The sequence below is a fragment of the Leptidea sinapis genome, chromosome 4 (assembly GCF_905404315.1).
Source record: "Leptidea sinapis chromosome 4, ilLepSina1.1, whole genome shotgun sequence".
Lineage (NCBI taxonomy): Eukaryota > Metazoa > Arthropoda > Insecta > Lepidoptera > Pieridae > Leptidea > Leptidea sinapis.
Genome location: NC_066268.1, coordinates 12127800 through 12240931, shown reverse-complemented (window position 1 = coordinate 12240931; position 113132 = coordinate 12127800). Strand labels below are relative to the sequence as shown.

Sequence of the window (113132 nt, the reverse complement as noted above, 5' to 3'; positions counted from 1 at the left end):
AAAAGATTGGGAAACTAAGTTAAAAAAGGATACGGAACACGGGAAAGGATCAGATAAGTAGAAAGAGGATTGAAACGGATATTAAAAATTTCATAAATATACATATATACTTGCTACTTACACAACATTACAAATATTTAAACTTTAATATGATTCTGAAGAATGAAAGATGACAATATTTTATAAAATTTACATGGATACATAATTAGACAGGATATACAGGTAGGAAAAGGAACATTAAGAGATATTAGATCATTCAGGAATGAGGAGCGGTCGTATAGAGAACATGAAAAGAAAATGTGATCTAGATCACATTTATCGGATTCACATTCACACATGTCAGTAGATACAATGCCTAATCTATTAAGATGAACAGGAGTGCAAACATGACCCAAACGCATTCTTATGATAGAAGAACATACTAACTTATTGCATTTGGCACGGAAAAACCATGGTTTAAATGAAATAAGTGGCTGAAGGTTAAAATATTTCCTGCCTTTTGATTGACCAGTTTCAGTCCAAAGTCTATTCCAACAATCCTGAAGGTGAACTATAGGAAGAGCACCTAGATCCTGGCAAAAAACTTTATAAGGGAAAATGTCGCCATCGACCACGGCTTCATTAGCTAGTTGGTCTGCTTTTATATTACCAGGATTGTCGCTATGGCTGGGGATCCATACAAACAACACAGAAAGACCAAAGTGATTGCATTTATTTAATAGATTTCTTAATTCTATGACAACAGAAGAAATGTTTTTTGATTTAAATGGGAACCTATTGAGAGAGGCACTTTTTGAATCAGAGAAAATTATTGTTTTTGGAAGTTTAAATAGAATAATATATTCAATAGCCTTAAAAATACCATAACATTCCCCAGTAAACACCGATGTTTCCGGAGGTAGTTTAATTTTCTGTGATATTTTAAATTGAGCGTGATAGACACCTACACCAACGGGATCCGAGGAGGAATGTTTAGACGCGTCTGTGTAAATATGATGGTAATCAACCCAAACAGTATTTTAAGAAGATTAAACGAAAAATTTGTACTAATATCGTGCTTATTTAAATCTGAGTTAAAATTAATTTCTGGAAGCAACATTAATGCTTCAAAGCTAGTACTGAAAAGAGGATAATTAATGGATCGATGAATAGGAGCTTTTATGTTGATAAATTTCTTAAAACTATTGATTAGACAAGGTGGTTTTTTATTTGACCAATATGCAGATGAATCTATATAATGAGAAAGTTTCTGAAGTTTGTTATAAAGAGAGTGGTTAAGAAACTGAAAAGATCGGAATATAAATTTGTCTGCTAAATATTGACGACGTAGATGTAGTGGAGGATCACCACATTCTACTTGAAGAGCATTGATAGGACTTGACCGCATAGCACCAGAAACTACTCGTAAAGCTTTGTACTGTATGAGATCTAGTTTTTTAAATGTCTTAACACTACCAAGCTCCAGCAAGAATGTACCAAAATACTTCTTATAAGAGCATTATATAACAATTTTATGCAAAAAGGGTGCGCACCCCACCAAACACCTGACAGACATCTTAAAATATTAAGAGTACGCTCACATTTAGCATTTAGGTAATCACAATGTGGGATACCAGTTAGTTTCGAATCTAAGACAATTCCCAAAAACTTAACATTATCTTTAACTGGAATCTGATAACCCTCATAAAATATAGAAATAGGAGGAGGAGTTCTTGATCTCGTGAATAAAACTATTGTACTTTTTTCAGGTGATAGATCAAGGCCATTTAAGTCCAACCAAGTTTTTAAATTTATCAGCGGTTGTGTTATAGAAGAACTAGCTTTTTCAATAGAAATATCACGACAGTAAATTAATAGATCATCAGCATACTGAAGAACATTTACACAATTAAGTGATGATTTTAAATCGTGTGTATAAATATTATACAATATTGGGCTAAGTACTGATCCCTGGGGGAGGCCCTTTGAAACAAGTCGACTTCCTGTCATCTAGTTTCAGGATTATGTATCTTTCGGAAAGCATGTTTATGATAAAATTTGTTAATAGCAGAGGTATATTAAGTTGTAAAAGCTTGCTCTTTAAAATACTTATTACGACATTATCATAGGAACAATTTATATCTAAGAACGCAGCTATTACTGATTTATTATTTGAAAATGATAATTGAATATCAGAAATGAATATACTTAAGCTATCAATAGTACTTTTCCCACGTCTGAAACCGAATTGGGATTCACATAATAGACCGTTATGCTCAACAAACCATTCTAAACGATTTTTTATAAGATGTTCTGTAATTTTCATCAAAACAGAAGAAAGTGCGATTGGGCGATAGGCAGAATGGTCTGCAGAACACCTATTAGGTTTCAGTACGGGAATTATTTCTTGACGTTTCCACGCGGAGGGGATGTTACCAGATGTCACTATGGAATTTATAAGAGATAAATAATAAAATAAAGCATCATCATCTAAATGAGAGATAAAGGAATACGGAATACCGTCCAGTCCAGGAGCAGAATCCTTAACATGAGACAATACACCTTTTAGTTCAGTGAGAGAAAATATACTGTTTAAACCAAAACAGTTATCATTATTTATATTTATTACAGGGTAACCAATTATTAACACCCATATTCTAAGTCGTAAACTCATGATTTCCTCGACTCGACTCAACCTCACTGAGGGGTTTTCATATTCACAGTTGTAATTTTTGTCCTTACCTCAAACACCTTCCTCACTCGAGGTGAGTTTGAGTCGAGGAACCAACTGTCAAATGTAAGGTTGATCGCCATCTACCTTGAGGAAGTTTATAAGTAATTGTTAGCTACAAAAGACATTATTTCATTAATTTTTTATAATGTCTTTCGAAAGTTTTATTGAATATATGTACGATAGTCCTTACGACTACTTATCGCGACGATATTTACGAGATGCAGAAAATCCGATGGAAATTTATGATGAAAATGAATTTCGAATAAGATTCCGCTTCACCAAAAATATTGTGGCAAGCTTTTTGTTACCCCTGCTCTTCCAAAATACTGGAGACAGCAAGCGTGGATTGCCGATTCCACCAGTGATCCAAATGCTAGCAGCCTTACGATTTTACGCAACTGGAAACTTTCAAGTAAGTGTTCTTATAACTTGTCTACATTCATAAAATTGCAATACAAAGCTTTGTATGTATACATTTTTACTTTAATCGGTATTTTTACAGATTGTTTGCGGCGACTTGCACCAAATAAGTCAATCAGTCGTTTCAAAGATTGTGGCCAATGTATCGAAAGCTTTAGCTTTAAAAATAAGGCGCTTCATTAAATTTCCTGACGTCCCTGAGCAAGCTAATGTGAAGATTCAATTTCATCGTGTTGCTGGATTTCCTGGGGTTATTGGATGCATTGATTGTACCCATATTCCAATAAAAAATCCAAACCGACAAAACGGCGAAGTATTTCGCAATCGTAAAGGTTGGTTTTCAATTAATGTGCAAATAGTATGTGGCCCTCGGATGGAAATATATGATATCGTAGCACGCTGGCCTGGATCTGTCCATGACTCTAGAATATTTAATAATAGCAGGTGTTATATGAGATTTGAAGAAGGGGAAATTGCAGGTTTACTGATTGGTGATAGTGGTTATGCACAGTCACCATACATGTATACACTAGTCCATAATCCTCAATCACAACCTGAATTCAAATATAATAGGGCCCATATCAGTACTAGAAATATTATAGAAAGGTTTAATGGTGTATGGAAAAGAAAATTTGCATGTTTGAATAGAAAACTGCAAAATAATCTGGCAAATACATGTAATATTATAGTGGCATGTGCTGTGCTATATAATATTAGTATTGAGACCAATCAAGAAATGATTGAACCCTTAACCAATCTTGCTGTAGTTCCAGTACCTCACACTGGTGATACAGCACAAGGTAGTGTTATAAGGGCTGCATTTATAGCAAGACATTTTAGTTAACACCTACATCTTATTATGTTTTTATACATACATTTTTTTATATGTTACTTTATTTTTTTAAATGTTACTTTAAGGAAAATTTAAATATTAATCTTTACTATTATTGTTATATTAATAAGTTTGTTAAATACTGTTCACAACTAAATTTTTGGATGATTTATAAATGAATGAATACTAAGCAATAAAGTTTTTTATTACACAATAGAATTGAAATAAACATATACATACAACCTAATACTAAATTAATTTTCAAAATTTTTATTTTTAAATATTCTTAAACTTAATTCAGCCTCTTCTCTTTTGGCTCTATTGCAGAGGAGAAGTTCCTCTGCAGCTTCTCTCTCAGTTTTGGCTTTGAGAAAAATCTCCTCTGCTGCCTTCACCATCCACTCCTTCTCAGCTATTCTGCGAGAGCTTATGCAGCTCCTCTTCCCTTTTCTGAGATTTTCCATATGTTTGTTGACGGATATGAAATTCTTCTTGAATCACTCTGGTCCGTATATTTCTTGACTCTGAAATGTAAATCATATAATAAGACCTATATTGTAAAAGTAAAACAACAATTTCAGACATTTATTGATTTTTTTTTTAAATAATAACAATAGGCCTGTGGTCTCCGTCTCTCTAACCATACCATCAATAGAGAACAAGTTAAACTGTCGACCCAGTCACTACCACTAACAACTGATAATAAATGTAAAGAGTTGCAATAAGTTATCTAAGCCCATCAACCAGTATTTAATCAGCATGGCGAGTTGAGGCTCTATATCCCCTATCTTCAAATAATAAGAAAAGACACCAGTGATGAACAGTCAGACATTAATTAAGTGGTTGATTATGGCAACTATTTTGCCTATTATAATGTGTTCAGGTATAACATTTTTTTAATTTAATTGAATGTACATTCATTTTAAACTTTGACAAAATATTTTTATAACTACCTTGTGATGGAGCTGCACTATAATCAGTCTACCGGGACTCTGTCAAATGTGGAGGAGTGTTTATAATGTTTTCTGTAAAATTACGTATAACATTAATACTTAACAATAAACATAATATATAATAACATAATATTATTTTTTATAATTTTAAAAAGGTTGGTTATTTTACCTATTTCTGACACATGTTCAACTGCTGGTACTTGAGATGACATGTCTAACAACATCACATCATCAATTTGGATTACTGCCAAACAGAAAAACAGTCATAAAAAATCACAAATGGCAATAAACTTAAAGCAGTAAGTACCAGAAGTACTTTAATGTTATTTACCTGCATTACAAGGTATGTTATCACTGTCGATTACATCTGCCAACTCCACATCTGTCTGTTCAGCGAGAGCATCCTCCAGTACAGGTACTAGGTATGTAAGCATTAGAGGCACCACGACCGGTCCTCATCCTTTCCCTTTTCTCTAAGGCCAACATACTTTTACGCCTGATCCCAACATTTTTAAGTTGAGCTTCAGTACTCTAAAAGTAAAGTGATAAAGAAATAATTGCTCAAATGTTTCGTAAAGTTTGCCTTAAGTGAATATAATAGAATAAAATATATTTTCAACTACAGTAAGTACTTACTTTTGAATTCGTTTCTATGGCATTGTACTCCTCTGTTCGGCTAAGCCAGGGATTTTTTTAGCCACTGCGCTCCCCATAGTGGCTAACGAATTTAATTTGTATTTGATCACTAACTCCTGCAGACAAATATTTTCGGCTTCATTGAAAAGCTGTCTTCCAGTTGCAGTCATTTTAAATAATTGCTCAATAAGGACAACACACGATTGAATTCACTTGTATACTGCGAAGCGAACAAAATATTTTCTTCTCCAAGCCACCCACTTCACAAATATCACAGTATTTTTTGCGCAAAACATGGGTTTTGTTTTCAAGTGCATTTAAGGAATTCGAATTACGCTGCGTTAATATTTGTTTATTTATGTGTTTGCTTTCATTTGACACTTCACTAATCACTTGACACAAGAAGTTAAATTTGAGTAATTGCAGAAACTAATAAGGCAGCGTTGGACGGTGAAAATTCATTCGATTGACTAAGAGATTTTATAAGAGAAATAATTAAATCAATTACTGAGGATTCCAAAGGATTTTCATTTACTTTGTTAATTAATGCACATCCATTAGAGGGTTGGAAAATATTAAAATCCCTTAAAATTTCTTGGTGAGCAGATTTGTCATATCCTTTGCTAAGTGTAGGTGGAGGCTTTGGTTTAACAAAAACAGTTTTTTTATATGAAGTATTGTTTATAGCTTTATGTGTTGAATGTTGATGCTGGGTTGGAAAAGTATTAGGAGTGATGTTAGGTGATGAGAGTAATGTATCTGCATATGAAATTCGAGAGACAGATGGATGTATCTTTGAAGCTTCTGAATAGGAAATACAGTTTTTAGCCATTGATTCCTTTATAGCTCTTTGTCTTTCATATTCTAAACATTTTTTATCAGTTGCAATATGGGAACCTTTACATAAACAACAAGATATAAAATCATCTTGAACAGAGCAGTTATCACCACTATGTCCTTGACCACATCTAAAACATCTTGGTTTAGATCTGCATTGAGATTTCACATGACCAAACCGACAACAATTGTAGCATTGAATAGTAGGATATATATACAAGTCTACAGTAAGAGAAGTGTAGCACATATATACTCGTTTAGGCAAAAACTGTCCATCAAAAGTAAATACCACAGACTCAGTACATTTAAGATGGTTTTGTCCATCAATCATCATCTTTCGTTTTATTCTCCTAATTTTTATGATTGGGCCACAGCCAATAGGAACAGAAACATTATCTTTTATTTCCTCTTCAGACCACTCAGCTGGTACTCCTCTGACTATTCCTATTCTACTCACAGAAAATGATGGAATAAAAGCCTTATATTTTTCATTTTCTAAATTTTTGTTTTCAACAAAGTCATTTGCATCTTGGTACTTAGAAAAAGAAATAGATAACCTATTCCGGCCTATCCTTTTTAAACTTCCATTCACAATATTTTTAATAGAATTTCTTTTGAGAAAACGACCAAATGTAACTGGATGTAAAGTAACATTATCATCGGGAGATGAATACTGTTTCTGAATGTGTACAACAAAAGGAGCAGCATCTAATGAGTTATATAACAGCCTTGCAACAGGGGGCTGTGGGTGTTGTGGAGTGTCTGTGTTATTTTTTTGTATGTTCTCTACTACTATAGAAGAATTATTGCAGGAATCGACTTTGAAAAGAATTTGTTTATCATTAATGTCTACACATTTGCAATCACTTTCCTTAATATCCTTCTTATCACCACGGTGTTTTCGTCGTCTTTTATTACAGTGTCTGCATATTCTGGGTCGAGCTGACACTCTTTTACGGCCACTAGATGTCTGAGACACAGAACCATCTGTATCCATCGTGCTACCTTCGTCATTATGAGAAATTGTCACTACATGACCTATATCAGGGGCTGTCCCCCCAGGATCATCCGGGGGGTCCATCATATAGAAAAGTGAAGAAAAGAAGACTTACCAATAGGATGAAATTTACACAAATTAACACTTTAATAAAAACTAACTACTAAAATATATACAAACTACAACTTATCTGATCAAAATATCTAAATATTTACATGAAATTTAAAAATAAAATGAAAAATTATTAAAATTACGTGCGACCGATCTTAAGTTTCCCGCCCTTTTTCCGCACGTTAGTTTTTATTAAAGTGTTAATTTGTGTAAATTTCATCCTATTGGTAAGTCTTCTTTTCTTCACTTTTCTATAATATGATGGACCCTCCGGATGATTTTATTCCATCATTTTCTGTGAGTAGAATAGGAATAGTCAGAGGAGTACCAGCTGAGTGGTCTGAAGAGGAAATAAAAGATAATGTTTCTGTTCCTATTGGCTGTGGTCCAATCATAAAAATTAGGAGAATAAAACGAAAGATGATGATTGATGGACAAAACCATCTTAAATGTACTGAGTCTGTGGTATTTACTTTTGATGGACAGTTTTTGCCTAAACGAGTATATATGTGCTACACTTCTCTTACTGTAGACTTGTATATATATCCTACTATTCAATGCTACAATTGTTGTCGGTTTGGTCATGTGAAATCTCAATGCAGATCTAAACCAAGATGTTTTAGATGTGGTCAAGGACATAGTGGTGATAACTGCTCTGTTCAAGATGATTTTATATCTTGTTGTTTATGTAAAGGTTCCCATATTGCAACTGATAAAAAATGTTTAGAATATGAAAGACAAAGAGCTATAAAGGAATCAATGGCTAAAAACTGTATTTCCTATTCAGAAGCTTCAAAGATACATCCATCTGTCTCTCGAATTTCATATGCAGATACATTACTCTCATCACCTAACATCACTCCTAATACTTTTCCAACCCAGCATCAACATTCAACACCTAAAGCTATAAACAATACTTCATATAAAAAAACTGTTTTTGTTAAACCAAAGCCTCCACCTACACTTAGCAAAGGATATGACAAATCTGCTCACCAAGAAATTTTAAGGGATTTTAATATTCCCCAACCCTCTAATGGATGTGCATTAATTAACAAAGAAAATGAAAATCCTTTGGAATCCTCAGTAATTGATTTAATTATTTCTCTTATAAAATCTCTTAGTCAATCGAATGAATTTTCACCGTCCAACGCTGCCTTATTAGTTTCTGCAATTACTCAAATTTATAAACCAAATAATGGACAAAGTTCTTCAATGGAATTGTCAAAGCATCACTCCTAAAAAAAGTGATCTTATTTATTTATTAAATAAATATAAACCTTATATCTGTGCTCTTCAAGAGACATGGTTGAAACCAGGATCTTTATTTAAGATTCGTGGTTATTCATGTCTCAGAGAAGATCGTGTGGATGGGCATGGCGGAGTAGCCATGCTTGTGAAACACCCTCTTTCCTTTTCTCTCTTCTCTATTCCTTCTCACAGTAATGATTTTTCTATTATTGCTGCTTTAGTTGAAAATATCTGTTATGTATCTATTTATATACCTCATCCTTCTTCTGCAATCTTAAATGAAATTAAAGATATCATTTCCATTCTTCCGAAGCCTTTTATGATCCTTGGTGATTTTAACTGTCGCCATGAATCCTGGGGTTACTTATCTTCTAATAGTTATGGTAACACATTAATAGATATATTTGATTCAGTGAATTTGTGTATATTAAATGATGGTCGTCCTACACGACGTTCTCATCCTGACGAGGGCCCAAGTGCTCCAGATTTAACAGTCACTACACCTAATCTTGCTTCTTCTTTGTCCTGGGATCCATTACGATCTACTTTTGGTAGTGATCACTTCCCACTATTATTATCATTTCCAACCTGCAATAATAACAATAAAGTATTACATAATACTTATTCTCCTCGTTTAAAATATAAGCTTAATGATGTTGATTGGGATTTATATAAAGATCTAATAAAAAACAAAATTATTACACTTCCAAAAATTAATCCAGGTACAGAATCTCAGTGTGCAGATTCTTTAGCAAGAATCTTTATTGAGGTTGCCAATGAGATATTTCCAAGTAAAAATAGCTCTTTGGGTTTTATTCCTTCTCCTCCTTGGTGGGATAACGAATGTACTGAGGCAGTAAAGAGAAGAAAATATGCTGAAATTACATACTGTCAATGTTCCACTGATGAGAATTTTGAAATTCTTACAAAGAGTATGTCAGAAACTTCAAAATTTCTAAAGAAAAAGAAATTTGATGGCTGGAAAAATTTCTGCTATTCAATATCACCTGATGTCAAACCATCTCTTGTATGGCAAAATATAAGAAGGTTTAGATCTGCATACAAAGATTCATCTCCAAAATCAATCCCTTTTCATTTAGTTAATAGCTTTTTAGATAAATTGGCTCCACCTTTCGTTCCTGAAGACTTAATAATTGGTTACCCTGTAATAAATATAAATAATGATAACTGTTTTGGTTTAAACAGTATATTTTCTCTCACTGAACTAAAAGGTGTATTGTCTCATGTTAAGGATTCTGCTCCTGGACTGGACGGTATTCCGTATTCCTTTATCTCTCATTTAGATGATGATGCTTTATTTTATTATTTATCTCTTATAAATTCCATAGTGACATCTGGTAACATCCCCTCCGCGTGGAAACGTCAAGAAATAATTCCCGTACTGAAACCTAATAGGTGTTCTGCAGACCATTCTGCCTATCGCCCAATCGCACTTTCTTCTGTTTTGATGAAAATTACAGAACATCTTATAAAAAATCGTTTAGAATGGTTTGTTGAGCATAACGGTCTATTATGTGAATCCCAATTCGGTTTCAGACGTGGGAAAAGTACTATTGATAGCTTAAGTATATTCATTTCTGATATTCAATTATCATTTTCAAATAATAAATCAGTAATAGCTGCGTTCTTAGATATAAATTGTTCCTATGATAATGTCGTAATAAGTATTTTAAAGAGCAAGCTTTTACAACTTAATATACCTCTGCTATTAACAAATTTTATCATAAACATGCTTTCCGAAAGATACATAATCCTGAAACTAGATGACAGGAAGTCGACTTGTTTCAAAGGGCCTCCCCCAGGGATCAGTACTTAGCCCAATATTGTATAATATTTATACACACGATTTAAAATCATCACTTAATTGTGTAAATGTTCTTCAGTATGCTGATGATCTATTAATTTACTGTCGTGATATTTCTATTGAAAAAGCTAGTTCTTCTATAACACAACCGCTGATAAATTTAAAAACTTGGTTGGACTTAAATGGCCTTGATCTATCACCTGAAAAAAGTACAATAGTTTTATTCACGAGATCAAGAACTCCTCCTCCTATTTCTATATTTTATGAGGGTTATCAGATTCCAGTTAAAGATAATGTTAAGTTTTTGGGAATTGTCTTAGATTCGAAACTAACTGGTATCCCACATTGTGATTACCTAAATGCTAAATGTGAGCGTACTCTTAATATTTTAAGATGTCTGTCAGGTGTTTGGTGGGGTGCGCACCCTTTTTGCATAAAATTGTTATATAATGCTCTTATAAGAAGTATTTTGGTACATTCTTGCTGGAGCTTGGTAGTGTTAAGACATTTAAAAAACTAGATCTCATACAGTACAAAGCTTTACGAGTAGTTTCTGGTGCTATGCGGTCAAGTCCTATCAATGCTCTTCAAGTAGAATGTGGTGATCCTCCACTACATCTACGTCGTCAATATTTAGCAGACAAATTTATATTCCGATCTTTTCAGTTTCTTAACCACTCTCTTTATAACAAACTTCAGAAACTTTCTCATTATATAGATTCATCTGCATATTGGTCAAATAAAAAACCACCTTGTCTAATCAATAGTTTTAAGAAATTTATCAACATAAAAGCTCCTATTCATCGATCCATTAATTATCCTCTTTTCAGTACTAGCTTTGAAGCATTAATGTTGCTTCCAGAAATTAATTTTAACTCAGATTTAAATAAGCACGATATTAGTACAAATTTTTCGTTTAATCTTCTTAAAAATACTGTTTGGGTTGATTACCATCATATTTACACAGACGCGTCTAAACATTCCTCCTCGGATCCCGTTGGTGTAGGTGTCTATCACGCTCAATTTAAAATATCACAGAAAATTAAACTACCTCCGGAAACATCGGTGTTTACTGGGGAATGTTATGGTATTTTTAAGGCTATTGAATATATTATTCTATTTAAACTTCCAAAAACAATAATTTTCTCTGATTCAAAAAGTGCCTTACAGTCTCTCAATAGGTTCCCATTTAAATCAAAAAACATTTCTTCTGTTGTCATAGAATTAAGAAATCTATTAAATAAATGCAATCACTTTGGTCTTTCTGTGTTGTTTGTATGGATCCCCAGCCATAGCGACATTCCTGGTAATATAAAAGCAGACCAACTAGCTAATGAAGCCGTGGTCGATGGCGACATTTTCCCTTATAAAGTTTTTTGCCAGGATCTAGGTGCTCTTCCTATAGTTCACCTTCAGGATTGTTGGAATAGACTTTGGACTGAAACTGGTCAATCAAAAGGCAGGAAATATTTTAACCTTCAGCCACTTATTTCATTTAAACCATGGTTTTTCCGTGCCAAATGCAATAAGTTAGTATGTTCTTCTATCATAAGAATGCGTTTGGGTCATGTTTGCACTCCTGTTCATCTTAACAGATTAGGCATTGTATCTACTGACATGTGTGAATGTGAATCCGATAAATGTGATCTAGATCACATTTTCTTTTCATGTTCTCTATACGACCGCTCCTCATTCCTGAATGATCTAATATCTCTTAATGTTCCTTTTCCTACCTGTATATCCTCTCTAATTATGTATCCATGTAAATTTTATAAAATATTGTCATCTTTCATTCTTCAGAATCATATCAAAGTTTAAATATTTGTAATGTTGTGTAAGTAGCAAGTATATATGTATATTTATGAAATTTTTAATATCCGTTTCAATCCTCTTTCTACTTATCTGATCCTTTCCCGTGTTCCGTATCCTTTTTTAACTTAGTTTCCCAATCTTTTAATTTACGTTATTGGCAAAAAGTAAACGCTATTGCCAAAAGAAGAAAAAAAAAAAAAATGTCAGTTGTCAGCTAATTTTTGTGTTTCGCGGAATTGTAGCGGATGTGTGATGTAGTGTAGTGTATTATGTAGTTATTTTCTAAAAAACTACGAAATATTTGTAAATTAAAACATTTTATCTTGTAGTTTTAGTGCTTTTTCGTTGCTAGTTTTGAGAAATTCACTTTATAAGGTATAAATAACTGTATTTTTTTCTTAATACATTGGGAAAGTGATGTCCATAATAATATTCCTTTGCGTTTTCATAATCATATATTACCCAACTAGCGCTATTTTAAGTTATGACGACTAACTAGTGGGCTCACGTAAGATAATATATTATTTTTAGAGTATATTATTGTAAAATCCGTATTATTCATTTGATTACAATGAATTTATAATTAAGATATCATAATCGGTTCTGTTAAGTGGGCGGAATTCTGAGTGTGATTGATAAACTGGAATATAATATTATTGTTTTATATTCCTATTAAATATAAACATAAATATTATTGTTTGATTTATTAACTATACATAAATTATAATATTTAAATTATTTATAAGGGACCACTTCATTGGAATTATTAGAATATTTTAGATAGGTAGGTAATTATGTTAATTTTATTTTTCCCATGCCTGTGAAAATAATACTATAGGATAAATAAATAAAATATATTTAAATTTAGATGTTCTAATCCTTTAAAAATATGTAATGTGCCTCAATGTAAAATGTAATGTATGTGAATTTGGCTTAAAGTGCCTTGAAAAGCCTTTCTGAACAAAGGTTATTCAACTAGTGTTAACTGACTGGATATTGCGATTTTCTTTAATTAAAAAAATATGTTTTTATGTACTGCTAAGTTTTATACTGAATTATTGTTATATAAAAACATTTTTTTTTTTTAAATGTGCTATATTCTGATTAATATGTAGTAAATTTATTAATGGTCCAATTGAGAACACAAATTCTTTTGGTCTGGGATCTTTGCTGGTGGTGATCACTTACAATCTGGTGATTTACAAGCTTATATTTTGTCCTTCTATTGCATAAATAACCAGTTGATTGCTCAGAATGCCGGTTAGGTGGGCACCACAGTGGCACCTTCTTCTACCATCAAGTATTATTGTGCTAAATTACTGAGTAAATGTGACTTAACATCTTATGCCTGAATTTCACAAATAATACTTAAAGTTTTCAAGAACCCTAAGTAGCAATGTGTTCGAACATTTACCATCAGATAAACCTGTGAGGTTTTCATGGTACTTATTTTATAAAAATGTATTTATTGTTAGTATTGGCCAAAAAAAAATGAACATCTTGCTTGTATTTTCACTCGTTCTTAGAAAAAAAAGCCTTTATGACATATGTAAATGTTTTTGTTTGTCCATACTTATCAATTGGTGTCAAGTATGCATAGAATTTACATATTATTATTTTTTTTTAAATATTTTTTTAAGTTTGTTGCTCCTTTACCAATGTTATGTGTAAACAATTATGTCAAGAGATCATGCAAACAAGCTTTTCAAACAATAATTTTTAAGGACCCTTAGGAGAATATCCCTAGGAGCTAAGCTTAATAGTAAAAAGTGCTAGTCTCTGCAGATAGGAAAGAGTGTCACTTCATCATAATTTTTTGTCAAAATAAAAATAAATACCTTTCACAAAATTAAAACCGCAATCTGAATGGTATGTGTTGTGATATATGTAGTGTGTCTTTTCTGTGACATTTAAATTAGAAACATATTAAATAGCCTTTATTTATAGCATTAAGTACTTTATATTTCTTATGAAATACAACTGTAACATAATAACTATATAAGTAACAACTGATCCCTAATGAAAATGAGAAACTGGTTGATTTTTATTGGATTTACAAAAGGCACTTTAACTCGCCAACTTACACCAAATTCTTTGGCTATTATACTAGAAAAAGCTTGCCGCTTTTTCAAAATCAAATGGCAGGTGTTCACCACAGCTCAATGACTCAAGGGCACTGCCAGCCTATAAGAAAGAAGTTGGCTCATTGTAAATAGTCACCATTCCATTTCGACATGGAAACAGAGGTGCTTTACACAGGTAACATTACTCTGAATTGATGTTGTCAACAGATAAATAAGCAGTATGGCGGAAGCAGGGTTCCCTGGTCAGCACACAACCACTACAACAGTAACATCCAACACAATGGTGAACACTCGACTGAGATTTGATCCATCCTACTTGAAGACCATGCCTGGTGTGTTAAAAGTTGTACAAACAGTAAGTTTTTGTTTACTCTTCTTTATTTCAGCAGCATTTATGCAGCTTTAGTCTAGCTCACAAATACTACCTCAACCAACCAATATGAAAGAACTATACAGTAATTTAATATTTATCGTCATCTAGCACTAAAGAGGCATACTTCAATCAATTTTATATTTGCTTAATATTAATTCAATTTGTATAATTTTATGTGCTGTTTTAATATACAAATAGAATTAGAAAAACAAAATTTTATAAACGACCTCCGGCGTTCCGTGCCGCTGCTCTAAACCACCGACCACTCTAACCAACCGTTGAACGGTTAGCTCAGTGGTTTAGAGGAGGTCGTGGGTTCGAATCCCGCATCGTTCATAAAATTTTGTTTTTCAAATTTTATTTGTGTATAAATCCTAGAAGTGAGGGTTATCACTTTAAAAACATAACAAATTGTTTAGTCTAGCTCAGTTCAGCCATTACACTTATTTATGTTGCAATTAGCAGTCCACTTGTACTGTCATGTTCTGGTTTGAAGGGTGTTGATGAAATCACAGATACATGAAACAGGTCAGGTCAGGTCATACAGGTCAAATGATTTTAATGTTGTGAACGAAACGCACATTGGTCATATATATAATTTTATATTAAGAAAATTAATTTTATAGCAAAAAATGAAAAATGCATGAGATCGCGCGCGCTCGCAAAGCAATTCTTATTAAAATTATAGTTTATTTTGTACTCAAGTGTTAACTTTTACCAGTGAACATAAGAGTGAGCAAATCCAGTGTTTGAATTCACCACAAGGAACTAAACAAATTTGTGTTAACACAGGGAACAACCAGGTGACATTAAACTTTATGCACGAATTTTGAAGATACAAGTTCATTGTAAGATTAGAAAAATTAATTATGTTTTTCTTGCATGTGGTAGTGTTGCCTGTAAGTGCAATTACACTTAGATTAGACTTATTTAGAATTATATTTAATGTAATTGGTTAGTGATTATTGTGTTGGCGATGCTAATAAATAAATACATAAGACATAACAATTTATGTGTTTATTTAAATATAAGCCCTAAGATTACACAAGTTTTCTTGTTCACCACTAAAAAGACTCTTTTCTCTCCTTGATTCAAGAATTCCTTCAATTCAGGAATAAAGAATAACCTGTATGTTACCATATAATAGGTTAGCTAGGGTTAAGTTTAACACTTAAATACCAGACAGTATACTAGAACTCATTTATTAACGCTTGTTTGACAAAGAAGGCAAATAGTATAGCATACAATATGATAGAAGATGATACATGGTTTTTGACTGATTCTGCTCAGACCTCTTAAACTTGATTTACAGCTATGTTGATTTGTGTAAAAAGTTTCACTTATTACCACTGAAAGAATGGCGAAATATAACTGACTTTTTATTTATGTTAAAAATTATAAGCAATCATGTTGATTGCCCAGATCTGCTGCATAAAGTTAATTTTAATGTACCTCAAAAAACTCTTAGATATAGCCCTCCACTTTGTGTTCCTGCTGTTAGTAGCAACTATAGCCAAAACTCATATATGGTGCGAGTGTGTAGAACTTAATAAGCATTTCCAAGGCAAAGCAGTGCATAACTCTCAAATTTTTTAATTAAGTATTGTTTTTTGTTATCTGTTTAAAAGTATCTTTATTGTCATGAATTTGAGCCGAAAAATAGTGTTCATGTATATATTTTATATTACTTCTATTAGTGAAAACCTGTAATTGGCTATCTGTTACTATTTAAGTTAAATTTATTGAATTACGCGTTACTTTGCGGAAATCCATAATCATACAAATGATTTAAGTCTTCTTTAGTGTTAATTCTGCCAATATCTGTTACTATTTAAGTTTCTACAGAAATTGTATTAGCCGTTGGTTTTCCTTAAATAAAAAAATAATAAATAAATTGTATAGTATTGTAGTAAGTAGGTTAAGCAGTTTTGTTATTAAATGATTTGAAAGATGAGCCGGGAAATTCCTATCAGTTCTTCTCTCCACATTTGACATGCTCCTTCACAAACTAATGCAGCTTCACGATGTTTACCAAGTACTGTTGCAAAATGTTAGTGTCACTTTCTATGGTAAATAATATAATTCTATTCTATTGAGGATCATTCCTAGTTGGCATTGATATAAAGAGTGACGTTCATTTCTATAGTCCCATGAAAGGTCTTTCATAACCATATTTTTGCATGAAAGTTTTTGACCTGTACATTGATGTGCATTATGTGGAATTTCCGGCTTTAGTATTCCCAAACAGATTCAATTCAGGGCTGGTTCCAACCAGAACATTACAGGCTGGTCACACATGTCCTCTTGTATTATCTTGCAGATGTCCAAGGGCTATTGGTTTTTCATTTTTGATCACATGAGCCTCTTGTCTCTTGCCCTCCATAATATGTAAGAAAAAAACTTTTGGGGATGGTTCAAAAATGAATGAATCGTTAAGATAATAACTTATAAAATGTTATTAACTATTTTTGGTTATTCAAATTAACAATTTGAACTTTATTTCAGTGCTATTAAATTAAATTATTCTCTCCAAGAAATGCTACACTAATATAATATGTCATTTAATTAGATGAAATTGTTTTAATTATATTAAATTTCAGATGTTAAAAAACAAGTTGCGAGAGAGTTGCCTTAAAAATTTGAACAATGTGTCATAAATTGTGAAGGTCGCTCACTAATCGGATCTTTTACTATTAATTTTTGTCAATAATTGTTCCTCTGAGAAATCTTATAAAAATAAAAAAAACTTGGGCTGACTTTAATTTTTAGCAGGATATTTTGTGTGATTTATTCAATCATTCGTCTCTGTGTTTTTTTCGATATTTTACGGTATACCTAGGTATATAGACATGTCATTTGTTTCAGGTACTGTGTGTAGTTGGAGTTATATGTATCGTTAGTTCGAGGTTGTCTAACCCAGGCAGAGATGGCTACTTCATCTGGACAACAATGCTGGCGTTTTGGTTCACGGCTATCCTTCTCGTGTTCTACCTGTTCCACATTGTGGAGAAGTTCTACAAGATACCGTGGCTCAAAATGGAGTTCGTGCTCACGTCGGCATGGACGCTGCTCATCCTCGTAGCTGCGATCCTGGCCGTCACCGTGAGTGATGACGCGCACATAGCTGGTGCGGTGAGTACTTTTATTTACCGATCTATAAGTCCGTCAACTTAACTCGACACCAGGCTCGAATGACAGTTCTAGAAAGTACGGTCAGCAAGAAAAACTGAACAAAAGCGGTTCACATATAAAAATAGAATTTAAGCTCGCACTAAATTTCTGTCCAATTTTTTTCGTAAGGCTTAGGGTCACTTACTGAGAGACAAAATGTTGCTAGATCCAGGCGAAGCCCTTGCAAAAAGTTTTTGGCCGATATCTCGGAAACTATGCACTTTAGGGCAAAAAATATTTATAACATTACTCAAGAAACTAAAACGTAGAAAAAAACAGGAAAGATTTAGTATACCAGTAATATAATTATTTTATTAAATATTCCTAATATCTACAACCGACCATACTTAAAATAAATACATCATGCATGTATTTATGCGGATGTTAAACTCTAAACTCGCGTTTCGATATCCAGTTACCTACTACTGTTCCGACAACAAACTAGCGTCATCAAATTACACGTTAGCTGTACAAAAGTTTGACAAAATTCTGTTCAACTCCCGTCATTATGTGGGCCACAGCACTTATCTTGCTAATAGCGTTAAATAAATGCCACCGTACAACAAGGTTAATGATGCTGGGAGAGTTTCTTGCGCCGCTTCTTGTTTCTCAGAGTGACATTTGTTTCTGAAGCGGTAGTAGTATATTAGAAATGACATCAAAAAGAATTCTAAAGGAATCAATTATGAGAAAATAAGTGCCTTTTAACTTCAACTAGTAATTTATGTTCTAGGTTTTCGCCTTTGTAGTGACCGTTGCTTACGGTATTGACGCGTACATAAAGCTGCGTGGTGTACAAGCGGGCGGTCTGGCTCAGGGCACCCGCGTCATCTCCACACAGACCACCGAGGTGACAGCCGCTACGCCCAGATTCTAACCGCACACGACCAACCACATATACCTCATACACTTTTATACGAACACAATAATGATACTATACACTACAATTGTAGACGCACGCAATCTGGGTATAATGTCACTAAACTGTATGTTAAACTTGAAACAAAATTAAAAATGTGGGCGTAGAATAATTTGAAAAAAAAAAAAAACAGTAGGTCAAACTCAATGACAATGACGCTTACTTTAAGAATGTACGCAAATGACATTGACAGATGTTTCTTAGTAAGTAAGGTGCTTCCTGTCATTTTCATAATTTATTTACATATGGCCGCACTCATAGTCGTTCCTTATCTTAGTGTTAAGGAATACTTAGCTAAGTATACATTAATCTACTAAGGAGAGTTCTATCCCAGAGACGTCGCTTTTGATTTCCTTATCTAAGTAAACATTTAAGTAAGCATATAGCTGAACTTTCACTATCGACAGGATATCGATTATCGATAAATTATTTGTGATACCAGTTCTATAATAAATAATAAGGCAAGTTAATTTCTTAGCACCGAAATTTATTCATAAACACTTATTTTTTGATTAAAAAAACAATTATTTTGAGTTCAAAATTGAATAGCAGGAAACTTTAATTTTCTGAAAACAACGAATAAAATAAATTAACTGCTTATTTTTTTATTGTGACAATGTCTGAAGTCCAATAACAATCTCCTATAATTCATTAATTAAGTATTCCTTAAACGATACGGTGGTAATCCTATTACCTTATGCACGTAACAAATTAGCCATAATTATTGTAAATTCAAATAACTTTACGGAACTGAAAAAATCCATTCATATGCACTTTATTCGAATTCACAATAATTTGAAACCTGGACTTGCTAACGCCGTGGCCACAGAAGTTTGTAAATTACATGTAGTGGCGTGTGACGACATGTGAGTCGCATTCCACGCGGATCTTAGTTGAACACATTGTACAGAATTTTTTTCTCTAGTCCTACACCTTTAACAATATAACACTGTTACAACTCAAACGCATATTTACTGTTAGTTATTATGTTAATATGTTGATGGTTATTTTTATTAATATTTTGTTTGTACCTTTAATATTTTTAAGTGAACATATTATTGTACTTAATTTTATTCTAACTAGTACCGATAAGTATTTAAACACCTGCCTACACAGGACCTGAAACTAAACAGGTTATATTATCTTAGATTATCATTACAGAAAAAACCTAACAAATAAATAATAAAAATTTTGAAGTGAAAACTTTAGCAACGTTGAACATTCTTGGTTCGGGTATAAAATGTCAAACTCGCGTCAGGACAGGTGACCTGATCGAAAAGTCGTAACGACAGTAGTTGAAATTATGGATGAAAGATGATTTTTCTGAGAGGTAAACTTTTTAATGTTCGAGGTTCAATTAAGTGTTAATTTTTTATGTAATATAAATTGTTATTTTAGTGTACCATACCGCAATAAATTAATATGGTATTTAACAACATAAATGCTACTACTTTTTTTACAGATAAATAAAGCAATTCGTTCGAAATTATTCCCTAACCATTCCAAACTATCCAAAAATGCACAATGTTACTGTTCAAGTTTTCACTTCTGCCGGCACTCCTGGAGTGAAACCCGTGTTTTTTTTTATATTTATAATTTAATTATAAAATATGATTTAATAATTTAAACATTAACAAGGTATTAAGAGCTCAAACTAGAATCTATACAAAAATAACATGACGTTAGGTGTGTATGATTAATTTTAAAATATTTTTAATATATTATGTATTAATAAAAATGCTTCTTATTATATTAAGATTAATTAAGATTAATGTTATTACAATGTACCTGTATAATATAATGCACTTAGTATATAAGAGCTATGTTTTGTTGTTATGCTTTATCCAATGATGTTCTATACATATGGACATATCATAGCAGTCTAAAAATGGAACGGCAAAAGTGTGCTTAAAGCCAATGTAAGCACACTTTTCTCCTTAGTTGTGTGTCAACTGTGTGTCAATCAACAAGCCCAAGTGTGCTATAAAAAGTGTTTTAATAATACATTAACGACTCAAAAAAAGATGGTGCGACTTATCATCGGTAAGATAACTTCAATATATAAGATTGATATGCAAAAAGTGTAAGTAATTTAATTAAACGAATATTTTTTCATTAAATGTGGTATTAATTATTGACAAGTCCCCAGACAAAACCCGCTTGTCAGAATGGGACAGTTGAAAGGACACAAACAGAAATGTATCTAGGACATAATAGTCGAAGGTTATTATGGTGTCATTTGTGGCATGTACCATATTTCGGCTTTGATTTTGTATGAGGTCCATTGTCTATATGAATAGAACATCATTGGCTTTATCTATATATTATATGCTTTTTCTAACTATAAAATAATTTTGCCATAGTAACTATGTAGCAGGAACTTTGATTACTTCTTTACATCTTTTTAAATGAATTTCGACTGTGCATATTGATATCAACAGTTTTATTAACTTAATCATGAATTTAATTATTTTTTTTACATTTTTGATAGAAATGTTTGATTTTTGCTGTTATTATTATTATTGAAATTGTCGTTATTACTATTAGGACTTACTTATTGACTTATTTTATGCATTTTAATCGTGTTATCTGTTATGACAAGTTGTTCGAATAAAAAATAATATGTAGAAATTCAACTATTGGTTATAAATGGATCTTTCGTTCGCTTATATATTTTAAAACCCTTTAAATGGTATTTAATTGAAGTGTTATTTATTGTATTAGTTATACATACTTACCTAATACAAAGTCGACATTCACACTCAATAAAACTCACATTTGTATAATTATGGATTTCCGCAAAATAACTCCCGAATTCAATATAATTTTTTGTTTAAATTTTTGCATATTTTATCCAATGACATATCTACATAATCTGCACAAATAATTAATGAAAAAATCATTACAAGAATACATTTTTAATGACAGACAATGAAACAATATTTTCATGCAGTTTGAACACCTGACAAGCAGACTTAATAGATCAGACTCAAGAAATAAAAAACAAATTAAATTTTTTATTCAATGAAATTTATTGTTAATTGTGTTTAGACCTAAAAATCAAACCGCCAAGTGTGTTAATAGTTCCAAGGAACAAACTTGTTCGATGTCTGCATTATTCTGATTAAGGTCAGCGGGTAACGCAACGGGTTTGGTAGAATATATATTCACATTAATTTGTTCAAATGTAAACCCAAGCCTAAGGTGCCGCCATCCATAAATTATTATGTCACACGAATTTTGATTATTTTTTTTGGTTATGTTTTGATAAAATCTAAACAAAGGCATGAAAATCGACAACATATAAAAAAATATACTCAATTTGCAAGTTTATTAGATACGTAGTTTAGTCTAGTTAAAATTTAGTGTTGTAATACTGTTACGTATTACATGTGACGTCATTTATGGATAGATATATTATCCTTAATTTGTAATCTGATTGACATTTTAAGACTGTGCCTTGTCTCATAGTACTTTTATTATGTCCCACTGTATAGTGAAATTTAAATAAAATGTATCCATACCATCACTCCTAAAATATTATGTTAAAATTAGATAAATTTATTGAGTCATAACTTGAATCTGAATAACGTACCTACATTCAATTAATGTGCCTTAATGAAGTGGATTTACTATAAATTGTATATTTTTAATTAATATAATTATATTTTTATACTGCAACTAATATGTATTAACATAATATTTTTTCTTTTGTTATATGATTAAATAAAATTAATTGGTTTTATTTATCTTTTCATTATGAGATATACCCAACCAGGAAAACCGTTCTTGTATAATCTTTCCCAGTTTTGCTAATTAATGTTGTAAATTGGGTCGTTTATGGTCAGTCCTTCGCCATATGACGAAATACAACAATACTTCCTCGATGTTTAATCTACTATTTCAGCCAAAAATATAAACAACAGTTAATTAGTTATAATAAAATTTAATACATTATTATGTAACAATATTATCTATAATAAATAGTCATATTTATTGATTGTATGATGAAAGGCCATAAAATTGACAGCAACGGCGTTTAGAATGTGGTGTCGCTCCTGGAAGAAAATAAAATATGTTTTTTACCATATTATATTCAGCTTCTTTTCTGTTTGTTAGAATGTACTTATAACATGGTTTATTAATATAGACCTATTGATGTTACACTAAACAACTAGTCCCAATCGCCTATTAAAGGTCGTCAAAAATGTTCTTGAACTTATACAGATAACATTAAAAAATTCCTTCAAATTAACACCCTATTTCGTGGCAGTAATGTTCAAAGTGTATTGTATACGCTCATTAGAAGCTCGAAGTAGGGACACTACATCACGCGTTAGAGAAACGCGCAGCGAACATGAGGCAAGAACATTTTGATTCAACAATTGAAATGAAATTATTTGGCAAAATTATTAAAAATGTCAAGTTATTCACACATTTTTTTTTAATTTAAAGAGGCAAATACCTGAAATACGACACTCGATCTTTTTAAGTTTGGATATGCTGTTTTTTTGACAGCTTTTCACTGAACTCTGTGTCAATGCGTGGCGTTGTATATAAAGCGCGGTCGAAACAACTGAACGAATGCTGTACGAGTAGACAGAGTATTGCTTCAAACAATTTTTATACGTCATTGAGACCACCATGTGTACGAGAAAGTAATGGATCCAGTTTTATTCAAAACCACTGAAAAAACTGAATTTGTAGACTTGGACATAAACATTTTAGAAAGTACCTAGTACTTATGTACTTTAAGTATGAAATTATTAAATCTCATATATCCTAAAATAAATCGAATATTTAATGGAACCTACATGTATAACTAGCCACAAGTATAAATATTATTTTAACAAATGTAAGGGTTACTCGTAAAAACATTAATAGATTGGGAAAGTTTAAAAGAAAAAAAGGAGAAGGTTTTTTTGGGCCCACTGAATTTGGTGATGTTTATAAATCGTTTTATGCTAGTAATATTTGTAACTAATTTATTATTGTCAACAGGACATATTTGATTATAAAATCCAACCGGGTTCATGAAATTATAATAAAAAGGCAAACACTTGATACATTTCCTGTATCCAGTTGTGGTCGCCATGGCAAAAAAATGCGTATAACGAAACATTTGATACATTCATGTGAGAAAATAAAAATATTACAAAACATGATTGTAACAGTGATTACCGGCTTTTGAAAAGTTAAAAATATCTATTGGATCCATGAACCTAATTTTAATTATTGTTTAGAGGTAAAACTAATTTAGCAATATGTACATATTTTAATATTACCGTGCAATGGAATAAAGTAACATAGACAAAGTCTATATATATATATTATGTTATCTGTGCATATGCCATTTTGATTTTTATGTTCTCAAAACAAAAGTTTCTTTCGAGTTGCGTGATAGTTTATTTTGAATTATTTGGTTTATTTCATATTGCTATTATAATTAAAATTAGGTTCATGGATCCAATAGATATATTTTACTTTTCAAAAAAGATTTTAATATCGCATCTACAGCATATTATACTCCAGAGAGTCGTTGTGTAAATTTTTCAGTACGATTTCATCGTAATATGCGAAAATATTAATTAGTGTCTGAGATACCTGGAGACTTGAACTGTGCCTCCGGAGAATACAAAAATGAATAATTCTAGCAACCTAACCATGACTTTGGTCAAAATAAATATCTTCTACGGGGTAGGATACAATCAAGGCACACAAGTAGAAAAACTTATCTACTGGTTGACCCGTCAATTTCTCTCCCTAGTATAGAGCTGCTCTTGCCGGATACTGTTGCATACGTTTGGTGGGTAGACATTCTGTTGGTTGCTATGTAAATGAAATGTCGGTTGTGGGGTATATGGGGCAGGGCATCAAGATTAGATTGAGCCACCTGCATCGTTTCTGGATGAGATCTAACTATAAAAGATGATTTTGTAAATGACGATAACAAAATAATAACTAATAAATATTTATACTATATAAACAATGTGTTTTATTTTCTTCCTATAATAAACAGTGTATAAGACCTTAACCTCAATAGTATTTATATGAAATACTTATTTTATGAAGATTAGACTTTGAAATTATAATGATGGTTATTAAGTATTTTTAACTAATTTTCTGGTTTAGTGGTTATGGTTAGTGCCCTGACTGTTAAACTGAAGTATTGGTGTGTTGGTGTACACACGCCTGGAACTATTAATATTCTTACGTGTAGAACATTTCTGTTCTGTGCACCATTGTAAACTTTCTTTTATCAGCTGTATCCTTACTCTTCCTGTTTATTTTTATATCAGATAGTACCACCTCTTCTAAATTATTGTCGTTCCTGTTTTCTCAAGATATTATAGTTTATTATTAACATTACTATATGATTTTTAGGTTATTTTGACGTTCACTATTTTGTTGAAGTTCTCAGTATTCCAGTTAGACCATTTCTAACGAAGTATACAGTTGTAATATAGAGATTATAAGGAATAAATCAATGTATGTTTCAATACTATACGCCACATTTCGAGGTGGGCCTAATAGTCGAACAAAAAAAACTGTCTCCTTTGGCAACCTAGTTAGCATCAAATGTTTTGGATAATTCGTTAGGCGATTTTTGAGAGACAAGAACTCGAATTCATCGACTACTGGTCACATTGTTTTAACGATTATTTTGGCTGTAATTACACACAAGAACTTATACTTCTTTGGTGTAAGAAAACAAAAATCCAAATTATTTTTTATTTCTCATGCTAGTTTATGTTTGCATTGTAATAAAAAAGGTTTTTTTTTATTTATAAGGTTTGCCAACAGGTTTAGTTACTTAGTTATCTTAGTTACGTCCAGAATTCACATTCATATTATAAGTAGAGATGCAGGCCCAATTACAGGCAAACACAGCTTGCGTTAAAACAATATCGCTCGGTATGGATACGGATTAAATATTAATAAAAATATGGAAGATTAATAATAATTTCGAAAATTTTGAATACAAATTACTTTTAAATCCAGTTAAGGAATCAGAAAAAATATCTATTCTAGTAGGACAGCAAGCCGTGTTGTACCGAGTTGGTCCTGGTATTCATTACATAGAAGGGCCTATAATTACTTAATCTATAATTAGGTCTGGGGACAACCAAGGATATCTGTGTAAACAAGCAAGGGCAATCCATGAAGACTTACAATTTTAAACAGCAGGATATGATCTGATACATCACGGCGTTCCTCAAGAGATTAAAAATTTAAAGTGTTGTAATATCTCCGGATATGATTTAAGAGTAGACAATTTCTCTTTGCATGGACAGTAAGAAAAAACATAAAGCGTTTTTGGACTTTTTCGATTCTGTTAATATGAGTTTTATACTGGGGATTCCATATACTGCAACAAAATAGCCAAAATACATCGGACTAGCGCATTGTACACCGTCTTCAGACGGTTTTTGATAATTTCGCCATAAAAATCCCAGCAATCGGTATGACCTATTCCCTATATAGTCTATGTGGCAAACAACTTTTACTTTACGATCAAAAAATACGCCAAGATCTTTTATCTTGTCCACTTCCTCGAGGACTGTGTCTTGCAATTGATACGGAGAATCAATCACTGAAGATTTCTTGGTAAATTTTATATGTTTGCATTTTTTGATATTAAGATTGTCAATCGACCATTTATCAATCCGATTTAAGTCTTCATGCAGTAAGGTCACATCGGCAGGACAGTTGACCACACGAAACAGTTTTAAGTCGTCCGCAAAAAGTGAGTGCTGAGAATGTAACATAACCTCAGAGAGATCATTTAGAAACACCAAGAAAAGTATTGGACCCAAGTGAGAATCTTGTGGAACTCCTGACGTGACGACAAAAGTATCGGAGTTGAAACCACAAACCGTAACTTTGTGGCTTCTAGAAGACAGATACGAATCAAACTAATTCAGCAAGCTTCTGTGAAGGCTAAGATGGTATAATTTATGAAAAAGTAGGCCAAGGTCAACTTTGTCGAAAGTTTTGCTGATATCTGTATAGACGGTGTCGACCTTTTTCTACCTTGTCAGTGAGATAGGACACGTAAACAGCAAGGTTCGATAAGGTAGACATACCACTACGAAAGCCATGCTGATGAGGAGTTAAAATTGGTTTTAGGTGGTGTTCGAAGTAAACCCATCGAACAGCATTATATTACAAATATTGCTTAGTAGATAATATTAATTACTTATAACTATGTGTTGCCTTTAGTAAGGAAGTACGCGAGTAACCATTGATCGGTCCGGTCCTAGTTACCATTAACCATTTGCCTATAACCATTACAGGACTGGTCCGAGTAACCATTTTAATCAATTAATAGTAGAGATCCGCGTACTCACCAGTAGAACCATTAATTATATTAATTTAGCAATATCATATCTTAAGTAAATAAATACTTTTACCATAAAACCAATAAATATATCTACCCCTAAGTGCACCCCTTTTCAGGTGATTTGAGAGAAAGGGGCACAAGATTGATTCGAACACCTTGCTACAGGAACTGAATAAAGAGATCGGACGGTAGTTCTGTATATCGGAGACGTCTCCACTTTTAAGTGTAGCTACCGGTCGTCGAGGTACGCCCGGCACGCAGCTCGCGTCAGGTTGGCGCACGCCTCCCGCGCGCCCGCTGCGCTCCACCCGACCCACGCGGACAGTCGCCGGCAGCGTCGCTCCACGCACGCTGCGCTGTCCTGCAAACCAACATTGCAATACCTCAAAACATATTAGTACCTAAGGGCTATATTTCACTCGGTCTCCTCTGAGGAGATCGGTAGGAGTGGTTGCGAAACTGAAGTGGCAGTGGACATAGCTCAACGGAGAACTGGCCGTTTGGGGCAGTAAAGTCTTCGAATGGCGACCACGTACCGGAAGACGTGGATGAGGGCAGCGGAGGGAGGGAGGGGGGGGGCACCTTTGTTCAGCAGTGGACGTCTTCCGGGTAAAATGACATCATAATTCATCATGAATGATATTTCACCGGGACACCATAGCGGCGCAACCAGCGCATCACCGAGGTGTCCGTAGGAACGCTACCAAACTAGACATGAGATTCACGACACAACACTCCGACAGGTATGAAAATGGACCTACAAGACATTACTACTGCTATATGTATACTTGCAAAGAGAAAAAGGAAACAGTGACGGATTCAACCTTATCATTTTTTAATCTCTATCGGAATTATCTGATGAGGAATTATCCTAAATTGATGGTCTAACACATCGAATATCGATATAAGGCATATCCATCTTTTGCAATTAAAAAACAAAACAGCGCATACGTGTTCTATGCAATGAGGTGGTAGTGTCGCTGGCGGCCGAGTGAGTGAGACACCATACAGCTCTATACTAATCAGCGCAGTAACATTCAGGTGTGCACGCGTCCAATTTGGTCGCGCCACTAAATTAATTGCGCAACCGAACGAACAGCAGGGTATGTGTTAAACTACGCTAGAAAGACCGTCGAGCAAGAAATAACTATTAACAAGAACGACGCAGACCCGACCGTATTTTGCGATTTTGATGACCTCACATCGAGAATACTATCATCATTTCAGCCGGAAGACTTCCACTGCTGGACAGAGGCCTCTCCCAAAGATCTACCCGGCGATCGGTCCTATCACATCCAACATGTTCCGGCGATCTTGACCAGATCATCCGCCTACCAACACCGCATCTTCTGGTACATGAACGACACTCGATGACTTAATTGGCCCAACGGCCACCTATCCGTCGAACTATGTGCCCGTCCACTACCACACCAGTTTCGCAATCGTCTGAGATATTCGATCTCGTAGGGGAACTCCGAGCATAGCCTACATCATTGCCCTCTGAGCGACCATGAGGCCTATAGTCATCCACGTTAGACCACATCTCCGGGAGCACAGATGTGGTCGCACTGGCATCACAACTTGTTAAAATCTTCGTATTCAGACCAGTGTCTGAATACGAAGATTTTAACAAGTTGTTAGTTTAGTAGTTAGTTTTAACAAGTGGAATACTACCAAATTAATACAAATTAACAAAAAATATATAATGGTCCCATAAGTAAAACATCTACGCAGATAAAATAATTTGTGGGTAAAATAGTAAGCACTCACTCTATCATAGTGGTTTTTCGCCATATATTTTTCAGCTCGCGTCACGATATCGTTTACAACATCGGCCAAGAACGCGTCCGCAGAGTTTGGCATCTGATTGCGGACCTCTTCCGCGAGCACGTCCAACGCCGAGGGCAATGCATTCGCATCCTCTTCCAGTTCCTCTGAATAATAATTGAATTAATTACTTTATACTGTGGGAAAACGTACTGTGGCAGTACAAGTTTTTGTTAAGATTATGGTTTATTTATGTACGGGACACTAACACAGAACAATAATGTCAATAATTCTTAAAATTATACGGTATACACGTCTAAAACTCATAGTACTGCAATTACGGTTACAATGATTGTTAACGAACCTATACAATTTTATAATATAAAGGGGCCATCGATTTTTGACCCCTCCTCCGTCCTTGTCACTGCTGGTCTCATTTGTGAGACTCCCCCTCCTACTGACTGTCATCTTACATATTAAAACAATTTGTTATGTTTTTAGATTACGGAAAGCATCCTTTTGGTCGCGTATACGCTCCTCTAGCAACAAAATTATTTCTACTTTGCGATGCGATATGCTATGATGTTAGCTCAGTTGGTTAGAGCACCGGCACGGAACGCCGGAGGTCGTTGATTCGAGGCCCGCATCGTTCATAAAATTTTGTTTTCAAATTTTATTAGTGTATTAATCCTAGAAGTGAGGGTTATCACTTTAAAAACATAACAAATTGTTTAGATTTACATGAGCGACATATCAAGTCAATTTCCTATTATGCAAAATATTGTTGTTGAGCAGGTCATCAACTGTAAAGTAGATCCTGTAGATGAAGCCACAACCTGAGAGTTGAACAAAGCATACAAGATTTTATAATGATACGTCACTCGAACGGTTAGCTCAGTTGGTTAGAGCATCGGCACGGAACGCTGGAGGTCGTGGGTTCCAGTCCCGCATCGTTCATAAAATTTCAAATCATCAAAATTTTGTTTTTCTAATTTTATTTGTATATTAAAACAGCACATAAAATTATACAAATTGAATTAATATTAAGCAAAAATTAAATTAAATGAAGTATGCCTCTACTGCTAGATGACGATAGATATTAAATTACTGTATAGTTCTTATTCATAGTGGTTGGTTGAGTAACAGAATTTAAAAAATCTTTTCATAACTTTTAGAGGAATGAGTTTTAACGATAACGAGTTTTATATCCAGAAACTACAGAATTCATCCGAAATAATGAAGTTTAATCGTCTATACCTTTCTAAACGTGGGTCTCATCGACACACAGAACAACAAACGGCGGTACAAAACTGTTTTAACGGCATATATTTTCATAAATAATCCCCTATATTATTAAAATATAGGTTAACAATGTAATACCATAGTTTGTTCAATCAGATCTAAAATTTTGAGCAAGGGATCCAGGATTTTCTTCTGGGACACAAGGGACGGACAGGCATAAAATCGACATTAACTGTTCAAGTTTGCATAGGAATGTTTATGAAAGTGTCCAATACAATAGTGCCACCTAGTAATAACCATTAGTTTATGTTTTTTATTATAAGTTCACTTTCAATTGAAGCGCTGTTCCTTGGCTCGACGCGTCAAGATCGATTGCAACAATACTATAGTCTTTTGAAAATAAAAAAATATATAACCAATTGCGGTTCGATTCTCGGACTGCTATATTGCTAGTCCAGCTAAATTGTTTTAATTGGAATCAATTTTAGTTAGTATTTCCGTTAAAATAGCCATATGGCTATATAAATATAGTTGATAGAGCAAGTAATTGAAATGTTTTCCTGTAACTTTGTGTGATAAAAAGCAAAATTACGTTCGTCTTTCCTCAATCTTTTTTTATTTGCCTTAAATGTATGACAAACTAGCGCAACTTCAAGTCTATTTGGACTTCATAAGGAATACACAAGAGAACAGGAAACCCATGGAAACGATACTGGTCATTCAAAAAAATTATGAAAAACAAATTAGTGAAAATATTCTACAAGAGGAAGCTGTTTAATATAATACTTGTATTCTTCCCGTGTTAACTTATGGATGCCAATCCTGGGCTGTTAAAAAAATTATCAGACAAAAGCTCACCTTAAAAAAAATAGAAATCCGAAAATCTGCGGAACGGAATGAAGCATGTTGGAAAAAGAAAAATAGTGAAAGTGAAGAATAAAGCAAATCGAAAACAAACAAAAATAGAAAACTTTGCAAAAATGAAGAAAAACCATCTTAAATAAACATCACTTCACTTACTTTTCTTTTAATAAACTAATACTTAGTGAGAATATGTCAACATTTATTAAATTTTTATTATAAACATCACATGAGCGTGTAAAAAAAATATTTTTTACATTATTTGTATGATAGGTTGGAATTTAAAAAGTCAACTGTGAACGTGAGTCAGAGTCACGAGGAATTTGTCAATAATTAGTGGTAGCTTTTGCCAGGAAAGGGCAAACACAGGAAGATGTCGGCATCGATTCTCTATAGTTAAAGTTAATGTTAATTTAAGTGTATTATGTAAGTCTTATGAAAGAAAGCTTAAATATACAATTTGAACATGCAGGATTGAGCTAAGATCCATTGATGTTCGACGATACGGTAAATGAAAGGTCTTCCGGTTCATGAGCCGGCAGCTGTCGCGTGGAATATCGGCACAAGGGCCAACAATTCAGGACAATCCACTAAGCCATGCATTAGTGTAAATAAGTATATTAAATCCAAGATATTCCGACAAGTGCTTAGCGATTCGATTTTAAAATATACTAATCTGTTTTCGTACTTTGGTAAACTTCTACATTTATTATTTGCAAAAGACAGCTGGTACAAGAATTTCTTTTGAATATTTTCCAGTCTTGCAGAGTGAACGAAGTATTTTGGAGACCATATACAACTATTGTACTTGCTTGAAAAGATTGAGGTTAAGAGCTGCGGGTCTTTAAAAAGGTTAAGGTTAAGGCCTGGATATGAAATCAGAAAGCTTGGAAGGTATTTTAATAATGCTTTCAAAATGTACTCTGAAAGTTAATGACATATCAATTATTACTCCTATGTTTCTTATGCTCTGAACTTCCTTTAGTCTGTGATCCCTCAAGTAGTAATTCATATTGGACGATTTTTTCTTCTTTGAGAAGCATATGCAATAGCACTTATTTTCATTTAACAACATTTTGTTAAGTCTGCACCAGTTGTTTACTTTGTTCAGTTCCTCCTGTAATATTATGTTGTCATCATCCTGCTGTATTTTCTTGTACAATTTTAAATCGTCAGCATACATTTTCAAATCACATTTTAAGTCAAACGCTAAATCATTTATAAATATGATAAAGAATAGTGGACTCAAGTGAGATCCTTGAGGTACCCCCATGGGTATTGACTGTGCTCTCGATACATAGCCTTGGATTTTAACGATTTGAGTTCTATTTTTGAGATATGATTGGCACCACCTGTATAATAAACAGTAACAATAAGTCATGGTTAATGAGGTCGAAAGCTTTACTAAAATCGGTATGTATAACATGCATTTCCTTACCTCCATCAATACTTTTCGCGACCTCCTCGATAAATAAGTGTTGTTAAATTAAATTTAGGCTCAGGTTCACTGTTCGCCTGTTTTCCAGTTAAAAAATTAATAAGTGGGATCGAGATAATCGGATCATCGCTTGTCTCTGTTATTTTTGGCATACCTTTACAGTCAAACCCATTCTAAAGGATACGCCTGACCTGAGGAGTGTAAGAAACTCGGCGGGCCTCTTAGTTTTTTTTTTAATAAAATCGTTATACAATAAAATAAAATTCATCAAATCGTTATCTCAGTCGATATAGGTCAGCATCCGAATATTTCTCGCAAGCGTAGATACTACGTATACTAAAAGTACTAGGTAATGAACTTGTTACAGGCCAGTTTAAGAGTGGGACGCGGGGCGTGAACAAAATGGCGGGCCCAGCGTAAGAAAATCTCCCTCACAGCGAGTCGATTGATGAACACAGTCTGGCGCACGACCGCAGCTTGCCGCGCTCTCCTCGCACATGTTCAGTAATATAATGTACTCACCGGGGTCGGCGCGTGAGTCCGCCAGGTGGCGCGCCCAGTCGGCCAGCGCGTCGTGCATGGCGGCCAGCAGCGCGGCGCGGGCCAGGCGCGCGGCGTCGCGGAAGGCGCTGGCGGCGGCCGACAGCTGGCTGGCGCACGACCGCAGCTTGCCGCGCTCTCCTCGCACATGTTCAGTAATATAATGTACTCACCGGGGTCGGCGCGTGAGTCCGCCAGGTGGCGCGCCCAGTCGGCCAGCGCGTCGTGCATGGCGGCCAGCAGCGCGGCGCGGGCCAGGCGCGCGGCGTCGCGGAAGGCGCTGGCGGCGGCCGACAGCTGGCTGGCGCACGACCGCAGCTTGCCGCGCTCTCCTCGCACATGTTCAGTAATATAATGTACTCACCGGGGTCGGCGCGTGAGTCCGCCAGGTGGCGCGCCCAGTCGGCCAGCGCGTCGTGCATGGCGGCCAGCAGCGCGGCGCGGGCCAGGCGCGCGGCGTCGCGGAAGGCGCTGGCGGCGGCCGACAGCTGGCTGGCGCACGACCGCAGCTTGCCGCGCTCTCCTCGCACATGTTCAGTAATATAATGTACTCACCGGGGTCGGCGCGTGAGTCCGCCAGGTGGCGCGCCCAGTCGGCCAGCGCGTCGTGCATGGCGGCCAGCAGCGCGGCGCGGGCCAGGCGCGCGGCGTCGCGGAAGGCGCTGGCGGCGGCCGACAGCTGGCTGGCGCACGACCGCAGCTTGCCGCGCTCTCCTCGCACATGTTCAGTAATATAATGTACTCACCGGGGTCGGCGCGTGAGTCCGCCAGGTGGCGCGCCCAGTCGGCCAGCGCGTCGTGCATGGCGGCCAGCAGCGCGGCGCGGGCCAGGCGCGCGGCGTCGCGGAAGGCGCTGGCGGCGGCCGACAGCTGGCTGGCGCACGACCGCAGCTTGCCGCGCTCTCCTCGCACATGTTCAGTAATATAATGTACTCACCGGGGTCGGCGCGTGAGTCCGCCAGGTGGCGCGCCCAGTCGGCCAGCGCGTCGTGCATGGCGGCCAGCAGCGCGGCGCGGGCCAGGCGCGCGGCGTCGCGGAAGGCGCTGGCGGCGGCCGACAGCTGGCTGGCGCACGACCGCAGCTTGCCGCGCTCTCCTCGCACATGTTCAGTAATATAATGTACTCACCGGGGTCGGCGCGTGAGTCCGCCAGGTGGCGCGCCCAGTCGGCCAGCGCGTCGTGCATGGCGGCCAGCAGCGCGGCGCGGGCCAGGCGCGCGGCGTCGCGGAAGGCGCTGGCGGCGGCCGACAGCTGGCTGGCGCACGACCGCAGCTTGCCGCGCTCTCCTCGCACATGTTCAGTAATATAATGTACTCACCGGGGTCGGCGCGTGAGTCCGCCAGGTGGCGCGCCCAGTCGGCCAGCGCGTCGTGCATGGCGGCCAGCAGCGCGGCGCGGGCCAGGCGCGCGGCGTCGCGGAAGGCGCTGGCGGCGGCCGACAGCTGGCTGGCGCACGACCGCAGCTTGCCGCGCTCTCCTCGCACATGTTCAGTAATATAATGTACTCACCGGGGTCGGCGCGTGAGTCCGCCAGGTGGCGCGCCCAGTCGGCCAGCGCGTCGTGCATGGCGGCCAGCAGCGCGGCGCGGGCCAGGCGCGCGGCGTCGCGGAAGGCGCTGGCGGCGGCCGACAGCTGGCTGGCGCACGACCGCAGCTTGCCGCGCTCCGCCTCGCCGCGGCACAGCGCCTCACCCAGCTCGCACGCCTCTAGCGACACGCGCTCGCTCCACTCAGCACCACTCTCAGCCTCCGTCGCTTGCGACTATACATATACTCTCACTTAATGACTTTATAAGGATTTATTTTCTCAAAATTGATTCCTTTGGAATTCTTTTTGATGTCATTTCTAATATACTAGATACTACTACCGCTTCGGATACAAATGGCGCTCTGAGAGAGAGCGGCGCAACAAATTCTCCCAGCATTTATTTTTTTGCGCTCTTTTCAATAAAAATATACAATATTATACAGTCATTTCTATCGCTATAAAATAATTATAATCTAGTCCTAGGCTGTCCGATCACTTAGATATTCAGCTGTGGAGTAATAGGATTTACGACAGAGCCATTTTTTTTTAAATATTTAAATTTATTTATAGATGCCTGAACAGTGGCTGAGACCTTATCATAAAATTGTATACATTTACCCTTAAAGTTCTTATGTATCTTATGAAAACCGAAACCCGGGATAATTGTAAAGTGAGAGAATGGACTTTGGACTCTTGTGTATTTCAAAGACTTAGAAAAGTTTTGATCAATTTGGGACTTGTAATATTTTACAGAATATACAAGTAGATCATCAACTTAGAAAAGTTTCGATCGATTTTGGACTTGTAATCATTTATAAATTTAATAAGTGATTGATTTAATTCTTTGATTATTGGTGATTTTGAACGCAGACATGGCTGCTAAATTAATTAAAAGTCAAGCAGAATTAATTGCGAGATTAGAAAAATCATTGACGAACTTTAAGAAGAGCCCAAAATCAAGAGTTACCAAATCATATGTAGAGACAAGAATTACAATTTTAGAAGATTTATATACGGAATTTAAGAATAATCATAGAGAGCTTATTCAGATTGCTACAACTGAACAAGTAGATGGCTTATCGTATTTCAAGAATGATGACTTTGATACTTTTGAGGAATTATATACCGAATATGTGTCAGAACTTAAAGAAAAATTAGACATGTTTCAAGAGAAACCTAGTTCAGTAACTAATAATCCGATATATGATGAAGTCAAACTTCCAAGAATACAATTACCGTCTTTCTCTGGCAAATATGAGGAGTGACAAACATTTCACGATATGTTTGTGTCGCTAATACACAGAAACGAGAAATTATCTGCAGTGCAAAAACTACACTATCTTAAGAGTAGTATATCTGGAGAACCGGAAAGCTTGCTGCGTAATTTTCCGACCACTGAAAGAAATTATGAAGAGGCTTGGAAGCAACTGACTAAACGTTACAACAACAAACGTTACAATACAAATGCCATAGTGAAAGTATTATTCGCACAAAAACAAACGACTTCAGAGTCTTCGCATTCTATCAAGCAACTACTGGACACAACTACCGCTTGCTTAAAGGCGTTTAACAATATGGGTATCGACACAAGGTCGTGGGATACAATAGTGATTTACATAGTGGTTTCTAGATTGGACGTAGAGTCTCACAAACAGTGGGAAAATCAAGTAAGCATGCTAACAGAGGAATTGCCTACCTGGTCTCAGTTAGTGGACTTTCTTGAAGCTAGATTTCGTTGTTTGGAGATGATTGATTCCGGAAAGCAAACAGTTAAAAAAGTTTTCAACCTAAAAAGCAAATCACTAAAACTAAATCATTTCACACAGCAGTTTGGAAAACAGACAACACAACAGAGAAGAGAATTAGTACAAGCTAAGGGTCTGTGCTTCAACTGCATGCAGCCCACTCATGTGGTTAATAAATGTCGACAATCCACATGCTGCAAGAAATGTGGGAGAAGACACCACACGATGCTGCACTTTGATAAAGAAGGATCCATAGAGAACACTCATAATTTACAAGAAGTCACCAAAACAGGGATTGAGAATACTATTCAAGCACGTACGTCAACAGCAGAACCAAGAATCGTGGCTAATTTCTCGAAGCGTGAAAATCAGAGTAATAATGTTCTACTGGCGACAACACTTCTTAAGGCTCGATCAAGTAATGGTGAAAGACTTTTAGTGCGTGGTTTGTTAGATCAAGGCTCGCAAGCCTCATTCGTTACAGAATCTGCGGTTCAATTACTTGGCTTAAAACGTACTTCTGTTAATGGGTTCGTATCAGGTCTGGGAGATGGTCAAATGCATATTAAACATTTAGTTATGTTATATTTAGAGTCACGCCACAATCCAGAATTTTATATTCAAGTAAACGCATATGTTTTAGATTCGCTTACATCAATGCTTCCATGTGAAAAGCTAGATTCACCTGATTGGTTAGAGATTGAGGACTTGGAGTTAGCTGATCCGAATTACGCAACCCCGGGTAAGATTGATATCTTACTAGGAGCTGAAGTTTACGCAAATATTTTGTTAGAGGGCATGATAAAACACCCTAAAGGAAATCTCATCGCGCCAAATACGGCCTTTGGTTGGGTTTTATCGGGACAAGTGTCCAATTCATCTTTGGCTAAGACTAAAATAACAAGCTTGCATTTGCAAATCACGGACAACGACGAATATCTCAAGCATTTTTGGGAGTTAAAAGCTGAACCAGATAAAATTCAGAAAAGATTGTCTAAGGAGGAGCAAATGTGCGAAACGCTCTATGAAGCTACAACTATAAGGGACAAGGATGGAAGGTTCATTGTTACACTACCGTTTACTAATGAGGATCCTGAATGTCAGTACGGACAATCAAAAGGATATAGCAATGAGAAAACTACTGGCTTTAGAAAGAAGACTAAACAAAAATCCGAGGCTGTATGAAGAATACAGAAAAGTATTACGTGAGTATGTTACTCTTAATCACATGGCTCTAGTCGAAGCAGATGATGTGGACAATCCTAAAGCTGTCTATTTGCCACATCACGCTGTAGTTAGAGATGACAAGGAAACAACAAAAGTTCGTGTTGTTTTTAACGCGTCGAGCAAAGGTGTTAATGATGTGTCGCTAAATGACAATCTTATGGTTGGACCCAAGATACAGCAGGACTTAAGACACATATCCTTTCCGCATCGGACGTGCCCGCGGGCACTGGTAATTCAAAAAACAATGAGAGCGGCTGTGCCGCGGGGCACTCTTTTACCTCATCCAGTTTTCACCCTTATTAGGTGTACAAGATGGTTTATTTGCCTACGCAGTTATGAACGAGTGAATTCCCAAACACATTTCGATCCGTTACGATTCAAGGCCACCAATATTCGACGACATAGCTTTACGGACAAAGCACTTATGTGTCCACTTGTTCCCGGCCCGCGCAGCGAGCGTTCGTTATCAAGACTTTACACGAAGATCGTTCTTTGTGGAGATTTAAGCTTTATTTTATAATTAACATATACTATTCATTACAAAAACATAAAAGGAAATAAATAAAACAAGTAATTAACAATAATAACAATATTTATTTTAAAATATACCTATTTTTACACTTTTTTTCGAATGAAAAGTCTGTGTGAAATAAAAAAGAAAGACAATATGAATAATTTATACATGGTCTTATAGCTTGTTTCAATAGCTTTCAGTGACAGTCACTCAAATCACCCTAGTTATAAGCATTTTATAACTACACGTAAAATAATACACACGGGGAAAATGCCGCGAAAATGCCGGAAGCTTGCCGATCTACAGTGTACAGCGAGATCCGGAGCGCGCCGATCCGGAAAGGATATTGATGAGGTGGCGCACACATCCCATTTGCATCGTTGCCGATCTGGTAAAAATGTACAGGCAAGTGCTTGTTCATCCGAAACATGTCAATTTTCAGAGAATTTTATGGAGGCCAAGCCGAGACATGCCCGTCCAACATTACAAGCTACTTACATTGACATTTGGAACAGCATGTGCACCGTACCTTGCGGTTAAAAGCTTACAACGTTTGGCCGAAGACGAGAAAAGTAAGTTTCCTGTAGCTTCAGAAATTGCAAAAAATGACTACTACATCGACGATCTTATGACTGGATGTGAAACGATTCAAGAAGGTAAAATTATCTATGAAGAGATGAATGCACTTATGACGTCTGGTGGTTTTGAATTACAAAAGTGGAGCAGTAATAGTCAAGAGCTGTTGCAGTATATCAGAGATGACAATCATAAGAACGATAAATGCAGCACATTACCTATTAAACCAGATAATATGGTGAAGGTTTTGGGTATTCAATGGAATCGAGAATCCGACAATTTTGAGTACGTTGTCAACATTCCAGAAGTAAAATATCCAATCACAAAAAGACAAGTTTTATCAAACATTGCTTCGGAAGGAGTTGGTAGAAATTCAAAGAATTAGAATACCTCGATGGATGTGTTGCTCACGCGATAGCAGAGTTGAACTTCATGCGTTTTCAGACGCATCGAGGGCAGCTTATGCAGCAGCAGTATTTATTCGGGTCATTGATCAGGATAAATCTGTGCATGTGAATTTAGTGTCGGCTAAGACTAAGGTTGCGCCGATAGAGAAGGAAGTTTCAATTCCGCGTTTGGAATTGTGTGGCGCAGTTCTTGCAGCGAAATTATTAAATGAAATATCTCAAGTGATCCCTACATCAAAGGAAAATCTATATGGTTGGACTGATTCGACAATAGTATTAGCTTGGCTGAAGGGGGGATCAAGTAAATGGTCAACGTTTGTTAGTAATCGTGTGTCAGAAATTCTATCTATAATGGACTACGATCAATGGAGACATGTCTCGACCGAGACCAACCCTTCAGACTGCGCTTCAAGAGGATTAAATCCATCAGAAATGGTATCACATGATTTATGGTGGCATGGACATCAGTGGCTGAGAGAAATTGATATTAATGTACCTAACCTACAACTAGACGAGACACATGAAGAAGAAAGAATAATTTCAATGAAAGTTACAGAGAGTAAAGAAGATTTTGAATGGATGAGATTTTCAAGTTTAACGAAATTGTTAAGAGTGATTTCGTACTGTTGGAGAATAATACTACCAAAGACTGAGAGAGAAGCTTTACCTAGATTTATTACTGTAAAGGAAATGAATCAGACATTAGACAAGTGCATTAAACAAGCTCAGAAAGTTGCTTTTAATGAAGAGATTACGTTACTAGCGAACGGAAAGGAAATACCGAAACGAAGCATTCTTCATACTCTTTGCCCAATTTTGGATCAAAAGGGGTTATTAAGGGTAGGTGGACGTATTGATTTGGCCAACGTAAGCTATGACGCGCGGCATCCGATTATTATACCGACTAAGTCTCATCTTACACAGTTATTAGTATCGGATGCGCATAGCAAAACGCTTCACGGGGGACCACAAGTTATGTTAAATTTCATTCGTTCCAAATATTGGATAATACGGGCTAGAGATCAGGTCAAAAAGCATTTCAGGAGATGTATTGCTTGTTTAAGACATTCAAAAGCGAATAGAGTGCAGCTAATGGGACAACTTCCTGAAGCAAGGTTAAAGCCATGCAAGCCATTCAAGGCAACAGGGGTAGATTATGCAGGACCAGTTAATATCAAGTTTTCGCCAGGACGTGGTGCGAAATCCTACAAAGGATATATTTGTGTATTTGTCTGTATGGTGACACGTGCTATACACATTGAGGCTGTGACGGATTTAACATCTAAGGGATTCATTGCAGCATTTAGAAGATTCACATCTAGACGTGGGCATTGTCAAGATCTATATAGCGACAATGGCACAAATTTTGTTGGTGCTGATAATTAATTACGCGACATGTTCGATCGAGCTAAATCGAACCTCCCAGATGAAATAGCCGAGCTATTAACATTGGAATCTACAACGTGGCATTTTATACCACCACAGTCACCAAATTTTGGAGGCTTATGGGAAGCTGGAGTACGGTGCGCTAAAAATCATTTGAAGAAAGTTATCGGGGATAGTACTCTTACATACGAAGAGCTAGCTACTGTACTATCACAAATAGAAGCATGCTTAAACTCGCGTCCTATTTCCGTAATTAGTAATGAAGCAGATGACCTTCTCCCATTGACTCCTGGTCATTTTTTGGTAGGTGAGTCTTTATTAAATGTTAGTGATGAGAGTTATATTGACTGTAATACTAGTAGATTAGATAGATGGAAGTTAATTCAAAAAATAGTTAGAGACTTTTGGCAAAGGTGGTCTAAAGAATATTTATGTAATTTAAATCAAAGATATAAGTGGCAGTCAAAATTGTATGAACCAAAACTTAATGATGTTTGCATTGTAAGAGATGATAACATTCCACCATCTAAATGGATTTTAGTCAAAATTACACAGAAACATGTTGGACCTGACAATGTAACTAGGGTTGTTACTCTTAAGTGTAAAAATGGTTTTATAAAAAGACCCTTAAGCAAAATAAGTGTACTTGAAAATGATTGTGGTATTTAGTTAGGTTTAATTTTATAGTTTAAGTATATTAGATTGTCTGAGTAGTTCAATTCATCACAAACTGTTTAATTTTTTTTGGATTTTGTATTTAATTCTGTGAGATGTTCACGGTGGGCGGTTCAGTTATTTATTATGAACCAGCTGTTCTATGTTTTCTGTAAAATTATATGTTGTTAAAATGTTTAGAAGGCTCTTAGTTTTTAAAGGATAAATCCTTGGTGGGCGGAATGTCTGCGTTAACTGATTTTCGATGTTACTCATATAAAGTTTGTATAAAAATTTATAGATGGCGCTAGTAGTTGTTTACTTCGCGCTAACAAGATATGTAACGTTTTGCCCTATCAATTAGTTGGTTTGAATTTTTGTTGTTGTTCTTTATCAAAGTGAATAGACCTTTTAAGTTTTTAAGTAAAAGACTGTTAAGTTTTTGTAAATAAAATTTTTAAGGGAAGGGTTAATTGGTTGGATTTTTTTTAAATAAATATGGGAAGAATACCATCAGGACTTTTGCTTTCGTTTAAATATTTCAAGGCATTAAAACATTTTGTTGTCTTATTTCGACAGATATTAATAAACATTGGGGAGAGTAATATTTTGGGTACAGAGATTGCGTTACTACATTAGGTGAATAGACTGACGAAAAATGCGAGGCAAATAGGTTGCATATTTCTTTGCCAGTATTAGCAACATTGTCATATAGATAAATTTCGCTAGGGATGCCAGAAATTATGGTGCCCATAGTGGGCGAATACGAAACGCAATTGTTTTTTTATTTCAAATGTACAAATTGTTTAATAGTTACAAAGTAGAGTGCGCGGTGCGCGTCGTGCTCTGCGGACAGATGCAGCGGCGTGGCGTCCCGAGTGTAGCGCGACCGTGGCGGCGGCGGCAGCGGCAGCGGGTCGGGTGGCGGCCGCGCCAGGCGCCGGGCCAGCGCCGCCGCCGCCCGCTCCAGCTGAGCCCCCGCCTCGTTCACGGCGCAGCACGCACCTTCCACGCTGCCCGTCGTCACGCCACGCCTGCACACGTTTTCATTCTTAAAGTGAAACTTTTATAACATCGTCTCAAACTTTTTCGTCTGTGTGTTGCATGTCGCGTGACGGTCGGGCGGCGCCTATAGTTAGCGGCAGCTGACCGTGTAGTATGTAGACTATTACTCATTTGTGCCAGTCCTTCACGCTATTTTGTTTGTTTTTAATATTTCCCATTATCATTCCGATTTTCCAAACATAAAAGTAAGATTGATAAAGCGATTTGTATACCCTTAATGGAATATTATTCCAAAAATTTTTTTTAAATGTGTATAATGTGAAAAAAAAATCACTTTTACCGTGGTTTCATAAAACCACACGATCCTTTTTTTTGTTTAGGAAATCAACAGTTTTTCACAAAATATAGTAAAATTTAAAATTAATAATTCTATGCTTTCACTTCTATGGGCAGTCCCTACAAGTGCCTTTTTTTTCTTTTTGCGCACATACCTTATTACCTTCCGTACAATAAAGAAAACATCATCCACTAGACTAGAGCTGGTCTCTCCTGGCTGCTGGTTCGACAGTTTCAGCGCTTTATTAACACTCTCTTCCAGGTAGTATCTGATTTACAAAAGAAAAGATTCAGTTAGATATATGTAACTAAAATACTATTACCTATATTAATTTTTCAGTTGAATTGTTCGAACATAATGAACATAATCGCTGTTTCATTGTTATTGTTACGATGCGCGATCAACTCGATCAGCGACTGTACAATTAAACGTCAACCGCGTCGCGCGACCTCGCAAATAAACTTAATATTAGAACTCATAACGTAGTTTTAATAGCAAAGCATCCCAATTCGTTCATGGTCCTTCGAGCCGGATTTTAACCAGCGACCTATGAATATTATTTTGTTTGCACAGATCATAAATATATATGTATTGCATAAGTGAAATAATATAATACTAAAGAACACGTATCATTGACTCAGCTACAGCAGATAATATATCAGCAACTACGTGGAAGTATCTATTTTCTTCTAATATGCAAATCAATTTATTATTTTCTGCGTTTAGAATTGAGTAATTTTAGCATACATTTTCATTCATTGTTTTACGTTTCGTGATTTTTCTTTTTGGAAGACTAGAAAAAAAGCGCGTTAGGATCACCTGGTGTAAAGTGATCGCCTACATTATCTTGCATCACCAGAGGAATTACGGGAGCCTTTCAGAAGTGATGGGTTTGAGAGGAAGATTCTGTTACAATTAATTAGTATTAGAGAATTAATATTAGAGGGTGCAAACGGGCAAGTACCTCTCATAAAGGAAAATAACAAACCATCCGCAATACCAGAGGTCAAGAGATGCGTTAGATGATATCATCTCATAGGAGTTGTTCCGGTAGCCTTACTTAAAACCGGACATTACGTCAAAATGATAAATTCTTTCTGCATCACATCGGTGTATGGCATCGGAAATTTTAGGAGATTTACGCGTTTTAATCCTAAGCACAATATTTTCTTTAAATTATATCAATACCTAAGATCCAAAAAGAAATAACAATGAATAAGTATAAAATAGAAACATATCTATCAATTCATCATTTTATTATTAGATTAGCAATAAAGTATGAAGAAATATACAACGTCCTACAATGGCGACATTAAGTGAACGAACGGATAGAGCTACTTAACCTAATGGTTAAGTATCAATAAAAGAAAAATTTAAAGAAATTAATATTATGACTGTTCATTGTCTGTAAATTTAATATACGTTCATATCACTAAAAATCGTCACCATTTTGCTCATAAAAGTGATTTTCATTATCATAACACTAGAAATAAGAGGTTGCTTGCAACTAAGTAGGCTTCATAAGATAATTCAGGCATTATCTATAAATAAATTTAAATACTACTCCACAGCTGAAAATCTAAGTTATCGGACAGACTGGGACTAGATTATGATTATTTTATAGCAATTACAATGACATTAGGTACAATATTGTATATTTTATTAAAAAGAGCGCAAAAACAGTGCTAGGAGAGTTTCTTGCGCCCCTTTTTCTCTCAGAGCGCCCTTTGTTTTCGAAAAGGTAGTAGTTTTAGAAGTGACATCAAAAATAATTCTAAACTTATCAATTTTGAGAAAATAAATGCCTTTTCTGCCTTTGATCATAAAAAATACATAATTCACCTAAAGAAATGAATTTACAATAATATAATCTCGCGTAATTTTCTTGGAATTTACAATAATAACAACTTGTAAGTAATCCAGTAGTAGGACCATAGGCACTAACACCTACTTGCCCCACACCGAGCCCTAGCAGTTCAATACTCGCTATTAATTATTAATCGGTTAAGTAGTTCTACCCATGTACACAAAAAGAATTAAAAAAAACATACCGACGAATTGAGAGCCTCCTCCTTTTTTGAAGTCGGTAAAAATATATTTTTTAAAGTTCCGGTAATAATATTTAGTGTGTATATAAATACCTTTCCAGAGTCAAGTATTGTGTGAGTATGTCCTGAGCGGCTCGCGTGAGCTCACAATCTGATATTATCTTTTCTACGGCGTTCGTGCATGAGGTCTTGGATGCCTCGTCCGGATAAGTGTTGAGCTGGTAATATATGAGATATACATCAATCAGTCATCCTTAAATATTATTTCACAAAGGTGTGTTTTTAGGGGAACACCATAACTTCCACAATACTTCATCAAATTTAATGAATCTAATAAGCTAAGCCAACAGAAATTATTCTCCATTTGAGTAATTCACCCACTGTAGGTAGTTTGATTGAAATTTATAATACGCGTTATAAGAACACGACTTGTAAATATTTTCAGGTTTTTTTATGAAAATAAGGGACGAGACGAGCAGGATGTTCAGCTGATCTTGCTTTTTGAAAAATGCCAAAATACCGAACGGCACTACAATACAGCCGTAAACATTAGTTTACACATTACTGCTTGACGGCAGAAATAGGCGCCGTTGTTAGTACCCATAATCTAGCCGGCTTCCGCTGTACAAGCTGTACAAAGGAGCCTCCCACTGGTATGAGTATACTTACGTCAACTCGGCGCCGCAAGAAATTGAAATACATTTGCACGCGAGAGTGCGCAAGAGCGAGCTCCGCAAGAGCTGGCTCCACAGCGCGAGGCCCCGCCCCCGAGCCGCGTGACGTCATCGCCCCGCCCCGCGCCGTCACCACCTCGCGACACACTGCGCGCGCGCCGTTACTCACCTGTTATAGTTTATTTATTTATTAGGGTCAACAAACAGTGCTCACAATAGTACTTATAATATAGTATTAACTAGCTGACCCAGCAAACGTTGTATTGCCGATATTAAAATCGCGATACAAAAGGAACTGTTGATCGTAGATGGGTGAAAATTTTAAGTTGTATGTATTTTTAATGCTGACTCATGATCAAACAAATTTAAAAAAAAATGTCAAAAAAAATAAAATTTCGTGTAAACCCTTAACATTTAGGGGGATGAAAAATAGATGTTGTCCGATTCTCAGACCTACCCAATATGCACTGAAAATTTCATGAGAATCCGTCAATCCGTATCGTAGGAGTTCAAAGTTTAACACCATGACACGAGAATTTTATATATTAGATGTAAGTTAAGAGTAATTGTGTCACCAGCACCGTTAGCCACGTGTTACATTACATTGTCATAAAATGTTCAATAATGGTGATAAAGAAAGATAATTAAAAATTCTAAGATAAAATAATCAAGTAGCTTAACAGTAATATTTATAGCGTTTTTAAGGCAGATACTGACATCTTTTTAAATGATCCCACACGAGAAGCAAAGATATCAATATGAGTAAAATTGTTATTACAGGTAGCAGTCGAAGAATGGGTGATCGTTTTCCAACATCGATCTACAACTATGTGTGTTGGGTGAAACCCAGTAGTGCAACATATTATTAAGAGCATTGCAGTCATATCTGTTAGGACATATATCATATTTTAGAGTTCCTTGCAGACCTGAAACACGCACTCTTCAAAAAGATGTGTTTACAGAGAAAACGATAAGAGCACATACATGTCACACTAGTAATAGTTATACCAGACGAGCTTGTAAACTTTTTTAACGAAATATTTGGAAATTTAGATATTTTTCACTTGCCGTTTGCAAAATTATGATTAAAGAAGCCATGTCTAACCATGAGTAGCTTAAGTAAATCTTTCTATTTTATTTTCATATCGTAATATATTAAGTTTTGTATTTTATAAGTTTTATATTTTATCACTTTATTTGCATTTAAAAACATATTACATATTTTATTTATAACAAAGCAGTCACATTGTAAGTTATTAAGTAGTTATAAAATTATTTTATCTATACCCATGCTTTAAATCCTCTATTAAAGATTCTGAAACAGTTGGCTTATTGCCAACATTAAAACACCCAATGTTCTAATAACCATTACATCATCCAAAAGAGTGTTGTAATGTTGTACTGAATTTCATAACAACACTCTTATATTTTTTTTATCCCTTCATGCGCAAAGAGTTTCAACAAACAGCCACATTCTTATTGCTCGATGCGTGGTATCTGTATGAATTTCAAAAAAAGAAAATTTTCGTTTACGCGCGTTCCACACCAGAACGTCGCGCACCGTAAAAAAAAAGTAGGTTATTCGAATCCCCGCCATTCTTCTTCGATATTTTTATTGTTTTGTTTACAAAAAATGAGCGATTAATTTTAAACGCTGCAAAAGAACATTATATTCGAGTGAATTTTAATTATTGCACTATACAAAATGTAAATTACTACTAAAATAAATAACTGTTTCACTGTGTACTTACTTTATTTGTATATAATCAGTAATGAATGATATAAGGTTACTACTAGGACTGGTGTTTTAATGTTAGCAGTAAGTTCTGTTCCAGAATCTTTTAGAGGATTCATTTTCTGGGTGTAGATAAAGTCTTGTATGCAACTGTTGATAATTAGGCATTAAAACATTCATGTGATACTATTATATATCATATATACATTTTATAAAGTGGGCAACAATAATACTATAAGTACTTTTTTAAAGATATATGAAAAAAAAAATAAAAAAATTTTTGAATAAATTTAATATTGATGCTAATAATATTTAAAGCTCATTAAAATACCGTCGAATCATAATCTTTAAAGGCATCCCAATAACAATAGCGAAATTTACATATTGCACGCTTGAAACAGTACCGAATATCGGTAGTCTATTATAAGCACACATCACAGAAGAATGTAAAAAAACAGTTTAGTTCAAATCTAAAAATTAAAAAATGTGCGTCTCGGGACGCCCGACAGGAGTGATAACTTAAACTAATCTAACTTGTTCAACTTGAGCAAAACTTAGGTTATTACCTAAATGTTATGTATATAAATATGAAATTTTATAAACATGTGATGTAAAATTTGTCTCATTAATAAACGCAATACCCTATCCTGCAATTCTGTAGTGACAAAGGCAAGATAAAGACAAACAGTTCTAAAATTGGAATAACTTTACTCCGCGTTTATTATTAACACTACTTGTCATTTCTGTGCTTATCCATGGATAACTGGCTTAAAAATAAATCTTACAGCGGTCTGTAGGACGCCGAGAGCGCGGGGAAATGTAAGCGGAGCGGGCGTGCACAACAAGCGAACACGCTCAATTCGCTCCGCCGCCGCTTCTAAAGCCCGCGTAAGCGCATCTGCGTACACGGCGCCCTCTGCTGGATTGCCAGTCACCACGCTAGCGCGACGCACCTTCATCTCTAGCTAAATATTTAAATAAGATAAATAGATAAAGCCTTATATTCACTTACAAAAAGAATACAATTTCTTATATCGAACTTATATAAAATCCAGTTAGTCTTCAGCTGTTTGCCAATTGGCATAGGCTTCCTCCAACTTTTTCCACTCCTTTCTGTTATTTTTTTAATGAGAATAAGGGACGAGACGAGCAGGACGTTCAGCTGATGGTAAATAATACGCCCTGCCCATTACAATACAGTGTCGCTACGGATTCTTGAAAAACCCAAAAATTTTGAGCGGCACAACAACTGCGCTTGTCACCTTGAGACATAAGATGTTAAGTCTCATTTGCCCAGTAATTTCAGTAGCTACGGCGACCTTCAGACCGAAACACATAAACACAGTAATGTTTACACATGACTGCTTCACGGCAGAAATAGGCGCCGTTGTGGTACCCATAATCTAGCCGGCATCCTTTGCAAAGGAGCCTGTCCCACTGGTAAATCTGTCCTCACATTTTTGGCGGGGTCTTCCCCTGTTTTTTATGCCATTCTATGACCTTTTTGTTCCACTTCTCCTTCCCTCTACTGATATGCCCAGCCCATTTCCACTTCAGTTTCCTGATAATTTATCCAATGTCTCGAACATTTGTGCTTCTTTTGAACTTCTAACCTAACTCGGTTCATTTTCTTGATCCCAATCATGCTTCGCTCCATTGAAAGCTGGCACATGTTTAATTTCCTGAAGTTCAATATAGTAAGTTTCATGTAATATTATTTTTAATAGTTTTTAACTATGGTTCGTTATTTCGTTGTTTTTATGTGAATAAAATTTGAGAATCTTTTCAATATTGATAACATTTGACATTTGTAACGTAGAAGCTTGGAAACTACTTTTTTTTACTATACATAAAATTAGTACTTTTGTAAAATGAAGGCTTTGCATGCCAATAGTATTTCAACATTTGCCTGTTGATAGGAAGCTGGTAAAATGAAAGAGTTCTTATTGCATAGAACCTCTACATGATTTTTGTTTTCATCCCACCAGTTTAGTTCTACCATAGACAAACCTGGCAGCCTTATAATTAATGTGAGTCCAATTTTTTTCTTCAATTTTTGTTCAGTTTCAATGTGTGCGTTGGCTACTTGAATATTATTCGACTACCTACAATTACAATAGATTCAGTTTCATTTTCTATCTTGCTGTACGAGCTGTTGCTACAATACGATAGTCAAATGAAAGATAGTGTTTATAAATTAGGTATATATATAATGAAAATGGTCTTTGTTTGAGGCTCAATCACGCCTAAACCACTGATCGTATCGACATGAAACTACCACCATTCGATGCGAAATTTAGGTTTATTGCTACTTATTTTTCGAATTCCAACGTTCCTTCATTAATTTATTTCCTTTTAAAATTCGAACAGCGAAGCGGTCGGGAACGGCGAGTTACGTATATAAATAAAATTTCATGAACAATGCGGGACTCGAACCCGTGACCACTCGCGTTCCGTTTGAGCGCTCTTTCCAACTGAGCCAACCGTTCGAGTGACGTATCGTTGATAAAATCTTGTATGCTTTGTTCAACTCTCGGATTCTTTCGGGTTCGAGTCCCGCATCGTTCAATTTTTATTTGTGTATAGGAGGTTTATCACTTTAAAACATAGCAAATTAATTACGTATATCTTTAATATAATAAGGAGGTTGTTGTGAATGTTAATGAGCTCGCACGATAAGTATTCGTCGCGAAATCGTATTGATTATAATACCGCACTTATCGCTGTATTGATAGAGGAAGAAATACGGATGCATCCTCCCCGATGTGATGATGAGATGAGATACAAGGTGATTAAAATTTTTGTCTTAAACTCTCCTTGAAGAGCACTTTCCCTTAAACCTGTGACACAGTTTTGTCTACTGTTTCAAGTTTAGAATTTATTGGTTTCTATATGAAATCTCATTGTGTTTACCTGTGAGGCAACATATTTGGCTAGCAAGTCCACTCCTTGCTCAGCGTAACCAATCTGTGGGAACAGCTTGAACAGTCGCTCTATTGACTCATCATCTTCTTTTCTAGACGCTTCTTCGAACCTAAAAACAAATTAGTTAAAGGATTTATTTGTGTTTCGGAACTTTATTGATTTCTATTCACCAGTGTGAGGCTCCTTTGCACAGGAAGCCGGCTAGATTATGGGTACCGTATGGTATGGCGCCGTAGCTAGTAAAATTACTGAGCAAATGAGACTTCATCCTATGTTTCAAGGTGACGAGCGCAATTGAGTGCAGTTCAGAATTTTTGGGTTTTTCAAGAATCCTGAGCGGCACTTCATTGTAATGCGTATGGTGTATCAATTATCATCAGCTGAACGTCCTGCTCGTCTCGTCCCTTATTTTGATTAAAAAAAAAACTTTAATGATGATCCCAATATCTTCAAAACCAATAATTTCACTAAGGCATTCGTAAGACCATGGTACTCTAAGAAACCCAATCAAAATATAACCCCACACATAGTCCACCAGGCACTTTTAGGTTTAAGAAAGACTATTTTGTTTTAGAATTACTTTTTGACGAGGTGATCCCTCAATGTGCTCGCAGCTGAAGTAATATTTAGTCTGGGGTCTGTGTCACCTCTCGCCCGCGCGGCCGCCACTGAAGCTGGTTCCATGCTCAGAAAACGTGATATATGACCTGCAGCTGAAAACAGTTAGATCTATGTTACTTCAATATTAACATTAATATTTTAATTAATTGTTAAATAATGAAATTTTCAATTCCAAATATAGAAGAAGATAAAGGGGAGTTTTTTTTGTATTTTCTCCATTCTGCCAGCTAATAATAAAGATTATTTTTGTACTTTTTCGATAAAATTTTGTGGGTCTGGGCTCTATAATCTACATAATATTGCGAACACATTTTTTTGTCCGTAGTAAAAATAAGGAGGGTAATGGAATTTTCTAACAGCCTATCCTGTAGTGTTTAAAGTGTCTTATGAGCGGAGTACCATTATAACCAATAATTTAATATTCAGATTTTACCATAATTATAATTACATTAAATTATATTCATTATATTTTAAAGGCCGGCAACGCTCCTGTGATTCCTCTCTGACACCAGGTGACCCGTACACTCGTTTGTCCTCCATTTTCCATAAAAAAAATCAGATTTAGTGCCACAACTTTGTTATGAATATCTTGCTTTCTCAGGAAGTATTAATAAAATATGTTATGATGTGTGAGAAGGATCTGAGACATCTGAATCTAATCTAAGCAAAAGAATCTTGGAAACAATATCCATATTGTATAGCCTGTATAGCCGAGTGGTTAGAGGTCCTACCTACTAAGCTAGAGGTCCCGGGTTCGAATCCCGGTAGGTGCAAGCATTTATATGATGAATATAGATGTTTGTTTCCAAGTCATGGATGTTTAAATGTATTTATGTATGTTTATATGAATATATGTATGAAGTATATTGTATTAAATATATCATTGTCTTGTAACCCATAACACAGGCTATATATGCTTAACTTGGGGCAAGATAATTTGTGTAAAAAGTGTGTCAATATTATTATTATATTGATGTTATAATAATTTTGAGCAGCGGCCATCTTGGAAAAAAAGAAAACATTCTAAATTTGTTCTCTACTATGACAAATACCATGAATATTATTATTCATACTTTTGGAATTCCAATGTGATCCCAAAGTAGTTCTCTACTATTCTGAGTACCTTGAAGATGGTATCCTACTAATTGTGGTAATTATAATTTTTGTTCAGTCACAATATAAGTAGTGTGTTAATATTTACCAGTTTCATAATCATGAGCCTTGATAGCTGCTTCAACTCCAGCACTGCAGACCTTTAGTTCTATCAGATCATCAGCCCTTCTTTGACATTCCGCAACTCTTGACTGAAATAAAAGAAACAGTCATAGTGTGCAGTTAATATATGTGACCAGCAGAATCTATTACAACCATCGTCTAAATTTATAAAGACTAAATAATGACACACCACACCATCAAATTGGAAAATAGTCTTGTAGTAATAATAATATTGTTTTAAAAGCATATTGTAAGAGAATACAGATTTATATGGGCAAAACATAAAAGTCTAATATTTAGTTTGACACCATTGACACAGAATTGCTAGTGTATAGACCACTTGACAGCAAGTAATAGGTGGCCAATTTTGATTTGTCAATGTGTTCTTTAGCTAGTGGTTTTAATATTCAAAATACTAGGGTGCTTGGTATGGTATGGTATGGTATAGGGGCTCCTGTTTCCGCAATGAAACCACTAGCATGGGTCTATTTTGCGTGCAGTAATGGCCAGTTACTCCTATAATTCCTCCAATATTTGTCTTTAAAACTCACACAGACAGTCTCATGCCAGATTTTGGCGAGACAACACATCCTGAGGATGCCTTGTGTAGAGGCGAAACAAGTGTCGAATTGTTTTAAAGACAAATATTAGCGGAATTAATACTAAAGAAGACTTAAATCATTTGTGCAGTTATGGATTTCCGCAAAGTAATGCCTAATTCAAAAAAAAATAATCTAGGGTGCTAATACCAAGTGTGGCTGACTACTTATAAGCTGTCAATAAAAATTGGTTACAGTAACAATAGATTTGCTTTCCTTTTTTATCTTGCTGTATCTCTATTTATTCTGTTCTTCTCTACTGCAGACTTTGACTATATGTCAAGACATCTTTTCTCAAAGGCTCATGGAGATATTAAGGTATAGTAAAAATAAAACTGAATAACATTACACAAATAAAATTTGAAAAACAAAATTTTATGAATGATGCTAGGCTTAAGCTTTTTCAAATTTTATTTGTGTATTAAGCCTAGAAGTGAGGGTTATCACTTTAAAAACATAACAAATTGTTTTGAATAACATTAATTTGAGATAATATCAAACATTTTTTTGAGATTATCTCAAACACTTTTAGAGAATTTTATGCGCTCCACATTGTTTGTAGTTCAATGAGACCTTATAAGTATGGCAAAAAGGGTTTCAACATGTTCAAGTGTTTGGTACTCATTGAACATTATTAATATTCAAACTTTTTAAAAGATATGTTAAGTTGTTGTCCATTCAACTTCACTACATCACCTGCTGCTGTATTATCCCTTAATTTAGTCCTTAAAGTCTAGAGAATGAATCACTTCTATGTGAAAGGCTGACAACAGATGTCTTGTACTCTGGTATTGCTGTTGTCTAAGGGTAGCTAGCTTTGCTTTCCATCAGGTAGACCAGTTGCCTGTTTGCCCCCCTCTAATATAAAAAGATCTACATGCATATACAATACATACATTTTTTCTAAACTCTCATTTAATTTATATGTTAAAGCAGTACACAAATAGACACACAAACATAAGAGTACCCTGGCGGTATGTAGCCACCATTACCCATGCACTATCAGAGAACTCATAAGAAGCTTACCAACCTGAAATTACCCAGAAAGAAGTTTGTTTTACAATTTGTAAGTACATGGAAAAAGCTCCACACTGAGGACAAGAGCTACAAGCTCATCCAGATGGTGATGATCAGAGAGATTGTCATGTGTGGTGCCTTGTTGCATGGTCAATTAGCTGTTCAGTACACTCCCCATTTACAATTGTCATACAACAATAATAATTTTTTCATAATTTCATAAAACATTAAAAATATTTACCCTCGCAAGATCTAGCTGGCGAACTTTTGCACTAACATCTCGTGCTAATGTTGCAGTTCTCTCTACCATGTCAGCAGCCACTTGTGCGTCACTCTTTACTTCACCCAACTTAGTATAAGCCTGACTGGCAGAACGTAGTCGACCTTCCAGACTGCAGGCTTTTGATAAAGCATTGGTTAGGGCATCATTCACTTCCTTCTGTTTGTACAAATTTATTCCATTACAATGAAAATGAAACAAAATATGTTAATCAATTTCATTTCAAAGGGTTTATGAAGTGATAATATAACATGATTACCTCTTCTGTTTCTATTTCGTTAAGAGCCATTTGAAGACCGTCTGCATTGGACACATCGTACTTTTCTAAAAGCAATGCTATGGACATTCTTATTTTGAACAGTAATACTGCAATATATATGCGTTAACTGATAATCTATTTTTAAGCCTTGCTATTGTATTTAGAATCCCAGAATTATTGTAAATTTTTTAAGCTAATATATATCAAAAATATTATTAACAAACCACTCATTTATTAAATTATCACAAGTATAAAGCTAGCTGAACTTAATATTTTGTAAATAAAAAATTAATCTACTACAACTCAGGCGAATCAAATTAACATGACAATTGACACCTGCTCAAATGTCATTGGTCCAAGTACAGTGTGCAAATAAGTTATTTTTTCCATTCCACTTTCACTCACACGAAAACGAATAAAAATTACATAGATGTAGCGGTTTTAGGTAGTAACTTATAGTTGTGATTCAATTTACAGGGATATAAAAAATAGAAATTCATATTTTTGTATTCGACGATATTGCTATCATTGTCATATTACAAAAAGCTGTTTCAAGAAGAAATCAAACGTAACAATGACAACAAAACTTTTAAAAGGTACTCCATTAAACAGTATTTTATTTAAACAAAAACTTATCATTTTATGTAATAAAGAAAATATAACAGCAAGAGAATACCTCAAATATTTTGGAGTGCAATGACACGTGCAACGGTGACTGCGAAGTGTGATGCTATCGCTTATTGTGTTAAAAATTAAATCGTTAATATATTAACGTTATAAAACTGTTAACCACAAAAAAAAACAATAACATTTTAATATTAATTGCTCTAAGAGAATTTTTGTATTCTAATTTGATTGATAGTGATCGGTGCTAAAGATTGAAAAATGTTTTATTTTCTTATTTTATACCTGAAACAAATATACATGCTGTTAGATTAAAAAGGACATATACAAATATAATTACATAAATTATTACAAGTATTTAATATTATACACAATATATTTACAAAAGGAGTGAAAACTAGGGAGAGGAGACATTTAAAGGAAGTTGGACCTGATGAAGTACCCCGCTTCAGCAGGTATAAAATAGTACAAAAAGGTTGCATTAAGGGACAATTGAAGAACAGATGATCCACGTTACCCTCGTCTAGGCCACATTCACAAAGGGAATTGTCTCTATACTAAGTTTAGCAAAGAAAACTGGGGTACACGCGTGGTTAAGGCGTAAACAACAAATAGTTGAAATAACAGTTTTATTGGGGATCTTAAATTTACAAGGTTTTTGAGGGATTAATTATTAATTAATTTGTCCTCAGAAGTTTTGGACACTTGCCATATGTTGGACCAAGTCTCATGCATATTGGGTTTCAGGATGGTGCGCATGTCATGAGAGAAAATTTCTGAATATTGTAGAGAACCCGTTTGAGTAGATGACCTCGCACAGAAATCCGCATTTTCATTACCAAGGATGCCTGAATGACCTGGAATCCATACTAAAACTATGTTAATATTGAGGTCGTAGCACTCTTTCAAACATTCTCCTATTCTAAGTATAATTGGAAATCGACTTTTTGACTTAAATGTCCATGTTTCTCTTAGCTGCCCTTGAGTCAAAAGTCAAAAGTCAGATTATTCTTTTTATTTAATTCATGACCATGGAAGCTAGAACTTCAGTCGGGATAATAAAAATAACGTACTAGGATATATTTTTTTAATATTATCTGTCAAGATCATGATTCATGGATGACATTTGACTGTTTAATATTTGACATTTGGCAGATTATGAATGAGCCTTTGGCCAAGTCTTGTATGTGTTTAAAATAAACAAATTATAAATTTTTGTGAATAAACATCCATGCAGAATCCGTTTCGTTGATTAAATAATCTCCAGAGCGCATTCCTTGAAGTTTGCGCTCCCCGGGGGAGGTTTTATTTGTAAAGTGCAAAGGAAACTTCAAAGGTAAGTTGAAATTACAAGTGCCTTGACGTTCGCATTCCGCATATATTATCGAGTTTTATGAAATGCTATCAGTGTTTACGAAACAGCAGGGTTAAGAAAAATACTTGGAACTCCTCTTGCAACACCGCACTGCATATTAACTTATTTTAAATTTGCTGTATTTCGTATTATGTAAAATTATACAGCATACCTAATGACAAAACCATATTGATGTAAGGTTTATTTGGTATTTACATGGTCACAGATTGACTCCGTGTGGGGTTGGGCTTCGCCCCCGCTGCGTCTGCAGCTGGGAAACGTGCGTGCTCATAAAAGGTAACTCAAAAATTATGACCTTGATCATTTGTTATTGAAGTTGTGTGAAAGTATTCATGTTACCTGCTGACTATTACTTTATTGGTGATGCACCAATGTCATAACAGAATAAGGTCATAGTTATTAAGTATACAAATATTGTAGAAGTTGCCAAGCATCCACGGCTGCAAAAATGTTTCTTAAATGATGATCAATGCATGTGCAATATTGTTTGGATTGTTCACTGGAATTCAAAGCCAACAGACATTTATCTGTAGCATGGATATCAAGAACCTTCCATGCAATATTAAATTATTGAAGTCTTCTATTTTGTTTATTTTCCACTAGATGAGCCTCTTGCCATTTGCCCCCTCATAATATAAAAATACTATATCTTGTAAAATATCCGGAACAGCTGGCATTGCATGACTCCTATGGTGTTTTTGAGGATAGTTGTTTGTTACACCCATGATAATTTTGTCCAACTATTTCCTAAAAATAGATATGGCTGCAAGACATATGTAACCAATTAATTTTATTAGTTTTTAAGATAATTTTAACTGAAAATTATATTAAAACTATTTTTACAAATTGGTTTGGGAAAAACGTCTGTAGGATATAGGATGTCTATACTTGTAATATTAACTTTTTGGCTATAATATTATTAGTATGTGGCTGATTTGGATGATATGATGATGACAGATTGCAACACCAGCAGCAACAAAAATTCGTAATGAACCTCACTCAGGTGGCCCTGTTATGTAGAATGGATGGCATTTTTGAAAAAGTGGAAAAGGACTGAAATCTTAGTACTTATGATATAGCCAAAGACCACAAAACCATTTTGACCCATTTGCAGCTAAGTATACTAGGTAGGAAGAATTGGGTGCCACACAAGCTCACTGAAAGAAAAAAAATGGAACATATTTACTGTAATTGTATATGTAAGATCATCTCATGGGCTGTATTCAAATGGCAATTGATGATGTGCTTGCATAGATCCCCTCCTCTGAAATCATAGTCTTAGGTGATTTCAGCGGGCAAAAAGCTGGGTATGGCTTGGGTAACACACCACAGATGTAGGGTGATCTGTGCATAATTTTGAATTGGAGTATGGTCTGTAATAATTGGTTGAGTCACCGGTAGGGCTCCCAGATGTGGACAGCTACATGGCATCATTATTGTCTTCTGCTGACTACACATTGCAATAGTTATCAAGTCTATATTGACAACACTCACTGATTGTCCATCCATTTCCTGGTCAGGAGTGTATTACCTATCCACTATCTGCCACATAGCAGACCACCAGCGACCCTCCGCTTTTGCCACTACAAGTCAGCAGATTGGGATAGGATGCATTCCTTTTTTGCATCCTCCCCTTGGTGCAATGTTTGTTTCCTGTTAGGAGATCACAGTGCCTGTGCTCTTGCAGTGGGGGATGTGTACCACATCATACATGGATATATTATACCAAGCTCTGTAGTACCGATCGGCAGCAGATCACAGCCCTGGTTCGATCAGCCAGTTAAAGCAGCATCTGACTGCAAAAAACAGACGATATGCCAGTATTTTGTTTCCACTAGGTGAGCCTCTTGCCATGTCTCCTCCAATCTCCGTGATACACCTGATTTTGCTTGGGTTACGGCGCTGGGTGTTGGACGTAAAGAAGTCGAGCGGGCCGGATGGCATTTATTACTGCACTCATACTCTATATTCGATTTTATTTAAAGTATGCAGACACCATCAGGAAATAATATGATAGTAATGTTAATTAGTTAGTAGAATAAAAGTCTATACCTGAGTTGGTTTACCTTGTATCTAATTACTGAGTGTCTAGTTCCTGTTAGATATATCTTAGTTTTTTTTGTACTATGTCAGAAAGTAAAAATAATATGAAAAGTTTCCTCTGTGATACATATATGTTCTATGAGCATCCACTATTTTTCTAGGTATATATGTATACTATTGCAATGATAGATTTTTATATGAAAATATAGAATACATTTTAAGATGATTAAAGGTATTAAAAATTCATATGATCACTCTGTGTTGTCTAGTATTAATTTGTCTTGTGTTACTGCCTACTACAATTTTTGTTAAATAGTACCTAGATATTTAACAAAAATTGTTAGCATTGAAAACAATCATAAATTATTCTAAATAAAACAATTTTGAGATAATAAAATTTCTGTCCCAATAAACTTATCAACCGTAACTCACCTTATCCATACGCGCTGTCTGTCAATGGGACGACGCATAGCTTACCAGCGATAGAAGTTTTGTATGGAAATTGTAATTCACGCGTCCCAATATAAGGTGATAAGAATGACTTATCGGGTATATTGGGACCGTAATTACTGACAGTAGAAGGTAGTAATTTATCTCTATCTGTAGATAGTATATTGGGAGCGGCCGTTAGTCAAGTTTTGACTAAATATTATGAAACTAAACAGAATGGGCGAGGGAGCGTCACCAGGCGGGGTCGGTGGCGGCGGCGGTGCCCGCCTCTCCCACACATCAGAAAAGCACCCCCGAGCAATTCTCGGTGAGCTCTCTGCTCTGAGGCGACATAGAGAGCTCTGTGATGTTGTGCTCAATGTTGCGAACAGGAAACTCTTTGCTCACAGGTAATCAAACTGTCAGTTTTAATTACCAATCACCCGCTACTACATAAAATTACCGCATTCAAGGTTTAAATTAATTCACTCAATGCAGAAAACAGATCTTGCGATCTTAAAAATGATTGTGATATTCTTACTTCATAATAATACAAATCTTTAAAGTAAAAGAAGTTTTGAAGGAGTTGGAGTTAAAATTTTGAGTAGGTTCATGTTCTTTTTGCTCTAAATTTAAATGTTTTATTAAAAAATGGCTCTATCATAAATCCTACTACTCCACAGCTGAATATCTAAGTGATTGGACAGCCTGGGACTAGATTATGATTATTGTATAGTAATAGCAATGATAGTACAGTATTGTATATTTTATTAAAAAGAGCGTAAAAAAAGAATGCTGGGAGAGTTAATAGCGTTGCTTCTTCGCTCTCACACATGTTTCCGAAGCGGTATTAGTTTCTAGTATATAAATGACATAAAAAAGAATTCTAAAGGAATCATATTTGAGAAAAATAAATGCTTTTTCCATAGAAATCAAGCAATAATTAAATATTCACAACATCATTTTGATGCCCCAAAATATCCCGATAGTATCGTGGACTACATGGCAATTGGTCATTAGTGTGACTCTGTTTCCGTCAGAGTTATCCTGTCAGCATGCAGTCCATACTTTCGAGCGATGTTTACTGGCGAGCTGGCGGAGTCGCGTGCCACCGAGGTCACAATTCGCGACGTGGATGAGCACGCAATGGAGCAGCTCATCGAGTTCTGTTACACTGCTCACATTATCGTGGAGGAGAGCAATGTGCAGGTTGGTTGACAAAAACTCAGTATATGATTTTTTTTCAATTTATAACTTAACCTCTGCATGTAGTGTGTAAAAAGAATTATTTTGCAACTAAAGTAAAAATATTGGACTTAAAAAAAAGATCGTCTGACCCAGCTTCTTAGACCTACCCGGTTGTTCAATTATTGGAACCATTCAGATAACATGCATGGTTGTCTTTGGTGAGTCAAGTTTGAGAATCTTCTGTATTTTTTTAGTGGTATTCATTATGTGTATGTTTAGTTGGCAATGTCCATCAAATTAATTAACTACTGGGCAAATGGGACTTAACATCTTGTGGTGCCGCTCAGAATTTTTGGGTTTTTCAAGAATCCAGAGTGGAATTGCATTGTAATGGTCAGCTGAACGTCCTGCTCGTCTCGTCCCTTATTGTCATAAAAAATTATGTTGGTCTATCTTCTAGTTTATTGCGGCGATCATGCCGTGTATTCCTTCTCTAATAGGTTTAGTTTTCAGGCACATCTGCGATTCTAAGTATTATGTAACTATAAAGTTTGGTTTTACGGAAGGTTCGATTAATATTGTGTATTTACTGGTGCTGACAGTTGTTGTATTGACAGGCGCTGCTTCCTGCCGCGTGCTTGCTACAACTGCAGGAGATCCAAGACGTTTGCTGCGAGTTCCTCAAGCGGCAACTGGACTGTTCCAATTGTCTTGGTATCCGCGCCTTTGCCGACACACACTCTTGCCGAGAACTGCTCAGGATCGCGGACAAGTTCACGCAACAGAACTTTCCAGAGGTAATAATATAATAAATGTTATTTCTACCCTCATAAGTTTAGGAGTTTAGGAAAAAGTATAGTCAAGTGTATGTTTTTTGATGGTAAGATGAATGAAATAACGTCCGAAACAAGTCGAAGTGCAGGAACAAAGCTGGTGAGATTAAATTGTATTGCAGCTAGTGCAAAAATGGCATGGTTCTTATGAGTCACCTTAATCAGTCAGTAATTATGTTTGATTTGATACAAACTGAATACATATATTAAAACTTGCAGGTCATGGAGAGTGAAGAGTTCCTACTGCTGCCCGCGTCGCAGCTGATAGACATAGTGTCCTCGGATGAGCTCAACGTGCGCTCGGAGGAGCAGACCTTCCAGGCAGTCATGTCCTGGGTCAAGTACAATGTCGCCGAACGGCGGCAGCATCTCGCTCAGGTGAGTAGATAGTGGTTCTGTAGGTGTGTATATTGTGGTAGAATTGTTTTTTGTTTGAGACAACTTTTAGACCAAGTACACTAAAATTTTGATGATTCTAATTTCAAGCTTTGGTTTTGATTTTTAATTCTATAAATAAATAAATATTTTTATTATAATGTTAAATTTAATAATCACTTATTTGTCAGAATATATCACCCATTTTTACTCAATGGCATGTTTTTTTTGATTTAAATTATCCATCACTATGAAATCATCTATCACTAGCATTGTATAAATTAATGGACTTGTCATCAGAAAAATTGGCAAGACAGGCAAGGTTATTGCAGTGCAGTGCCGCTATGATTCTCGTTTAAACGCAAAATGCTGAGCGGAATCACTTTGAGACATAAGATTTTACATCTAATGAAACGTATGACAGGGCTAGTGAGCCCAGTAATTTCCCTACCTATGGTGGCCTTTAAGCCAGAACCCAATATTGCACATTTCTGCGTCATGACAGAATGGCCGCCGCTGTGGTACTTACCCACCTACCGGCATCCTGTGCAAAGAAGCCTCCACTGCTAAAAAGGCTTTCAAGTTTAACCATAAAAAAGACAAAGAAGTGGCCGTATTTACTAGAGATATCGATAGATTTACAAAAAAGATTACTCGTGAATTCTTTCATCTTGCTATTCCGATAACTAATATTGGTCTCCACTCTCCACTGCAGCGCTCTGAGATTATTTAATGAGCTCCTTAGTAAAAATTTTGACTCAATGGATGTGTTTGGGATGTCGGTGCTACAATTTATAAGTTTTTGCAACAGTGTTATTTATAATAGTGTTTTATTATATATATATGCTTTGTTTTACTCATATTCAATATAAGAAATAATTTATATTTTTAACATTAATTAACTTTTAAAGAACTTTGCGTTTTTTGTACTAACATTATTTTCAATAATACAACAGAGCTGTACATACCTGTAAGAAAGCTATTCTGTTCATAATGTTCGTTTTATATTTTTTTTATTTTTGTTTAGTTTCGAATAGCTTGTTAGTGTCTATAATAAATAAATAAATATACATGTGTATACGAAATGTGCAAGACAGGAAAATATTTCTAACGGTATTACAGAAAGATTGAAAAGGAAAGTGAATATATTTTTGCTGTTAAAGATTTTGATTGACAGGTCGTAAAATATCAGCCACGTTTGAAATTAGCTCCTTATATATTAAACTAGCTAAGACACCCATTGATAAATAATAATAATAATGCTGACACACTTTTACACAAATTATCTTGCCCCAAACTAGGCATAGCCTGTGCTATGGGTACAAGACAACGATGTATTTAATAGAATATACTTACTTAAACATACATGAATACATATAAAACATCTATGACTCGGAAACAAACATCCATATTCATCATATAAATGATTGCACCTACCGGGAGTCGAACCCGGGACCTCTAGCTTAGTAGTCAAGGTCAGTAACCATTCGGCTATATTGGTCGTCAAGATATTTCACGCATTGTCGGTTTGCCAGCGGGCCTACCATGAACTCTTATTGCGATTCAATTGACAACCAGACATGAAGTGCTTTGCTATTTCGTACCACGACGTGATTAGAGCTATCTAATTTAGGTTGACGTCAAATCAACTGATTAAACTGATTAAATCGCAATGATGTCAATTGAATGTCAAAAATGATATCAACTGAATCGCAAACTGATTTAGTTCGTTCATTCATTCGTACCATGAGGTGTTATTTCAACCTAAACTGGATAGCTTATATGTCAAAGTGACCGATTCGAAAAAAGTTGCTACTTCCTTATAGGAAAGTGAATCGTGTTGTTAATAACATTTAAAAATAGTGAAAACATAGAAAATAAAATTTTTATTGATTAAAGATGAGATGAGAATACTTTATTGGACTTTTTTGTAAAACAAAATACTGAAAATAAATACCAAAAATGAAAATACTAAAGTCGAGGCAGTAAGGGCCCGGGCTGTAGCCTGTTCGCAAGAACTCATTTAAAAAAATGTAGTCTGTGTTCCTGTCAAATCGAACATCAATGGAGGTGCGTTCATAACTCGTTATTTTTACGAAAACACAAAATTTGATCCAAGAAAAATACCTAATAAATCTGTTACGATCCTAATCCGTCTTTTTAAATGATGCCACATTGGGAATGAAGCGACCGTCCTCGGGCTATTTAATAAAAAAAAATGTACGATATTATATTGTAACTAAATGCTGCTGCCCATGATAGAGGGCAGTTAAACCTATCATGAATGTGTTATCGTATCAGACAAGTAAAATAAAACAACACAGGACACCAACGGGCCTACCATGAACTCTTATTGCGATTCAATTGACAACCTAAAAGAAACTGCTTTGCTATTTCGTACCACGCCGTCATTAGAGCTATCCATTTTAGGTTGACGTCAAATCAAGAAATTGAATCGCAAACTGATTTAGTTCGTTCATTCATTCGTACCTACCATGAGGTACTATTTCAACCTAAACTCGATAGCTTATGTGTCAAAGTGAGCGATTCGACAAAAGTTGCTACTTCCTAAAAGGAAAGTGAATCCTGTTATTAATAGATAACTTTTAAAAAATAGTGAAACCAAACAGGAAAGAAAAATTTTATTGATGAAAGATAAGATTAGAATACTTTATTGGACTGTTTTGTAAAACAAAATACTGAAAATAAATACCTAAAATTAAAATACAAAAGACGAGGCGAGGCAGTAAGGGCCCGGGCTGTAGCCTGTTCGCAAGAACTCATTTAAAAAAAATGTAGTCTATGTTCCTGTCAAATCAAACATCAATGGAGGTGCGTTCATAACTCGTTATTTTTCGAAAACACTTAGGTGTTTTCAAAGCAAACATTTAATTTGTAATTCGAAGACTCATATTTATTTATATTACTATTATTTAATAAGTATAAAAAGGGCTTAATGGTTTATAATTTGACGCAATTGCGCAATTTTAAAATGTATTTTTAGTATTTTCTACGCAAGAAAACCGCTAAAATCATATCATTTTAGGTTTCGAAACGTAATTTTATTTCGTTCATTCTTCATAAGCGATCCAAACGCCATTCAGTAAAAGGCACTTCATGGTGAATCGAATTTTAGTGATTCAGTTTGGATACCTAAACTGAACTGCATCGGATTCGCATTGTTTATAAAAGTTGATGGTAGGCCCTCAGGTCATCTATATTCTAAGTCTGGAGCAGTCTTCTGTTCGTAACTTGGAACTTATATTTGGTTAATTTTTGTTTAGGTTCTTCAGCATGTCCGTCTACCGTTGCTTAGTCCCAAGTTCCTGGTGGGCACAGTGTCCTCGGAACTCCTCATCAGATCCGATGATGCCTGCCGGGATCTGTTAGATGAAGCCAAAAACTACCTGCTACTTCCACAAGAAAGGCCGCTCATGCAAGGACCCCGGACGCGACCCAGAAAACCCACCAGAAGAGGTAAACCCACATGAGTATCTGATAGTTAAAACGCATTTTTAATTGTTTGACGTTAACTAAAGAGTTTCTGACAATAGGTATGTCAGTCACTTAGTTAGTTGTACAAAAAATGGGTTAAGTATAATTTTGCCGTTTTGGTGTCAGCATGGCCAACTTTGGATTTAAATTAAACCTTGTTATCCAATTGTTTTGAGTTTTCTTTATTGTTAATTCTGCCAATATTTGTCTTTAAAAAAGTCGACAAGTCACACTCTGGTCACGAGAGTTTGGCGAGTCAATATTTCCTGAGGATGCCTCGTTTAGAGACGAAACACGTGTGGAATTGTTTAAATACAAATATTGGCGGAATTAACCCTAAAGAAAACTCAAATAATTTGGATTACTATGGATTTCCGCAAAGTAACGCCTACTTCAATAAATTTTCTTAAACCTTGTAAGTAATTTATTTTCTATTTGAAGTTAACAGCTAAGTTGCTATTACCACTTGGGAAACAAATGGAGCTCTGAGAGATAAGAAACTGCGCAAGAATCTCTATTACACTGCAAATTACCCCTCATTAAACATAAAAAAAGTCAACAGCTCTGAAGGTATATTGCCTCTGCTAAAGTTGACTTCATTGCATTATCCCCAGGAGAGGTGTTATTCGCGGTGGGAGGTTGGTGCTCCGGAGACGCCATCGCCAGCGTGGAGCGCTTCGAGCCCAGTACGGGCGAGTGGAAGATGGTGGCTCCCATGTCCAAACGGCGGTGTGGAGTAGGCGTGGCCGTGCTGCAGGAGCTGCTGTACGCGGTGGGAGGCCACGACGGACAAAGCTACCTCAACAGCATCGAGCGGTATGACCCGCAGACCAATCAGGTACTGTCTACATAACATGATTAAAAGCGCAGTAAGGGACGAGATGAGCTGGACGTTCAGCTCAGATGGTAATTGATACGGCCTACCCATTACAATGCAGTGCCGCTCAGGATTCTTGAAAAACCCATAAACTCTGAGCGGCATTACAATTGCGCTCGTCACCTTGAGCCATAAGATGTTAAGTCTCATTTGCCTTTCAGACCGAAACACAGTAATGTTTACACATTATGGCTTCACGGCAGAAATAGGCGCCGTTGTGGTACCCATAATCTAGCCGGTTTTCTGTACAATGGAGCCTCCCACTAGTGAATCTATGTTGTGTCTGTGATCTATATCGAATAACGCTGCTAGGAATGTCCGCCGAAGGTGAATAGATAAAAGAGTTGACGAGTTATTTTCAGCAACTCTATGTCTACTGTTTGCCTTTTATGGTGAAAACACCCCAGCTTCAGTTGATCAGTTTTACACACTACCTCTGAATATCTTCAGAGGCTTTCCTCACTTAGTTTTCTTTCATCGTGAGAGCGTCGAAAAACTTATGGATTCGGAAAACCGAAAACACATAGGTGGCAGGCAGGTATGAGAACCACTTGTCGTATGAAAGGATACGTCACTATTTATTGCGCCACTTAAGCTCACGGAAAATCAATCATATGCGGTTCCCGAGAGTTTTTGTATCGAATGGTTCGACCTGCACACCAACCTTAAGGAAGGCTCAATTTGTAAAAAGAACTATACCCGTAGAGGTACACCTCTACGGGTATAGTTCTTTTCAGGGTACACCCTGCACCATACCAAACCGTTATGGTACCGTTTGCATTTATAAGACGTTTTTGCTAATGAAACACCAGTAATACCATCGTTGTTTTCGGTAGATAATGACGCTAAATAGGTAGGTAATATGCTCTGCCACTTCCCACTATAAAGCTAATAAAAATGAGATTTATGGTGTGTAAATAAATAAAAGAGAGAAGTGTTTTATTGCTTGCGACATCCTATATTATTATAGGATCATACAGAAACCGGATCAGTAAGGAGTGGCTTGGTGTGTCGCTTACATTTATATTTGTGAAATGTCGCAGGTGTATTGTCAAAACAGTAATATAACAATTTCAGTAGTGATGTAATAATTAAGGGTATGTTCCGATATGCACTGCGACCACTGTACAGTGTGACGTCAATTTAGTATACTGTGAAGCCGTTCCTTTATAGCCAGTTAAGTTGGTTACTATTTAAAACGGAACGCAATCCCGTATACTGTCAGCCGCATTTTTTGACGCAGCATTCAAATGAGTGTATTAAAGTTTTCTAGTTTATTAAAAAAATTGGCGTACTGTCAAATTAAAAATATTTGGGATTACTGTAGGTATTGCTTATAAAACGTAAGACACTCGAGTGGTTTTGACTGATCACGTGATCAAAGTACCGCGAGTACCTTACCTCGAAAACGCCAGTGGTCACAGTAGAATATGGCGGCGATTTATGACGTCATATATTTCCCTAGGGTAGCAGTATACTGGCAGTTCATAATGGAACGAATTTTTCTACAATGCTCGCAGTGCATATCGGAACATACCCTAAGTTACCACTTAGTCATTAAATCTACCGATTTAATGACATTATAATATCACATATTTTGACAATTTTACTATTCGTTTGTTTATGAAGCTATCCCTGATTGGCCTGTTTCTTGTGTTTATTGTAGTCATTATTTTTTGTCATGCATTATTGTAATCAACTAATTGTAATCTAAGCGAATCGGCCCTTGTTCACTAGTAGGTCCCAAAAACATATTAACACTGTTAGTCACAACGCACGAGCGGATTGTAGAGTAGTGCGGTCTATGTATAAGTTTTGTGATGTTATAATAATAATAATAAAGTCTTTATTACAGTTAACAAAACAAAAATTTACTTACTAGCTAATACACATACATAACTATATTATTAACTTAATTATTTGCAGTAACTTTTAAACAGTCTGTGTCCTCTTTCTGTTAACTGTATGTCCTTCGACAAAGGACTCCTCCAAGATCTTCCATTCTTTCCGGTTCCTTGTTACTCTAGTCCATAGTGGTCCTCCTATCTGTTTCAGTTTATTCTCCCATCGTATGACATGTCTTCCTCTATTCCTCTTATCTCCTCTGGGGCACCATTCGGTTATTGCTCTAGTCCATTTTGATGTATAAATTTTGTGATGTTATATGGATTGTTTAATTCTGCGACTTGTATTTTTGTAAGGACATGGTTATGTAATAAATAAATAAATCTTGATGTAATGCTACTAGGTTTTATCTTTGTTTGTTTGTTGCAGTGGTGCGGCGCGGTCGCTCCCACATCGTCGTGCCGCACGTCGGTGGGCGTGGCCGTACTGGAGGGGGCTCTGTACGCGGTGGGGGGACAAGATGGCGTGCAGTGCCTCAACCACGTGGAGCGATATGATCCCAAGGACAACCGCTGGACCAAGGTAAAATATACCACTGAAATACTCAACCCAGATCTTAATATTAACCGCATTTATCACGGGGAGAGAAGAGCTGCTTAACCTGATTCTTGCCGCCGTATTCTTATAACTTCTGTCGTGCGCCACAAGTTAGGATATCATCCCCACCATCTGGATGTATGGCGATCCTCCACAGTGCGGTTTTCAAGGAGCTTTCTTCCAACTACTACAAAGCTGTGGAATGAACTTCCTTGTGCGGTGTTTCCGGGACGATACGACATGGTACCACCTTCAAAAAAAGCGCGTACACCTTCCTTAAAGGCCGGCAACGCTCCTGTGATTCCTCTGGTGTTGCAAGAGATTGTGGGCGGCGGTGATCACTTAACAACAGGTGACCCGTACGCTCGTTTGTCCTTCTATTACATAAAAAAAGATTAAAAGACCAAAGAATTTTCGATGAAAGGTGATGTTACACATTTAATTAAAACACTTTTTGAATTGAATTTTTGTGTAATTGCAATTGTGTTTTAACATTATTTTTGCGTAAAAGTTACATTTTTATTATTATTTTAGCTAAACCATCAGTCCCTCTGAAAATTTTACGAAACGTTGGTAGGTAACGTAAAATTATAATAAAAATTTAACTTTTATGAAAAATAATGTAATAACAAAGTTACACTTACATGCATTTTGATCCTTTAAAAATTATTTAATTTAAAATATAAAAATAAATAATAATGATGCGCATAGTTATTGCCACTTTAGGCAAAGCCAAACATATTTTAAAAGTGTGATAAAGTTGTATTTGTGGTCGAGACATGGCTTAGTGCGAACCACACTGAGACGATACCGCTGAAAATCGTCCAGATTCGCAAACAAAAGCCTCCATAAACATTTCCTAACAAACAGAATTATCACAGATTAGAATAACATACACTAGATGAAGTAGTCTCAGCGTATAATATTAACTAATTCAAAAACAAGCTCGATAACCATAAATAAACTATTAAAAAGTAAATAACCACTAATGGTTAAAGGCATAATCAGTTTAAATATAGCTTGACTACCTAACAATTATAACTTTATTCTTCTAAATTATTTTCCCACAGAGGTACCTTTTTTTTACATAAGAGGGGGCAAACGGGCATCATGCTCAGGGAATGGCCCATGGATCCGCAACAGCAGGGGTCAACAGAGGTGTTGCCAGCCTTTAAGTTATGAGTATGCTCTTAGCTTGAAATTCCTTATATTGGGACGCTGAATTGTTATTTCCATACAAACTTCTATCGCTGGTAAGCTATACGTCCTCCCATTGTCAGACAGCGTGTACGGATAAGGTGAGTTACCGTCGATGAGTTTATTGGAACAGAAAAGTCAACGATAGTTAAGATTTTTATCTCAAGTAAGAGATAGACTGTATATTGGGAACGGCCGTGAGTCGTGTCGGTTCGGATCGGTACTTTGACATTTGTAAATAACTGTATGATGATTAGTATAAGCTGTATGATATTGTAACAAGGAGTTCTTATCCGCATATAAGAACTCATTGTTCTGTGGTTGGCCGTCAAGCTAAATAATAGAATATTATTTTAAATTTTAAAATTTAAAATATTGACGTGGATGAGAAGATAATCGAATAAGACAGAATAGAAATGATGAGAAGTGAAAACGGTCAGCCTTTAGTCTAATATTTAATATAATAAATAATATAACATTATTTTATTATACAACGATGAACCCGCGTGTGAGGAAGGACTCACGCGCTACAATATTCAAATTCAAATATTTTTCTACAAGGTTAGGTAGATCATTTATATAAATTAGGAAGAGGTAGGGTCCAAGAATACACCCTTGTGGTACCCCCATACCGAGAGGAGTCCCAGGAAATTTCCAGCCATTCACCTCGACCCTCTGAATTTTATCATTCAAATATGAGATCAGAAGATCGAGTGCAGATCCTCTTATACCATAGTGATATAGCTTCCTGACCAGCGTTGAATGTTGAACACAATCAAAAACCTTAGATAAATATAATATTATGATAACTGTTATTGATGACTATGACGTATAATAAGTTATCGTAATAAATATTAAAATGAATTGTTATGTAACAGGTGGCAGCTATGACGACCCGGCGGCTCGGTGTGGCCGTAGCGGTACTGGGAGGCTACCTGTATGCCGTGGGGGGCTCCGACGGACAGTCGCCGCTCAACACGGTACAAACGACTCCTACTCTACATAATAACGTCACTGTTGTACTTACAGAAGTCGCTCGGTAGTAGACACCTTTGTTATATGTACATAGATTAAAAATTGATTGTCGACCCCTATAGCCCAGTGGTTAATGACCCTGCCTACTGAGCTACAGGTCTCGGTTTCTAATCCCGGCAGGTGCACTCATTTATATGATGAATATGAATGTTTGTTTTTGAGTCATGTATGTTTATATGTATTTATGTATGTTTAAGTAAGTATATTGTATTAAATATATCGTTGTTGTTGTTTAAGATTTATCAGTGCGCACGACCGGCGCGGGCATTTTATTATTCTCCGACATATATAAAGTGTAATTAATTATTCCTATTCATCGGTTCTAATAATTGTAATGTGAAGATTAAATTTGAGTAGCTATGCCTATTAGCTAAATTTATAACCTATTAGTAACAAATATGACAGTATTACCGTGCTGTAAATAAAACAGAAACAGTAACCAAGTTAGAGCATCAAACATTTAGTAGTATTGAGAACTCCCGTATCATGAACGCTTAGATGATTTATACGTCTAGATAATCTCTCGCTGTTAGACAATCGATGAAAACTGGCCAGGTTTAATACTTTGCTAGGCAAGCTACGTCTTACACTTGCGATTTGTATGACACTTTGTGTTAGTGTGCGTGATACATAGTAACCTATCAAAAATAAGTACCCAATCATAACAATGTCAGTGTCAAAAGTAGCCGCCATTTTGTGTAACTAATGAGGGTTGGTATTAATTTAGAAATGATCAGGTTCCTAGCCAAAATCTCAGTAAAGTTAATCTAAATAACAAATACAGTACGGTTCTGTATTTATTTCATCATATTTTTGCGTGGTTTGTACACCAGACGTAGTCTAAACAATAGATAGGGCCACAGAAACATCTCTTTTAAGACAAATTAAATTTGAAAAAAAAAAATTCGTTTAGCTCTTGAGCCACCAGTGCGAGTGACATATAAGATTTATCTACGATACGTCACTAGAACGCTTGGCTCACTGGAAGAGCGCTCGCACAGAACGCGAGAGGTAGCGGGTTCGAGTACCGCATCGTTCATAAATTTCGTTTTCGAATTTAATTTGTGCGATTAATGCCAGATGGGTTATCACTTTAAAAAATAACAAATATCTTTTAAGACTCGATAAATATACAAGATGAATCGTGTCACAGGTGGAGCGTTACGACCCCCGCGCGAACAAATGGACGTCGGTAGCGTCTATGTCGACGCGACGCAAACACCTTGGCTGCGCCGTGTTCGACGGACAGATCTACGCAGTGGGCGGACGCGACGACTGCACCGAACTATCCTCCGCCGAACGGTAAACAAATCTATCAAATCAAATCAAATCAAAATCAGTTTTATTCACGTAGGTCACGGAAATGACACTTATGTATGTCAATTAAAAAATATTTTTCTTATTGAATGTACCGCTACTTCGTAAAGGGTTGAGCTAATGAGGAGAAGTAGCAAGAAACTCATTGCCACTCTTTTATATCAAGATTAACAGATCATTTCAATTACAATATAATATGTAAAATGATGCAACAAACACACTCAAACTTCAAATAGTCAATGTCTTACACGAGTAAGTCAAATGTATAAAAGGCATTTATTTTTCAATATGATTCCTTTAGAATTCTTTTTGATGTCATTTCTAATATACTAGATACAACTACCGCTTCGGAAGCAAATGGCGCTCCGAGAGAGAAGAAGCGGCGCAAGAAACTCTCCCAGCATTCTTTTTTTGCGCTCTTCTTAATAAAATTATACAATATTGTGCTGTCATTGCTATTGCTATACAATAATCATAATCTAGTCCCAGGCTGTCCGATCACTTAGATATTCAGCTGTGGAGTAATAGGATTTACGACAGAGCCATTTTCTAATAAAACATTTAAATTTATTTATAGATAATGCCTGAACAGTGGCTGGGACCTTATTATAAAAGTGTATACATTTACCCTTAAAGCTATTATGTATCTTATGAAGCCTACTAGAATTAGTTACAAGCAATCCTTTATTTCTAGTGTTATAATAATGAAAATGACTAATGAGAGCATAATAATAAACTTATTAGCAACATAATTATACTGCAGGACATAGGTCAAAATTTATAACATAACCCGCGAGGTGCCAATCAAACGTCTGACATCTGCTATCAAAACTACCGTTGAGTGCCAAACCAGACGTCGTACGTCAGCTTGGCACACAACGGTAGCAGATATTTTTTCGTTAATTATACTCAGAGTAAGACAAGCTACACGATATACCACAAGAAAGGTAATTTAACAGACTATTAAAGTAAGAATATTTAATTTTAAAACTTTTTCTGTGTAGATACGACAAGCCGTCAAAATGCGGTCAGCCGTTTAGCCCTACTTTAAACGAAATTTGTTCAAATTACGCAGTATCTATTGTTTATGTAATCTAACAAAGCGCTAGTTTGTTTAATAACAAAAGCATTGACGTTCGTTTTTATAAACAAGACGAAACACTTCACAAGTTTGTGTTACAACACGAGCCCGTTGAAATTGGCGTCGATAGCGCGCGGCGGCTTAAGACGGGCATGTGCCACGTGCTTTGTGGCAGCTTAGCCAGTGACGGAATAAAAAAAGGAATCTTTAACAAAATAAATAATTTTAACATAATGTGTAACAATAATAAAGAATAATAATTAATACAGACCCAGTGGAATTTAAAAAGGAATATGAAAAAACATTGAGAAGCAGTGCAATCACTTTATTGGTGCCAATAGGAGGCCCACTCAGTATACGTCGAGCCATCTAAGCCTCGACACTGATTTTCAGTGTGCACCGTGTTTCAGATTTATAGCTTAAAATACTTACATAATATTTCTATACTAAAGGTAAACACTATTAAACAAATATATATTTTTGTACTTTGACGCGTTAGGGAAAAATTATCGGTGTGAATTTTTTCGATGCGCGCGCACACCGTCACGCAAATTCGACACCCTGACGTTAGCTGGTCAACTAGTTATTAGACCATCCGTATTAAACTTCAGTTACCAAGCCTCTTGTAGCTCAATATATCTACTGAACCACAAGCAATTGACGTAAGAGAAGTAATTGTGACCTTGGAGTAACTTTACATCGTTTTACTTTACATAATTATCCATCTATTGGGCGTTATGTGTGAGATATGAAATATACTTTTTTTAATCTATGAAGGTATTATTAAGATAGTTTAATAAGTTTCTAACTTCTGAAGTGGCCGTTGAAGCGTCAACTTACACTTGACTTTGTGTACGTATTACACATAAATTTGGTATTTTGTGTTCTCCTTTGAAGCCACAACCTGGGAGTTGAACAAAGCATACAAGATTTTATGACGATACGTCACTCGAACGGTTTACTCAGTTAGAAGAGCACTCGCACGGAACGCGCGAACTCGTGAGTTCGAGTCTCGCATCGTTCATAGAAATTTTGTTTTCAAATTTTAGTTGTGAACTGTAACTATGACAACCCTTGCGCAAACTGTGCTAGAAAAGGTGCTAACTGTAATTTGTAATGTAAAATTGTTTGTAAATTAAAGATACGAGCCATCGACGGACACGTGGTCGCCGGTGGTGGCGATGACGTCACGGCGCAGCGGGGTGGGTCTGGCGGTGCTCAACGGACAGCTGTACGCCGTGGGGGGCTTCGACGGTACCGCCTACCTCAAGTCTATCGAGGTACGATCGCTTATTTATTCAAATAATAATAATATGAGTTGACGCCGGTGCTAACGCGTTTATTCCGGCACTCTTATTCTAAAGGCGTAGTCCCTGACTCATGGAAGTCAGCCCCTGTCCATCCGATCCAAAAAAAAAGGAGACAGTTCGGATCCGGCAAACTACAGGCCTATTGCTATTACCTCCCTGCTCTCCAAAATCATGGAGAGCATAATTAGCCGTCAGCTCTTGGTATATCTAGAGGGTCACCAGTTGATAGACGACCGACAATACGAGTTTCGCCATGGTCGGCCGGCAGGTGATCTTCTGGTATACCTAACACAGATGGGCGGCGGCTATCGAAAGCAAGGGGGAAGGCCTGGCAGTTAGCCTGGATATAGCGAAGGCCTTTGATCGTGTGTGGCACAAGGCGCTCCTCTCCAAACTTCCATCATTTGGGCTTCCCGAGAGCTTGTGCAAGTGGACCTCCAGCTTCCTCACTGGGCGCAGCATACAAAATTAATAATTTTTTCCATTTTTCCCTATCCTTGCCCTGATCGATCCAGTTTCTCCCCACCGCCTGCACGATGTCATCTGCCCATCGCTGCTTTGGTCTACCAGTGCTTCTTTTACCTGGTGGTCCTTTCCATTTGGTGGTCTCTATTGTCCATCTTCTGGCTGTGTAGCGTGGCCAGCCTATTGCCACTTCAATGTTAGCGCGTGAGTTAGTGCATCGTTAAACTTAGTTTTCTTATATCTTCGCTACGTACTTTTTGTAGTTTCAACAAACATCATATATTCATGAAGGTACGAAAATAACAACAAAAATTATGACTGTGAATTACAATAGTATATTGTGCAACTCAACTCAAGCGAATGACCGAACTCGCTTCGCTCGTGCATTCAACTTCGCTTTCGTTGGCAATCGACAACGCCGCACGAGTTGCAAGTACAATTTTATATTACAAAAGCGACGAGTTATGTATTATTTCCGACTCCATATTCGTAAATTTTGGTAACTTATATTATAATTTTATTTATTAAATTAAACTGTCAGACGCGTCAAGCTCAATTCAGTTTTGATATTTCGATTGTGTTTATTTTAGCAATTTTATCTAAATTTGCGTGTGCCAACTATAATTTGCGTGCGACAAGTAAACTTTTCGCACTCAAATAACAGTTTCATTAACGATAAAACTCGCGTAATTTTAAAATGCAAACGGCTCTTTTTCAGCCGAAACAGAGAGCGCAAAGATACTTTTTTCCCGTATGAGTAATACAAAAGATGTCATCATATTAGTTTATGTCTGTCTGAAATGACGTATGACTGTTCTTTTTATTTTCAAAATGCACGGGTTGCCATAGCAACCACATTCATCTATAATACTATCGGCCTTTTTTTATGACAATAAGGGACGAGACGATCAGCTGATGGTAACTGATACGCCTAGCCCATTACAATGCAGTGCCGCTCAGGATTCTGAAAAACTCAAAAATTCTGAGCGTCACTGCAATTGCGCTCGCCACCTTGAGACATAACATGTTAAGTCTCATATGCCCAGTAATTTCACTAGCTACGGCGCCCTTCAGACCGAAACATAGCATGTTTAAACATTACTTCTGCACGGCAGAAATAGCCTAGCGAAACTCTAAAAAAAAAAGATTCACTCGATTGTATGAAACGTGCAGACATTGATATATTGACAGATGACGGCTACAATCTTGTAAAAAACGGAGATAGCCGAAATCAACTACGTTTTAAGCAACTGTTATGCGAAACCCTCAGGTTTGTCTTGATCGTGATGTCTGTATTTGTATTGTACTATGTCTCAGGTGTACGACCCGGAGTCGAACCAGTGGCGGCTGTGTGGTGCCATGAACTACCGGCGACTTGGAGGCGGAGTGGGTGTGATGCGCGCTCCGCACCATGACAATCACTATATATGGTAATCACATTTTGTACCTTGCGAGCAGCTGACTAATTCACCACGGCCACATATGGAGTATTGCTCATAGTATTTTTGAAGTAAAACTTCTTTAGGCGTGACTTCGGGGTAACTCAGAATATTTTTCTGACGGAAGTAACGTGGTGAATGGTTTAAAAAATGTTTCAAATTGCTCAGTAATATTCTCTGAAAATCTCCAAGTGTGTTTGTTCATTTATGACTACTTTGTATTAAATAATAAATAAAAGTTCTCAGTCTCACGTTTGCGACATTCTTAAATTGTTCTTCGTCCATCTTACAGGCAAAAGGTCCGAGCTCATAGAGCCATATTCGTTAATATTCAATAACAACGTTATATAATAAAATAAAAAATTTAACTTTTACGCAAAACACTAATGTAAAAACAATTTATAATGTAATTGTGATGGTGATTTGAATGTGTTAGTATCTTCTTGTTCTTTAATAATTTTATAAACACTATTTTCGGACACACCGCACGCACTTGCCGTTTTTATTACTGTGCAATCCACCGTCGCATTTAAATCACTCAGTTTAAAGTCCTTTTAAAAATTGTAAATAATGCGTCTCTCTCCACTATGAATTATTGATCCACCTATAATTTTTTTGAATGGACGAGGTATTCATTTTCAAAAATTTTAACGTGTAAGTAACACGCGCAAAATACACAACAAGATCTGACTTCAACTGGTCACTGTGAATTCGACTTTATTACTAATTCCAATATTTATTAATAATTACTGCATTCTAATAGGCTGGGGGGCGTGGCTAGGCCGGCGGACAACGATGAGTCACTATTTTCTTATCACGAATGGACTATAAGTGTTTTATTTAAATGGAGTATTGCTGTCATCTCAGGTCTGGCACGCCTCAGTTTCAGCTCGAACCTTTTGACCGCGTGCGAAGCAGAGCTGCTCGAAGTGTCGACGACCCAGTGCTCTGTGAAGTGTGTGCTTGATAACTTGGTGTTGTTTGTTTGTCTTCTACCGCATTTATCACGGGGATTGTTCCGAAGCGAGCTGATTCGCCTGATTCCTGATTCGCCTGATTCCCGAATTTCATTTTTTCGCACGAGACACCACAAATGAGGATTTCCTTCCCACTATCGGGGGGTGTGGCGTTCGTCTACAGTACGGTATTCAAGGTTTCTTCTACGTAGGTTTTTTTTTGGAGGAGGAAAATACATTGTAGACCCCAAAACGAGGTCAATATTTCGGGCTCGGATGTAAAGACCCCTACCGACTAAAAACTACCTCTGTACTGATAGCCCTAAAGGCTTTTCGGGCGGGGGCCTTGGAGGCCGAAAAGTAGGTACGTACAACCAAGCTGTGGGATGAGTTTCCTTGTGCGGTGTTTCTAGGACGATACCGTAAAATAAGCGTGTACACTTGTATGACCACTTAACATCCGTTGACCAGAAAGCTCGTTTGTCGTCCTTGTCCATAAAAAAAACCACCTGTTAAGCTTTTTAAGAGCTATGAGAGTACATTAAGTAATATTGATTGATGTAGTGCTATTCATATACGTCTCCATACCAGCTTTGTGCAAAATGGTATGGAGCCGACATATTTAAAAAAAAATTAAGTTGTAACAATATATTTTATGGCCAGCCAGGTTATTGATGAGTTTCTGTTTGTTCCAGGAACAGGAAAGACTCGGTGGTGTGAAACAACATCGCCACATCGATATTATGTTAAGTCGTTACTCATTTTATTTTATTGTTAAATCTATGATAATGAAATATTTATAAATAAATGGAGATATAAATTTTAGATATTAAATTATGTAAGAGTTTTATTGACTTCAACTTGTTCAGAATGGTACGTGATAATTATTAAGAATTGTTGTGTTTATAATATATATTGAGTCATTCCATTTTTAAACATATTACGAGTATTCAGTATTTTTTCTGGTGTCTATAGATAAGTGTATCATAATTTAAAACTAAATGTACAGAGCTGTATAGTACGATTAATTATAATGTTAAGTTTAAGAAATATTTTACAAGCTAAAAGTGATGTTTTTTAGCACGAATAAATATTGTGAAACTCTGTGTAGCGTTAATTTGCATTACGTCTTACATTTTAAACGTAATAACAGCTAAATGATCATTACAATATATTTTGTATCCCTTTCATAAAAATATAACTATGATTGATACAGAGAGAAAAACTTAAAAATAATTAAGGGCTATGTTTCACTGGGACGCCATGGATGCGCAACCAGTCAGGCCACCGTGGTGTGTCACCACACCACACTGAGACGGTAACAAAATGTACCTCGAAGAGATAACACCTACTAATATATGAGTAGGAAAAGAAAGTTAAAAAAAAGATACAGTGGTGATGTGAAAAATTCTTATTCAGCCTTAGGCATTTCATTTTTAAATCTCTATCGGAATAATCTGATGAGGAATTATCTTAAATTGATGGTCTTCTCTGAATTTTGATAATAAACCTTTCTGTATCCAAATTATCCATATTTGGGGGCGTTCATAAATTACGTGAGGTGTATTTTTGAAATTTCTGCCCCTCCCTCCCCCCTAGTGAGGTGTCGTGAGATTTTATTCAACCCCCTCCCCCATCCCCCAATCTCACGTGAGATTTTTCAAAATGGGGGTTTCTTACGTAAACGCGTTGGATTGTTATTGTAAAAAGAAAAAGAAAATTTGTTTCGTGCTTTTATTTACGACTAGTTAAGACTAGTAATCAATATTGCTGAGAGTTATAAGTGTAATAAAAATTTAACAATAGAATACTTACTTAAATCGTAACTACTGTGATTAAAGAAAGAATATCTACTCTAATTCAGTCCATGGAGAATCATGCACGGTCTCAAGAGAGACTATTGGATCCAACATGTCCATATGATATGGATATAATGGATCAAAATAATATATTTTTTTTGTTTCAATTAGAAAAAAAAATCCGTGATATTTGCCGAGACCCCCCTCTCTGCAACGTAAGATTAGATGAGATTTGACTCGACCCCCTCCCCCCCTTAAACATCTCATGTAATTTATAGACGCCCCCTTTTGCAATTAAAAAACAAAAAAACAGTGCACACGTGTTGCATTTCATGAGGTGGGGGCGTCACTGGCGGCTGAGTGAGTGAGCTCTATAGTAATTAGTGGTAGCGTGACCGGTAACATTCTGTGCACGCGTCTGAACCGGTCGCGCGACTAGTACGAGTCGAATATCGCACATCACGTTGCGTACAGCGATTGCGCTGGTGCGTGCCGTATTTCTACATTTTCCCCCAGTTCACGTTCGAGCATCAATCGCGTGTGCTCATAACCATTTTACCATAACCATAACCATTTAGGCTTAGTTCAATAAACCAATTGTTCGTAAGTCTCGTTTAACTTATGAACTACACGTAAATGAGTCTGTACGGCAACCATAACACCGTACATCGTGTCATTAAGCCGGGTCAACAATGGTCGCGCAACCAATCAGGCGAAATGAACTCTCTATAGAGCTGTATATATTTTGATGGTAGCGGCGACTGGTTGCGCCGCCATAGTGTCCCAGTGAAATATAGCCCTAAGTTAATCGAAATTCTATCAATTCTATTCAATTAATACTAATATTTGACATTTGAGCCGTTCAAATGTTCACTACTATCTTGGTAACTAAGGTAGCGCTAGGTTGTTTGGAGACACAACGTGACTAGATGTCGGCAGATGCGGAGTGGGCGGGGCTTGGGGCAGTAGGAGGTGCGGGGGACGTAGCCTTGTCTGCTCTGATGTCGTCGTCCGGCTCGTCCTCGTCCCCTTCCATCTCCCCCCCTCCCTCCGCGCCGACTTCACCCTCCTCAGTCACCTCCGTCGATGCCTCTGGAGAAATCTCGCCTTCCTCGCGCGCTTCGTGACGCTTCTACAAAAATTGTGTAAAAATATTGTTACCATAATGTAACTGACTAAAAATGAAAATACGCTGATATTTTAAAGGCCTGCCATGACTATGACGTCATAGTTCATAACAACATATAACGCGGTCAACCTAATTCGAGACCAGGCTCAAACGACAGTTCTAGGAAGTACGATCAGCAAGAAAAACTCAACAAAATCGGGTTTAGATCAAGTAGGCAAGTAGAAATAGAATTAAACCCCGAACTACATTTTCGATCTATTTTTTTTTTCATTAAAAGTATGGTTACAGTGTTATATCGTACAATAAAACTTGTTATTTAATACCTTGAGTGCGGTCGCTTCATTCCCTATCTATCATTAAGAAAGTCTTTTATGTTGAAGTAACCTCTACCTAGTATTTTTCAAAATACCCTAAAATATCCTATGTAAGTATGATATCCTATTAGTTTTCAAAATCTATTTAGAACAGACCTTCTTCTTCTTCTTCGACTTCTGTTTGGGTTTGTTCTCTGGTTCGCTGTATCCAGGTGGGAAGAATCTGCTGCACTCCTCAGCGCCGACGACCGCGTCCTCGCTCACGTGGAGAGGCCCCAGCGTTAGCAGTTCTTCTGGTGGCCCCTCCGGCGGTATGTCCTGAGGGTCTACTAGAGCTGGCTCGGCTACACCAACGGCTACCATAAGAGCTATTGTCTCGGAGCTGTGATAAAGGTATAGTAAAAAAAGTAAATAACTTAAACTAATCTAAGTTGAACTATTTAATATTAAAATTGTTTAACTTGAGAAATGCTTAGGTTATTACTTAAATTTTATTTTATTATTATTTATTACCAATGTATAGTAGAGATGCAGTACGCGAGTAACCATTGATTGGTCCGGTCCTAGTTACCATTAACTATTTTCCTATAACCATTACAGGACTGGACGAGTAACCGTTTTAACCAATTAATAGTAGAGATCCGCGTACTCGCCAGTAGAACCATTAATTATAATTATTTAGCAAATGTCACAGATAAGTTTGGTATCTTAAGTAAATACATACTCTTACCATAAAACCAATATATATATCTACCCCTAAGTGCACCCCTTTTCAGGTAATGGATGTCACCAAATAAAGTTTAAAATACATTAGAGTCTTCCAAGATTTGTTCGAATTTTTCATATACAGTAAAAGCTCCTTATTCGCGCTTCTTTCATTCGCGTTTTCACTATTCGCGGATAAAAAAATTGTGACCTAATTCCTATATTCGCGGCTAAAGATTTCTTTATTCGCGGATGTAATCTGTACATAGTACATATTAATAAAAAGAATGGAATCCAACATAGCCGAAATTGCGAATGGAATAGGACGTGATGGGTTGGAGCAGATAGGATCAAGTGACATACAGGAGTTGCTTAAATTGCAAGATGAAGATTTGACTGAAATCGAAATGTTAGAAATGTTAAATTCACAGCCCATTGAAGAAGAGGCTTCAACAAGCACTAGGAATGTGATATTTATTTCTGATTAATCTTAGTCAAGGCTTAAAAATGGCAAATGAGCTTTGTGATTTCTTTATGAAAATTGATCCGTCTATGGAACGAAGTCTTATTTTTAAGAGGCAAATTGCTAATGCCAGTGCTGAATATCAGTTTGATAAACCGTTGCCTAAGCCTGAAGATAATAATTAATAAGTATGGTCATAGCTTCAATTAAATTGTTTTTTTTTTTATATGTTTGTTTTTTATTTTGTCACCTAGGAATGTATCCCCTATAAGCCCATATAAATTATCATTCCGTATTCACGGTACGGCATTTTTACGGAACATATACCCCGCGAATAAAGAGCATTTACTGTATTATAATGAGCGATCAAAACTAATCAAACTTACTAATCCTTCTCTGGTCTCTCTTCATACTTGTCGATATTTTTAGCTAAGAGCTTAGGCTCGGCCAGGTTGGAGTCTGCAAAGAAACCGTATCTGAGCACTCTGCCAGCAAGTTTGGGCGTTGCCGCAATTGCTAGTAACGCACGTCTCTGCCAGGCGCCGAAGAGCATCAGCAAATGTGGTGGTTCTGCTGGAGTGGGTGGATCCACTAACCCACCGACCATCTGAAGATTACCAGTGTGATCAGAGAATCTATTCCAAAATTATTGCTATTTTTTATGGAAGAGCCCACATTCCTTACAACACCAGAGGAATCACAGGAGCGTTACCGGCCTTTTACCCATGTCGTATCGTCTTGGAAACACCGCACAAGGAAGCACATTCCACAGCTTTGTTGCACGTGGAGGAACGCCACACATCCAGATGGTAGGGATGATAATTATCCTATTTTATCGCTTGTCGTGCGAAGATGCAATTCGGATGAAAAAGGCTAAATATTTAAATATAAATATTGAAATTCTACCATGTTGGGTCTTTTCAACTATAATTGAGCAAACAAAATGTATAATGTTCATCTTAAGAGAAATTTGAACTAACTTTTGCCTTTTATTTTTACCTATAATGATAATAATTTATTCAAGACTAATAATATGTCGTACAGAATGTTTTGTGCCCTACCAGAGGGTACCGCAGAGGCGGTAGGATACTTTGAGTTGCAGAGGTCCTTCCGAAAGGCATTATTATATATAATTAGCAAACTCACTCAAAAGAGGATAAGATAAGATAGCGATCTATTGAAAGAAATAAAGAAAGAAAAATCATTTATTCACTGAGGTCAAAATGACACTTGTGGAATTTCATAGACTTTACCACCACTTCGGAAAAGTTGAGTTTAATGAGCAGAAATGCAGAATGAGATTAAGGAGAAGAAGTGGGAAGAATCTCGTTGTTACTCTGTATAATCTTTATTTACAGCTTCAGTATTTGCATTATATTTTATACAATGAATGTAAAGTGATACACCAATTTACTCAAACGTTTAAAAAAATACTCTTTTACCTTTGGAAAGAGAACATCCAATGCTGCAGCCTTTTGATGTGAATCTGCAGGCACAAACAGTCCAGGCACAGTATTTGCCCTGAGCTCGTCAGATAAAAACTTTTTCGTTTCACCATCCTGCAATTCTATTCCATCTCCAAATAGCGCCTTTCGACATAATTCTATAAGAAATTAAAAAGAATTAGCTAGTTTCAGTATAAGTAAAAATGTACTTACTTGGAACCTTTTCCTCTCAATTTAAATGAAATAAACGAAATCAGGGAGAAACTCCTATCTCAAGAGAGGAAATCTACTTCGAGGCCAATTTCAACAGAGGCTTGCGAAGAGCGCAAAAATAAATAGAACCCTTGCGTCGTATTGCAATGTCACAATGAACGTAAGCGCATTGCAATTTGATTACAGACAATAAGGAGTTCCATCGATCATCATATTCGAGTATCAATTACTTGACCAATGCGACGTTATGGTAGGTATCTCAAATATCCGGATAGTATATAAAAGATTCGGCCGAGTTTCCTTAATTTTCTTCTATGAATTTAAGAGTTCCGTTACTTTCTCATGGATCAAATAATCAGAACCTATCCAAACCCATCTAACTACCTTTGAAGTATATCATTTCCAACAAAAAAATAATCATCGAAATCGGTTTGTGTGATAATGAGTTATTGTCGCGTACATACTTAATGCAAATTTAAGACTTTTCTCATGGATGCCACTGTCAGTACTGGACCAAATTAAAATGGTACGACATGGGAAGCGCCAGCTTTTTAAAATAAAAAAGAATCATCAACATCGGTTCACCTCGTCGGAAGCTCTGAAGTAAATAACATAAAAAAATACAATCGAATTAAGAACCTCCTTTTTTAAGTTGGTTAAAAAGGGTGACTACAACATATTGTACACATTTTGTAAATTCATGTGATTTTCTCCAATGTCTGTCGCTCATTGAAGTCAAAAAATGGAACCCATGGCTTAGTAAGTCAAAACATGTAATTTGTACATAATATATTCTGTATAATTAAGACTTTCTTCTCCTGTGGTCGGTTCTTTATGATCGAATGTCGTTTAAATATGGAAAGGAAAGAAAGAAATCTATGGATGTCTTTGCTGTACTGCAGCCAACCTCACTCTTTTTTCTCTCTAAAGGTTCATTTTGGCCGCCATCTTGCACCAAAACAAGAAGACACATGCAACGAGCTACAAACCGAAACTTACCAATAACATTCCCTTCTTTATCTGGCAGCTTCTTGAGCAGCAAAGCAAGAGAAGGTCGCTCGGCAAGGACAGCAGCGGTCTCCTCGGTAGAAAGTTCTGGGTCTTCCATAGCTAGTATTCTGGCATTTTCTTTGCCTAACACCACAGGACACTTGTCTGCTACTATTACGCCTGGAATTTTTAAAATGTGTGTAGATACTAAATATGTATATACTTTGTCAACCAGTATAAAACCCAATTGATGATATAGAGGCTTTATGATTCAATTGAGCTCAACTTTTCCGAACTCTTGGTGAGGGGTTAAATGCAATATATTAGCGTATAGAAAAATAAAGTGTACGAGAGAGAAATTTTTTAGCGGCGATACATCAAGAAGAAAAGGAAAGCTTCTATAAAAATATGTAACGAGTCAAGGGAATTGAACTTGTATAAAAGTGTGTCAATATTATATTATATCGTAAGTAAACATCCCTACTCTGTGATTATATTATATAAAATTAAAATTGTTAATTCATTTATTATAATTGCAATTAATTTAAAAAAATAACGCCGCATTTATTACCATATGGCTCCAGTGCATCAGACACTTTACGTAAGTGCTTCTGGGCGTGGGGCATCATCAATCCAGGGCACACGTCCATAAAGTGCACGTCCAACTTCCTCGCTCGCTCTTCTCGTCTCGCCAACCTCGCTTCAGAAGCGGCTGCAGCTTCCTTAGCTCGACGCGCTTCCTGTAGTTTCTCTTGTACCAACGCTACTTCCTATAATATTTTTTTATATAAAAGACCGAAAACTGGCAAGAGGCTCACGGGATGCGTTGCCGGCCTTTGTGGTCTCTCTCTCTCTGCCTTTTTTCCTGAAGGTCCGTAAGTCGTATCTGTACGGGATAATAGCAGCCGGTAATTGATTCCACAAAGTGGCTGTGCGAGGCAAGAAATTTCTTGCAAAATACGCGGTTGTGGAATGCCAGACGTCAATGTGATGCGGGTGGTCGACCGCTGGAATCAACCCAAACAGCACTGAGACAAACCTCTGAGCACTCCCCGTGATAAATGCGGTAGAAGATGCAGAGAGAACCCACATCTCTACGCAACGCCAAAGAAGCCGATCGGGGATGACTTTATCGTCGATGATTCGAGCCGCTCTTCGTTGTCGGTTGTATGCGTCGAATGGAAGAAGCTGAAATTGAAGAAGCTACCTACTGGGGAGCGCACACCCAGAGGTGAGAACAGTACTCCATGTGAAGCCGAATTTGCGCCTTATATAGTATAATAATTATTATGAGACAAAGAGTCATTTAAATCTGAATAAATATTAGCTTACACATTAAAGACCGTTTCAATTTCATGGAATTGTAATTAAATTAAAGAAATAAACATTTTATTTTTTGCCTCTAAATATATTATTGATTATTATGATGATTTATGCATATAATAGGAAAATGAGTGAATTTTCTAGAAACTGAAAATCATAATGCTGAAGCCAGGAAGAAACATAAACTTATTATGCCTACTACTCGATTAAGTCGAGATAGTAAGTCCGGTGTTGTCCGACGCACTAGGTAGTTATGCTTTTACAACATGATCCTAGAAAATGTATTAAATATTGTGTATGTGAAATTCAAAATTAATTTCTTAGTTAAATAAATTAAATAGTTAATTTCATAACAATTAAGTTGTTAAGAAATGCTATGTGGTAAAAATAACCTTACCGCCCTTAGGTTATTCAATTAATACTTATTAATAATTCTTGTAACGTAATTTTATTCAATAGAAAGAAGACCGCCGAGTATCTTTTTTTTTTTTTTTTTTTTTTTTTTTTGGAAAACAAACAGCTATATATTATACATAGTTTTAGCCTTAATTTAGAAAAATACAATAAGCCAGCAAAGTTTTCACAAACGTGTAGATTCATAATTTCATAATTGCTAGATTAATTACTCGATCGGGTACAACTAGGTTCGCATACAACACTAAAGTTATAGATAAAAGTAAGGGTTGCAGCTGCAATCAGGGAACGAGTTAGACACATTTCCTGATCTCAGATACAAACCTACCGTACTTATGAAAGAAAATATCAATTTGTTGGTATTTATTGTTATACCTATCGCATGACCTTTGGAGAAATTTATTTCTGCAGTAGTTACTATTAACTCGTGGAAGATCAAATGTGTACTGCTGCCGACAATTTCGCTTTAAAGGTTTTCGTGCTATATATTTGATTTTATTCAATAAATAAGGACTATCGATCAACCCATTGACTAATTTATATAAAAAAAATTGATCCTTATGTTCTCGTCTTAATTCTAAGGAAGTTAAACCATTAGCCGAGAAACCAAATCTTTTATAGATGCACTTATGAAACTTACGCTGGATTCCCTCAATCATATCTACGTGACAGGCATACTGTGGGTTCCAAGCGGTGGAAGCGTATTCCAACTGGGATCTCACCAGGGAGTTATAAAGTAAAATAAGAGATTTTGGGTTTTTAAAATCAGTTGTTTGGCGAAGGACAAATCCAAGCATCTTGTAGGCTTTGTTTTTAATTTTATTAATGTGTGATTCAAAATATAGTTGTTTGTCCAACATTATACCAAGGTCTCTCACCTCGTCAACTCTGCGGAGTTTATTACCCAATAAATAATAATTTTGCGTTGACACTGTCTTCTTTCTTGTAAATGATATGGTGCAACATTTGTCAACGTTCAAGTGTAAACCATTATTTGAGCAATAGTCAGTGAGACGATCTAAATCTTCCTGCAAACTGTTACAATCTAATTCCGTTTTAATAACTTTTAATAATTTAGTATCATCAGCATACATTAATAACTGAGATTTTTTTATACAGTTGACCACATCGTTGATGAATATATTAAAGAGTAATGGTCCGAGGTGGGAGCCTTGTGGTACGCCAGATCTTATGGGTACAAATGATGTAGTGTATCCCTTGACAGTTACAGCTTGGGTCCTATCACGGAGATACGATGTGAGCCATCTCAAAAGGTCACCGTGAATACCTATTGCTTCCACTTTTGCAATTAATAATCTGTGGGAAATTTTGTCGAACGCCTTCGAGTAATCGGTATACACGGCATCAACGCGAAACCCCTTGTCCATAGCATCGAAAATCATATCTAGCATCTCACAAAGATTTGTTTCCGTGGAACGCTTATTAATAAAGCCATGTTGAAACGGTGTTAATAATGGTCGCACTGCTGAAAATAAGGCATCATGTACAATTTTTTCAAACAATTTTGGAATGACTGATAACTTTGAGATCCCACGGTAATTCCTTATATTGTGCTTATCGCCGCTTTTGTGAATAGGGACAATAATGGATCTTTTCCAAATCTTAGGTAAGATGCCTGATCTGAGGGAGCTCTGAAATAGAAGCGTTAGAGGTATGGATAATTGTTTACTACATTTTTTTAGAAAGAGGGGATGAAGGCCGTCTGGGCCACAGCCTTTGGTAAATTGAACTCGTTACAAATTCTCTGAATACTACGAATTTAATTGGTGAAATATTTACCATCCGAATCAGTATAATACCATAAGAAATAGTTAGTAATAAAAGCGAGTAACAAGTTGCATACTTACATTGACAGAGATTAATCAAAGTTAATATTATGATACCGCAAGTAGCACACAAGTTAAAGATGCAATAGTTCACATTTCTTAAGACAAATTTAATTGCGGGGAATGAAGCGTCTGAGTATGTGTACATATTGTATTTATTAACTAGGCGAGCAATGTACATCAAACATTTAAATAATTTACGTAAGCAATAGGTTAAGCAGAATGGGTTGATAGATAGGTTAATTAACAATTCACTGTGAGTTCGAGTAAACTTCTTATTACAATTGAGAACATGATTCGATGTATATTGTACTTTGGTTTCTATGCAATTTGTAATTTTATAGCTATTACCTAAACTATTTTTTTTAGCGAATCTTCAGAGGTGATATGAATAATTTTTGATTTATCGTTTTGCCGCACCATCACTGTACAGTTACGGACCCAACAATAGCTGTAATGTTTCTCTTTAGCACGCAGCTTCGCTTTCTGTAGGAGCATCTTGTTGTAACTAGATAAGTGATCATTTATAGTTACCAGGGAATCCAATATCCGATGCTCTCAACTCCTTCAGGCGACGTAAGCACGCTAAGAAGTCATCTTTCTTATATCTGGATAGTAACTTTAGAATTATAGGCTTGGGATAGGAGCTATCAACATCATTCTTTACTGCAACGCGTGTGACAAAATCTATGTCTCGAGACGGCTCCAAGTTATACCCGCTTTTTTCCGCCAGAGTGGTTATAACCTTGATAAGGTCCTCATCCTTTTTTTGTGGAATGCCATTAATTTGAATATTAGAGCGTCGCACCCACTGCTCGTTCTTTGTGTTAGCTTCTATAATGCATGCCATCTCCATCTTCAAACCTTCGTATGCAGTCTTAATATCACTAATTTGATATGATGATATTTGAAACTCGACGTCGGTGATGCGACTGTCGAGGCCTTCAATTTTCGCTGAGAAAGCCTTTTTTAAGTCAGCAACATCCTTCTTCACCGTATTTAGGCCGTCAGTAAAGATATCCAGGGACCCTTGTACAGCCTGAAATTTCTCCTCTATCAGCTTCAGTAAGGTCTGTCCGTGTGCCTCCTGCTTAGACATGGCATTCAACACATCGTTTTTAAAGGACTTAAAGTCCTGATGCTGGATGTTACCACTGCTGTCCGAGACGTTGACAGGATCAGATCCTTTAACAGGAGTGGAGTCTGAGATATGCGTTCCTCTTTTGCTGGCCATTTTACACGCAGGGCATTTCCATGACGATTTATAAGACGATGATAGCTTATTATAATTATTATTCGTCATACCAACGCATTGAAAATGATAGGTCGAGGCGCACAGCGAACATTTCATTAATTCTTTTAATTCAAGCACAGATGCACAAGCAACGCAGGTAGGCATTTTAAGAACAGGCAAAGCACTCAGTTGAATATGTACTCTATTGCTATGAATTTAGTGTCTAAATTTGCATATAATCACTTTGATATATAATAACGCGAGCACCGCGCGAGTTAAAGTTAATACGTGCGCGGCTGTTTTGCACCGATGCACGATCGAGACTGAGACTTGCGCCCGTTTTCAGGCTTAAGGCATACATTTTCGAAAACTAGGTGCACCCAGCACCTAGTTTTTGAGGTTTAATAAGTGTATTAAAATCCTATTTGAATAGAAATATATCCCCCCTTCGACTACCAGACGCGATGCATTGGCCTCCCTGGTTTCTTCCACCGCATCAACTGTTACTGTATTGAGCGAGGTAATGAGCGAAAAATCGTAAATCTAATGCATATCTGCTGCATGATATAATTTGCTAATGCTATTGTTTTTTTATATAAGAGGGGGCAAGAGGTTCACCCTCCATGGAAATTCGCAACGTCAGGGGTCAAGTCGAGAGGCGTCACCTGTCTTTAATTGGGGAGTGTGCTCTACGCTTAAAGATCTCTAAATCGTATCGTTCAAGATAACTACAGCTGTTTCCAAAAAAGGCTAATGCTAAGAAGTTGCTAGCGATGCCCCTTACTTTTGTAGTACTTTAGCACATTATCATACCAGTGGGATTCTCCTTTGCACAGGATGCCGGCTAGATTATGGGTACCACAACGGCGCCTATTTCTGCCGTGAAGCAGTTATGTGTAAACATTACTGTTTTTTGGTTTGAAGGGCGCCGTAGCTAGTGAAATAACTGGGCAAATGAGACTTGACATCTTATGTCTCAAGGTGATGAGCGCAATTGTAGTGCCACTCAGAAATTTTGGGCTTTTCAAGAATCCTGAGCGGCATTGCACTGTAATGGGCAGGGCGTATTAATTACCATCATCTGAACGTCCAACTCGTCTCGTCTCGTATTTTCATAAAAAAATCATTACCTACCCTTTAATGCAAAAACATGAATAGTATTCATGTAACGGTCTTTTCACCGTTTGATAATTGTTTACCTGCTCCTGCGGGGTTAGTTCATGCGGGGCCCTCACTGGTCGCTCTCTTTCGCCCTTGCGCACCATTTCTTCATTTTTTAGTTCTTGCTCTATGGTCCGGGTCAGGCGGGGGGCGTCAGCTCCGAACACCACGTTTAATAATTGACCACCCTGAAGCACACACCATGCGTTCAACTTGTAACATAGCTTCAAATTTTTTTTTATATAAGAGGGGGCAAACGGGCAAGAGGATCACGGGATGGGGAGAGGTGAGGCAACCGCCCATGGACATCCGCAACAACAGGTGTCAAGAAATGCGTTGCCGGCCTTTAAGGTGGGAGTATACTTTTTTCTTAAAGGCTCCTAAGTCGTAGCTGTTCGGGAAAACCGCAACCGGTAATTGATTCCACAAAGTGGCTGTGCGAGGCAAGAAATTTCTTGCAAAACGCGCGGTTCATCAGTGTAAGCATTTTATACTGTGGAATCTACAAGTTTTTCTTCCCTTTGACCTGATAATTTTAAACACTAAGTTTTCCTTTAAGTTTCTGACCCTAAACCCCCAAGCTCACATTTGCTTAGCTCAGTTCGACGGTTTTCTACCTTAAGTTAAACTTTCGCCAGTTGTACTTCGTTATAAGTTGGTATATTGCTGTTTTGCAAACTCGTAGGTATTTTTATTTCATGTTTGATCAATATCGTCCACACCCGTGCCATTTCACCGCAAGCTCTTTCCTATATCACATACGATAACAATAGTTCAACCAAATACAAACTAAAGTAGACCTAATGCAGCTGACATACTGACTATTTTTGCTATTTATTGCAAGCAGCGTTAAAATTAATTACTTTGTTGATTCGTAAAGTTTTGTTCTGGATGTCGTTATGGTATCGTTTAGGCAAGTTCCGGTTTATCTAATGATGGTTAATTGTCTTTACTTAATCATAGATAGAAATTTATTTTTCTGACTTCTGAAATTATAACTCTGTAATGTTAAAACTAATTTGACGATCGTATGATTGTATAGATTCGCCTCTCCCTTTTTGCGAAGGGCAGAGAGCAACACTAGGCTTACGCGTAACCCGTTACCTGATAAGTGGTCACCACTTTCGCACACCCATACCCTGTTGCAAAAGAATTCACAGGAGTGTTGCCAGACCTTTGCAAAGGTCTGGCGAAAATTATAATGTAATAAATTTAATGTATGTTTGAATTTTGACCATTAATATTATTGTATGTTCATGTCCTTACTTTATGTTCTTTAGTAGTTTAGTAAGAAATACTATCTAATTTTAATTAAGTATTTCCTTAAATAGATTTAAATAGTTTTATAGAATTCTTGTTGTATTTTACTTTACTGTATATTACAATAATAATTGCTATTGTTAATACATATAAGTGAAAACTGTATTGGTGTAAGCTGTAAGTTTTCTGAATAAAATAAAATAAATATTTGAAGGTACCTAAGCAACATTCCACAGAGCCAATCTGACAAAGATATTCATCTCAAAATTTGGTTGTACGTGGAAAAAGGTTCATAGAAAAATACTGTGGAGGAACACCTCATTGCGAGTTTTACGGTTATAATTACAATATATAAGTTCTTGTTGCTTAGAAGATGTTAGTTTTGTAATATTAAAAAACACTAACCGCAATTAACATCCACGTTGGCTCACTTCGGTTTCTGAATCTTTTCAAACTTTGTATAGTGTCTGCCTTTGCCTAAAACAAAATATAGTACAAGTAATTTAATCACGATGAAAGCAAACTATTTAGGTTAATATGGTATTATATACTTATGTTGATACATAATTTCTTACAATAGCAAGGTGTAAGTTATCACCGCCGATCTCCACCTTGATCTTCTTCAAGTTGCCGACCATGCCGATGCAGGGGCCGCACCATTCGGTGTAAACATCTAGAACTAGACAGAAATGATTTGTTTGTTTATTTCAGGAAACACACACTGTCATTATCGAGCATAATTACATAGTATATAATTCAAACACACCTAGAAGTTCCATTAATTATTTATTAATTATTTAGAAGTAAAGAAAACATATTAGACATACTACTAACCTGGCATGTTTGGTAACAAAGTGGCAAATGTGACAATAATTAATGAATAAATGATTTAATTTATACACGATTTAATTTATATAAGTAGGACCGACGAACTGGTCAAGATCGCCGGAATACGTTGGATGAGGGCAGCACAGTACCGATCGTAGTAGAAGTCTTTGGGGGAGGCATTTGTCCCGCAGTGGACGTCTTCCGGCTGATGATGATAATGATGATACAGGCTGTAATCGTTAAGTGTGACCAGGCGATCCGTAACTATTACAGATATCAAAAAACTTTAAAGAGATATCGATGTACGTTACTTAATCAGTAAGTAAATGACATCAATTTTGATATTTAACACTCCCATACATTTAGAATCCTAGAGTTCTTTGGATATATCGGCAAAAAAGATGGCCACAACCTCGAACAACTGATAGTTACTGGGAAGATAGAGGGACTACGCCCCAGAGGTCGCAGCCCTATAAGATGGTCTGACCAAATCCGCAAATCTCTGCACATAGCCAAAGAGAGATAAAGATGGTGAACTATTGTCAAAAAGTTGAATCCTCGGAGAAATCACGACCCTCAGCAATGAGGAATACGACGCGAGGGAGATTCATTTAGTGTAGTAGTTTGATATCTGTAATAATTATGGAATAATCGCCTGGTCACACTTAACGATAACATCCTGTATAGACGCTCGTGAAATCTTTTATACTTGCCCCCATCATTAACCGTCCCACAGATATTGTCTACGAGCTACTAAGAAACGCTGTGATAAAAGCGTGATTGAACAACAAATCAAACATTGAAAATGCCGATGGGTAGACACACTACCAGTGGGAGGCTCCTTTGCACAGAATGCCGGCTAGATTATGGGTACCACAACGGCGCCTATTTCTGCCGTGAAGCAGTCATGTGTAAACATTATTGTGTTTCGGTCAGAAGGGTGCCGTAGTTAGTGAAATTACTGGGCAAATAAGACTTAACATCGTATGTCTCAAGGTGACGAGAGCAATTGTAGAGCCGCTCAGAATTATTGGGTTTTTCAATAATCCTCAGAGGTACTGCATTGTAATGGGCAGGGCGTATCAATTACCATCAACTCAACGTCCTCCTCATCTCGTCCCTTTTTTCATAAAAAAAACTACGAAGGGGTTGGCAATCATTTTGCAACGCCGCTCAGGATTCTTGAAAGATCCAAAATTTTAACCAGCATTGCAAGTATCATTGGTCCAGTGATAGTAGTGACGGAGGGCGCCCTCAAACCCAAGACAAGTCTGATGCAGGAATTTATACCACTTACTTCATATTTACAAATTTTTTAAAACTTGCAAGAATAACTCTCAAAAAATCATTTCTTCGTTAGTGAATCTCCTTTCTTAAAGTTATTATCGTGGTATGGTCTTTACGTATATTCCACATATTATAAAAAATAACTTTTTTATCTCCCTTTTAACCCTAGTTTATCGGCTATTAGCATTAATAAAAGAAGTATTACTTATTTAAGTTTTAAATTTCAATATCACTTTAGTAAATAATAACAGTACTAATATTGACATACTTTTACACAAATTATCTTGCCCCAAGTTAAGCATATATAGCCTGTACTATGGGTACAAGACAACGATATATTTAATACAATATACATACTTAAACATACATATAAACATCCATGACTCGGAAACAAACATCCATATTCATCATATAAATGATTGCACCTTATAAAGGATTCGAACCCGGGACCTCTAGCTCAGGCAGGGTCAAATAAATATTGAAAATATTGTGCTATAAGTACTTAAGAAAATAATGTATGAAAGTATTTTTAGGTAGGTTGGTATTTTTTAAATTACCTTCCTTGACGAAACTAAAAAAAAATTAAACACATCTTTGTTCTATCTATCTATTATTTGCACACTAAATAGGCAGAAAGACATGAAAGATTACCCAACAGCCCGTCCTTGGCAAGAAACTTGTTCCAGTCATCGTCGTTGTTGAGTTCTGCCTGTAGCTGCACCTGGGCAGCTTTCTTGCCTGCCCCGGCGGCGGCAGCAGCGGCAGCGGCGGCATTCGCGACCGCACACGTGATCGACATCGCGGTGAGTGCCGCGGAGTGACGTGGAGTGACGGGAAGAACGTACGTGACGAACAGCGCACCGGAGACGTGTGTGTATGGAAGAATATTAACACCAACCATTGTATATCAGATGATCATGGAAACCATGAAATAAATGAATTCCAACATTAATTATGAACCGCCCGTCACCATGTTGATTTTAAAGTAAACGAAATGTTAATAAATAATGTAAATTTTAGAACATGATTGACTAATATTACATTTTTATTTAAAAGTTTTGAATGCTTAGGAAAGAAAAAAACATTTTTCCAGATGATAATTATATAACATTAATAAAAATCATATTAAAATATTGTTGTTGGGGGATCACTCGAACATTATGGAGGCAGACTTCATTTTGACAGATTACTAGATTCTCGAGTTAAGGACTCGTCCACGGGCATTCATAAATTTAAATAAAAATAACAGAGATATACAAAAGGGCTCGTCAGTTTGCCTGCACCTTATTGTCCACGTATCTCTGCGGAGGAATATGATTAATTCGCCGATTATTGGAAGAATTTTCTAGAGCTTGTCAAGTTTTTAAAATATATAAGTATACCTACTGTGAATGCCAACAAAGCTACCTTTCAAAAGACTCACGATATATTCGGATCGATGGCTTTCATCTTAAAAGATTCCCAATGTAAAGTATTAAAGGGTTATGTCATGATTATCCTAATCCATAATTTGATTTGTATCAAATAATGTGAAATTGTACAAATTTCTGTGCGCCATTGCAATTGTTCTCGTCACTTTACGTCACTCGAGACATAAAATGTTAAGTTTCAATAGCTTAGTACCTACTGGCACTAGCCAGTATATAGGTCTATATATACATATATCCCATAGGTAATTCTACTAGCCACAGCACCCTTTAAACCGAAGCACGCTTTCTTGTATAAAGGCACAACTTTTTTTGGAGTTTACTCCTTAAGAATCGATTTTCATATAAGGCGCCCGGTATGAGAAAAATATGGAGAGTAAAATCTGCTCATCAAAATATCATAGTAACGTTTTTGGTGCGCATAATTTCTCGCGCACCTTTCGCTTTCTTGTATTTTGAAGCTTTATTATATTATTTAAATTGATTTATTATTATACTTTCATAGTATGTTACAATTCATACATTAATATGACATGTACCTATTGTATATATTATAAACATGTGTGCTTTGTATTTATTTAATATTGAATTATCAATATAGTTGATACAAATTTATTTGAGCTATGCACATAATTAAATGTTTAAATTAATATGGAGAGTATATTATATCGCGCATTTCACGCCAAATAGACAATTTTTAACCTAACCTATTATTTTATTTTTTTAATATCTACAATTTTTTTAAATTAATTCGCTTTTATTAGCTTCTGCTGTATGTCTGTTTGTAACCGACTCCATTGGACTTGATTTTGTTTAGTACCTGTTCAAAGACAATCGTTCTTGAGGAGTAAACTCCAGTCGTGCGTCGGAGCTGATACACACACTTTTTTTTCTTATCTGATCGGCTGTCACTAGTGCGGCTATTATTTTTTTTATATTAAGGCTTTCTTCATTCATGTTACCAGTTAAGACCACTGTGGAGAGGGCGGGCGGCGATAGCGCGACAGTTTTTTTGTATTTTGTATTAATAACACTTAGTTCATATTTATGTTCAATTGCTGTGCGTCTCTCAATAGGTTGTGTTCGACGTGACCGCCATAAACTTACCTACTCTTCGTGCAAGGTTTCACGAGATTGGCACGGACCAGTTTTGGCACCGTTGTGTAAGACTCAATGGTATCAAAAACAGTAACGATTTTGGCGCTCATATCCTCCTCAGTGTCAAATCTTTTATGTTTCCTGAACTGATATTCCTGAACGGCGCGCGAAAAATTTGGCGCAGCCCCGTCATATCGGAAACACATTTGGCTAATAAGTAGAGACTTTTTCTTATAGAAAAGGAGGACAAACTAGTCACCTGTTAAGTGATCACCGCTGCTCACATTCTCTTACAATACCAGAAGAATCACAGGAGCGTTGCCGGTCTTTAAGGAAGGTGTACCTACGCACTTTTTTTGAAGATACCCATGTCGTATCGTCCCGGAAAAAACCGTACAAATAAGCTGCTTCCACATCTTTGTAGTAAGTGAAAGAAAGAAAACGGCATTGCGGAGGAACGCCACACATCCAGATGGTGGGGATGATATCCTAATTTTAGGCGTGTTGTGCGAAGGTGGAATTTGGCGGCAGTAATCAGGTGAAACAGCTCTTCGTAACACTCCCCGTGATAAATCCGGTAGAAGACACACTATAAAGTGACGCCAAGTGATTCAACCGTTCACAGAGCACTGGGCCCCCGACAATTCGAGCTGCTTTGCGTTGCAAGCCGTCAAATGGATGGAGCTGAACTGATACTGGGGTGCGCCAGACCAGAGGTGACAGCAATACTCCATTTATAGCCGGACCTGCGCTTTGTAGAGCGCTAGAATGTGGGCCGATTAGAACGTGATTGGATATTTAACATTTAATAAAGAGCAGATTTTTCAAAATTTTTTGCAAGGCATTCTCACTTAAATTGTGTTTTTATTATAGACTACCTTGCCTTTTTCCTTATGCTGGTGACCCACAGATTGAAAAACACTGATTTACAATTATATAGCGAGCTTCTTGTTTCATTGCAATCCGATATCTAAACTTATATTATAAAGCGTTTTTCTATGTATATTTGTAATGATGTCACACAGCAACTGCTGGACCAATTTCAAAAATTCTTTCACCATTAGAAAGCTGCATCTTATTAGCCGCAAACTATTGACACAGTAGACAATGTCTACTGTAATAATGATGATAGAACAAAAAATGTTTTACAGTATTATAAAACGTATCAATATCTACAAAAAAGTCGGTGATACCATATATTCAACTACTGTAGTTATACCACTATAACTATATTTTTATATTTTAAAAGTTTATTTATGTGCTGACAATAATAAAACATATTATTCATATCTCTATATTAATCCTTATCTCCATCTTATCCCATTAAATGTAAATAAAAAAAATATTCAACCAAAGATATAATTAATTTAAAAATATTAATCTACAGAATATAATAATAACATAGTGTAATAAAACTTTTATGCTAACCGACTTAGTAGACTTTCCACTTCCACGAGATCGGTATCTAAGCGAGTGTAATCGCGGGGCATTGCTAGTCGGATATAAAACTGATTGCCGTTTTTATAATACTTTTAAAATTAAAGTTTATTTCAAGACTTGATTTCGCGGAATTTGAAATATGAATTCGCGGGACCAAAAAACGTAAAACTTAATTAAAATTTTCAGTGGTTAACATGTGAAAATTGCAAAAAGCGCCCTCTCTCAATTTTACTTCATACCAGCGTAGTTTACGTATGCCGACTTTTTTAACTTACGATATATTTCACAACAACGCTAACAGATGTCGCATTAATAAAACTTCAAATGAACGACTGTTATAGTTGACAGTAAAATAAACAAGAATTATGTACATTGTTAATGTTATAAATTCTGGGAAATTTTATTATCATTATATCTATTTTAAATTAAGAATTAAATGCATCTTCAAACATCAAGCGTTTTGATGGGAACAAAAGTTATTTGTAGGTAGGTAAGTACTTACTTATATATTTATTGAAGTATCGGCAATAAATAAAAAATACCTTAACTATTCGAAATGGTTCTACCAACTTTTGGCTTTGATACAGGCCTTTAATGTATTTGGCAAGGATTCTATGTATTATCGCACAGATCTCATGAGAAATTTTCATTCAAATAATAAGCCACTGCTGTCTCTATAAATTTCTTAATAGACTCAAAACGGCCTATCGTTTAGTCTTTAGAGCAACTCATGTCCTCTAAAACTGTTCATAATTTGTCTAAGCCCTAAGGTGTTCCGATCTAGGGAACAGACAAGGGGTCGTTTTCTGCTTACAATACAGATCGTTGGCTTCGTGCCAGGCTAGTCTGTGTTTCAGTTGTAGTAAAAACCACGGTAGGTACATATTTAAAAACAAAGTATTTTGCTGAGAGGTTTTATGACGATATATTGATTCACTTTGACTTAAGTCTGCTTTCCTTTTCCACATAAAAGAACCTTTGTGACCCCTTGATAAGACTCTAGAAGAGAGAAAAAAATACTAAAATTGACTTACTTGTGTTAGTAAAAAAAAAAGAAAGTGTACACTAAAGTAGACTGACTAATAATTTTTCTGAATATGTGTAAACCTACAAAATTTTGCAATGCAACAATGAACGCACGCACATTGCAATTTGATTACAGACAGACAGAAAGTCGTTAAGGAGAAGCATTGATAATCATATTCGACAACGACAATTACTTGACGTGGGTCCTAAGAATTGAGAGAGATATAGCGGAATACACGGCGGCCAGCACCAGTTTTCAAATAAAAAAAGAATTATCAAAATCTGTTAACTCAGTTGAAAGTTAAGAGGTAAAGGACAAACGTAAAAAAAGAGTGTGTGTACTTATGTACACGCGTTAGAAGTTATACTTCTTTGGCGTATGGAAAAATAAATCAAATTTTAACAAATAGTTAAGATCAAAGATTGTATAAAGACTCAGCATTTAAGGTTAATATAAACAAGTATAGTTTTTTTTTATTTATACATAAAATTTGTTATTATACCAAATAAAACAAAACGAAAAAAAAATATTTTTTAGATAATAATGGAATAATTTTTCATTAACGATGTAAATAAATTATACATACCGACAATTAACCTCGAATCTATAAATGCACTCAAAACAGTTTATTCAAATCAGTTTTATCACTAATATTCAATATATATAGATATACTAATAAATTATTAGTAAATACTATCACCGTCCTGATTTTTCGAAAATTGATTTACTTAATAAAAAACCAAAATAATATTTATTTATTCACACTGTTTACTTGTACTGTTACGAAACACGTGTTCTAAATATAAAAATACTAGAATATACAACTTGAACATAGTTATCGATTTTCATGAACTAACTTCACGATGTAGAATTCAGATGTCGGTGTGCGCGCGCATCGTAAAAATTCACTCTCATCATTTTTCTCAATCGCGACAAAAGAAGTATAACTTCAAAAATACCGACGAATTGAGAACCTCTTCCTTTTTTAAAGTCGGCTAAAACTCTCAAAAGAGTAACAACAGTATGGACACTATCCACGTGTCCCATGTTGAAGGCAAACATTAACAAAAGCCCGTGAACTAAAATGTTTCGAGGTTTTATGTTCATGTTGTCATTAGGACCGTTTCTAATATCGCTATTTTTTCCTAAATTGTAGATTTGCATGACAGAGCGTTGCTTGTTTCCGTTCCTCACGAACACAGATTTGTGCCGTTCCGTAGTTTGTTGAATTAATAATCAATATTTAAATTATATTGGGAGCTAGATTGATGTTAATTTGAATTTGATTTGAATTTGACTCATATCAGGGAGTGCTTTAAGAATTTTCTATGACCCATTGCTTTATAATCACTCTATACTATATATATCACTTTTTGTTAAAAAACGTTTGTGTGGTAAAGGTTATTAAAACATAAATTATTTTCATAATGATGGGAACAGACTGGGAATAAAGCGAACACCCTCATGCTCTTTAACTATAATTTTTTATTGTGCGACAATATTACATTGTAATCCATATTTTTAAAAAAACCCCGCTGAGTTTGTTGCGCCCGCTGTTCTCAGGTCTGAAACACACTATTTTGAATGGGTGGTAGTTTTCGTTCAATATATGATTTTTGATCTTATGAATAAAAATATTTGAATTTGAAAAAGTTTGCAATACGTACACGAGATACTCGCTGTTGATGGTAATCAAATGTAATGGACGCGGGTATAGAGTGTGAATTAACAATGACGGCATCAAGTGGGCACTCCACTGCGGTTTTCAATCTTGTACTGTGGATACTAAATATGATATCATTATTATGGCTATTTTGAATAATAGTTACGCCAATATAACCAGGGAGTGTTCCGAGGACCTGTTTGACCTGATTCCTGCCGCGGAATCCACCTGTGCGCGACACGTGGCAGTCCTCAATAGTGCGGTTTTCAAGAAACTTTCTTCGACGTACAAATAAGTCGTAGAATCAGTGTCTGTGTGCTTTGTTTCCAGGACGATACGACATGGGTAACTTAAAAAAAGCGCGTACACTTTTCTAAAATACCAGCAACGCTCCTGTGATTCCTCTGGTGTTGCAAGAGAATGTGAGTGACGGTGATCCCTTAACATCAGGTGATCCAAACGCTCGTTTTTTCTCGCTGCCGTCTTCCATAATAATTAATTGGTTCTGAAAATTTATTGAATTAGGCGTTACTTTGTGGAAATCCATAATTATACAAATGATTTAAGTTTTCTTTAGTGTTAATTGTGCCAATATTAGTTTTTAAAACAATTCGACACGTGTTTCGCCTCTACACGAGTCATCCTCAAGACGTGTTGTCTCGCCAAAATCAGTCTCCAGCAGTCTCGTGCCAGATTGGTTCTGTCCCGGAATAGTTGAAAAACTCTGTTTCAGCAAATGAAGTGCAGAAAATGGTGAGAAGCTGTGAGAAGACATTATATAGATAATAATAATATACTTTATTAGCAGTATAGTTACACTACTGAGTAAATGTCATAATTTATAATAAGAAAAAGGAACCTATAACAAAATATGTAACTTCAACATAATTTGTTATAATAAAAAATAATTAAAACAGACCTTGTGAAATTTAAAAAGAAATGAGAACAATAACATTTAGGAGCAGTGCAATCACTTTAGTGTTGTCAAACAAAATATGAGGAAACTAGCCTACCTTAATATAACAATGTATATGGTAAAAGAACCTGTAAATACTGATGATCTAATAGATATATATCTGCAAAAGAAAAATTTCAAAGTAAAGCTAAAAAAATACTATCTAGAAGCTAATATCCAGGAATACCTATGATGTATATTTTTAATATTAGGTACTACTCAAATTCAAATTCAAATATTTTTATTCAAAATAGGATAATCACTTATTGAACGTCAAAATCTACCACCCATTCAAAAGAGACTGCCTCAGACCTGAGAAGAATGGGCGCAAGAAACTCAGCGGGCTTTTTTTTTATATAAAATATGGATTACAATGTAATATCGTACAATAAACATTAATAATTAAAGAGCCTGAGGGTGTTCGCTTTAAGACCAGTCCGTGGTGTCATTAAGAAAATCGTTTATGCTATAATAACCTTTCCCACACAAACGTTTTTTAACAATTCTTTTAAATTTCGTAACACATTTGTTTTGTACATTTTCTGGGATCATATTGTAGATTTCTTAACCGCATATGCTGCAGAACTAAGCCTATTCGCCAATCCTTCAATATGGGGGCCCCACTGCAATTTGGAATCAAGAGTAATGCCAAGAAATACTATATGTTATTAAGTCTTAAGTAATTAAAATAATTATTGTAATGCGAACTTACCGCTCGCACATAAACCTTAGAGGTTTTGCGAGTATGTCTTTATTATTATATATATTAAGATAATTTTGTCCATTGAATAAATAAATAAATAAAAATCGGAGGCCCACTCTATTAATTACTGTCTACATAAATAAACCATCTGAACATATGGATCTGTTGAGCTGGTTCTATTAGGTGAATAATTAATAAATATTAGCTGACCCGACGGACGTTGTTCTGTACATAATAAATAAAATACTGTTTTTTATGAATTTGTCAGTAATACTTCATAACACCAAGAATTATTTCGTAAAATATTGTTGTTATAATGAAATTGTTTCACAGCAGAACTGTCAAACCGTCCGTTCATTAAATTGTCTCATTTAAAATATGTCCATACAAAACAAATATTGGAAATAAAAATAATTATGGGTCCTATAACTATCCTATATCTCAAATTGGAGTAAAACGCACACCATGAAGTAATTCCCATTAAAATCCGTTCATCAATTTAGAGATTCACTGGAAGCAAACATCAGGACACTGGATTTATATATATTACTAGCTGACCCGACAAACGTTGTTTTGCCATATAAATTATTTTTAGAGTTAAACCGTTTCTTGGACATTGTGACATTACTTTATTTTTCTAAAATAAAAGAATTTTTCTAAAATAAACGTAGCCTAAGTTACTCCTTATTATGTAATAAGGTTCTTTTTGCCATATAAATTATTTTTAGATTAGAAGGTTTCTTGGACATTGCAACATTATTTTATTTTTCTAAAAATAAAAGATTTTTTTAAATATTACTCCTTATTACATCAGCTACCTGCCAATAAAAGTCCTGTCAAAATCGGTCCAGCCATTTCAGAGATTAGCAGGAACAAACAGACAGACAGACAGAGAGACAGACAAAATTGTAAAAAAAATGTTATTTTTGTATATGTACTCTCCATATCTACTCCAATTTTATTTATATGTATAGATGTATAGATTATTATATACTGACGTGATAAGCGCATGTTGCGATACAGATGAGCAGCTGTCCTCTTAGCTCAGATAGAGATGTCTATAATAACACTGCACCCCACTCTCATATCCTTTTTTTAGTTATTTTAGCAATAGGCCTTCTTCACACTTTACACAAACTCAAACGTTATTTTAAGGAAAATGGAACGTTCTTCAGTATAATAGCTTGCAACTGTGCCGAAAAACTAAAGTTAGAATTGATGGTTAGATTATAATTTTTTCAGGACTTTTACGCCTTATACCTTTTTTGAAGGTAGCTATGGCTATCAGCAGTTCTAATTAATTTATATAAGACACTTTTAAAGGATTAAAACGTGTGTAATTGTAACTGTGTTTTTTTACATTAGATTTTTGCGAAAAAAATACATTTATATTTTAGTTAACCCGACGTTGCAAGACCTTACCAGATCTCAAACAAAATGTAACCTTAACGCAAAAATTGAACGTAAAAACACAGTTACTATTCACGCGTTTGAATCAATTAGAAAGTGTTTTATTTAAATGTGTAACACTCGCGCTAATCAAAAAAAATACTAAGTTCTATTTAATATTTAAAATCAAAGTTGAATAAGTTTTCCGATATAAAGTTCGAATGAGAATTCAAATTGTCAACAAACTTTTTATTTATATCTGATACAAGAATTGTACAATTTTAGAATTTAAAACTGTCTATTTTATTATTAGTAAAAGATCAGTTGATTCCAGTACAATCAGAAATGTACAATTCAGTTTGGCAATATTCCCATCGCTTCCGTTTCCGAACGCGGATGGTAAAGCACTTTGTCGGCGCTTTGCAAGCATGAAGCCCGCATCGTGGACCGAACTGTACTGGGGTTCAGTACCCCACCGAGTGCGCCACCAATTAGCTTATATACACGCGATCATTGTACGGTACGGTTTATTTAAGTTATTCTCGTAATTTTATACAGTCAATAATGTTGATGTCGTGTTTATGCCCAGGGGTTTCATGTTGTATCGTAATGAATTTAATAGCAAAGACCCCGCTGTCATTCAGCCAGAATATTAACGGTTGCGGTTTCTATTCCCGCTGCGTGGCTGTTTTGATTCAACTAGATACTGCACCACCTGAGAACAATAGCTTTTTTATTACGGCAACTTTTAGATGCTCGTGTGCGTGGCATCTTGACACTCAATGGCATCTTTCAAATTTTGTAACATACGCGTCCTATAATTTTACATTGAAATTAATAAAATACAAAATACTTATTGATGATATGTGATCCCAGTGTCTTTTTTATTTCTTGTTTCTTTACAAAGTTTTACTATGCATCCCAGCATTTTAGTTTCAATTACTAGCAAAGTTTAAAAGAACATGTGGCACGTGAACGTCACAGATTGTTCGAGACTGGGTACGCCCACTTGGGCGTAGTATTAGTTGCCTCAATTTACGACTAGTGCTTCGACTTTCTAGTTGAGCGCAGCCAAGACCAATCCTCTAGGCTGGTAGGGTTATGAAATCTTGAATCTTGTGTGTAAATTCCGCTAAGAATTGTCTTCAAATGGTTCAACACGTGTTTCACCTGTAGACGATGCATCGTCAGGAGATGTTGACTCACCGAATTTCCGCACGAGACTCGTAGACTTTAGTCTCAGAAAACTCACAACATTTGGATAATTATGGATTTCTGATTGATGATTTGTTTTTTCAAAAGATAAATAAATTGTATTAAAACAATTGAAAATCTATTATTATTTATTTCAAATTATTCTAAATGTTGTAATGCTTATTTGGTTTGTATGATTTTTGATTGAACCCAAAATTCTGTACGCCCGCGGCGTGTTTTAGTTGAGATTGTAATAGATATATAGAAATTGTAATGTCTTTGTTTTAAATTTAGGCAATATAATAAATTTTTAACCTAAGGGAGACATCAATTGATTTCTTCGTAGGTGCTTTTAAGAATGAGATGAAGCCGAGGGCCTCTAATAACCCAAATAGGAGAATTGTTGCAAAGCTCGAAGCACTATATACCACTCAAGTGTATATAATATATTGCACACTATATAACAACATAATATCAAATATATATTGCTGCATTGTAATGGGCAGGGCGTATCCATTACCATCAGCTGAACGTCCTGCTCGTCTAGTCCCTAATTGTCACCTATCTATCCTAAGATTAACTTACTAGAGGTAGACAAATCTATCCTTTTACGCTTACATACATTTCAATTATCTATCGACAGATAGCTTTGGACTATAACTAATAAATATATATTTGACATAACTATGGGTAGATAAGATCTTGTCATTAAACGGTGATAGCAATTTATCCGTAACTGGAGATACGTTATTGAAAATGGCCGTAAGTTGATTAGTGATTAGTGTTAATTCCGCCAATATTTGTCTTTAAACAATTCGACACGTGCTTCGCCTCTACACGAGGCATCCTCAGGACGTTTGTCTCGCCAAAATATGGCACGAGACTCAATTTTGGCGAGACAGCACGTGCTGAGGATGCCTCGTGTAGAGGCTAAACACGTGTCGAATTGTTTATAGACAAATATTGGCGGCATTAACACAAAAAAAAACTCAAATCATTTATATGACGTAAGTAAAGTCCGAGTACGCTCTATAGATATCAGCCATAGTCGATGGCCATACACTATTGGTATATTATAACTTGTTCTATTATATTGTAATCAAACAAAACAAGTATGGTGCGACAGCTAATTACAAGGGGCCGTAATGAGTGGACAAGCGCGGCTTTCTCGTCTCATCAGCGGGCGGCGGCGGGCGTCACTAACAGAGATTGCTTCGCCAACCCCGGACCATACCCCGGACATTAATCACACTGCCGGAACCAAATTACAGTATCCGGGATGTGTGGTAGCTTATTCCGGGATAAATTATTGTTTACATGCCTCTTGTACTGTCCACGACACAAACTTATACCAAATTACTGGGATCAATTATCATTGATTGATTATTTTTCATGTTTCATTGATGTTTTTAGGAAATTTATTGAAGTAGGCGTTACTTTGCGGAAATACATAATAGTTTTCTTTAGTGTTAATTCCGCCAATATTTGTTTTTAAACAATTCGACACGTGTTTCGCCTCTACAAGACTGATTTCAGATTCCAGTCTCGTGCCAGATTTTGGCGAGACAACACGTCCTGAGGATGCCTCGTGTAGAGGCGAAAAACGTGTCGAATTGTTTATTGGCGGAATTAACACTAAAGAAAACTTATATCATTTGTATATTGATGTTTTTATTCGCATGGTTCGTCTTGCTTACTTAAATCACATTCCTTTCGGCGGCGTATGTGTCAGGTCATCTCTATCCCTAAAATATGTGCGAAGGGAACGATGGCTAGTCCATGCATGAACTTGTGAAAGCTGCTTGTGGTGCCAGGTCGGTTTTGTTGGATACGATTTGTAATTGTGACAGTAATCACGACCATCATGTTCACGACACAATACAATGAATTCAAGCTCTAAAGGTTGATGCATCAAATATACGACAATCTATATTTATATACTTTATTTTTTATTAATTTTAATAATATATTTGATATTTAAAACGCCTTTACCTTGGAACACGAATCATATATTGTTTTTTTTTTTTTTACAAACTAATTTGTTTTGTATATTTACAACTATTGTAAAATACACTATTGATTGAAAAGAGTGGCCGTTGAGTTTTTTGTGTGTTCTTCTCACGAGCTCTACTGTTTCCGATCATATGGTAGATTCATTAATTTAATAGAAATATTAAGTGACGTTTCAAAAGCGCTTAGTTTAAACCTAATTTAAAATAGTTTATTTGACTTTGAGTTTGACTATTGAAGTTTACGAACTGGTGTTCCTGTCGTCTCATCGGCGAGAGTGGGGGCTTGCGTTCGTGGCGGAGCAGCGCTCGCACCGAGGCCGACGGCGGAACCAGTCGCCTTAAGAACTTGACCCGCGCGCACATGCATTAACGCTAGCATTCTATTAACTTACATCTTATATTTATATTAATTACGTAATACAGTCCTTTTGTGAAACAAGGTATTTTAATTCAAGACCACCAGAAGCCACAACTGGAGCTTGATATTCAACAACTGGGGATTCATTTTACGAATTAATAGTATTTCATAGATTTTTTTTAATTGTAAGTGGTTTGTATACACAATAGAATAGTAGATTGTTGCGCTCGGGCGTCTATAGCCCGAGTAGGGATTGATACTTTTACCCGTGTTAAACACTTTTCATTTTGAATATGAGGAAAATAAAACTAGTTGTTTATCTAAGCACAGATTAGTATCCCGCCAATTTATGTAGACTTTTTAAATTTCAAATATGGAACTTACCGCGTAATTGTTGCGGTTTATTCCGCTCAAAGGAGTTTGCGCTAAGTTCACACTGGCTGTTTAGAAAGTCACATGGCCGCAGCATTTTTTTTAATTAGTTCTTTTTTACATAAAACTCTTCACAGCAGTTCTATTTTTAAAGTTCATTCCGGCCCTTAGGTGGAAAGTAATTTGTTCGAGTTTTTCCCTCTCTATGGAGAGAAGCAGCATTTTCCACCCAATAATCAGATCAAGACAACATTACTTTCCGAGTATGAGAAATGAAAAATATTTTTATGAGTCATACGGTATGACTCTACCACACAGTAAGGATGAATTACGTATTAGGTTATAGGTACTGAAGGATATAATTCAGTCCAATCCAGTAAAAATTAAACGAAAGCTACTTACAGCTCTTTATATTATTAAAAAAATAACTATTAATTGAACATGTTGATATTTATCTACTTCCAATAGGTAATTTTTAAACATTTGCCTTGAATTGACGTCACTAACATGGCGGCCGAAGCCCATATCAACGCGCGGGAATAGATATTATGTCAAATTATTTAATTCCCAGTATATTATCACTCAATTAGTTTTTTTAAGAAATATTTTTAGAAGTGAAAACACTTTGTTTTTTGGGTATTAAATAGGACTGGGCGCTTTGTTCGAGTCCATCAAGGGTTTCCTGCTCGTTGAACATAGTTGTATTTCATACTACTTTGATGAAGTTCTCACTTCTGTGGTGTGGTTTTAAAATAATGTTTTTGAAGTTATACTTCTTTAGGGGCGTTATGGAAAAATGATGAGAGTGAAATGTTAAGATGCGTGTGCATAACTGTAACACATAAGTAACAGGTTCAAGTTGGTTCCTAAAATTTTCTGTAGTTTGCGTCATTCGTTATTTTTTTGGTTTCTTCGTCCATTATTAGGACAGGCAAAGGATTCAAGGCCATACAGCCGTATTCATTATTTAATGTAATGAATATTTATATTTAATTGGTGATTTTTATGACGAACTTGTAAATATTCTACAGACTGGTGCTAGAAATAGCGCAGCCGCTTTGAATGGTGCACTGAATACCACGTAAGGGATTTTCATCAAAAGGTAAAAATGTATTATAAGTGGTGGAGTTGCTGTGGTCGGCCTAGTACTGGTGATCTGTACGACAACATGATTGCAAGCCGTAAGGCTTTTAAAAATAAACTGAAGTGGTGTCAGAATAATGAGGACAAAATAAAATTGGATGTTTTAGCAGTGCACAGATCCCACAATAATTTTATTAAATTTTGGCGTACCACGAACTCTTTAAATTATAAAACGAGTGTACCGGTGACCGTGCAAGGCGTCAGCGACAGAGAAAAGATTGCCGACTTATTTTCACACCACTTTAGGGTCAATCCGTTGCCAGCACGTCCTACATGTATGCTTAACTTAACAAAGACAGATGTAACTGACAATGTAAAACTTACTGCTGATGACGTGGCTACAGTAGTACTTAAAATGAAAAGGGGAAAATCTCCAGGAATAGACGGCTTAAGCTTAGAACATGTTTTGTATGCGGGGGAGGCAATATATGAGACTTTAGCCACCTTACACAATGCCTGCATAAATTTTTGCTACCTGCCAAAACAACTTATGAAAACTGTCACTGGTAGTTCCAATACCAAAGAATAAAACGGGTGACCTTTCCAGTCTTAAGAACTATCGACCGATCTCGTTAGGCACTGTATTAGGTAAGATACTGGAAAGGTTGATACATCCAAGTTTAAATGAAAATATTAAGTTGAATGACGCACAGTTTGGTTTCCGTCCAGGACTTTCGACAGATTCTGCGATTTTTAGTTTAAAGGCAACCGTAAACCACTACTTCAGCAGAGGTACGTCGGTCTGTGCCTGTTTTCTGGACTTAAGTCGTCCTTTTGACCTTGTAAATTATAATTTACTTTGGGAGAAACTGGACGCCACTAATGTGCCTAAAAAAACGGTGAATCTGTTGAGATATTGGTACGGAAACCAAACTAACAGTGTAAGATGGGGCGACGCGACATCTAGTGAGTACATGCTAGAATGCGGTGTCCGTCAGGGTGGATTGACCTCTCCGGACCTCTTTAGCCTGTACGTGAACGACCTGATTGCGGAGCTGAGGAGCACCAAGGTCGGTTGTCACATAGGGTCCACATGCATGAATAATTTCAGCTATGCAGATGACATGGTGCTTCTCAGCCCCTCAATCAGAGGGCTTCGTAAGCTTGTAGCAACATGTGAGCGTTACGCCACAGAACATGGCATTAAGTATAATGTTAAGAAAACAGTTACGATGGTGTACCGTTCGGGCATTGGTCCGGAGACGATTCCAGCGGTATTTCTCGACGGAGATGTACTAGAAAGGGTCAATCGGTTCTGATACCTCGGACATATAGTAACGCAGGATCTCGTCGACGATGAAGATATAGAGAGGGAACGTCGTGCTCTGGCTGTTAGATGCAACATGCTCGCACGTCGCTTCGCAAAGTGCAGTGACGAAGTAAAGGTGACATTGTTTAGAGCATATTGTTTATGTTTCTATACATGTCAACTTTGGGTCAAGTTCACCAGGCGTGCTGTCAACAATATCAGGGTGCAATACAATGACGCGTATCGTATCCTGATGAAATTGCCACGGTACTGCAGCGCGTCGGACATGTTCGCTAAGGCCGGAGTACCAGACTTCTTCGCGATCATAAGATCACAAACAGCATCTTTTTGGAGTCGTCTCCGTCCTTCTAGTAACGAGATTCTCAGTCTCAGAGAGGATTTGAACTGTTCCATTTTCAGGCACTGGCTCTCAGTGCACCGGGAGGCGAACAAAAAATAGCCCTGATACGACAGGTACCAAACAGGTACGACAGGTACCAAACAGGTACGACCAATTTGCATTAAGAGTGACCACAAAATGTTTATTATGATAAGCTTTTCAAGCCATCGGCAATTTTTAATTATTAATTTTTACTTTTATTTAATTTTTAAGTAACATACGTTGTATTGGGTATATACCTTTTAAGAAAGACTATTATTATTATTATTATTAAAAACTAATTGTCAAAGCCATCTTTGCAAAATTTTAACAAAATTCTTCTTTCTAAAAACATAGAATACCACGAGGAATAAATCATTTTAATGATTTTTGCTTCGTTAGACCAAAGAAGTATAACGTCTTGCGTCAGACATAAGTACACACTATTTTTTTTAGGTTTCACTATAATATATGCTCTTCGTGAGATGGGAACTTGAAAATTTGAAAATTATCTGTAACAAATACATATAAAAATAATTGGAATCAATGAAACAACTGAAACAGTTCAATGCATAATAATTATTTCATAATTATGATACAAACTACAGAATATATTATATACATACATACATAGATGAAGTATCGATTATATTTTATTATATATTATAACGTTTTTTTAATAACTGGTCGATAATGTATCTTGACCAATAAGTATGGAATCAACAGTACAATATTCATTAAAACTAATTATTGGCTTAACTTGAAGATTTTATGTATTAAATTCTTAGGTAATTTATACGTCTAGATAGAGTCTTTTGTTGTTAGACAACCAATAAAAACAGGCCAGCTTTAATACTTTTGTGTGTGTGACAGGCTACGTCTTACACTCACTATTTGTACGTCACTTCGTGTTAGTGTTTGCATTGCTCAAAATAGAGATTAACTGTCGACCTCAATATTTTCTGACATTTTTACTGCAGTCACAGTCTATCTCGACGTATAAATGATCTAATATCAAATCATACAAGAGTCATTATTTTAAAATAATGCTTTCAAATTGTCATCCTTATCTCGTTTTAATTTAAGTGAAAATGGAAACAAGCCTGGCGAGGAATTCCACAAGTATAGACAAATTTTCTTTCCCAACCTGGACGTCCAAACAGGGTAGGTAAAACTAAAAAATGATTATGATGAAATGAATCATGGGGTCATCATCATCACACCATCGATGATGAGTCTTCTTCTCTGCACATCTGCACCCTGTATATCCCCAGGTTCGCCGTTTTTTTAATTATCTTTGTTTTGGTGTCTTTTTCAACTTTTTGATAGATTGCATCTTTCCTGAGTATATTCGACATTTCAGCTCCGACCGTAGTACACAGAAAACCGCCGAAACCTAACCTATCTTTCGCAGAATCTACTGCTATAGTGCAAATAAGGGCCAATTAGAATAAATATTAGTACTCCGAGCTGACAAAGAAAACGGGACGGTGGTTATAGATACGTCGGAATAAGAGGAAAATGAGTTGAATATGCTCAGAAATGATGTAATCTACCAAAAAAAAAACTTGTTTCTCTTGAAAACTTATGGTACGACTTTTCAAAGTTAAAAAGTCTGTCGAAGAAAAACCGCTGAAGAAGGTATATTACCATCAATCGGTCGCTCTATTTGGTAAATTTCTGATACTAATCTTATTGCCTTCTAGCCTTTTGCATTATTCTACCAATATAATACCGTGTCTGAGCAATTGACCGAGATAATTGCTCTTCTAGATCGGGGAGACGGTAAACAAACATGACTCATCTCTGATTGGTTATACTCTCCAAGTGTATAATTCGCATCTTAATGCTACTAAAGAAGTAATAATTAAACGATAGTTACATCTAAACAAGAGATCACTAACCATAACAATCAGTCTTAAAGTTTAAAATCTACATAATGTCTGCGGTGGCCGCAGGCATGCTTAAGAATACGTTGGGTCACTCGGAAAAAACACACCGGGTTTGCTTCTTGATGTCCTAGTCGAGATGCTTTTTAGAAAGAAGTAGGTTTCTTGAAACTATCTTACAAAAAATTACAAGTTAAAATTAATTACTTAATCATTTTATGTTATTCGGATCAGCACCTTTGGTTTCAGTACTTAAGCCGCATATTATCTTGCACTTATACTTTTTACAATGATACATACATACATACATAAAATCACGCCTCTTTCCCGTAGGGGTAGGCAGAGACCACTTCTTTCCACTTGCTACGATCCTTACATACTTGTTTCGCTTCGTCCACTTTCATTATTCCTTTCATACATGCTCTCCGGTTTAGGGTACTCTTGACCTGGCCTTTTTTCAAGACGTCCCTGATTTGGTCTCGAAACGTCCGCCTAGGTCTACCCCTTCCAACACTTTCATTCACACTGGCCTCATACACTTTCTTCGTCAATCGTTCTTCATTCATTCTCTCGACATGTCCAAACCATCTCAGCATACCTTTCTTAATTTTTGTCACAACATCTTCTTCCAGACCACAACGTTTCCTTATCTCACTATTTCTTATTCTGTCACTCAGCTTAACTCCTATCATACTTCTCAACGCTCTCATCTAAACTGCATTTATTCTGCTTTCATGTTTCTTCTCCCATACCCAACTTCCGTACTTGAGTGTTGGAACCAACACCCCCTCATGCACAGCCAAACGAGCCTTATTAGACACCTTCTGCCCGTTCATAAAGGAGTGCAAAGCTCCATTCACCATGTTTCCTGCATTCACTCTTCTTTCAATATCACTCTCATACTTTGACTGTCTTAATAATTCCGTTTAACCTCTTCTCATGTTTTTTTATTTTATTTTATGTCCCGTCTAAGTTTTCTGATATTGTTAGTCTTTTTTTTGAATTATTTGTTTAATCCTTATCTGCGTATTTTACTTTATAATATACTGTGGTAGGTAAATACCTTATTGTCCGTGACTTCACTTTTTAAGGCTTCCACTGAAAACCAGCTCTGTACCGTACATGGAGATTGCTGCAGCATGATGCTGGAGTGGAAGACCTATATTTGGTTACACGTGACACTATATTTAGTAATACAAATGATTTAAGTTTTCTTTAGTGTTAATTCCGCCAATATTTGTTTTTAAACAATTCGACACGTGTTTTTTTTATGGAATAGGAGGACAAACGAGCGTACGGGTCACTGCCGCCCACAATCTCTTGCAACACCAGAGGAATCACAGGAGCGTTGTGGTGGAAGGTGTATGCGCTTTTTTTGAAGGTACCCATGTCGTATCGTCCCTGAAACACCGCACAAGGAAGCTCATTCCACTGTTTTGTAGTACGTAGAAGAAAGCTCCTTGAAAACCGCACTGTGGAGGACCGCCACACATCCAGATGGTGAGGATGATATCCTAACTTGTGGCGTGTTTCGCCTCTACACGAGGCATCCTCAGGACGTGTTGTCTCGCCAAAATCTGGCACGAGACTCAAGCCAGTCCAGTTGAGAAACACGTGTCGAATTGTTTTAAAAACAAATATTGACGGAATTAACACAAAACTTAAATAATTTGTATAATTATGTATTTCCACAAAGTAACGCCTATTTCAATAAATTTACTATATATTTTTTTTTAATTTGCTTATCAGTGTAATTATGTAGATTAATTTAATTCATTTTAAGGTTTATTGTAGTGTTCAGTGTAGTGTAGTGAATAAATAAAAAAAATCCTTCTTTCTTTCTTCTTCGCTTAGTTACAAGCAATAAGATTTCGCTGTGCCATCAACGAAATAATTTAATTTAATGCTACCCTAAGTTTACTTTTGGAGAACATTTGAATTAAAAATCGTAAATTAAGAATAAAGAGAAACTCGGGCATAATGCAAAGTGATTTGTAATTTTGTGTTTTATTTTACTTTCATTCCAATAATGCTCAAGTTTGACTGGTTTTGATAGAAGTAATTA

At 36.1% G+C, this 113132-nt stretch overlaps 5 protein-coding genes and 1 long non-coding RNA gene across 7 annotated transcripts; 3 read left to right on the top strand and 3 right to left on the bottom strand.

The window, feature by feature from the left end:
• Positions 1 to 1309: 1309 nt before the first annotated feature.
• LOC126979916 (putative nuclease HARBI1) lies at positions 1310 to 4134 on the top strand. The gene is made up of 2 exons (XM_050829511.1): positions 1310 to 3125; positions 3216 to 4134. Exons 1-2 carry the CDS (start codon positions 2859 to 2861, stop codon positions 3975 to 3977), a joined length of 1029 nt encoding a protein of 342 aa, XP_050685468.1. The 5' UTR covers positions 1310 to 2858; the 3' UTR covers positions 3978 to 4134.
• Positions 4135 to 4152: 18 nt separating this feature from the next.
• On the bottom strand, positions 4153 to 6057 carry LOC126979954 (uncharacterized). The gene is made up of 5 exons (XR_007732927.1): positions 5555 to 6057; positions 5250 to 5449; positions 5088 to 5162; positions 4919 to 4990; positions 4153 to 4489 (listed from the first exon to the last, which is right to left on the bottom strand). It is a non-coding gene; the product is annotated as an uncharacterized LOC126979954 (long non-coding RNA).
• A 6545-nt stretch (positions 6058 to 12602) lies between these two features.
• LOC126979944 (plasmolipin-like) lies at positions 12603 to 22676 on the top strand. The gene is made up of 4 exons (XM_050829541.1): positions 12603 to 12759; positions 14676 to 14823; positions 17707 to 17973; positions 18746 to 22676. The coding sequence occupies exons 2-4, from the start codon at positions 14689 to 14691 to the stop codon at positions 18887 to 18889; spliced, it is 546 nt and encodes a 181-aa protein (XP_050685498.1). The 5' UTR covers positions 12603 to 12759; positions 14676 to 14688; the 3' UTR covers positions 18890 to 22676.
• A 215-nt stretch (positions 22677 to 22891) lies between these two features.
• Positions 22892 to 54187, bottom strand: LOC126979886 (conserved oligomeric Golgi complex subunit 4). The gene is made up of 14 exons (XM_050829456.1): positions 53877 to 54187; positions 53579 to 53776; positions 51708 to 51810; positions 50466 to 50598; positions 49874 to 49994; positions 47746 to 47925; positions 45221 to 45394; positions 44645 to 44769; positions 42658 to 42771; positions 41979 to 42195; positions 34634 to 34886; positions 29046 to 29209; positions 27509 to 27636; positions 22892 to 22989 (listed from the first exon to the last, which is right to left on the bottom strand). Exons 1-14 carry the CDS (start codon positions 53961 to 53963, stop codon positions 22971 to 22973), a joined length of 2016 nt encoding a protein of 671 aa, XP_050685413.1. The 5' UTR covers positions 53964 to 54187; the 3' UTR covers positions 22892 to 22970.
• Positions 54188 to 55648: 1461 nt separating this feature from the next.
• Positions 55649 to 77194, top strand: LOC126979895 (kelch-like protein diablo). Of its 2 annotated transcripts, XM_050829472.1 has the most exons (14): positions 55649 to 55836; positions 56081 to 56151; positions 58584 to 58757; positions 59388 to 59556; positions 60153 to 60332; positions 60588 to 60746; positions 64028 to 64220; positions 64853 to 65076; positions 67390 to 67542; positions 69633 to 69734; positions 70943 to 71091; positions 73329 to 73467; positions 75280 to 75392; positions 77053 to 77194. In XM_050829472.1, the coding sequence occupies exons 3-14, from the start codon at positions 58585 to 58587 to the stop codon at positions 77075 to 77077; spliced, it is 1779 nt and encodes a 592-aa protein (XP_050685429.1). In that variant the 5' UTR covers positions 55649 to 55836; positions 56081 to 56151; position 58584; the 3' UTR covers positions 77078 to 77194. The 2 variants fall into 2 exon arrangements, with proteins under 2 accessions (XP_050685429.1, XP_050685431.1); XM_050829474.1 differs by lacking the exon at positions 56081 to 56151.
• A 1305-nt stretch (positions 77195 to 78499) lies between these two features.
• LOC126979899 (thioredoxin domain-containing protein 3 homolog) lies at positions 78500 to 93568 on the bottom strand. Its single transcript, XM_050829485.1, has 10 exons — positions 93421 to 93568; positions 91230 to 91333; positions 91060 to 91131; positions 89433 to 89582; positions 83987 to 84185; positions 83425 to 83595; positions 82210 to 82370; positions 81154 to 81374; positions 79756 to 79981; positions 78500 to 79288 (listed from the first exon to the last, which is right to left on the bottom strand). Exons 1-10 carry the CDS (start codon positions 93566 to 93568, stop codon positions 79082 to 79084), a joined length of 1659 nt encoding a protein of 552 aa, XP_050685442.1. The 3' UTR covers positions 78500 to 79081.
• Positions 93569 to 113132: the final 19564 nt, after the last annotated feature.

Coding starts and splice junctions, on each gene's coding strand:
- LOC126979916 (XM_050829511.1), top strand. CDS start 2,859: ATGTCTTTCGAAAGTTTTATTGAATATATGTACGATAGTCCTTACGAC. Junction 3,126..3,215: donor ACGCAACTGGAAACTTTCAA/GTAAGTGTTCTT, acceptor GTATTTTTACAG/ATTGTTTGCGGCGACTTGCA.
- LOC126979886 (XM_050829456.1), bottom strand. CDS start 53,963: ATGTCCATAGCATTGCTTTTAGAAAAGTACGATGTGTCCAATGCAGAC. Junction 42,772..44,644: donor CAATACTTGACTCTGGAAAG/GTATTTATATAC, acceptor TTTGTAAATCAG/ATACTACCTGGAAGAGAGTG. Junction 29,210..34,633: donor GGACTCACGCGCCGACCCCG/GTGAGTACATTA, acceptor ATTATTATTCAG/AGGAACTGGAAGAGGATGCG.
- LOC126979895 (XM_050829474.1), top strand. CDS start 58,585: ATGGGCGAGGGAGCGTCACCAGGCGGGGTCGGTGGCGGCGGCGGTGCC. Junction 58,758..59,387: donor AGGAAACTCTTTGCTCACAG/GTAATCAAACTG, acceptor TGTTTCCGTCAG/AGTTATCCTGTCAGCATGCA. Junction 75,393..77,052: donor CATGACAATCACTATATATG/GTAATCACATTT, acceptor TGTTTGTTCCAG/GAACAGGAAAGACTCGGTGG.
- LOC126979944 (XM_050829541.1), top strand. CDS start 14,689: ATGGCGGAAGCAGGGTTCCCTGGTCAGCACACAACCACTACAACAGTA. Junction 14,824..17,706: donor TGTTAAAAGTTGTACAAACA/GTAAGTTTTTGT, acceptor CATTTGTTTCAG/GTACTGTGTGTAGTTGGAGT. Junction 17,974..18,745: donor ACGCGCACATAGCTGGTGCG/GTGAGTACTTTT, acceptor TTTATGTTCTAG/GTTTTCGCCTTTGTAGTGAC.
- LOC126979899 (XM_050829485.1), bottom strand. CDS start 93,568: ATGTCGATCACGTGTGCGGTCGCGAATGCCGCCGCTGCCGCTGCTGCC. Junction 91,334..93,420: donor TGCCAAGGACGGGCTGTTGG/GTAATCTTTCAT, acceptor ATTTCTGTCTAG/TTCTAGATGTTTACACCGAA. Junction 91,132..91,229: donor ATAACTTACACCTTGCTATT/GTAAGAAATTAT, acceptor ATTTTGTTTTAG/GCAAAGGCAGACACTATACA.